Raw genomic sequence first — 144,179 nt, 5'->3', positions numbered from 1 at the left:
ACACTCAACATTGAGCTGCCATGGATCTAAACGAACTAAACTGAGCGTAGACTCTCCGAGCGTCAAGATGAAAGAAGTTCCTCGTTCGCAGGGCCGATATAGATTCAGATGTTCCAGGAGAGTTGAATTTGCCCATGTGTGGTCAAGTGTGGCTTTATGGACAAGTATATCTTAACATCGTTCGCGTAAAACAGATGACATCCAGGTGGTAGCAGTATAGTGAGCTCGTTTATGAATAGTGTGAAAAGCAAAGGGCCCAAGTTGCTTCCTAGAGTAACCCCTGATAGATCACATCATAGTTTCGACTCTTCCGGATCGATTTTGACACATAAACTGAGGCCAGTAAGGTCCATCTGATGAAAGTGACAGAAATTCCAAGTTTCTCCAGCAGGTTCATAAATTGGATTTGAATTTCACTTGAATTGGACTACAAGTAAAATTGGACTTGAAATCGGTTTTGAAATTGGCCATGAATTAAGCCTTGGTGCTTAAATGTCTTTTGACACCCATGGCTTTACTTTGCTATCTAGAACATGGCCCAGCCGAGATTCCAACATATGACGACTGGCTTTGTTAGACCAGCATTGTACCTTGAAGCTAACTGGGCACGCCAGTGTAAATCTTTTATCTCCTACTCATCATTTTATTATATTTAGATAAATTCATTTTGTCATAATACCATCTACGATATAATGTAGAAACAACAAATACGTTTATAAAAAAAATCCTAAAATAATAGCGGCTTACGTGTTACTTTCTTCAAGTAGCTTTAATGCTTTTCAAATGTCCAAAAATAGCTAAATTATTATCAAATTCCATTAATCTTTATTCAGCTTTACATTTCCGTTTTCACCCGATAACGAACAAAAATTTTACGCTGCATTACAAATTCCCATTTGTAACCTCAAACTGGCAATTGAACCTCTAATCCCAACAACCAGCCATCAAAAGCATTTAGCTTTAATCGTGCTCTATCAAACTATTCATTGTTCCATGAGTCGTGAAAATAAAAACCAAAAAAAAAAAAAGAAACCAATAACGTAATGTCGTTCCTCTGAAGAAGAAAAAAATCGAAATTCAGGTTTCGAAAAACCAAACTCCGAGATTGATCTTGTTGTTATTTTTTCTGTTTCTCCTGATCGACTTAGGAGAAATCACGCAACCTAAAAAAAAGCATGTCATAATTATTAGAGACCTTCTTCGGGCGCTCGTGTACTGGCGAGGATCGGAGTTGCTACTGTTGCTGCTGAACTGTGCAGGGCCCACAAGGGTTTTTGAGCTTTTGACTTCTTTTTTCTCCTCTTCTTGAAGTCGAAAACCTAGCAATGAAACCGCGCAAAGCGCGTACGCTATTTAGCCCGCTAATTTATGGCAGATTTTGTTTCGAAACGCAACCGCCGAAACCCGTTTCGTTTGTCTGTTTCAATTTTGGGTACCTACGCTTCAAAAGTTACCATTTACAATTCGGCTGAAAGGGAGGGTACCCATTCGGTTTTGGATCGGCGATTTTCCTAGCTTTCCACCGGAACCACCCATTCCGGTCGCGCGGTGCCAGTTTTCCCCGGCTCCCGCGTAAATCCCTTCGCGATTGGGCTTAGCGGTATGGTTGGTTTGGTTTGGTTTGGTTTTTTTTTGCGTGGCTGCGTGTATGGATGTGCTCTGCTCGTTGGACCACGCCAATCCGAATTTCGAAAGCGGCGTCCACTGACTGACCACACGACCGACCGACGACGGTGGCCCAATTCGGATGCACTCATTAATAATTTATTTGTATTATTTGGACTTTAGCGTTATTTTCGGCCGTGTTGGAAGTGAGAGATTGCGTTGTGCGGCGTAGCCACACCACAGCTGTGACAGTTAACGCGGTTTGTTGTTACCTTCATGGGTATGGTTCAAGAGGGAATAGGTTATACAAACAAGCTGAATTGAAAGTAATTTTCTACTAACGAAGTGCACTTTAAGCCTGCACCACAGGCAGGTGAGTTTGAAGGTTATGCAATCGATACCAAAAGTCAATTATTTGTTCAATTTTTTAGGCTTGAAGAATGCTTTTCTACTAGCATTGTTTTATTAGAGTAAGCAAAAATAAAAACAATAACGAAGTTGTATGTGGATGACTTAGCTGACCACATTTGTAGAAAACAATTATGGAGTGGAGTGGCAATTTGTCTTCATAGTACAGTAATACCTTATTGCCCTTTTAAAGCTACTTCGATATATCGTAAATCCATCTAATATAACGATATTAGAGCAGACAGTAATGAAACATAGATGTTTTATGGTATCTCCAGAATGGGACAAGACATAAAGGGGAAAGAGCGGAAAACTCAATAAAATTTCTATGTCCATCAGGTGTAGAGTTATAGAGCATTTTCATTGGAAGTTAAAAAATAATTTTTCATACTTAGCATATGTTAGTTGCATTTTACTAGAATATATGGTTCTAGGCAATTATCGAAGCACGCACTCAAAACACACCTTTTTGCAGAAGATCGTACATTTCTAGGTTCTTTCCTTGCGAGGTTCATTTTTCCTAAACTTCACAAAATTGTAGGGTAAAATGAAGCAAAGCGAAATCAGGTCTTTATCTTGAAGATTGGATCAATTGTTGCAAACTTTTTTAGGTGCCACTTATGTCCACTAAAATGAAAGACAATAGAACAAATGTTCCATTTTTTCCCGGGAATTCATAGAGGACCAGATCAAAATGGTCGCAAAGCACTTAGTGTCCGGTATTAAATCCGCCAAGTTTGCTGTAACTCTACCCGAGCAGGAGCGAAGAGCAAAATAATATCAAAATGTGTTATTTGAAATCGAATAACTCATATCAAAATTTGGTCTTGCTTTGGCTGACATAGTTAATATTAATAATATTAAAATTTTACTCCTTTAAGGTCAGACGAATAACTACTTGTGTTATTTGAATAAGAAAGCAATAACATGACTGTATTCAGAGTTTAGAATAACATATTTTAATATTATTAAGGTATTGAATAACAAATGTAGTAGTATATGAGATATTAAAAAATCATTTTATAAAATATTTATAATCTAAAATCTCTTTAATCAATTAAAAAAATTGGATGAAATATATCGAATATCATTTTAAGGTCAAAATAAGACATGATAATAAAATCAGTTATTAAACTCATCTTACAAGCACTGTTTTATATATCTACTCAATAACAAAATGTGTTATCAATGTATCTCCATATCTATTCAATACCAAAATATACCATTATAACAAAGTTTCATATTGTTTTTATATTATTTTGATCTTCGCTCGTGCTCGGACAGCACGAGAGCAGAAGAGACTGAAAACTAGAGGCTAAAGAGAAAGCCAAGCAGAACGAAGCTCAAGCAGCGCCGAAAACTAAAATTAACTAAAATTAAACGGGTTTCAACATGCAACTGTTGTAGGTCTCCTAGGCAGACGAGTAAGCGATTTCAACAAAGTTGGATAAATTTCGGGAAGCGGGGCTGCCTGGACATTATTCCGAACATTGTTGGAAGAGTTTTCAAGAAAACAACTGCTAAATACAAAATTTTAGTTCAACCGCCGTCATCTTCATCCAGATCCAAAGCAATATTGTTGAGAAACAATGAAGTGTGCAGTGATCCGATACTACTGCCTTGCGGTACACCGAAATTGTTTGACACTAATCAAAAGCCTTCACTCGTAAATTACGCTTCGTAAAATCAGGCTTCAACCTAGCTATGATTTGAAGGTACTGGTGACCAGAGATGGCACCATCACTTTCACTCAATTCACATTCGTTTGACAGTACTTACCGTCTCAGTCAAGCAGAATTTGAAATAGTTATATATGGGACGATGGAAGAACTAGTTATTATCTACAGCTTTTCTGAATAAAGTTGGGCTGTATCTTTTGTATTTACGGTGCGACAATGCATTAATAGCCAAGTGAACGTTCACTTGAGTCAAAGTGATCGTGCCATCCCTGCTGGTGACTTGACCATGAGCTTATTTTCAGGAAACCTTCTTGAAACCTTTCATACAGGCCAAAGTATGACATATTCCGGTCAGTATCACAGGATAGTTTGAAGCTTGAAACAAATTATAAGTATAACAAATTGAAAACACACAATAAAGTGCATGATTTTTTTTTATTTGTATCGATAAGTGCGTGCCTGCCGTTTACTTTTTCAAGATAATTTCATACATATCCGGCTACGACTAAACTTGAGGTGGTCCATGGGAAAGAACCAATTTTGCACCAAGTTTTCGAGCATTTCGACTAGTATATCAGCAATCACCAGAGTAAGATTATAAGGTCACGTTCATTCGTTGCTGATCTGTAGATATAGACCCGACAAAATAACATAATCTAGAGTTGTCAAATTACACGATCTAAGTGACCAATTTAAAGATCTTAAACGACTCCTCCAATTAGTGCTTTGTTCGCGTATTATGAGGCAAATAGCGCCGTCTTGTTGAAACTAAATATCGGCCAGTTCCAATGCTTGCATTTGGGAACAAAAGTTCCCGACCAGCGCTTACATTTATACATGTGGAGCAAAATGTTTTTTTAAGGGTTTCAAAAGCAGAAAGACACAATTTGGTTTACCCTTCCTTCAAAGCTTGCGCTACTTTATCCTACTACTCTATACCTACTATTACCCACGCTACTCGAGTCAGCAAAGGTCGTTCACACTAAAGCTCGGACATATAAAGAATGCTATAGAAAAATAACGACATGGTTTCCTATCGAACTTTTGCTTTATATTAAAGACAAATGGTTGCCTTCACAATCAGCCAGTAATTTTTGATCGGCCGTAGTTGTGGACAGTTAGTAGGATTGGAGTCCTTCAGCACGTAAACCACAGTAGCGGCGAAAGGCAAACTAATATGATCAACCTGTGCTATGGAAATTGTATAACTTCACATCAAAATTTGGTCTTGTTTTTGCGGTAAAGAAACAGAAAATTATATCAAAATAATAACTACTTGTATCATTTGAATAACAAACAGTAAATATTCAGAGTCTGGAATAACATATTTTAGTATTATTGATGTTTTGAATATCAAATACAGTAGCATATGACATATTAAAAAATCACTATAAAAGAGACTGGTTGTTATTTTAAAGTCATAATAAGATATGATAACACAAACAGTTATCAAATTCATCTTACTACCAATATTCTAAATATCTATTCAATAACAAAATGTGTTATTGAATATTGCGACATTTGCCCCTATTTAGACTACCCCGATTTACACGATTGTCACAGTCGTGTATGTGATTTACGTTTATTCATATACTAGTTGAGCCCGAATCTTATGATATGGAAAATATATATGTCTGTTCAGAATTCAGAAAACTGCGGACACATTCCATTAGCCAGTGTTTGCGAAGATGTTTAATCTTTGTATTGGGTCTTTGAGTTCTTATATTGCATAAGCTCTAAGACGTTGTACATAAAAGGATCATAGCCGGAAACTGAAACAAATAGTTTTTATGGTCGTATTGAATTTTATTTAACTGAATAAAAACATTATCTCCACTGTGCTGATTCTCAAGGCGGGCAATATGACCTTTAGTCTGAGTGGCTCTGTCTGCCGCAAACCGATTTATATGGTCGGTGTTAAGTCAGATAGGATCGAGTGGCAAAATTCTGACTTAGACAAATACGCATTCAAAGTTTGCTGCATTCTAAATCATTTTCTAACTCTGGCTGTTTGCAACATTTATGTAGTCTGATTAAAGTAAAATGTTGCTTAGAAAATTCTTGATCGTTTGCTATCATTAACTCATTTTTTAAAATGTTGCGACTTGGTCGAGTTGAGCAGACGAGTCGAGTAATCGAATCAAGCAATCGAGTCAAGCAGTTGGGTCGAACAGGCGAGTCGAACAGTCAAGTCGAGCAGTCAAATCGAGCAGTCTAGTCGAGCAGTTAAATCAAGCTGTTCAGTCAAGCAGTCCGGTCGAGTAGCTGTCGAGCAGTTGAATCGAGCGGTCGAGTCGAGCAGTCAAGTCGAGAAGATAAAAAATCGAGCAGTCCAGTCGAGCAGTTAAGTCGAGTAGTTCAGTCGAGCAGTTGGATCGAGTAGTCTAGTCGAGCACTTGAGTCGAGCAGTCGAATCGAATGGTTTAGTCAAGCAGTCGGGTCAAGCGATTTAGTCGAACAGTTGAGTCGAGCAGTTCATTCTAGCAGTTGAGTCGAGTAGTACATTTGAGCAGCTGAGTCGAGCGGTCGAGTAGTCCAGTCGAACAGTTGAGTCGAGCAGTCAAATCGAGCAGTTAAACCAAGCTGTTCAGTCAAACAGTCCAGCCGAGTAGTCATTGAGTCGAGAAGTCGAGTTGGCCAGTTGAACCGAGCAGTCGAGTCGAGCAGTTAAGTCGAGCAGTTAAGTCGAACTGTTGAGTCGAGCAGTTCAGTCGAGTAGTCCAGTCGAGCAGCGGAATCAAGCAGTTGAATCGAGCAGTCTAGTCGAGCAGATGAATCATACTGTCCAGTCAAGCAGTCCAGTCGAGCAGTTGAACCGAACAGTCCAGTCGAGCAGTTCAATCTTCCAGTTAAGTCGAGCAGTCGGGTCGAGTAGTAAGTCTAGCAAATGTGTCAAGCAGTCGAACCCAGTATTTAAGTCGAGTAGTCCACACGAGCAGTTAAATCGAGCTGTCTAATCGACCAGTCCAGTCGAGCAGTCTAGTCAACCAGTTGAGCAATCGAGCAGTCCAGCAGTCGACCAGTGAGGTGACTGAGAATATAACCCATTGCTACGAAAGCATGACGTCCTGTCAGGGATCTGTTTTTAGTTACCGATAAGCCTCTTATGACGTCCTGTCAGAAACCTAGTTTTCGGCACAGACATAAGCCTCTTATATAAATAGATTAGTCAAGAGCATAGAGGAATTCCCGCAGTTTGGTTGTATTGTAATATGGGGGAGAAACAAGCTTAGCACAATGTCCGGGTTTTGGTATGAACGACCTTTACTAGCTCCAGTTACCGTGGATCTCCGCTGATTTGAACGATTCCTCATGCAACCTAAGGGAGTTAGTTTTTAATTTGAACAACTGATAATCTTCAATATGCTGAAACTTGTATAAACTTGCCGTTCTGCTCTTTGTTGTTATTTCGGTGGTTTGATTTAGTTGGCAATTGGAAGCAGTGAATATTTCTCCAATTTCTGCAAACAAGTCATTTTTATTGACGTTGTCATGTTGATTATGACATTTAAACCATTTTTAATTTGTACCTCGTGCAAATTAGCGGGGTTCAAATTAAAAAGTGCTCAGACTAAAATCAGAATCAACAGAACGGGTATCAACGGTATAGCTTGTTCAGGCTAGAGCGAAGTTCCCCGCTAACCAGTACACTGTAGGAGTACCTTTTTAGTTCTGCCAAGAGAATTCAAGGGGTAAGAATGAATTCAGCATCAGGAAGGATAATGCTTAAGGCACTAGAGTCGATCTTCATTCTACACAGATTCGAACCCACGACCATTCACTCGTCAATGCAGACTCTGTAACTGTAACCTTGTAGTTACCGGGCCCCATTTTTATAAACGTTGTTTGAGTGTAAGCCTTTCCATGATGATCTGGCAATACAAACTGTTCTAGTTCGTCACTCTGAATGTTTGTAGAATTTTGCAGTGATTTCACCGAAGTTTGAAAAAAGGACTCCAAAAAATTCACCTTTTATACGCATGTTGCAAAAATGACGTGCGGAATACAGAAAATTCCTGAATAATATCATAATAAATCAACATATAATGAAATATTTCGAGTTTCCGCCATGACTGGTGCTCCCAAAACTCCTGGAGCATCTAACCTAATCTAATAGCGCCATTTTGCTTTTTAACCATATTTTAATAAATATCCAGTTACAATACAATCTCATGAAAAATGACTAGTAAAATATTAGCTGCCAAATACTTTGCTCAAAATTACGGCTTCTTTCTTTAGTTTTCAAGCATGTTATTATGAATGGGTCTATCCATATATTAACTAATGTTCCTTTGTTGATGGTCCTAGTAGAACGCGTTGGTGTTTCGATCTATATCTGTCAGAATATTATAAAAATAATAGAATAATTTGAATTTTTAAGACATAAGCTATCGTTTTCAGAAAAAGAAAATACTGGTTCGAAATATAACTTTCAGAAATTATTCAAATTTAATGCAAAATCTTAATGTTTTCAAATCAAACTCTGTAATAGTTTCAATTTTTAGAAAGTTTCTAGAACACACAGTACAAATTCATCCAAAAATACTGGTTTTACTTCAAAGAGGTTGCAAACAATCGAGGCTTGATAGTTCGAAGAAAGTGGCATGGAGTTGTTATGAATGCAACAAAGGTACAACATAATCAAACAAAACAATAACATGCGCGGGTATCATAATTCCCGGATTTCTCCATTTACGTCACCGTGGCAAGCACAATCACAAAATAAGGCAGTAAAAAAATAGAAACTCCACGCGCCTGGCCTGGCGTGTTCCTATTGTACTGACATTGTTTCGCGCAGCGAATTCCACTTTTCCTTCGTATGCACACACTTCATATCTTCAGTCTGGTCTGTTTTCCCCGAAACCCGAAGAAAAATGGGCACCACATCCACAGGCATACGATCGTGTGTATGGCTTTGACTCACGTGATGCGATGCACGGCCCTGCTGCTGCTGCTGCTGCATGCATATAGTGCCGAAGAGAAAATAAAATAAACATTACAATCCCTCATTGCTGGCCCCCTCATTCCTCATCCGGGCTTCAAACCATGCTCCCAACCAAGCTCCCGGCTCGGTGCGGTTGCCGACGGAACGGAGGAGGCTTGCTTGCGATTGCAGAGTCGGAGTGCAGATTGAAACAAAAGCCCATTTTCGTTCCTGCCCGTCGATTGTCGGCGATCGCATGACGCGCTGGCCATCCCCGGTACTGTTGCGGTTGCTGCTGCTGCTGCTGCTGCAGGCCGGGGCTCTTCCGTTGATACGATAACACAACAATCCGCACATAGCAGTTTATGGCAAAAAGGGTAAGCAAAGAGACGGGAGGAAATGAAACTTTCTCATTTTTACCTGCAGCTTCCTTCTCCTTATTACCCTCGCGCTCTTCCCATCCATCGGTTGGGTGCGGTTGCTGTGGTCGCGCGCTGCCGTGGAAGAAAGTCCGATTTCCCCCAAGCCTGCCGGTTCCTACTTTCTTCCGTGCGGTTCCCCTTTGCCGGAGCCAATTGATGAACATGATCGTGTGAAGAAGATCTCCCCAAAGGGAGACGGTAGCCACAGCCGAGCGTTGGAGCTCGGAGCACAGGTTGGGGCCGGCTGTCGTGCATCGCTTGCCGCGAACATATGTAGTAGGTACCTACACTCACTCGGGGAGAAGTGAAATCGAAAATGGGGCGTTTTGCCATGCATAGCTGAAACAGGTATCCGGGCGGATGAAGTGTCACTGGTGTTTGACGTTTTATGACACTGCCAACCGGGTGCTTTCGAGTAGCGGTTGAACCGTAAATGAACCAAGGACCTCTTATTATTGAATGTTTTTATTTGATCAACATAGTAGATAATACGATGATGATAGCGATAAAAATGATTGTGCCCATGTTATAAACATACGAGAAAAATTCATTTCATTTGCTGTCTTTAATTATATTTTAAACTATAGATTTTGCCTAATAGACTGAAAATTAGCTGGAGTTAATTGGAAGAAAAATCAACAAGTTTAGAATTATTTTGTGCTTAATCAAAAAACTATCTTTGACTGAGTAGATCGAACCTTCACTGCTTTGCCATCATCGTTATTCTGTTGGTCTTTTTTCGAGTCGCATAGGCCCTCATGCAGGAACACTAGCTTAAAGACTAGATAGCCATAAAAGCAACTACGGTTAGTAAAAGTGAAACTCTTTTCACTTTTCTAGAAATATTGGGCTTCATAACAGTAAGGAACCAAACTATCTCCCATCTAAAAGGGACTCTGTATTGGAATGGCATTGAAAAATCTGCTTATGTATTGCACAAAATACAACAACCGGTTTTAACTCTAGTGTTCGAACCTGAAGAAAAAAAAGGGAATAAATATTCATGGTCATGTTATACGATCGCCACTTATTAGGGAGTGACTAATGTTCGTATACCGCCCTACGCCGCCCCGGTGATGTGTAACGGTAAACACGGCGAGCTGCTTATTGACAAACCAACGCGTAGTGGAAATTTTTTCAATAAAAAAAGCCGTTTAGCTCTATAACTTCAGATGCCGCTAGGCTGGAGTCTTTCTTTTAATGTAAGAAGTTTTTATAAGGATTTTTTTGATGGCACGCTGTTTGTTCACAACACAGTCTACTGCTGGCGATTGTTACTAAATGAAGGACATTTTAGTCTAATTTTCTTGATGTTAATAGATGCATATCTGGGTTCTGGTGAGATAAAATCGATACGTTGTATTCAAATGACGAAAATCGGATGATAGGCCGATGTTTCTTGTTTTTTTGACCGAATGAAGGACATTTTACTCCAGCTTTTTTTTGCAGACTCATATAAATGTCATAAATCTCTGGAATTCGGTGGAATAACGGACCTCATAATCCCTAGAGAAATAGTGACGCTGGTGTGCCCATACTAGATGCGAATTGTCGATTATACCATGCTGATCATCATTGAGTACTGTTATATCTTTTATCGAAACATCTGTTAGTCGATTACTGTCAAAACTCGGAAGCGACCCAAAACAAATTTGGCGCATTTGATGTGAGTTACTCAACAAATATAACTTGTAAATATTCAGTGATGCCAGTGCCAGTCTATCTGTTGTTGTGACAAAATTGATTTTCATCAATTGAACGGTATTAGTACACTCGCTTTCCAGTTAGCTTGGCTTCAAGGTACGGCGCTGGTCCAACAAGTCAGTCATCGTATGTTCGAATCTTGACTGGGAGAGATTACTGGAGTCAAAGTGATCGTATTGCCTAACAGTTGACTGTGAAGTCCGTCGAACAAAAAATCACCAATGATAGCACTAGAGCTTTGCTTTGCTTGCTAGAATTAGTATACCATAAACAAACAGCCTAACATTGGCATCTTTTTGAGCAAGATATTCTTTTGACATAAAAAATCAAGCCTAACCTGGCGGCATTTGAAGATAACATTGAGATAAACATTTTATTTTAAACCCCATGTTCCATGTAGCATTTTTTCTCAGCTTTTCGATGGTGGTCTTAAAATTAAAATCGGTTGGGGGGATCATGGCGAAAATGGCGATTTTGATAAAAATCCAACATGGCGGCCAAATCCAAGATGGCTATCAATTTTTTTTCACTTCGTTTATAAACCCTATCTCTCCTCTTTACAAAACCATGTCGTTTGTAGTTTGTTTCATAACAAATTTTGGAAATATCACATTAATTATATGAAAATTGTGAACCTTGCTACAAATCACTGGTTGTTTTATTCAGTTAATGCCATTGCACACCTAATTTTATGAATGGTGAAAACGGCGATTCTTTGATAAAATCCAATATGGCGACCAAATCTAAGATGGCCGCCAACATTTTTATTTTGTTCATTTGAAAGCTCTGTTCTTCTTCTTTACAGAACCGGGCCATTTGTTAGTTGTTTCATGGCAAATTTATGAAATATCACATGATATAGATCCTAGGGTTTGCTCAAAATTTAACTTTTTTTGAAACTGTTAGACCCCTTGGCGAACGAGGGGTCCACTATTTCGAGGTATCAAAAGTGCAATTCTTATTTTTCAACCATTTTCAACCAATTAAGCGCAAAAGTTCCAATAATTGAGGACCTCGTGTCAGTACCCGAGCAGTAGTGGCCCCGTTTCAGCGAGAATTACTCAGGAGAAAAAGTTGATTTGGTGAAAGAAAAACAAGGATAAATATTGAAGGAGTTGAACCGGTAAAAAGGCATTGCCTACGTATGTTAAGATTGAGCGTGGAAGCTCCCATGGCTAACGCTTGTTAAGACTGTTGCGCTGAGAGAAGCCTAATGACAATACTTATTTGGGTTATGAGGGAAAACTCCAAGGTCAACGCATATAGGAGCCCAAGGCAAACGTTTGAAAATGTAGAAATGTACTTTTTCGGTCCTACGCACTCTTAACTATGTTGTTCACATGCCCAATACTCAAAGAACATATGTTTGTTCGAAAATATTCGAGAAATTTAGGAAAATTGAGCTACTCTGCTATTGGTTTCACGTAATGCTAATGGTTGACGTGATTCCCTGCATAATCAGTCAGCATAGCAACCTATTTGTTTTTGCAGCTTTACGCCAAGTTATGTGAATAATCGTTCAAAAAAACAGTCTGTTTATTCGCATAAACTGGCGTTCGCAGTTTTTAAACACAATAAATGATGAATGAATCATAAAACCCCATCAGTCCTGTTTTGATTAATAAACTCTACTAAATTGACAGATTATTCGATTGAAAAAGTTAATAGCAAAGATTATATGGCTTTAAACGTTTTCACGATAAAAATGCGTTTTCTCAACAATCATGATGCTGGTCGTTACGTCGACTATGCATCCATGGGCAGTTTAGTTAAAATCTAGTTCAAATGTTAAACAACTTTAATGACAAGTTTTGGTAGGCTTTCTAAGGACTACACCCAGGTAACCAATTAGCATCACCAATGGTATTCAAATGCAAGCCAATAAGCATTTAAGTCACATAAAATGCTACTTAAATGCCACTTTGGCAAAATATACAGCTACTTAACTGCTATTCCTCTGATAGAGTTGACAATGCTTATTTGTAGTTGCATATAAGAACACAAGAAGAATTTGAATTGAATTTTGGATGCCAATTGTTTGGATGTTTTATACTGCAGGTTGCTGTTCTTCTTGTTGGTAACTAGCTGCAAATAAGCATTGTCAGCACTATTAGAGGGCTAGAAGTAAAGTAGCCACATATTTTGCCAAAATAGCATTCAAGTAGCATTTAAGGCAACTTAACTGCTTATTGGCTTGCATTTAAATTGCATTGGAAATGCTTATTGGTTACCTGAGTAGAACTCCAATCCTCCGGGTGGTTCCACTCTTCTCTCTCTCTCTCTCTCTCTCTCTCTCTCTCGGTCTGACATACTCTGAGCAAATAATCTGTCGTACGACGAGGAAACAGGACTTTCAGGAGCATCATTCGGGAGCAGAGCAAATAATTGAAAAGAAAACAAAAGCACATCCCAAGCAGCAATTTAAGTTTTTTTTACGTTGCTTTAGTGGTCTTCATGACCAATTTCATAAAACCACTAATAAAACCATAACTTTTACTAGAAGTTTCTGAGACCAAGACATTCAGATGGTTTTTGAAACCTCTTGAAGAGTCATGCCATAAGCAGGTTTAGTATGCTCTGCTGAAAACAGCAATAGAACCGATTATGATTTTCGCTGCTTGACGGCAACCGCCATAACCTAATGAAGCTTTTCGCTTGGTTTAACTAAGCTGTAAAGCATGCTGCGTAACAAGCTAAATCACTCAGGCAGCGTGATTAATTTGAAAATATACTACCGTGAGCAGAAAAGGTAAAGTTTTACTGTCAGATCATCCTGATCGACTTGATTTACAGCGACCATAATAACTTATCCGAAAGAATATTAATAAATTTTCCGAATTTTCGTAGTTGTGCAGCATATGCGAATTAAATTTTATCGTGCATATTGGAATGATAAGTTGCTAAAATTAACGCGCAATTTTTGAAAACTAATTATTCAAATGCTTAAGTGAAGTCAAATTTCGTATAGCTTATTACGTCACGCTGCATCGTTCACTACGAAATGCGAATTGGACAGAATTCGCATAATGTGGACCAAGCCGCTCACTTCTTTAACGAAATGCTAAACATTTGTTTTACCTGCAAGTTCTTACCCCTCGCCCATGTATGAAGCGACCGTGTGCCAATTGCAGGCCTCGTTTTTTAAAAACGGCAAAGATCAGGTGCTTTTAGAAGGCATACCAACACGCGTTATCCTGATACGAAGTGCGCTTTCAACCAACTACGCAGTGAATATAGGGCTTACGGTCGTCATCTGTATTCATGCTTTGTTAAGCGTACCCAGGACGATAAGCGTAAACCGAATAGTCTTCTAGCTAATATGTTTTCCGGTGATTCGGTGTCCGATAATATTGAAACCACTCGCGACATGTTTGCTTTACACTTATCTAGCGTGTTTAGTAGTCAGCCGTACTCAAAAAATATGCTGAAGCATTATGCAAACTCCTGCAGATAATTTGCAATATGTCACTTGAACGAAACAAGTTTCTGAGGTCCTGGTAAAGGTCCTATGTTTTTCCAATATCTAAAAAAGGGGATAAGCGCGACATAACAAACTACCGTGGTATCACTTCTTTATGTGCAGGATCGGAATTGCTGAAAAATAATCGTTGGAGAGGTGCTGTTCAGTAAAGTTAAGTCTTACATCTCGACAGAGCAACTCGGTTTTTTCCTAAAAGGCCGTTTTACCTTCAGCAGATAGACGACGTAGCACAAGCAGACACAATATATAGATACAAAAGCTATTTTCGACCGTATTGACCATCAAATATTGCTTTGGAAACTGTACCGTTTAGGAGCTTTTAATGGCTTCGTCAGCTGGCTTCATACTTACCTAACTAATCGACAACTCTCAGTTAAACTAGTCTCTACTGAGTCGTACTACGTTTGTAATCAGTCTGGAGTCTCAAAAGGAAGCAACCTAGGACCATTACTATTCATCATATTCTTTAATGACGCTTGTTCTGTGATCCCACCGGGCTGCAAGCTACTATATGGTGATGATCTTAAGATATTTCTCTCTGTACGCTCTGTTGAGAACTGTAGGCCTTTGCAATGCTTTATTGACCAATTTACAAAATGGTGTCGCTTGAACAACTTGACCATAAGTACTTCCAAATGCTCAGTCATCACTTTCACGCGAAGCAAAACACCCGTTGTGTAGAATTATAAAATCGACGAGTCTTGTCTTGAACGCGTCAGAGTTGCTAAGGCAACTAAGATAACTAAGGTATGATTGTAACTATTTATGTAACTTACGTAAAACCAGCGGTAATGATTTATACCGCAATAAAACCTTCATGAAATTCAAATAAAAACAAACGGCTCTAGAATTGTTACTTGGGATGGTCATTTAAGAAGTAGAATCCTCTGTCTTTTTATGCTGAAAATGAGCAGCAAACATGGTGCCGAGAAAAGCCCAAGATCAACGCTTATTTGGATTATGAGGAAAAACTTCAAGGTCAGCGCATATGGGAGCTCAGTCAAGACGAGTCTAACGCAAACGTTTGAAAATGTATGAATTAAAATCTTTTCTCTTCTTCCTTATTTAATTCTTTCCTTTAATTTTAAGTTAAAATATAGTCAAAATGTTACAATTTTATTGACAACATTTGGTACGCCTTAGCAGCTACCAGCGCACTGCACTGGGTTTTGCCGGTATGAGTTATAAGAGCCCTATTTTGCAATCATTCAAAAGTGTCATAAAGCAGATTTTAATGATTTTTAATACCCCTGCGAACTTTGTCCAGGTGTTTTTCTGCATTCCTCACCTGGTTCTTTTAGCCACTGCTGCAAAGCCCACACTCGTGAAGTCTAGTTTTCTCACACACGCCTTCTGTTCTCCTACTAACAAACTCGCCGGCAAGAGCGTCTCTTTCGGATTGTTGCTCTTATTTTTCCACGCACTGTGACAAGTTTTGGCGAGTGTGTATTTAGCTTTCAGCCAAGGTCGTTACTCTCATTCAACCGATTGCAAGCCGAGTAGATGATACTGATTGGCTGCGAGGACTCGCACGTTTACCCGCATGTGTAAGTGGGGGCGTAAGAAGAAGAAGAAAAGATAAAGTAATGCAAAATCTGTAGTCATACATCCTAACGTGCCGCTTGCACTCATGGGTTGTTAGCGTCTCACGAATTGTTGGCCTAGTGAGCGGGCTGTGCAGTAAGGCGCTACAAGGCTGTGCACTCGCGAGTGGGTAGGTAGCAGCAGGCTTGTCCTGCACTCAGTGAACTTACTTTGCTTTGTTAACTGTAACACCTCAGCCAAGCAAAATTCGAAAATATTATATATGGGACATTTATAGAGTATATTGTTATCTATAAGATTGCTGAACTAAGTATTGCTCTATCTTTAGTATTTACGGCGCACTCCCAGTTTACACTGGGATCGCACCTTGATGCGCCAGCCAGTGTGAACTGGGAGTGCGCCGTAAATACTAAATATAGAGCAATACTTAGTTCAGCAATAGATATCGATTTACTCTATAAATGCCCCATATATAATATTTTCGAATTTTGCTTGGCTGAGGTGTTACAGTTAAAAAAGCAAAATAAGTTCACTGAGTGCAGGACAAGCCTGGGTAGCAGAATATATGCAAACATCACCAGCGGTTGTTGTCGTACGCTTGCTTCAGTGGTGTAAGCGTTTGATTCTACGGTTCTCATAGTCGCTCGTGCGAGAGTGGGTACCATTTGCTTCTCGCTCGATTTGCCACACTGCTTTTAGCAGTATCGCTATAGAATGCCCGCATACTTATTTTATCCGTGCTTGAGATGTCGGTTTTTCCTCATTTTCTTTGTTGGTTTTTACTACTTTTTAACCAATCTTTCCCTCTAGAGTCAACAAATGCGAAATTTAGTCATAATTTGTCCTTGAGCATTAGGCTTCATTACGCACATCAAGTTAGTACTACTCTTATAATGTGTCACGGCAAGAGGATCTATTGTTGGCAATGCAAAATTCATTGCCAGGAAAGGATGTGCTGGAGTGACCTGAGAATAAACCTATGCTAAAGTCAATTGACATCGATTGGTGTGATTCTGCTACGATTCGAGCTCACAATCACTCGTTTGTCCAAGCAGACTCTGTTACCTAGTGGCCCCGCTTTCATGTCTAACTACGTAACGCTGTTTTACCGGCGCCGAAATATATCTCCTAAATGTGTTGTGTAATTTGTGTATGACCTTTTTCCTGAACTGATTAGTTTTCCTGGGATTATTCATATAATATGTAATGTTTTTGCATTAGTTATCAGATTTAAGCTTCAAATCATCGTGAACTGTTGTCGTTTGTAGCAATGGAAAATTTCCAAAATTTTCACCAACTTCCGAGTTTTCCACTCGTCTCCGGGGCTATTTGCAACACTTTCGCAGGTGGCATTTTTGATAGCTCCGACTAGCTACCGCCCTTTTGAACAAGAATAAATCGCCTGTTATATGGTGATGCTATATGTTTTGTGTATTTTGTTTACAACACCCACAAATTATAAAAGTTTTCTTCAAATGCTTTCGAACAACACAAAAAAAAAAATCGGCAAATTTGATAAATAAAAACGAAAAAAGTTTCAATAATTTACGACCATTATAACAAGTAAAGTCGTTTGACTCAACTAGTTTTGATTGGAATGAAATTTTGCTGATATGTTGGATATCACTCATAGATTGTTTTTCCATTTAACATGATTCTGTTTCGTCAAGAGTATGTTATCAAACGGCCGTATTTAGAAATAAGTTTATATATTTTCAAAAATTATATCTTAAACTACTTATTTGATGAAACTGACAGAGGAAATGTTGTAGGAAATTGAGAGTATTTCCAGAATAAAATTACACTGACAGAAGACTCATGATAAAAATCGTGATTGAAATTGGAAATAATTCTTTAATTTGTTCTAATATTAACCAATTTCAGCGAATTTCATATTTTGCGTTATGGATTGTTACCCAGGGGTTTGGTTCTATGGCTAATTTCCGTGCAAATGAAAACATTTCATATAGTTTTTTGCTTGATGATAATCTGCTTAACTGGCATTAACTTTCAATCAAACTGTGCTGTGGTTCGATTTAGCAACGCACAACCACTGCCTGAATACGCACAGCAAGCATTAGACTCGAAATTGAACCCAAAAGCTATAATTAGAAATCGGTGTCCTTGTTTCCCGCAGAAATGTAAGCGAAAAAAAACATCATCGGCGTTCGCCATTTCACCCGAAAGAACGCACCGAGCAAACCCACCGAAAATTTAGTTCGCTCATCGATTTTCGGTTCTCCTGTCGGCAGTGGTGCGGTGGTTGCTGTTGCAATCGCGACCACAGTTCCTCTGTGCATTCCGTTCCGTACCCAGCGCTGGTCGTCGGTCACCCTTGAGAACCTTTACCGGTTACCGTTCACCGGATCTTTTGACGAGCAAAAGCTGAAAAAAAACCTACAGAGAACTAGGTCGCTAGTTCCCGTCGTCGTCGTTGCCGTCGTCATCATCACCATCATCATCATCACTGCCACCGTCAGTACATCATACCGTGAATTTCCCTATGCCATCTTGCACAGCGCGCACCGTACTTCCATACACCTTGGATCACTTTCACTTTACACACAATGAACGGACCCTGCGACCGGACGGTCCCCGTTGCAGAGTTCTCACGGTTGACCGATTTCGATGCGGCTCCACTTCAAAGCCCTAAACTCGCCCATTTGCACAACGGCCGCAGCCATTTGTCGGCTCGGGCGATCCGTCGGGTTCCGAATCGAGCCTATGTAGGCCCCGTGTCGGTGACTGGCATGAATAGAAGGTGAGGGGGGGGGGAGGTGAAAAAGCGAGACCGGGCGTAAAAATCGAACCTTACAGAGCCACCACCATTGACGTCTGTGTTCTGTCTGGTAGCGAGAACCATTCCGGGTCGGGGTGTTCCCGGCAGACAGAAACCATAACCAAAACAGACCGCCCCCGTCCGCAATGGTTCCGGGCACCGAAACGTGCGAGAGTAGGATGAAACTACCGAGCTTCTGGGTTAGCCAGAACAGGGCGGAATGATGGCGTTGGTCCTGTCACGGATAATCGATATCCTGCTCGGATGTACGTCATCAGTCCGGCAGTTCCCAAGGTCTAAGAGGTCAATTTCAAAAGTTTAAAACCAACCAACGCAATCGATAGGTCATTATAATTACAGTATCGGGTGCAATAATTACAGAAAATTAAGCAAGAATTCAACACACCTTATGAAAACACGATTTTTCGCAGCCCGTCGAAGGATCTGATGCCGTCTCACTCAGACAAGATCGCCCTTGTTGTTGTCGTCGTCGTCGTCGTCGACTCCGTCGCTGTCAGGCGCCTTGCGAAGGAAAGTAACACCACCACGTGGTTGGCCAGGTGCGGTGCGCGCCTATGTGGAGGGGCAAAGGGCTTCCAGTGCGGCCTGCTTTTCCTAGGTTCCCCCCGGGTACGGCACGGCTACACTGCTACTGGCGCGCGCGGCGGTAGCAATTTTTCCACTCCACTCTATTCCTCCGCACACTGCACCGCGCAATAGGTCAGAAATTACGAAAAACTTGGAGTGTTGCAAATCCCACCGAACTCGACACCGGCCGTCGTCGAGAGCTCGTCGAAACCACCAACACAGCGCAGAAATTCACTGGATTTTTCTGTATTTCTTTGGTTGTTTTTTCTCCTCCACTGCCCGCTCGTTTCGTTGCTGTTGGCGCGTTTTTATTTTCGAAATCTTACTTCATTAACTGATTGAGAAATTAGAAACTCGCCCCGGATCGGATGGTTTGTCTTGAGTGTGAGTTTTAATCAAAATTGTGTCACTGCTTTTTTTTTCGCTGCCTCGCGCTTTCGGGGTTGCAGAGCAATCGTTTCCTCTCGCTCTGGTGCACTTGTTTTTTCGTTTTTTTTCTGTTTCTTCGTCGGGCGTCGGGTGTTCTTCCTTTTTCAGTACTTTGCGTAGCGAGTTTCCCACTCTTGGTGTGTAGAGCACTGCGATTTTACTTTTTTTTCGATAAACTATTTTGCCTGAATTAAAAATTCCAAAATTTTCACTACAACTATTTAAATAAATTCATCTGATTTTTGTACTATGAGGTTTTCACTTGTTTCTTACTTTTTTTTTGATTTATGCCTGTATGGTGTGTGTGTGCCTTGACTATGAGAAAATAATTTTCCGGGAATGGTTTTCCACTGCTTCGGCTTAGGTAAATTTTCTTCAATTTCACTTTATCACAGTTTTGGGGTTTGATTTGTTGGTTTTTTTTTTGCTAATCACTGTAATCCTTGGGTGCTTTCATGTTCTTCCAGCTGAGGTATTTTGTAATTGCCACCGTAATTCCTGTGTTAGTAAGTGAGTGAGTGTTTTAGAATCCTTTTTTTTTAGAAAACGAAACGAAAAGTGTAGGCCGCCTAGTGAAACCCGAGCTCACGTAAACACGCAATTGCTTTGGAAATAGCTCACAAAAGTTCACAATTTTAGCAAGTCCGCTCCGGCCGAATTCCGGGATTGATCACATGAATCCTGTCCTCGGTGGTGCCTGTGGATATTCCATCCTTTCGTCACCGCAGCTGGCCTCGTTCTATTCGCACCGATCGTCCAACCGACACAGACCAGAACGGTCACACCACAGTCTGCAAGCGGAGCAGGAGAGAAAATCCTGACCGACCGTCGTTGTGCCAAACTTCGACTACGCTCCGAATGTCCTCGCACCTGGTATCCTCCCGGTTTGGTTCCCCGCAGGAAGACCCGCTCCGCTGCTGCACAGACACAGACGGCAGTTCTCGGCACTCTCGGTTTCAGAACTCCGGACCACCAGCCACGCCGTCTCAGACTACGCGGGATTACACTGTTGTGGGGCGCGGACCGCGGGACCTTTTCCACATGATGCGCGAACCGAAACAAAAACTAAACTGAAACATACCATCGTCATGTGGCGAACGTTTACCTCCCAAACTCTCAGCTAGTAGCAGCCAGTCAGTCAGTCAGTAAGCCAGCGAACCCGCCATCCAGCCAGCCTGCCAGCCAACCAGCCAGTAATTCAGTCGGTGGTTGTCGGCGCGACGCGGTGGATTGAAGAAGACGTGCTGCACACTTCGGCTGTGATTGCGATAGGTGCCGGCGTTGGCGATGGAGGTGGTGATGGCTGGTGGTGTTGGGTGGATGGTGGGAGGGAGCCGAGCCGTTGATGATGACGAGGGCCTGCCCCAATAATGTAAGACTCAAGCGAGAGTTGCAACAGAACCGTTGGCCAGAGTGAGAGGAAAGCAAAACATAAAAATGAACTCCGCACTCACCGGTGAGCGGCGAGCTTCCCCTCGCTGAAGAATCGGGGATCTCAACAGCGAGAAAGTTCTCTTTTTGTTGGGGGGACATTGGGGAATCGTAGCGTCGCCCTCTCTTCTTTTTCTCAAATACATAAAGACGACAATATGAAAAACCATTATAAGAACCGATTCTTCGCGAGAGTGAGTTATGATGCAGGAGATGAGCGCAAAATCGAGCTTGAAAATTGTTCGCTTGAAAATCCGCGCACCAACGGAATGAATGTGGAGCAAAAGAGAAATTGCGAAACACATGACTCCGCCACTCCGCCGATGATGATGTTCGGGTTTAGGTTTCGTTTCGATGCAATGCGATGCGATTCGATGACTGCGCTGGCTGGTAGGGTTAAGAAGGTCGGCGGGGGGTTGCCGGCATTTCGAAAGCTTCCAATGCGAATGATGAAACCATCCATGGGCTCAAAAAGTTGCTTGAGTGTACTATCGAGGGAGCGTTGGTTGGCGCACTTTGGGTGGTGGTCCGGTACTCGGAGAATGCACATGATCTTATGCGCGAGAGTTGTAGTACTAGACTGGCAAATGGTTTGAGTATTCAATAATGTTTGCCGTTTGTTGTAATAGATTATCTTGTTTGGTTGAAACGGATAGACTGGTCACAAAACTTTTTTTTCGTGATTTTTTTTACAAATCTAAATCTATTTTATTGAATGCTCACAATGCTTCAGTTTACTAAAATACCCAAATATAATGAACATGCGTAAGCATTTTATTTGCGGTACATTCAAATTGATTAGAAACAATGCTTTTAGTCAAAAATGGACTGAGCGAATAGAACTAGATCAATACCAGTGGAATTCAGTTCTTTTTTGATATTCCATTGCTTATGTTTACTAATATTACCTCAATTTGTCACCCCATGATCATTTCTACAACTTTGTATTCTCAAAGTAAAGCCTAGGTGCTGCATTCCGTTTTTGAAACTTGACATTCTTTTTTTATTCAACAGACTTCGAAGCCAGCTGGACAATTTCGGGGCTAATGCTATGATCCTATTGACTTTAACAGCATCTCTCCCAGTCGAGACTCGAACATACGACGACTGGCATGTTTGGTTAGCGTCGTATACCTCAAGGCTAACTGGGAAGCTTTTGTATTCGTCGGCATGTACCAAGCTGGTTTTCGTGAGGGTCGTTCCACGACGAATCCGACTTTTACCCTGCATCAGATTCAATATCTATTTGTGAATTTTTGGACGACGTACAATTCAGTCAAACGAAATGTGCTGTGGCAGATAATGCTAGAACATGGGTTTCCGATGAAACTAGCTGCGCCGATTCGGGCGACGCTGGATGAGTTAAAATCATGCATCACAGCACTGGGTGAGATCTCAGCCGCTTTTATGACGTTGGATGAACTGAAACTAGGGGCCATCTATATATCACGTGGACATTGGTATTTTTCTGTCCACGTGGTATCTGGATGGCCCCCTAGGAGATGCACTCTCTAACTTGTTATTCAACATAACTTTGGAGGGTGCAATAAGAAGAGCAAACTTGGAAAGGAACGGAATTTTCATCAAAAAATCTCACATGCTTCTTGGTTTCACGGAGACGTCGATATCGTCGGAATCAATCATAGAGTGAAAGAGGCCATTAGTTCTTTTAAATGGGATGCAACTAGGTTGGGACTAACCATTAACACCGCCAAAATGAAGTAGGGTAACAAGGGGTAAGAAGGCCCGGCGGGGTAAGAGGGACCAAATCGATTTCGTCAAGAAATCCTTAAATTTCCTTCCAGTATGTTTTGTTTATTAGACTATCTAAACACTTTCGAGACAACCTGTGGCACTCGGCCGTATCCAATGTCAAAACTACAATCAAAACAAACTTTTCGTTCGCAGTGTCTTCATGCGATATAATTTCAGCAGCAACAAATTTAAGGTTATTCAGCAAAAAAAAGCTATGTATTTTGTCGTTTCTCTTACCACTGACTTTAATTGGGCAATTCTTGTTCTGTGTGTGGCGGAAAAGGTATATAAAATAGTACGGATTGAGAGATAAAAGCAAAATAATGTAAATTGTTAACTAGGGATAAGACGGGCCATTTTTCACGGGGTAAAAGGGCCATACGTCATAGTGCTCATAATTGCCTAATGGTTTTTTGTTAGACGGTGCTCCTAGATAGAGTCAGCAGGACTAGCCCCATAATTTTCTTGTACTCTAATAGCCGGCTGCGAAGCCTGTCGAAGGGTCAAATTTTAGAATGACGATTAAATGATGATTAAGGTGTGCGAGAGCTCTGTGCATTGAGTCAATCTACGTTTCCGGATCGCTGAAAGAAGCCGATTATGTTCCTAGTATTCAAAAAGGGAGAAAAGAGAAATATCTCAAATTATCGTGGCATCACGTCGCTAAGCGCTGGATCCAAATTGCTGGAAACGCTCGTTAGTGGGCAACTAATGCAAGCAGTCAAATCCCACATATCGACCGATCAGCACGGTTTGTTTCCTGGGAGATTTACTTCTACTAACCTATTACAGTTCACGTCCCTGAGCGAAGGCGTCCAAGTAGACACTGTGTATACGGACCTGAAATCAGCGTTTGACAGAGTCAACCATAAAATTCTAATCGCCAAAATCGATCGCCTGGGCGCACCAATCAACTTTGTAAAACGGATGGCATCGTATCTCGCCAACCGTCGTTTGTGTGTGAAACTTGGATCTCACGAATCGAATGCTTTTGGCAACCTTTCTGGAGTGCCACAAGGGAGTAATCTCGGACCGCTGCTTTTCTCCATATTCATCAATGATGTCTGCTTCATATTATCCGACGGGTGCAGACTGCTCTAAGCAGATGACTCAAAAATTTTCTTGCGGGTGAGGTCCATTGAGGATTGTAAGCAGCTACAATGGATGATCGACTTGTTTTCAGATTGGTGTATTGCAAATCGCATGGTAATCAGCGTAAAAAAATGTGCCGTGATTTCCTTCACTCTTAAAATGCATCCTATATACTGGCAGTACAAGATTAAGGATGATGCCATTTGCCAAAGAGTTTCAGCATTCAAGGACCTTGGTATTTTGCTAGATACACAATTGTCGTTTAGGGAGCATTACTGTAACATCATATCGAAAGCGAATCGTAATCTTCGGATTCATCTTCCGGATTTCTAAGGAATTCAACGTTCCGTACTGTCCGAGGGCACTTTTCTACTCGCTGGTTCGGCCGACGCTTGAAACGGTAGCTGTGGTGTGGAGTTCATACCATGATGTGTGGATCAACAAAATTGGAGCAGTTCAGAAGAAATTTGTCCGCTACGCTTTGAGGTTTCTTCCCTAGAATAACCCAAACGACTTGCCACCTTGTTTAGCATGAATACTCTAGAAAAAAGGCGTGACATAGCCAAGGCAGTTTTCGTAGGAAAAGTTCTTCTAGGTGGAATAGACGCTGCACAAATTTTGAGTAAAATTAATATTAACATTGTTCCAAGAAATCTTCGGCTTCGACGGTTCCTCAGACTGAATGTTTATAGAATAGAGTATGCGCAGAAGGAACCTGTTAGAGCCATGTGTTTAGTGTTTAATCAACTATTTGACGAATTGGATTTCAATGTCAGTATTAATGTCTTGGAAAATTGTTTGAACTTTTTGTAATCTGTGACAATTTACGTAATCTTAATGCAGGCCCACAGTTCGATAAATCTATACCTATAAAGAAGGATTTCTGTCTGTCTGTCTGTCTGTCCTGTGTTCCTTATAGAATCAAAAACTACTGAACCAATCGGCGTGAAAATTTGCATGTAGAGGTTTTTGGGGCCAGGAAAGGTTTTAGTGATGGTTAGAGACCCCTTCCCCCACTAAGAGGGGGGGCTCCCATACAAATGAAACACAAATTTCTGCATAACTCGAGAACTAATCAACCAAATAGAACCAAATTTGGCATGTGGGTGTTTTCGGTGACAAGAATTTATTCTAGGATAATTTGAGAACCCTCCCCTCTTTATAAGGGGAATTATAACTCCTCTCCCCTTTAAGAGGGGGGGTTTCCATACAAATTTCCTCATAACTCGAGAACTAATCAAGCAAATGGAACCAAATTTGGCATGTGAAGGTTTTCGAGGGCAAGAAAATTTTCTATGTTGAATTAGGACCCCTCCTCACTTTAAGAGAGGGGGCTCCTGTACAAATGAAATACCAATTTCCTCATAACTCGAGAACTAATCAAGCAAATGGAACCAAATTTGGCATGTGTGTGTTTTTGAAGACAAAATTTTTTTCTATGATGAATTGGGACCCCTCCCCACTTTAAGAGGGGGGGGGCTCCTATACAAACGAAATACAAATTTCCTTATAACTCGAGAGCTAATCCAGCAAATGGAACCAAATTTGGCATGTAGGTGTTTTTGGAGGCAAGAATGTTTTCTATGATGAATAAGAACCTCTCCCCACTTTAGGAGGGGGGGCTCCTATACAAACGAAATACAAATTTCCTCATAACTCGAGAACTAATCAAGTAAATAGAACCAAATTTGGCATGTGGGTGTTTTCGGTGACAAGAATTTATTCTATGGTAAATTGAGACCCCTCCCTCTTTATAAGGGGAATTGTAACTCCTCTCCCCTTTAAGAGGGGGGGCTTCCATACAAATTTCCTCATAACTCGAGAACTAATCAAGCAAATGGAACCAACTTTGGCATGTGAAGGTTTTCGAGGGCAAGAAAATTTTCTACGGTGAATTAGGACCCCTCCTCACTCTAAGAGGAGGGGCTCCTGTACAAATGAAATACAAATTTCCTCCTAACTCGAGAACTAATCAAGCAAATAGAACAACATTTGGCATGTGGGTGTTTTTTTTTTGTGACAAGAATTTATTCTATGGTGAATTGAGACCCCACCCCTCTTTATAAGAGGAATTATAACTCCTCTCCCCTTTAAGAGGGGGGACTTCCATACAAATTTTCTCATAACTCGAGAACTAATCAAGCAAATGCAACCAAATTTGGCATGTGAAGGTTTTCGAGAGCAAGAAAATTTTCTATGGTGAATTAGGACCCCTCCCCACTTTAAGAGGAGGGGCTCCTGTACAAATGAAATACAAATTTCCTCATAACTCGAGAACTAATCAAGCGAATTGAACCAAATTTGGCATGTGTGTGTTTTTGGAGACAATTTTTTTTTCAATGATGAATTGGGACCCCTCCCCACTTTAGGAGGGGGGGTCCTATACAAACAAAATACAAATTTCCTCATAACTCGAGAACTAATCCAGCAAATGGAACCAAATTTGGCGTGTAGGTGTTTTTGGAGGCAAGAATTTTTTCTGTGATGAATTAGGACCTCTTCCCACATTAGGAGAGGGGGCTCCAATACAAATGAAATACAAATTTCCCCATAACTCGAGAACTAATCAAGCAAATAGAACCAAATTCGGCATGTAGAGGTTTTTGGAGGCAAATATATTTTCTACGGTGAATTAGGATCCTTCCACACTTCAAGAGGGGGGGCTTCTACACAAATGAAATACAAATTTCCTCATAATTCGAGAACTAATCAAGCAAATGGAACCATATTTGGCATGTGGGTGTTTTTGGAGGCAACCATTTTTCCCATGATGAATTAGGACTTCTTACCTTTTTAGGAGGGGGGGGGGCTCCCATTCAAACGAAATACAAATTTGCTCATAACTTTAGAACTAATCAAGCAAATGGAACCAAATTTGGCATGTGGGAGTTTTAGATGGCAGAATTTTTTTTCTGTGGTGTATTACGACCCCTTTCCCTTTTAAGAGGGTGGGCTCCCATACAAATGAAATACAAATTTCCTTATAATTTGAGTACTAATCAAGCAAATGGAACCAAATTTAGCATGTAGGAGATTTTTGAGTCTTGAATTTATTTTATGATAGTTAGAGACCTCTCACCCCTGTGGTAGGGGGATATGGACTCTCATACAAACAAAACAGAAATTTTTGCGAAACTCAAAAACTAATCCAACTCGAGAAATTCGAGACTCTTCCATAAAACATTAATCAATAACAAGACCACAAAAACTATCTATAGTAACACTAGATCATTCAGGACGAGCCGGTCGCGAGTGTTGCCGGTGACCCGCCGTCGGAAGCGCCGCCCACTGGGGGGCTTGCAAAACTCGAGAAGTGACAAAGATCATCCGAGATTCATGATTTATGTACAACACAGGTTAATTTGTGGCAATACGAAGTTTGTCGGGTCAGCTAGTTATTAATAAATAGATAAAAATTGATTTAAGCACTGTAATATACTATTGTTAAATCAAGATGTTTAAAGTTAATATTAACTAAAATTAATTAAGTTAAATATTGTACCAGTATTGTAGTTGTACGTAGTTTGTTGGCCCGAATAATGTATTTTTAGTGAACTGTAAACTGCAAGTTGTAAAATTATAAATCGTAAACTCTGTCAAAAGATGGTAGGGTTTTTACGCGCACTTGAGGGTCAACCTCGAGTGGGCTTCTCCTCGCCCACAAATTTCATTGAGACCTTTCAAGGTAAGATGAAAAATTGCAATAAATAAAAATAAATAATAAATAAATAAATCCAAGGATTTTTTGGTGGCGAAAAACTCAAAAAAAAATGACAGATAATTATGTTCTATCACATTGAACACATTGAGCACGAAGGAAAATGTGACAAAAATTGATCAAACAGGATAGGAAAAGAGAAAAAACGCGAGACAAAAGCAGAACAAAAATTGCAACGAAAAAAAAACGAAAAAAAAAACGTGACATAATGGGAGGAAAAACGAAACATAAAAAATAAAAGGAATGGAATAGAAGAAAACCTGAGAAAAGAAGTGGGAAAACGAGTCAGAAAACAATAAGCCTGGATAGAATAAAAGATGGAAAAAGTAGGTAGAGAAGGAAGAAAACAAAGAGAAAATACGGGACTAGGAAAATGGGAAAACGGGAACAGAAAAAAAAGGAAATTAGGTACAGAAAAAGAAAAAAAGCAGAGAAAGAAACGAAAATGGACAAGAAAAACAAAACGTAACATAAAAGGAGGAATAGCAGGACATAATAACAGACGAAATCGAAAAACTGGATAAAAAAAGTAAAAACAAAACAAAAACCGGGTCCGAAAAAAGAATAAAGTAGAAACGGGTCCCAAAATGACAAAAAACGGAAGAAAAAAGACGAAAAGCTGGACGGAGGAAAATCAGGAAAGATTAAAAGAACGAAAAACAAGACATGAAAAAATAAAGCGGAAATAGAGGCTACAAAAAAAGAAAAAGAGAGAGAAAAAGAGAGCGAATATGACAAAAAAGAAACAGAAAACAAGTGAAATCAATTGAAAACAAGAATAGCAAGATGGAGAAAAACAAAAAAACGATAAAGAAAATCAGGAAATAGGAAAAAGAGATCAGATGCCATATTAAAAGAGAAAGATAGGACAAAAAAACGGAAAATGAGATAGAAAAAGAAGAAAAAACTACAAAAACGGATTAAACAAAACAATGAAACGGAAGAAAAAAGACAAAAAAAGATAAAAAGGAACAATTAGAGAGGAATGGAAACAAAAGGAGCTAAAATTGTAATTGTAATTTATCTGTTCACAGCCTGGCAGAACACTTTCTGCCAATCTACATATGCACGAATATGTTGGGTGAGAACCTACCAAGAACAATCAGAGAGGAATGGGAACAAAAGGAGCTAAAAACCGAATAAATAGACCGAATAAATTAAACAAAAAAAAACGGAAAAACGGGGTATCGAAAAGAGAAAATACGGAATAGACAAAAAACGAGGATAAAAGGAGATAAAAAGAATTGGAAAAAACCGAAAACTGGAAACGATTAAATGGCAAAAAGAGAAGAGAAAAGACGGAAAATGGGAAATAAACAAGTGAAAACAGGATTAAAGATAGGAATAATGGTACAGAAAACGAAGAAAAATGGAAAAATGAAACAGTAAACACGGGACAGAAAAAATGGAAAGCTAGGAAAAACGAGGAAAAACGGAAAGAAAACAGACCAAAAAACAAAATAAACGGTTTAAAAAGAAACGAAGAAAAACGGAACAAAAAATGGAAGGACGGGAGTGGAAAAGAGAAAAAACTGAATAGAGAAGAGGTAAAACATGTGAGAGAATAGGACGAAAAATGTGGATACTAATTTCAAGTGAAACTTCGTGTCCATTTGAAGGCAAACATCGAGTTCAAATTAATCCAAATCCCAGTCTAATTTATTTATAAGTTTAGATTTAAATCCAATTTATATACAATTGCAAGTACAATTTGGATTAATTTGCACGAATGGATAATGCACGAGTACGGTTTTCCGGACAAACTGACGCGGCTGACCAAAGCTACTCTAGAACGAGTGATGTGCTACGTGCGCGTTTCGGGGACACTCTCAAGTCCTTTTGAATCGCGCAGAGGGCTACGGCAAGGGGATGGACTGTTTTGTATGTTATTCAATATCGCTACATCTTTTTTTTTGTTTTGTTGATAGTAGCTTGGAAAAGACTTTTATAACTTTTGAGGTTTGTAAACGTAACACAGCCAGAGAAAAAAGAAAAAGAAGACAGAATTTTATTTTTTCAGCCATCTTTTCTTCTTCTTTTTCGTTTTTCTCAGGCTCTGTTTCGTCTACAAACCTCAAAAGTTGTAAAAGTCTTGGCCAAGCTACTACCAAGAAAACAAAAAAAAGTTTGTTCCAATACGTTGTGTAATTTCTGAGAAAAAGGTACATAAAGTTTGAAAATCGTGGTTTTTCAGGAGCGGCGTTTTATTCCGTCGAGGTTGTTCCACACCGCACTGGAACGCTTATGTATATGATCATTTTTCAGCCACTTCCCGTGGTCGGATTATTACAAATTTGGTATCAAACTAAGCGGAAAAGACTGCAGAATCAAAATCTGAAATAAAAAAAGTTGATTTCTTCAAAATTTTCAGTCGTTTATGTCCCCTTAAGCTCTTCATTTCTGTCCGCAGGTCTTTTCCTGCGTCAGGTTTTCGTAAAATCCTAAACAGTATAAGCTTCTTCATACTTCTAACGATTTCGAACACCGCAGACTTTGAACAATTCGCGATTTTTGCTAATTCGCGTAACGATTGCTTCTCGCAGCACCATCTGCGTAAAATTTATATGCGAATCGAAAAAGGAACGATTTTGGAGACTATTATTGGATAACTCAAAGCAGCTCCGTCGATTATGGATTACGTTGTCATCAATTGAAACATTATCCGGATTGAGCGAACAAGCAATTTTTCGAATCTTGTTTTATTGATCAATTTCACCAAATGACTCGGTTATAATGTTTCATTTTTTTATGATGATGTCATGCGCTTCCCTTCTCTTCACAATTTTCCATTATCAATTTTTACTTTCCTCATTTCAATCAGTAAATTTCGGTACCTACTTTTGCACGATCGTATAAGATTATGTGTTTTGTTTACCTTTTCTTAATTGAGTGTGTTGTAAAGTTATCAAATACTATAGTTTTAATATTCCTGGTTTCTACAAGAACTGCAAAATATCGGTTTTAGAGTAAGTCAATTTGTCGTTATTACAAGGACGCCCGTCGTCGGTGTTTGGTTTATCAATTAGTACTTACTTTGTATTATTTTTTTTTCTTCAATATTCGCAAAAAACGGTAAACAACTTTCCAACAGGTTTTAGTTTAGTTTTAGTTTAATTCCTATTCACTACGCCGTACCATTTTGCTTCTTTTGGCTGTCAACAACTGTAACTGGTTTTTTAATTTGTTTGAGTTATAACATGCACGTGACAGATTAGTCTGATTTTCTTTATAGCATACAATCTTAACAACAATTTGTCGAGAATCGCTCGGTTGCGAGCAAATATATGCAAACTTATTAGTGTTGAAAACATCTTCCTGTGAAAGAAAGCGGAAGCAAATTCGCGCTCTCCGCTGCGCGGCGGTGAGCAGAAAGTCAGAAAAACAGATGAAGGTCACAGAGTTCAGAACAGTACCTAAGTAGAAGGAAGAATTTTTGCCACAAGAGGTCGACTTAGGATCGCCGCAACACTTTAGAGTAACTTCTTACCTATCTTTTTTTCCTTTGTAACTTTAAATGGTTATTTTCAGTAAACTTCTATTATACACGATGAAAAAATGTATCCACCAACTGCTGCGTGTGTTTTATTGTCTTTGGCATCGAATATCTTTCGACTGTCTACCGTTTAGTTTGTTCTGCATAATAAGAGTTAAGTTGCAATGTGTTTTGCTCATTTTAAACTTGAGAAATTAGTTACCCAGCGCAGAATGTCATTCAGTTTGCTTCTGAACTAACAATCAATTAGAAATATTCTCATGGGTTAGCGAAAAATATCAAATAACAGAGAAAAATATGCTTTTTTCGGTGCCTTGTCAGGGGGCAGTTCGCTTTTAACCGCAGAATTTTTTAATGGCACTAATCCGTTTTCAATTTTTGTCATATTTAACCGACACTCTTCATATGTGATCAAATACTGTTTACAGTATGAGTAGCTCAAATACAGTTTTTTTCGGTGGTAATATGTAAGTTTATAAAGTTTTTTTTTGAATTTTAAGGTTTTATTTTTAAACCGAATAGCGGTCGTGTTTAAATAAAGCAAACTTTATTTTAGTGTTGTTGTTTAGAGTGAAAGAAATTGGGTAATGCTTGCAGTTTATTTTTTTCCATCAAATTAAACATATCTCAATTGGCACTAATTCCTGCAGCTACGGTAAGCTGCTTGTCTGGTCCAAGGAAAGGGAGCTTCGGTCTATCTCCGATGGTTAAAAAATGTCTAAACAACACCGTAGAACTACTTCAGTGGACTTTCAAATATTATTACAAGATATGATGACTTCGTTCTTATACTATTAGGATCTAGTTTCTTCTAATAGGTACACATTAGAATAAATTTGACTTTAGTCTATTACTCAATAGTAGCGGTATAAATATCTGGTCGTATTTAGTGGGGCGCTTTGTTCCCGTTGGTTGTCAGATAGATTTTTTTTATTTCTTTCTTTCAATGGTACATAGTTTCATGAGTTGCTTAGCTCGATTGAAAAAGTGACAGATGAAACGGTGATAGGAAGGAAGGAAGGAAAACACGGTCGCCCTCGGTCTACTTCGATTCGTCTTCAACATCGAACAGGCCGAGAGTCGGCCCTTTGAAATAACCTAAACGTAAAAACATTCGCAACACGTGGTCTACCTAAAAAAAGTGATTCCTACCTTTTTGGGTTCCTACATCTTAGTGACTACAGGTTTGCTTAATATTAAACGTAATAATCAACAATGTTGTTCTTGCTGAACTGCGACAACGAGAGAGCAGCAGCAGCAGTGGCAGTCGAAGAAGGAGCAGCGGCGGCGGTGGCAGTTACGGTGGAGGTCGTCGAGGAAGCCAACGACGTAGACGAGGAAGCCGACGGCGGGGTCCGTAGTTGTCCGGATGAAGATGCCGACAGGCATGGATTCGGATTTTGACCGGCCATCGCTAGAGCTTCTGTGATGTTGCTAGAAATGGTTATGCCATTTGCTTGCTGTTGCTGTTTCAGCTGCTGCAAACTGTTGGCGGAACTGGAAGTAGAGAACTTCAGCAGTGAGTTGGCGGTCAGTGAACCGGAGAGACCGGATTTTTTGGCCACTTTCGTCAGCAGGGAGCAGCTGCTGAACGAGGCGGAATTTTTGACGTGCGTGGTCTTGCTGATACTAAGTGGAACAGTACAAGTGGCGTTAAACGAGGCCGACCGCTGCACAGGGGCTCCACTATCGGATGAATCGCCTTCTCCCTTGGTCGCCTGCGACTGCGACTGCTGCTGGTGCTGCTGTTGCTGTGACTGTTGCGACTGTGGTCGTGCCGAACTGGCCGTGGATACCAGCGACGACGAGGAAGAATAGTTCGAACTGGTCGAAACGGACTTATAAACGTCCTTCACCGGCGAGAAGGAGGCAATAAAATAGTTATTCTTGCTCGACATCAAACTGGTCGGTATCGGGGACGAAGATCCGGTCGATGAGACGGAGCAGGCCGCCGAGATCAGCCGCTGCTAGGAGGTGGAAGTGGTCGAGCTACGCGTCGACGTGGGCGAATCCGAACCGGCGGTGCTGTTGACATTACTCAGCAGTTGCTGATGTGAAGCAACCTCGGACCCGGCTCCGGAAGTCGTGGTGCTGCTGGTGGTGCTGCTGCTGTGCGTGCTGTCGGGATAGGAGGTGTAGGGAGTCTTCGTCGTCTGGAATAAAGAAGGTGAGATTAGTTGCGGTTGAATATACAACGGGGAAAACAATCACACAGAAAGGTGCTGTTTGCTAAGTCACAGTTCTTTTGCGATGGAGACGCAGCGTTGCGTGACGCAACTAACGACTGCCGGGCGTCTCCTTAAAATTTCGATGGAATTTGTTAAAGAATTTTCATCAATAAGTTCAGTTTTTAGTTTAAGCGATGAAGGTTATTGGGACGTATGGATAAGCGAATGGATTTCTTGTACGCAAGGAATCAAACACATAGATTGCTTTATTTACCACGCCAGGAAGAAACCCATTAAGCTTCATCGCGATCCTGAAAGTATAGAATGAAAAGGCGAAATATGCTAAGCACTCTTGTGGCACTCTCGGTTGGTTTTAAAACTAGGTAAAATTAGTGTGCATTCATCATTCCATTCTGTCTGTTAGAATCATGCAACGGTAAAATGCTTCTCGTTTTTTGTTGGATTCGTGTTTTGAAATTGAGGAACTTGCCTTCCACTGAACGCATGCGAAATAGGTGAGCGTTATGTGATAAAGTTTATCATTTATCCTTGTTCAATTTAGTTTAAAAACATGAAGATCATAACAGAGTGTTGTTGGAAACAGACTTTGGTACGTCCCTAATTTAGTTGTAGGAAGATCAGAAGGTGACATATCATTCCAAGAAAAGAGAAAAATCCTATTCCAATTTCTAAATAGTTAAGATGGATAATAAGTGAGAAGGTGTAAGATTACCATATATTTAGCCCATGCAACAATGTGAGTTTTATGGTACTCTTATGGTGGTCTTCATGACCGATTTTGGTCTTAAATGCCACCATAAGAGTGTTATAAAACCCAAATTGTTACTTGGGAGTTCACGATTTCTTTGTTTTCCAAGCACAGACAACACATAGAACACGTAACGTTAGTTACAACCGAACTTACTCTCCCCACCTCTGGGCTAGTCTTGCAAATGGGGAAAACAATGAAAAAGCTCACATGGCTCACAGCCGTTTCATATTCTACTGACGATTTCTTTGACGAACAATCCTAGTGCTAGCTAGCAGTAACAGCATAAGGGCTGATAGTGCTAAAGAAGGCATTTCTTTTATTGTCACTAATCTTTAATATTCAAGATTTTAATTTTCTCATCATTTATGGATCAATAGGTCTGTACCAAAAAGGAGAAAGAAATTAATTTTCCTATCAACGTTTTTTAAGGGTTTTGGATTGTTGAAGAAACCTATTTTCGTCGCACGGTCGTCCGGCATCCTTACGATGTGTCCAGTCCACCGTAGTCTACAGACTTTCACTAGACGTACGAAGGGAATCTCTCCAAACAGTGCCTGTAACTCGTTATTCATACGCACCCACCTCTCTCCGCTTTCAGTTTGTACTCGGCCAAATATCGTCAGCAGCACCTAACGCTCGAACACGACAAGGGCGCGTATGTCTTCCGTGGGCAGCGTAACGGCTTCAAGTCTATGAAGATCTATCTTTTCAATAAGGTTTTTTTTATATTATTAACTTCGTACGGCGGCGTATGCTTCTTGATCGTAGCGTTTTGCAAAGGGCAAAGTAGGCCCGATTTCCCGCTTGAATGCGCTGCTGGATCTCCTTACTAGTGTTGTTGTTACCACGGTCACTAGTGATCCCAAATACATGAATTCATCGTGGCAGAGATTCTTGTTCGTCGCCCTTAACCGTTACCGTTCGTTGGATGCACTGAGATTTGTCTCAATTGAGTCTCTTCCTTTCATATATTTGGTCTTCGACACAGTTATTTTTAACCCAATTCTCCTAGACTCCGCTTTCAGTTCGGCGTAGATTGCCTCCGCCATCGCAAAGTTCCTGGCTATGGTATCAAAGTCAGCTGCAAACTTCTGCGTGACTTCTGCGGGGTTGGGATTTGAACCCGGGTCCTCGGCGTGAGAGACATGAATGCTAACCACTACGCCGGGACTGACCCCAGTCGTCAATTTGTCTCAACCCTCGCCGAGTCTCAAAGAGACTCGTGAGTGTCTCCAAGATGCGCACGAAACGCATTACTCGATCCAATGCAGCTGTGATCAGTCGCGTCAGTTTATCCGTGTGCATTACCTGACATAGCTAGTCTCGATCGACTGTATCGTATGCTGCTTTGCAGTTAATAAACATGTGATGCTTGGGCACGTTTTATCCCGACATTTCTGCAGGAACTGCCGGATGGTGAAAATTTGCTTCGGAGCTGCGCGAGCCCACCTGGTAATTCCCTGCGAAGCCTTATACTATCGGTAACAGCCGGCAAGACAATATCTGGAAGAATACATTACAGGTGGCGTTTACCAACGTTATGGCGCGATAGTTGCAGCAGTCGAGCCGATCACCCTTTTTGTAGATGGGACAAACCACTCCTTTCATTCATTCCTTGGATAGTATCTCCTACTCCCAAATTTTGGAAATAACCCCCTGTAGAGCCGTTGTCAACGTATCTTGGCCATAGTCATAAAGCTCTACCGGTAGGCGGTTCTTACTGGCGGCTTCATTGGTCTTCAGCAACCTGATTTCTCGTTTGACTTCTTGAAGATCCGCTGCTGGGACATTACTACCTTCCATAGGCACTTCAAGGTTAATTTATGTACCACCTCCTTCTGCAACTTCACCATTGCTCACCGAAAAACAGCTTCCGCCTGTCTTTGGATCACCTTACGCTCGTTTGTGATTAGATTCCCTCCCTCGTCCCTGCATTTGTCATGTTTCGTCCGGGTCATTAGCTCGAAATAGTTGTTCTAATTCTTTACGTTCTCTGCTCTCCTTTGTGCGCTTTTTAATCCTCAGAATCCAATTCAGCTGCTTCCTTGGCCGTCAGTATTTGACCAAATTCTCCCTAGTGGTAATGCTCAGATAATTTGAAGAAAGTTGAACAATTGCAGGCAAAATTGGCTCGGGATCCGAGCTGCCTGTCACACTTTCCGAGACGAGGGACGTGCAGCGCTGGATGACTTCATAAGAAACTTATGGCGGGTCTATTCGGAGCTACACATTGAGTCTCTTCTACGGCTAATCTTGTAAACAATTTGCTCTCAATGCTATAGTAAACAGCATTGATCCATGTTACATTCCGAGCGAATCGCGGAAGAGAACTCCAATCCTCGGTGCAATGCAACCGTGGCTAGAGATGGTGGGGGCTTGGTGGGGTTTAATTAAGTGTCCCAAGGTCCCAAGGAGCCTGCATGGTACCAGACCAGAAGTTCTGTCATGTGTAGAGATAAAGATGGAGGTATTTTGTCAGACGACCGTTTAGTGATCGAAAAGTAGAAGCAGCACAACGATGCACACCTGGATGGTGTTCAGGAACCGTGGTAGTAAAGAAGTGACTTCATTGGTACAAGCAACGGCGCCCATTCCCATCGATTAGCGAAGTTAAAGAAGCTATCGGTACAGAATCACTATTCTGAATGCTGCCTATAAAGCGCTTTGTAAGGTCACCTTCCATCGACTGTCACCAAAAGCCAATGGATTCGTGGAATGTTATCAATCCGGTTACATGGAGGGTTGGTCTACATCAGACTAAATCTTCACCCTGCGGCAAATCCTTCAAAAGTGCCGCGAATTCCGAGTCCCCGCGCACTGCCTGTTTAATGCTTTCAAAGCCGCATATGATAGTGTAAACCGACAAGAGCTATGGAAAATTCTGGACAAAAACGGTTTCCCGGGGAAGCCATTTAGACCAGGCTTGATTTTGCTCATCTTAGGCATGCAGAGATAGAGCAATTTGCTTTTCAATGACCAAGAGCTTTCGTTTTCTGTTTAATCGTTTGCTCTTCCTCCGAATGATGCTTGAATACTGTTTTCTCTTATAACCACTCATCTTACGCAGGAGGAGCACAACTACAAGCAGAGCTAATCGGCAGAAACGATTTGCTCCGTGACCTTGAGCGCATGCATTCGTTAGTGCTCCGGCAAAAAAAAAGATGAAACAAAACTGACGCACACTCGGGAGCAGAGCAACAGACTGTAAGAGCAAAAAACTCGTCGCTTGTCAGAGAAGGTAACGTTCGACAGAGAGACAGCAAATCGATTCTTCTGCTGTACTTTGCCAGATAAATGAGATTTTTTTCCGAGCACGACGGAAGCCTGGTTAAGACATATCGGGGTTACGATGGATGAGATCCAGTGCAGTGCATTCGAATCTCACATGGAACTTCGACGAGGAGATGGTCTTTTCGCCTGCTATTCAACATTGAGTTGAAAGGTTTTATAAGACGAGCGGTGATATGTCGACAGAAAAATTGAGGCGGTAGGAGATCACTACGCCAAACTAAAGCGCGAAGCAGAGAAGATTGGGTTGAAGAGAAATACGCCGGTCGGCGAGATCCGCTTACACAGTACCAAGGTAATCGACGGGAATGAATTACTCAACCAGTTCGGGTACCTGTGAGAATTATTATCAGCGAAAGCCATGCTCAAAAACGTCAAAAAAGTTAACGTAAACTAAGTTTGACAAATCACAAAGGAAGGCATTCGTAATGATTTGTGGATTTATGAGAAGTACCTACTACCAACAAAAGCCTTAGAGGCAATACACCTCATTCCACTTTACCAAATAGTGCGATTGAAATGGAAAGAAGTGCCCTAAGGTTAAGTCATTGTAGAAATCCGCAACGAGGCAATGTGTCATACTAGAATATCGGATAGTCTTCACATTAACGAAATAATAATAAATAACAAATAGATACCAAAATTGAAACTTTGGAACAAGATGGTCCCGAAGTTCGGTGCGGTTCACTAAGCTTTTATCACTGACGGTTCAAAAATAAATAAATCTAGAGTAACTGGCAACACCGGTCCTGGAATAGATTAGTATGTTCCTGTGGCAAACTGGTCGACAGTCTTTCGGACAGACGTGTACGTCATTTTACAATGCGTCCACATCTGTCTGAAGAGGAATTCCCGACACGTAAATATTTGTATTTTCTCTGACAGACAGCACGCACTCAAGGCGCTAAAGGTTATAATGTGCAATTTATAACTGCTGTGGGAATGTATTCTTTCACTGCTACTGCTGACTCATAAGAACCAGGCCAATCTGGGTTATTGTGAAGTTGAAGGGAATGAGACACCCAATTCACTAACAAGAACAGGGTCATCTTCAAGATTTATAGGGCCAGAACCTTTTTGTGGAGTTTCGTCATGTGCTATACAAAAGGAACTTGACGAGTTGGAAAGCAAACTGGAATAGTATAAACGAACTAGGACAATCAAAGAGGTTTATAGAACCTGTTTGGATAGAACGGTAAACCTATTTCTGTAGCAGTGTTTTGTTGCACAGCTTAAACTGGTATTGGATGTTTAGCAATGTTTACCTTATTTTTGTTTATTTATTGTACATCATGTGACACCAAGTCTTAATGAAGCGATTAAATTGAACTAGTTCTGGCTAATCTATTTTTAAACATAATGAGAGGATTCGCCAAATCCGAAAAGATGTTCTACACTATTGAAAGTTTTCTCTCAAAACGCTGTTGGTTTAGAATAACTGAGGTTCATCCGGTGAAACCGGTTTACAGGTCTTCGAGGATGGCCTCATTACACGTTGTGATGCACGGAAGTTTATCATAGACAGCAGTTTCGAGGAATCTATTTCACCGTTGAACACTTTCGCTACAAGTAAGGCCTGCTGTAGTTCAAAGGTGTCTAGTACTATTAAAAGGCAGCGATCCGGGTAAGGGGGAAGATTGGCGGGATCTCGCCAACGTAAATCCCACAAAGCTAAACGAATGAATCTTCTCTACACACGCTCAATCCGCAAGTTCCAAGTGTGCCGGTGTGGGGCTTAAATCACACAAATGTTTTCCAGTATGGGACGTGCAAGCGTACAAGAGCAGTACAGGGCTTTCAGGAAATGAGGATTCTTGAAGTCCCGTCTTACTCTAGTGATGAACCCTAGTTGTCTACTAGCTTTATACGCGATCGTCGTGCGGCGCCTGTCGAACGTCAGCGTTCTCTACTAGCACAGTTGTTATAAAGCAGTTGTGACAAGTGATTTAGAACCAATTTTAGTGCTGCTTGGGTTGTATCAAGAATAACGCGAAGGTCATTAACGTGTTTAACGCTTACCTCGAGAAGAATTAGCGTTTGAGTTCGGTGAAAAGCAATTACTTCACATTTGGCAGTGCTTTTAATCAAGGAGTTCAGTTTACACCACGTCGTAAATTTATCTAATAAAAGCTGCAGACGATTCAAGTTACGAATCGTCCAGTAGAATTTGAAGTCATTGGCGTAAACAAGTCGACATCCATTGTCTATGGAATGGGTTGCGTCGTTAAAAACTATAAAAAGAAGTGGACCAAGATGGCTATGGTAGGCCGTTTGTCTTCACGTAGGTAAATACGAAGCAAACTCATCACAAAGCTGCGTGGAGGAGAATTCATCACCAGCCTGGTTCTACGTAATTTCAGCATCGTCATTCTAGACTCTGTAGCACTTCGGGAGAATTAGACACCTAGTTCCGAATCTCAAACACACCTCGTAGGTGAATGTACCGCGCGTGCTTCTCTCGATCTATAGACTCTTCAACAGTGTCGACATTGTCGAAGTAACCGTCAACGTAACGGGGATGTAATATTACTGCCGCCGCCTTTGGATACTGTCTTCCGTGTTTAGTTTCTCCAAAAATTGGACATCAAGAATAACTTGTCGACCCAGAAGAGGCAACGTCCATGACATAGATGCTTGGAGGATATTGAGGGTTTTTGCGGAAAAGAAAACGCTCATCTTGAGCGATCATCTTCAGCTGGTGATACATTTAACGTATATTTCCGCCAAAGGCAATCCTACGCTGTTGAAAACAGACTAAGATAGACATCACAGGAACAAGCATGTTTGGTGTTTGGGGACACACTTTGTACCCCAAGCAGCACACTTTTCGCACTTATGGTTGCAGAAAGTTATTTATGACTGAAATTAGTCATAAATCGGTTGCCACAATTGGTTTGTAACAACTGTGTTAGTAGGGACTGCTGCAGCAGCATCTCAAATGCTCCGCACCTTCTCTGGCTTCTTAGGGCTCTGGACGACGTTTAAGGCGATGTTTTGGCGGGTTCCTCCTCCGTTGCCAGATGCGCGTACCCCTTCTCTTGGTACTGGCCGATTTATCGGCAGACGTTTTGGTGTAGCTTCGGGTTCTTCTTCAGCTTCTATCCCAGTTGTTTCAGCCTCTTTAAGGCCATCAGATGGCTGTCGGGAAACTGCGAATTCGTTTGGTGTTTAGCTTCAACGTGTGGATGTTGTTCAACCCGATAAGCATTTCCGCCCATCCGCTGTACGACAAGTGCAACCCTATGGACGGTTTTCAGCAATAGCTTTACATCCGCACCTAGCGCCAACACCCTAAGATTCTTTCGCTGGGATTCCTTCTCCGCACTTACAATATTGGGGGTCCATTTATACGTGAGCTTCCCCGCCAGTTCCCAGCCATCAGGCTTTTCGCCACTAACGTCACTGACGTCCCTTCGTCGCCGAAGCGAAGGTTCATAGGTATCATACGCGACAACGTAACATTGTTGTCCCATATATGAGCGCTGATTGCGCCCTGCACTGGCCTGATCCGCAGCCTAAACTTGCATTGGGGCGTTCCGTGCCCGTTGAGGCACACCTTGAAACGAATGACTTCATCCAGTCAGTATACGATAGATTTTTTACGTTTTCGCTGGATCGCAGTCGGTGATCTGTGCGCTCACAAGCCCTGCACGGCTTTCGCTTCATCCGCTCTTCGCTGCCGGCCCGCGTCGTACCTTCGCCATAATTATAATTGTAGACAGCACCTTTCTCCTTCGCTTTTCCTTTTCCTAGTATAACTTCCGCAACGGGCTTGCTCAACGGCTTGCAGTCCAGTCACACGTTTGCCTCGCAGACCTCCAAAACTATCTCCGAAATGAAATTGGTGCAGGCGTAGTATCACCTGCTTTTTCCCGACTCACGCTTTTCATTGTCGGAAAGCTTGTACACTAGACCCTAGATTAGTAGCGGATTCGCAAAGTGCTGATGAACAAACTGAAGCTTTCGCCTTTTTACCATACCCTGAATCGAAATGTTGGGTTAACACTTGAATTGGTTAATAACAATAATAAGTTATTATTGTCTTTAGTCCATTTATCGATCTCCTCACTCAATGATAAAGATTTTGCAAATTTGTTCCCATTTATGATAAAATGTCACAAGAAATTTCCTTTTTTAAATTTGATTACCGAAAACCTTGTGGACGGAGAGGGTTAATACTAATTATTATGCTAAATTCTGATGAAAAACATTCAAGTCCCCTCTTCGAAAATTAGTCACAAACTTGCAACATACAAAGCAAACAGACACAATAGGGAACATTAGGACGATTTTGGGTTAAGAATGGGTTATTTAACAAAAACTTACTGCCGCCATCGGATTGCTAGTGACATGATTAGTGTTAGCTGAATAGGAGGAAGCACTTGTGGCGTGTGAGTTGTTGTAGCTGTGATGCTGCTGGTACGAAACATCCTTGCTAGTGCTGGTAGTACTAGTGGTAGCAATGGTATTTACAACAGCAGCAGTGTTATTAACGGAACCAGCAGCGGATGCAGCCTTTGGCGATGATGGAAGCAGCCGCTGTGGAGGAAGATGTTCCTGACCTGAGTCGCCCATCGGGCACACGTACTCGCTCCACTCGTCCCCGGTCAGCCCCTTGGAGCTCTTTTTGCGCTTCAACGAAAACTGTGACTTTTTCGGCGTCTGCAAAAAAAAATGTTAATCGATTAAAAATGATCAAAGATTTATGTTGAAGAATTTACTTTAATTTTAGCTGTTAGCGTTAGCGGTTGAAATCCGAGCGTATTTTCAGCGTCTCGCTTGACTTGAATGATTTCTCGACCAAGCAGTTCCTTGAAGTGCGTGGCTAGATGTCTTCTTAGCAGCGTTTTACTCGGTGGAATACTCAGCAGCTCAGCCAGCAGTTCGGCAGTGAATTTAACCTCGTACATCATCAGCGCTCCATGGACTCCGGCACCCCTAAGATTCGGTGCATATTCCGAGAGATCGACAGCCCGCAGCCATTCCATTACCCGATGGCAGGACCACAGCTGCACTTCGTCTTTAATGCCGCAGGATTCGTCCGTTATGGAAGTACGGATTATACAGTCCGCGTTCCACTTTTGCTCTCGCATCAGCTGAATGCCTCGTCGGATACTGGCCACATGCAGACAGGAAGTTACATGCAGATTGACTAGATCGTCCATGGTCAGTTTGTGCAGCATGCGTCCATCCATGCGGGCGGCAGTGAAAATATCTTTGTGCTGAGGTAAACCTACGTCATCCAACCATCGAAGAACCTGGTAGAAATTAATCTTTATTAGATATCGTTCTCTAGCTGGAAAATGAAGTTTGCATCTTACCCAATGTGTATCCAACTTTCCTGCATTCTTAAACAACACATCCCCGTCGTCACTTCCCGTCAAATCGGCAACCGCCAGCACAATCTTTTTCCGGTGCAACGAATTCTTTATGTTCAGCTCTTTTTCAACATCCACGGGAGATGCCTGAGCTAGCTCGGCTGCCCCTCCTACCTTAAGCCACCGGCGTAGATCTTCCTCGTACATTCCGAGCCCAAGCTGCTCGAACCATTGACACAACGTATCCAGATTCCACTCCCGAAAAGGTTTATCCGGCTTTCGGAATTCCGTACTCCAACCTAGCCGTCCGCCGGCGGTTGCCCGAACGCCACCTCGTCTGAATTCACCCCCGTCACCGCTGTTCGCTGCGTCCTCCAGGGTTCCGCTGTTGCTTCGCTTAATTTTGCCGAAAATATTCCGCAACCCCTTCAGGTTTTTGTGACTCAGCGAGGGCGAAGGCGACGGGTTCGGTGTGTAGCTCCGCTGACTGGCCTGCCCGTCGGTGGTGCGGTCGGTGGAAAGCGTTCCCGAATCTAAGAGTGGGGGGAAAATAAAGGAAGAATTAGAATCGAATGAAAATGTTGCTATGAATAGTATTAGTAGAATCAAATATTTCATATGGCGAACAACAGTTCAGATCTGATGCTGTTGTTTGTTGTTGAACGCAAAATTCGGCATCGTTATTGGTACAGGTAAACACGGGTCATTACAGCTTAAACTGGACACAACTTTAAACGATGAAATGCTTTGGATGGACAACGATCACGGTTCGATGCAAATCGAAGAAAATTTAGGGTGGGGGTTTTTATTCGATCTTTAGTTAGTGAATCTAAATTTTGTACTAAACTAAATCAAAACAAAAGCCAAAATGTTAATTTTGATGAACTTTGTTCTTGATCGGATAAAAAATAGCATGAAATTGATGAAGTTTTGCTGTTAGAATTTTATTCTAAACAAGAAGTTTTTACCGCTTTCAAAAAAAGGACGCGCACGGTTTTTACTCCAATTGCAGCATTGTGAACTGGAAAAAAAACTGGTAAAATTGGTTCTCTAGGTTCCATCAGAATTACCATAAATTTAAACATAACATTAAACATTGTTACATCGACGAACAGTCCCGCGATCAAGAATAAAGTTCTCTGTACAAAGCCAAACTTGTGTTAATCACTAACCACTAGCAAACACGACAATCGAGGACATTGGAAGGAACAATGAGAAAAGGAGGACACATAAAAAGTCGAGCACAGTGGAAAAAAAATCGAACAACATGAACGGCACACTCTTCGAAACAACGGAAACAGCGGAAGCCACGGTGATGCAGTTAGGTTGGCGGCGCGGAAACAAAAAGTTTGCATCGCAAAAGAGCACCTAGATTTGGTACGGAAAATCCACGTAGCTGACCGCCACCGCCACCACCGCCGCCGGTTATGACGTGTGGGAAGAAAACCGTTTTCTGTGAGCGAAAAGCTGCGTCCAGAATGGGAGTGCTCTTGGCTGCTAGTTGTCTCGTGTCTTGTGGTGACTTGGGAGGTTCGACCTGGGTGGTAGAACCGGTGGGTGGTTCCGTGGTTGCCCGTTCCTGATGGTCCTGATCGAGATCGATCAGCTGTTCACGAGACGATCCAAGTGGAGGCTCGGTGCAGTGGATGTTCTGCACCGAAGCGGAGGTTGGTTTGAGATTTTTCAGATTTGAGCCAATCGCGGTAGATAGGGATAGAGCGTTCATCGATGCGGACATATTGAAAGCTGGGATGGGGCGTTCGCTGCCACCACCAATAACATCGACATCGGCTGCAGAGGGAGGAATTGCTGAAAGGAAAGCAGAAGCGGTCTGTTCAGCGGTGGCCGCTTCGGCTTTACGATTAAGAACATCGAGATATTTTTCTAGCGAAGCTAGACATTTACCGAATGCTACGTTGCGCCGCAGATTGGCGTTGCCGTCGGTGGCATCGGAGGAACCATTGACGGGAGCGCTGGTCCCGGAACTGCCGCTCGATCCACTGGCCGTGGACAGTGTCGTCGCGAAGGCTTGCCGTGGAAGACTGCTGTAGTGTAGATCCACTCGCTGCCGGTAGGAAGCTGGTGGGGTCTGTAAAACAACCGGAATGAGTAAATTGTAACGATCTTAGTTAGTTTAGCGGAACCTACTTTTGGTGTGATAGGACTAGGTGAAGTGGCACCGGCTTGCTGGGGCAGACTGCCGTGGCTGCCGTGATGCAGGGGTGACGAGTTGATCGAATTCGCTGCGGTTGACGCTACCAGGCGTCCACTGCCGAGGATTGGCGTCCGTCGAAGGAGGCTCGCTGTGATGGCGCTGGCGTTGTTGTTGTTTATGCTGTTGCTGGTTAGCAGATTGCCGATCAAGTTCCCGTTGTTGAGCGGTGTGCCGTTAACTAAACTGGTTCGAAGTTCCAGATTTTCCCGCTCCAGGGCGGCTTGCTGTAGTTTTAGCTCGCTCATGGCAGACATGAGCTCCAACTTTTGGGTTTCTAGCGATGATCGGGAAAGCATTTCCTTGGAGGAGAGAAGAGAACGGAGGAAATGGGTTAGAAAAAGTAAAACAGTGATTTCAGAGAGAAAGTTTGCGTTAGTATGAAAGTGAAGTTAATTGTAATGTTAGATCTATTTTAATATCAAATTCATAAAGGCATGCTATTAGTATTATTTACGGGAACATGGCCGACTAAAATTTAAAAAATCAGGTTCTGAAAATCGATCACGTCTTTTTTAGTTAACTGAAGTACTACATTTTGTACAAACTTATATTTTACTACAGGCAAAAAAATCAATTTGTATGAAAGTTTGTATTTGAAAAGTATGATCGTTAACTTGCATGCGAATTGGAAGGAAGGTTCAACAAATTCATATTAGGTATTAGATTAGGTTGAGATTAAGAAGAAAATAATAATTTTTGTTTATTTATCAAAACTAAACATCGCAATGACTGCGAGCATTTTTAGATTGAAAATGTCAAATGTAATATTATTTGGTCCAAGCTTCTCTTTAAATTTTCTATCTGCGGTTCTTGAACTTTCCTTAAAATATAATGGTAAAACTCTTTTTTGTAATGTAAGGAAGTGTCTGAAAAAAAATATATTGAATACATTGGATCGTTCAATGGGGCTCGAGCTACGCTCTTTCGGTTGGTCGGATTTAAACGCCACTTACATATAATTTGAAACCTCTGCTTTTTCGAATAACTTTGTAAAAAAATGGCTCAGATTTCTTTAAATTATTTTACTTCATTGTCTTTTCGTCCGTAATGGAAATCATAACGTCGAAATCACTTAAATTTAGGTAAAGCTAAATGTTTATACCAGTTAGGTAAACATTACTGATGAAAAATAAGTAAAAATTACTAATTGTTTCAACACATCGTGAATATCTAAATTTGAGTGAAAAAATGTTAGCGTATTTTTTCGTTTTCAGCTCCCTAGAGGTCAATAATTTTATTTTATTTTAAAAATTAGCAATAAGAAGCACTATTTTAATATATTTATTAATGAATCTTATTTAAATTATTCGTTTCAGATATCCCGTTTTCGAATTTTGGATCAGATATTTTTCTGCTGTCTGCTGCTACTTTTCTCTGCTGTTTGCTGCTACCATTTTTTTTAACATACTGGTAACATGTAATTTTTTCTGATAGATAAATACACCTCGCATCCCGATCGGGCCCATTTATAAATTCTCAAAAAATGCACGCAGTTGTGAATTGCATAAAAATAAACTGCGTAAAATACGACTTCAACACTCACAAAATTGCTAAATTGGTAGCCGGACGTGCAACAGCGAGTGTCGGTACAACAAACAGTTCGACTCAATTAACGTCCCGCCAGTAAAGTGAACAGATCATTATTGTGCTACAATTATCTTCGCGCAAACCCGCTTAAATAAAAACAAATCGCCATATCTTTATAATCACTATAAGATAAAAGTACATTCCAAAAGCAGTATTTTTCAACAACTCGCTACCATTTGGTGGCGGCAAATTGCAAAGAAATGTCGGAACAAAACCGGACCAAATCTTCACCCTGCGACAGATCCAGAAGTACCGCGAATTTCGAGTCCCCACGCATCACCTGTTCATCGATTTCAAAGCCGCATATGATAGTGTAAACCGACAAGGGCTATGGAAAATTTTGGATGAAAACGGCTTTCCGGGTAAGCTTACTAGACTGATCATGGCTACGATGGATGGGTTCCAGTGCTGTAGGAGAGTCTCGGATGGATTATCGGACCCATTCGAATCTCGTAGGGAACTTCGACAGGGAGATGGTCTTTCCTGCCTGCTATTCCTGCTATTCAGCATTGCGCTTGAAGGTCTTTTCGTATTTATTTTGTCGTTTTTTATTCATTTTTTGACATTATTTCATCATGTTTTGTCGTCATTTCTTCTTTTGTTTTTAGCTTTTCGGCTCTTTTTATAATTTTTTTTCATTATCCTATTAAATGTTAAGACTACAAAAGTGTTGTCTTTTTACTGTCTTTTCGTCTTTCTGTCGTATGTTCATCATCTTTTTGTATGTTTTGTCGACATTTTGATGCGTATGTTTGTTGCGTTTTTTGTGTTGTTCAAATGTTGAAATACAGCCGTTTTAAATTATCACGTAAAAGGGTAAAGCTTCTCCAGAGAACAGCTTCCCCAGGAAGCTCATCAAACTGATTAAATCTACGATGGATGGTACGCAGTGCTGTGTTCGAATTTCGGGTGGATTGTCAAGTTCATTCGAATCACACAGAGGGCTTCGTCAAGGTGATGGTCTTTCATGCCTGCTGTTCAACATAGCGCTACAAGGTGTAATGAACCGAGCGGATATCAACACGCGGGGCACGATATTCAACAAATCTAGTCAATTCGTCTGCTTTGCCGATGACATGGATATTATCGGCAGAACATCTGTGGCGGTGGCTGAACAGTACACCAGACTAAAGCGCGAAGCAGAAAAGATTGGGTTAAAGGTAAATACGTCTAAAACAAAGTACATGCTGGCCAGCGGAACCGAGGCCGAACGATACCGCTTGGGCAGTAGTATATTGATCGACGGCGATGAGTTTGAGGTAGTCGATGAATTTGTCTACCTTGACCCACTGGTAACGGCGGACAATGATACCAGCCGTGAGATTCGGAGACGTATTATCAGCGAAAGTCGTGCTTACTATGGGCTCCACAAGCAATTGCGGTCGAGCAGACTAAGTCCCCGTACAAAGTGCACCTTGTACTAAGAACGATCTTCGGCGGCGTACAGGAGAACGGAGTATGGAGGCGGAGGATGAACCATGAACTCGCACAGCTCTATGGCGAACCCAGTATCCAGAAGGTAGCAAAAGCTGGACGGATGCGATGGGCAGGGCATGTTGCAAGAATGCCGGACAACTACCCTGCAAAGATGGTGTTCGCCTCAAATCCGGTAGGAACAAGACGACCAGGAGCGCAGCGAGCAAGATGGTTAGACCAGGTGGAGCGAGATCTGGCGGAGAGTACTCGGTGTCCGAGGAATTGGAGGAAAAATTTGGACGAAAACGGCTCTCCGGGTAAACTTACATACTAGACTGATCATGACTACGATGGATGGGTTCCAGTGCTGTAGGAGAGTCTCGGGTGGATTATCGGACCCATTCGAATCCCGCAGGTGACTTCGACAAGGAGATGGTCTTTCCTGCCTGATATCCAGCATTGCGCTTGAAGGTGTTGTAAGACGAGCGGTGATCAAAATGCGGGGCACGATTTTCAATACATTCAGTCAATGTATCTGCTTTGCTGACGACGTGGATACTTTGGCGGAACATTTGAAGTGGTAGAAGATAAGTACACCAGGCTAAAACGCGAAGCAGAGAAGATTGGGTTAAAGATGAATACATCTAAAACAAAGTATATGTTGGCAGGTGGGACCGAGCGTAAAAGGGTGCGCTTGAGCAGAACCGTGGTAATCGATGGGGATGAGTTTGAGGTAGTCGACCAGTTCGTATACCTTGGCAACAGAGAAGAACAATACAAAACTAAAAAACACTTGGTACCATCCGAGAAAGTGTGGGTTGGAGTCCCACCTGCTTTTGAACGATCCAATATATTTTTGGTCTCAAATCGACATTTCCCAGTTTTTTCCAGTTTATCATTGCAAATGAACTAACGAGTGATGGTGATTGAGTTGATCACCGGGATTAGAATTGTAGGCTTCTTGTGATAGGCGGTTTTCGGTGAAACTTGAATGTAACGAAAACCTCTGATCACAAGAAGCAAACATTCAACGAATTACGCAACTTTATACAGCTGTTCAAGTTGTGCTGACTAAAGCTGAGAGAAAGTGCCCACTTTAGAGAAACCTTTTTTGTGAAAATGGTGAAATCTGTAGTTAAAACCTGCCTATAAAACGTATAAAGAATCAATCGATATTTATGTCGTTCAGCAAAAACTTAGGGTGTTATTTTGATTCTTATTGCAACACACCAAACTCGACTCGATTGTGCTAGTATCGATGAAAACATGCTAGTTTATGTCATTTTAAGGACATGTATTTGTTTGCATGACTCAAGGCAGTTAGTAGTGGTTTTCATTTGGAAAGAAATCATTTGATTCGTTTGAAATCGTCTGAGCAAATAAAAATATTAATAGTCTTAGAAAAGATAACACCTGTTTTCACTCATTTTCACAACACTTAGGGGAGCTGACATTGCAGCTTTGATAAATATGTCTGCTCTAGAGGTAACAAAGCATGAGTTTGTCGCTTGTTAATTCTTACATTAATGGTTGCTTTTTTACAATTATATAGGATTTTTAATTGCATTTCGTTGAAGAGTCGCCAAAGTCATAAATGCCGCCGTCGTCGCTTGGTAATGACGGTCATGAATGTGTAGGCATTATGATGGATGTGCGGATTGTATTTAATGACAATCCCTTATATTTTAATAGAGGTTCCGTCGTGTTATGATTCAAACATTTCACTCGAATCATCCATGGCGCTTTTCACTTGAAAAAAGTTGTATATTTAATTATCAACCCACCCCAGCAGTTACACAATCGCCCGACACTGCAGAGCATAATAAAAACAAATTCATCATTTTTACACCCAATTACTGTCTCGAGGCTGTCCGTTTAAAAATCACAGCATCGATAAAACTTTTAGCAGCAAAATCATCACCTTTTCGCCAGCATAAATCTCCACACAGCCATGCCAGTGCCGTGGTTTGGCTTCAGTCTCTTCGAGAGAGAAAAAAATGCGACCCAAACAAAACAAGAAATCATTACAGGCCAGCCGGCCAACCGGCCAGCCAGCCAGTCCGTTTTCCGTTCGGGGTTGTGCGGTAGAGTAAAATGGTCAGTGAAGCAGCGTAAACAACAAATTGTCCTCCACCGCCGCACTGTAAAAGAATCAGTCTTTTTTCTCTGGTGGCATCCATTCGTTTCGCGAATATGCTTGGGAAAAGCAAAGCCGCGACCGCGACGGAAAACAGCTAAACTTACTTACTTTTCAAGCATGGTGGAAAAAATTCCTACATTACGATGTTATCCGGACGTGGTGGGCGCTGCTGATGCTTCCCAAAGTGATCCATTTGTTGTTTACATTTGGCTCGATAAGTTTGAGGTGGATGTACATTCATTATTTCGTGTTTTTTCTTGCGGTATTTATTCGTTCTTTTTTATATTGTTGATCATAAACAAAATCAAGAATCAGACGTGAAACGCAGATTCTAAGACGGCCGTTTTATTTTATTCTGCTAAAAATAATGGAGCGGTAGCATGTGCGGGATTTCAACTTAACTTTTGAATTCTGTCGTCACAAGTATATAGAATAAATGTGCTCATTTCGTGCTGACCAAACATAGAAATTAAAGTTTCACCGTAGAAAAAAAAAACCTGTGGCATTGCCACATAGCAGCAAGCTGCTTGGCCGAACAGCAATAAACGGGAAAAATTAGGAATTTGCATACCGAGCCGGCTTCTACCCGCTTTCAACTTCTTGTCAGATAACCGAACTACAGAAGAGGCACCACCCTCAAATGGGGTTAGTTTATCTCCTGGTAGCCCTATTAGAAGCTTCGTCTGTTCGGTTCAAGTTCTTCGCTGCACTTGGAAGCAGTTTACAACACTGCCTTGTGCACGACATATGAAAAATCCACTCTCCATAAAGAGTGACCGACGAGACGAGCAAACCGGGCTGGTGGTTTTGGTGGTAGGCAGCCACCGAGAAACTGCTCCTATTTGCATGTGGATTTTTCCTGTCGGGACCGACCGGTTTCGTCTGCGTTGTGTCCTCCTAACCGAGAATTTGTTTTGCATATCATAATGCCGCTCCGGTGCTGTCGTTGTCTATCCGTTTGGTTGTGAGCATAATGTCTTCGACACTACTCTATTATCGGTTGGAAAATTCGAAAATTTAACTCTTACCGAATCACAATCAATCCATGCAGAATTAAAATTTAAATTTGTGTTATAATTGAAGGCTAAGATTCTAATTTTATTAATTGATATTGCTCAATTTGGATCAAAAGTGTATGCCATCGACGGGACAGTGCTTTTTTAGCCGGTAATAATACAAACAACGCTGATGTTCATATATTACAATACAACTGCTGTTTCGGTTGTGTAACATGAAGTACGATACCGTACGGTGCACACAGTTTGTCCGACCCAGGAAAACGGCGAGACAGGAGAAGAAAATTAAATATTTAGGCTTATGGCATGAAATGAATCTCTAGGTTAAATATTTGACTATGCAAAATGAAAACAACATTAAGTTTTGTTTGACTCTTTTTTTCTAATGTTTCTTTAACGAGTGCTTTAAAAGAATCTGTATATTAAGATAATCGTAGCAAACGCTATAATAGTAAAATTAACATAATGAGCAGAGGTTTCTTAGTGAAACTACGAATTCCCGTGTTCTATCAATTTCATGTTATAATAATCGCTAGCTTTATTACCTCAAACTAGAGGTAGCAAGGAGACCGGTTTTGCACAGAAACGAGTTAGTATTTTACTATTTATTCTTGCAAAAAATGTTTTACAGCGGGATTTTGATTTTAGAACCGATGGATTTTAAAAATAAAACTCTCATCTTTTGGTAGCAAAAAAGTGCGGGCAGGCTTGAAATTTCCTCGTCAATGCAAATAATGTCCATGCTAACATAAAGGGCAATTTATTCGAAATATAGAATTTTCCCTTATTTGGAAAATAACACGTTGCCATTTTATTCCAATATGATGTCCAGCATATGACTATTTCAGCTGCCTCAGAGGAAATCTAATGTTAGGACACTTTTTGCAGCAATCTAGGTCATGAGTTGATAACGTGGCGAATGTTGTCTTCCAAGGCGTCAACCGTAAACAACATATGACCCCACAACGCAAGAAATAATCCAACGGCATTAAAACTCAGAAGCTAGGAGACTAGGTCCATTACGCGAAATTTTTCGTTCGCCGAACGTTTCAAAAAATCAGTTTTTACTTGCGCGGTGCGGCATGTTACGCCGCCTTGTTGTAACCATAGGTATGCCACAATAATGGTACTCAATTGTGGTACAAATAAGTCGATAATCGTGGCACTGCACTGTAGCGGTCATCATTAACTGTTACATTATGGCTGGCAAGAACATGTTTTTTTTCATGTGTGGACTCATCACTGCGACCAGTATTGTGATATCGCCCGGGTGTTTGCTATATGACCTGCACTGCATTTCTTTTTGCTATAATCGTTATTGATTGAGCGACATGCTTATTAAATTTTATGCGTGCCTGTGTGTATTGGGGTTTACCCTTCCCTTAAAGCTTGATCTACTTTACCCACTTATTCCTCGCTGTCAGTACTATCCCATATATAGACGTCCCTGGCGACGACTCATTCGTACCTCTCACCAGTACACTTAACTACCGGAGGGACATTTGCACTGTCAAGAGGCTTCAGAGGGTAAATATAGAATACAGCATGAAGGAAGGGTAAATGAGGGGCCTCAGAATAAATCCATGCTAAAGTCACTTGACATCGAATGGCTTGATTCTACTAAGATTCGAACCCACGACCACTCGCTTGTTAAAGCCGACTCGGTAACCTTGCAGCTACGGTGAACATGTTCGTTGTATTGCAACCTATCAAGCACTTGCTCTACCAGCTCATAACGTTTACCTTACAATGGCATTTGCAAGATGAAAAGATCGACAATGGCATGAGGATTCCCTTCACTCCGCTACGAAACAACCGGCAAATATTTCTAAGTTACAATTTCAATCTAGAGCATTGTTAGTTTGAAACGACAAGAATATGCATATAATACCATATAGAATGAAAGGGTCCAATGGGGGGGATAATGCCCAACAAGCCTAAATTGTGTTTGTTACCATTAACCAACGTGGAACTTGGGGTCTAATTGGTCATTGTCGACATAGATATCAGGGGAGTTTGGAAATACTAGTAAATAAAGGGAAACCCTAGGATATATATGGCAGGTGTTGTACGTCAAAATGATTTATATTAATTAACTTTTGACGCGTCAGTGTCACGAAAAAATGAAAGAGTTTGAACACTAATAGCTCTGCCACCTATAAATGGATTTTAATGGTTTGAATACCATCATAATAGATGTAGAAATTATGTGGTGTTTATCACAATTTTCATTTTCAAACTCTAAATAGTGAAAATTAACGAAAAGTTTCAAGGTCTCATTTCATAAAATAAATGACAACGTATGTTTGGAAAAAAATCAACTAAATCCAAACATATAATTGGACGGTGATTCAAACATTCGAAATAAATGACAACGCCGAACTATTCAATCTAAACACGATTTCATATGCTACAACTACGTTCGATGCTTTGTTCGTACTACCAGTCACACTCCGGAGCAAAGAAGTTGGACGTCGTGAGGCACTTCGTTTGCGCCGGATATAGCCGACATCCTCTCCCTTCTTGAGAAACGCGAGATTGTTGAACGGAAACCTGGTTCCACCATCCTGTGTTACGCAACCGTTAAAGCAGCAGAAGCTGAAGAGAAAGGTCGAGAAAAAGGTGGCCCCATCATTTCACGTCTTGGGCTGGGAGGTCGAAGCAATCGACCATACTGTGAAGAACTACCTGGCCTTAAATGGACATTTTTATGCAGATGCGTCAGTAGAGACGACCGTGTGTGAGCAGAGGGCAATCACCCAGAAAGAGAAGGAGGAGCAGAAGGAAAGCTGAAGAACATGCCGACATCTATATTTCTATCGGCTATGGCTAATGTTCCGGTTAACTACAGTAAAACCGCGAAGGTAAACGTAGAATTTAAAGAAAATTTGTTCCATTGAATTGTCTTTTGTAGTTCTTTTTTCATCGCCGTCCAAAATTATTTTATTCATTAGTTCCTACATTAACGTTACGAAGAAGAAAGAAGGTACGATACAAAATATTTGTCGACGCAACGCGAAGGCAGCAGTAAAATGATTTTGGTTACTGATTTCACTGTCTAGGATGCGTGTTGGACGATAGCCCTATTCCTAAAGGTACAAATTATCTTTTACTGGACAGTAACACTTCAGATACGTTGTTTGTATGCAGAATATAAAAAGCCATAGATATCCCAACTTGCTACCTTGAGGTGCTTAAGATCCAATAAGATAAAAATGCTTCCAGTAGGCATCAAATATGCGGCCTCGTCGATTTCAAAAACTCAGAGCATTTCATTTTTAGCACAACAGGAGCCCCGCTGCTATAATTTGCTGCCTACAATATTGGTCGTCTGCTCTGGTTTATTGATCGTTGGTTCGGTCACTTGTCTTTGGTTTGGTTTCTGGTCTGATCTGGTTTGGCTTCTTGCCTGATCTGATTTAGTTTCTCATCCGGTCTTATCTGACTTCTGGTCTAATCTGGTCTTCGGTTTGGTTAGGTTTCTGATCAGTTCACTATTCTATTCTAGTTTGGTTTAAAGGCAAGCCTCTGATATGGTCTAATATGATCTGTGTTCTCTGTTTTGGCCTCAGGTCTGAGTGGACCAGGGTCTAATGTGGTCTCTGATTTGGTCTCTGATCTGATTTGTTTTGGCCTCAGATTTACTCTACTTTCTGGCCTAGTATGCTTTAGCCCAAGCAACAATTTGAGTTTTACTGCACTCTTATGTTGGTTTTTGTGACCAATTTTGGTCATGAAAACCATCACAAAAGTGTAATAAAGCCCTCATTGTTGCTTAGGTAGTCTGGGCTCTGGTTATGTTCTGGTTTGTTCTGGTTTTTAGTCTGCTCTGGCTTCTAGTCGGGTCTGATTTGGTCTCTCCGTCTTGTTTGGTTTCTAATCGGGTCTTGGGTATGAACTGATCCTTGGACTGATCTGATTTGGTGTAGTCTCTGGTCTAGTCTAGTCTAGTCTAGTCTCGGGTTTTGCCTCATATCTAGTCTCTGGCCTCTAGTCTGTTCCCTGAACTAGTCTAGCGCTTATTGAGTTTGTATAAAATTCCTTTCTACCTTATAAGCGATGTTTCAATAACCCTCCCTTACCAAATTTGCCGCTCTTTCCCCATTCACGTCTTGACTCCCCTGTGATATTATTAACACTTTTGGGGCGAACCAACCAACGGTTGAAAACCCCATCAAATAGTAAATAAATAAATTATGAACACTTTTGTTTGATTACTTTCTTCTACTGTTCCCTCCGTCGATTGTAAAAAACTACAGTCGTAAAAAGTAATTAGATGTCTGACCTCATTACAAAGGTCAACACAAAAACATGAGGTTGGTCTATGTTTTACGATGCTTGGTTCATGAGTTATAAACTATTAAAATAAGTGATGTCTGAGAAAATCAGAAAATTTCCTTTGAAGTTTTCGAGGAAAATGATAGACCTCGAATTTATTGTTTAAGAATTGTTTTCATTAATAAACCCGTAAACTATGCTCGTATGCAAAATTTCATGAAATTCCGGGTCTCTTCGGCCCGAATGTATATTTTAGTTTTTGAGTTCCGATAATGAAAAGGAGATGCATGGTACTTTGTTTTCAACCATAAGTAAACGGATATTTCAGGCAACAAAATTAATATCTCTAGTTTCCCTTGCCAAGTGTAGAGAAAACGTTAATCAAGTTAGAGAAAAATCTGCAAAAACGATGAATGATTATGATTAAATGTTCGACTGCTAATCAATAAACTAATGAATAGATAAATCTGCAATACAATTTTCATTAGCAAGCATTGGATAAATCATCCGGTGTCGATGAGGTACACAATGGGGCGTGATTGCCACTTGCCAATGGAATACACAGTGGAGTTTTTTTTCCGTGTCTCGTTTCCACTATGATTTTAATTAATTCAACTCGTTCCTAGTTGCCTAATATCACCCGCTCTGTTGACACGAATAGATGCAGTGTATTTTTTAAATTTTTTTCTGAAAAGTTTTAGCTTCCTGGTGGTGTTTTCGAAACTCTCATTCCATTTGATTGCATAATTGATACCGAGTTCGTGTTCCAGAATGTGATTGTTTTAATGGATAATACAAAACGAACTTCTTTTTTCTCAAATAATTTACATACTGATCGTTTCCATTTCACTTGGGTGCAACTGAATATCAGAAGAATAAAAAAATCTTGGACCTTTGATCAAAAAAACTTAAAACGGTATTCATTTCAACTTTATCACTTGTGAAAGACAATAAAATGGTAGTAGAAGCAATAAATAACCTATTAGGTATTCACATTGTTAATCGTTTTAATGTTTAATCATTACGGCGATAAAAGCATGCATTAGTAAAAATTAGTCAAAGTACGTCTTATTGTTAGCACGAAACTGTTTTCAAAACCGTTTCTCATAATAGTTAGATTATTAGGATTTTGTTAACAAAGTACAAGATGTACCATTAAATTCGTTAGAAAATTTTGACTTAACCTAGTTTGGCAACCATCTGACAAACGATTTTTTATCTACAGTAAAAAATTACTCCATTTTTTTGTACACGAACTGGCAAAGCGCTTGCGAACATTTACGTGCAAGCCTACATACACTACGTGTTGCTTTTGAATAGCCTATTGAGGGGATGCAAAACATTCACATTCACTTCTAGAATAATCTCATTCAGCCGTATTCATGAGCTCACAGAAGATCCATGGATTTTATCATTTATTTGAATCCGGCAAACTTTTCTACCGATTGATAGTTTTCTGTTATGTAAAGCACATGATGAACATGACTGAATGGATTTTTTTTTTGACCCGGCCAACGGCCGTCAACACAAACGGAGAACACAATTTCGGAAGCAATCTCCGGTCGTTCTACTCTACTACTAGGTGGGGGAGTGAAGGGGAGACCAAACTATCCCCCCATCCCCGCCATCAAATCAAAAAACTAAACACATCGCTACGACAGGATGCACAGTCTATATATATGCAGTAGTCTAATCTAGTCTAGAAAGAAAAGGGGCTAGGCAACTAAAGTGAGCAATATAGTGAGAAAAAATGAAAAAATAAAAAATCGCGGTACTTTCTGTTTGTCAATCTGGATGCCAACTGTTTTGGCAAATTGGCTTACTCGCTGCAGTAGATCGTCCGCGTTCGACAGCAGTTGGTTTTTCTCGCTCACCGTTCGTTCCAGGTCGGCGATTTTGGTGTTCTGCGACTGCACCTGCTCGGTTAGGACCTTAACCTGCAGGGCCAGCGCTTCCTTGTCCGTTTGCAGCCGGTGGAGCCGCTCGTCTGTGTCCTGACGCTGTTTGGAAGAACAAAAAAAGTGAATTAGTAATTATTACTGAAAACTTTACCGCCTGGTCAAAGTTATAACAATGGTTCTTCGCTACAGTATGGTGCCAACCTGACAGTCTTTTCCCCACATCATTCTGCTGTGTTCACAGGAGCAGCACGGTGGTGGTAGTGGAGGTGGATGCGGGTGCGGTTGATAGTATCCACGATTACAGCATCCACTGGAGCAGGCCAGTTCCTGGGAACTGTTAAGGGCACTATTGCTTCCGTATCGATACATTTCCTGCTGTCTGCGGTGATAGTCAATCAATCGCAGCTCCTCTCGGCTTTGATGATTCCAGTTCCAGTAGTAGTGAGGGTCCCAGTGCGACACCGGTGGGGGCGGCGGAGGATCCCAGATTCCAGGACTTTGCCTACTATTGTTAGTGTGATTGCTGCTATGATGATTGTGATGATGACTGCTGCTACTACTGTTGTAATTATTGTAACTCCCAGAATCCTGTTCTGGGTGTTCATCAAAGCTCCAGAACTTATCCTCGTCTGCTCTGCTATGACCATGACCGCTGCGTTTATGTGTTGGTTTACCTTTCGAATTCAGGCTTAAACTGCTCGACATGGAGTCAGGTTTGTGAAATTCCGACGAGGAGGATTTGTCCTTCAGCGAATGTGTGCTGCGGCTTTTGGAGTCTCGTTCATGGCGACTGGCGCCGAGATTGTGTCTCCTACGGTCCAGACTTCCGGTCATGGGACGGGGTGGTTTACCACTGCCGACCGTTACGGGGGACGCGGTGGTCCCGGAAGGCCCAGCATTCGCGCTAATGTCATGGCCCCTCATCGATCTACCTCCGGCGGTGGTGTGGGAAGTCGATCTGCGATCCGACTCGATGGTAGCTTTAGGCGCTTCGTTCTTGGAGTTGACCCAGGTGAAATCATCGTCACGGCAGGTAGACGCATCTGTAGAAAGGGATGGAAATAAATTATGCTTCCGCATTGGAATGAAACGCACTTTTTAGCACGAAGTAGTTTGTATGGGACATTTTTCTCCCGCCGTGAATGAAGCCATAATAACAAAGTTTAACAAAGCGGTTGAACGATAGAGTCACATTTTTCCCCCGAGAAAAAGTTGTTTCATTTTCATTTAACCCTTTATTTTCTTCACAGCAATTGTGCTCAGCTCAGTTCGCTGTGATTCATCAATTTGTTCGACCACGGGTCAAATGATCATTTGCAGTTTTTTTTGCTTCGCACCGAGCTTGAGCTATTAATCCTACAACTCACACAGTCCCCATGCCCCCGGTGCCCCCGAATAACACACGGCTGCGGTGCTCGTTAAACCGTGAAACACTCTTCGGGAAAATTTCAATAGACATTCCTCAATTATGAAACAATGCGCTGCGAGCGCAAATCCAGCGGAAGGGCATTTTTTCCATCATCCGATGCTAGCAGATGCATATTGACAGTGAGCGCTTTGTTGGATATTGGGTTGGGCATGGAATAAGCTGTGGAGATTTACCGTGGCATGTACAGGGCGAGGGCATTGCATTGCAGTCCAGTAAGGTTGTTCAAGAAAAACGAAGCATAGGCATTCGATTTGAATATGCTATAGATTGAGTCGCATATGACTATACGCGGTGATGACGTAAACTATTTTGGAAAGGGAGAAAGTGTCTGATGCGAAAAATGATTAATTTGATGAACTGGAAAATTTCCATATAAACCAAAAATAGGATATCGGATTGTGCAGTAACAGATGGGGCTCGTATCAACGCTCTTCCGGTTGGCACCCTAATGTTTTATTTACTAAACTACTGCCGCCCGTTATATTAGGTACAGTAATCCCCCCAATAAGGACGCTAATAGGGACCGCGTTAATGGAAACCGTGTTAATGGAGTCTACGTAGCACATGGGAATTGACTTAATTGGTTCCAACATGGAATAACTCGTGATCTTGACCGTATAGAGCGTTGATGTCTTCGACAAAGTTGTTCAGTAGATCGAGGGCTTTTCGTTCGATTATAATAATTCGGAATTGCCTCACTACGTGGCGCTAGCGTATATGTAGTACTTATATACATGCTGCATCTTGCGCTGCTGACTACTTAGAAAGTTTCGGTCTTCGGGAAGGTTGCTCAAATGACTGCCACCTTCAAGATGGCATGAAAATTAGTCCAGAACTGTCTTACTACGTGGCGCTAGTGTATATGTGATATGCTTAGACAGGCTGTATCTTGCGCTGCTGACTATCTAGAAAGTTGTGGTCTTCGGGAAGATTACTCAAATGACTGCCACCTTCAAGATAGTATGGGAGGAGTGAGTTCTGCATTATTTTCCATACCACCTTGAAGGTGTCAGTCATTTGAGTAACCTTCCCGAAGATCGCAACTTTCTAGATAATCAGCAGCGCAAGATACAGCCTGTATAAACAAATTTCATAGTCACTAGCACCATGTAGTGAGTTAGTTCTGCGCTATTTTTCATGCCATCTTCAAGGTGGGAGTCATTTGAGCAACCTTCCCGAAAACCGAAACTTTCTAGATAGTCAGCAGCGCAAGATATAACCTATATAAGAGTATTACATATACGCTAGCGCCACGTAGTTAGACAATTTCGCAATAATATAATCCACTGAAAACCCGTTGATGTACTGAACAACTTTGTCGAAGACACCAACCTTCAATTCCCATATGCTACGTAGACTCCAATAAGGACGTTCGACCGCGTTAATGGAATCACTCGAGACCGTCCTTATTGGAAACGTTCTTATTCGAAACCGAGTTATTGGGGGGACTGCTGTAGTCTAATACCTAATTTTATTATATTCTAGGTATTCTATCATTCCCCGTATACACACCACACACTTCCCATGCGACGATTTTATGTTTGTATGACTGCTCTTTGTTTCTACCGCCTGCCAAGAAGATCTGTTATCTATTCGGTTGGACTTCTCCCCTTTCCAATACAGGTCGGCCCCTTTCCAATAACACGTCAGCCAAAGTTTACACTGGGCGGTACACCCAGAGCGCTCTCTGCGCACTACCCAGTATGAAGTGAGAGTGCGCCGTAAATACTTAAGATAGAGCAATATTTAGTTCAACAATCTGATAGGTAATAATCGACTCTATAAATGCCCCACACATAAATAACATCGTCGAATTTTGTTTGGTTGATGTGTTACAGCTAAAAAAGCAAAATAGGTGCACTGAGCGCAGGATAGTTCTGCAAGTCGGACTCGATTATCCGGAGGTTCGATTATCCTGTGGCTCGATTATCCAGAGTGAAATTGTTTTTCAGTATTCCGGATAATCGAGTCCGATCTATATAGGGTTAGGCTCAAGTAGGTTCATTATGCTCTGCCGAAAGCAGCAAGAAAACCGATTATGTTCTTCGCTGTTTGACGGTAAACGCCGAAGCTTGTCGCTTTGTTCGATAAAGTTATAAAGCGTAAAGAGCATCAGTAAAGTCTGTCAGTTCATCCTGATCGATTTGATTTCCGCGCAATTACCATAATAAAATATCCGAAAGAATATACAGTAGGATTTCGAATTTGGCAACAAACGCGCGTCGCCTTTGTTGCCAAAATCGAAACCGTGCCAAAATCGAGACCCTTTTTTTGATATAAATAAATTAAATGTAAATCCGTAAGAAATTGATTAAATACTTTTAATCAACGATTGCAACCATTTTATGTTTAAAAAGTTTACCAAGAGCCATCCGTCCGGTGCAAATAAGTTTTTGGCAACGTACGGTAAGACGTAGTCCTACGACAATAAAAATAAAATTGTTCAAAACATACTATAACTGCAAACATTTCTCCATGAACACACTGAGGGCATCATTTTTTCGTCCTTTAAAGCTTGTATGCGTAAACTGATACGCGTAAATTGCGAAAATCGCGTAAATAAATTCTGAAATTCGCGTAAAAAAACCGCGTAAATTCCGAAATTCACGTAAAAAAACCGCGTGAATTTTGAAATTCGCATGAAAAACAAACCGCGTAAAAAGCGACTTTGGTGTATTTCATTAGCCAGTCGTATTTTCTTACAAAATGACATGACTTTTTTTCTGCAACTCACAGTTTGCTTTGATGAATTGTTGTTTGGCGACAAAAAACGGCAATACATAATAGCCTTGCATTAAAAAAAAGTGATTTCGGTGTTCTCTACAGGGTGAGTAGTAATAACTAGCAGTGGTTTTTGGACGTGTTTAATTAAAAATGGGTTAACCATAGATGTTTGTTTGTGTTTGCATATTTTTCGTTCAGAGTGTATTCAAATGTTAACACAGCTTGCAAGTTTGTTTTGAAATTGCATTCTTTTAAGAGTCGTGGTAATCATGGACGCAAAAAGGGAACTTGTGATTAGTCTGTTTTTTTAAATTCGACCGTGCTGAAGCCACTCGATACAAGCGATTCAAGAAAACCGGTTCTTGGAAAATACTCCCCAAACATGGTCGTGAACATACTATCCTTACCGGAAGCCATCAAACGAGTAAGAGAGCGAATGCGACGAAAACCACATCAGTCTGTACGTAAGATGGTTAAGGAACTGGGAATGAAGAATATTTTGAAAAATTATCTTCGATTGTTTCCATACAAAACAACGGGTGCACGGGTTAATTGAAGAGCAGAAGGTTGCAAATTCTGCTTTCGGACGAAAAAATGTTCCTGCTACCAGAACAAACAAAATGATCGGATATATGCAGCATATCTTTCTGATATTAATCGGAACAAACTGGCGGTTTAAAGATTCCTGAATGTTTCCAGGATGATGGTATGTTGATGTTACCCTAAAAATTTGAAAGTTCCATTGCTGTTCATTGCTGAAAGGAGCGAACGAGGTTTGCAGAGAAGCATTCGACTGGAATCAACAAGGACAGCGTAGAAGAGGCAGACCAAGAGGCTCATGACGACGGAGCTTAGCCAACGACATCCGGGCTGTAGACGAGAACCTGTCCTGGCGACAGGTAAAAGCCATGGCGGGTAACCGTCAGCAGTGGAGATCTCTGATTTCATCCCTTTGCTCCGCCGGACCGGCGGACATGGACAGATAGAAATAAATAAATTGCTGTTCATTGCTTCCCATCGTCAAAGACCAGTACAAAAATACATCGTACTGCTTCCAACAAGATTCTGCATCGTCTCACCAGGCGAAAGCTACACAGGCTTTTTTCCGGATTTTATGCGTCGGGTTACATGCCACACAAACTTGGGAGCATCAAAGGAAAAACTGTGGATACTTTTAAGCAACGTTTGGAAAAAAATAGGATGAAATGCCTCAGGATTGGCTGGTAAATGGCTGGGTAATGCGTAACATCGGTACCTCGCGTACCTGCAGTTATGAAATAGACCCCGCAGTGGTTATTAGCCTCTTATCCAGCAACTCCTCTCCCTACCTCCTCGTGGTACCAGCCGGAATACGAGCAACCTTGGTGGAGATCGGGTAACCAACCCCGGTGGAAGCTAAGGTCGTATACCAACAGGGAAGGAGGCACTCATGCATTTGCTGAGTGTGTTGGCAAAAGGAACAGCCTTGCCAGCCGTGAGCGTATGACTCCAGGTTAGGGGCGGCTCACGACGGCGATTCCACTGCACGGTGAATCGCCGTTTCCGTACCAGGTATGCGGTTGTATCCGAGGTTAGGGACGGCATACAACAGCGACTGATCCGGAGCGGACGGCTGACTTATGAAACGCTGTGTCTCGCCAGCTATACCCAAGATAGCAGCCCAGACCGCGAGACTAGGCGTCGCAGCCCCAGTAAGGCAGTATGCTTAAACAACTTTCGCTAGGAGAAACTCTGGAAAGGAACTACAACCGGATAATCGGTATGGACCCAGGCAAAAGAAAAAGGACAACGATTATTGGAAACTAGGTACTTGGAATGTCAGCACTCTACTTGAACCGGCACGCGCGGGTATCCTGGCAAGAGATCTGCAGAAGATGAAGGTCGAGGTTGCAGCCATCCAGGAAGTGCGGTGGTCGAAGATGGGAGAACGCGAATTCCTCGCAGTACATCCTATTGCGGGCACGACATTCAAGTATCACATCTACTACAGTGGCGGCGATAAAGCAGAGCATGGAGTCAGATTCGTATTACATGGAAAACAAATGAAGCGTGTCATTAGGTGGAGGCCCATCAATGACCGTCTATGCGTGTTGAGAATTAACGGCAAATTCTTTAACTACAATCTGATAAATGTGTACGCACCGACGAACGACAAGCCCGATGGCGTAAAAGAGGCGTTCTATGATCTTCTCGACAGAACATATGGAGAGTGCCCTAGACATGACATAAAGATAGTCATCGGGGATACAAATGCACAGGTAGGACGTGAAGAGTTCTTTCGTCCCGTTATTGGTAGAGAAAGCCTCCATCCTACCACAAACGACAATGGCCTGAGGCTAATCAACTTCGCTGCAGCCAGAGAAATGGTTATCTGTAGTACCCATTTTGCACGATGGCTCTCAGATCGACCACATTCTGGTTGATGGCCGGCACTTTTCTGATGTCGCAGATGTGCGATCCTTCCGGGTACCAAACGTTGACTCGGACCACTATCTCGTAGTAAGCAAGATCCGCGCTCGGTTGTCCAACGTATTCAAATCGAAGCCAACGAGGAAGATACGACTGAACATTCGGCGGTTATCAGCGGAAGGAGTTGCTGCAGAGTACTCTCGGAAGACTGATGAGCGGATGGGTGAACATTTCGGAGAGAACCAGAACGAACAGTGGAGACACATCCACGACGCGATCAGTACTACAGCGCGGGAAGTGTTGGGTACTACTGCTGCAGCCACTTCCAGTGAGTAGTTTGACGCAGAGTGCCAGCGAGTGACTGATGAGAAGAATCGAGCCAGAAGTCACATTTTGCCTGCAACTGTGACACGCCAGAGCACAGAGAGATACCGAGATGCTAGAGTTGCCGAAAAGAGACTTCATCGTCGTAAGAAACGTTAGCACTGGGATCGCGTTCTTGCGGAGGCGGAGCTGTGGATCCACCAAGTTTGGACGAGGTTAGGAAAGCAGCGAGAGAACTGAAAAACGGCAAAGCAGCTGGAAAGGACGGTATCCCCGCTGAGTCGGGACCGAACGGCTGTATTGTGAAATCCATCAGGTTATACTAAAGGTATGGACTGAGGAGGAATTACCTGCGGACTGGTTGGAAGGTCTCATATGCCCAATTTACAAAAAGGGCCATCGACTCGAATGCAGCAATTATCGAGGTATTACTCTCCTCAATTCTGCATACAAAATTCTCTCCCGCATTCTGTTTCTCAGAGGCCGTTACAGGAAACCTTTGTTGGCGAATACCATTGCGGTTTTCGAGAGCGACGCTCCACGACGAACCAAATGTTCACCTTGCGACAGATCCTCGATAAATTCCGAGAATTCAACTTGCAGCCTCATCATCTGTTTATAGACTTCAAGGCGGCGTACGATTCAGTTAAACGAAACGAGCTGTGGCAGATTATGCTTGAACATGGTTTTCCAACAAAACTGATTAGGCTGATACGTGCTACCCTTGAAGGTTCAAAATCAAGCGTCAGGATAGCGGGTGAGACTTCGGTTTCGTTTGTGACGTTAGATGGTTTGAAGCAAGGTGACGGACGCTGTTCAACATTGCATTGGAAGGTGCTATTCGAAGGGCCAGCGTGCAGAGAAGCGGTACCATCATCACGAAATCTCATATGCTCCTAGGGTTCGCAGACGACATCGATATCATCGGTGTTAACCGTAGAGCTGTGGAAGAAGCGTACACGCATCTTAAGGAGTAAGCTGCGAGGATAGGGCTTATCATAAATTCTTCCAAAACAAAGTATATGGTGGCTGGTAAAGAGCGTGGTAGCCCTTCGGGTGTTGGAACTGCGGTGGTGATAGATGGAGATACTTTTGAAGTGGTCGACGAATTTGTTTACCTTGGTACGTTAGTGACATGTGACAACGATTTGAGCTGGAAGTAAAAAGGCGGATAGCGGCTGCCAACAGGGCCTTCTACGGATTACGTAGCCAGCTGAGGTCCCGTAGCCTACAACTCCGTACAAAACTCGCGCTCTATAAGACGCTAATTCTCCCGGTGGTACTCTACGGCCACGAAGCGTGGACGTTGAGAGAGAGCGACCGACGAACTCTTGGCGTTTTCGAGCGTAAGATCCTGCGATCAATTCTTGGCGGCATATTAGACGAAGGAGTGCGGCGCAGGCGCATGAATCATGAAATATACCAAGTGTACAAAGATGCGGAAATTGTGAAGCGACTAAAATACGGCAGGCTACAGTGGGCTGGCCACGTAGCAAGGATGCCGGATGAGAGACCAGCGAAAACAATATTTAGCAGAGAACCCGACAGAGACCGACGACTTCGAGGCAGACCCCGTACCCGTTGGATGAGCGCTGTTGACGAGGATACTAGAACAGCGGGTGTTAGGGGCGACTAGAGAATGGCAGCCCAAGACCGAGTAATGTGGAGACGGCTCCTGACTTCGGCATGGATTCGATAAGCGGTTTGTCGCCGAAAAAAGTAAAAAGTAAAAGCCTCAGGATATCGTGGGTGCCAGCTGTAACGCCTTTCAACAACGATTGCGATTGGTAATTAAAGCAAAGGGACAAAGATTTGAATTGGACTAATTTAAGACAAATGTTATGAATATACTTTACACGAAATACACTCAAAATTAAAATTTAAGCAGACATCTTATTTTTGCGACCATTTACTTTACTGACAGTCATTACTACTCACCCTCTATTTTGGAGCGTTCTAGTAGAATTTCCATGCCAACAAGGGAACATTTTTTACCTCGTTTAATATATATTACGTTTTTGTCGGTTATGAATTTGTGAATTTAAGTGAATTTAAGCAACTGAATTCGAAATTAATTTGTCTAACAAAGCGTGACCGCAGAAGGCCAAAATCAATGACGACTTTTACTTTTGTTAGAGTAAAATTAAACCAATCAATCCAATCAATTCATTCCGTGTCTCTCGACCTGCTGGCATTATCACGATCGTCGAAATGCGATTAGCCTTTGAAAATATGCGAATATATCTCTCCGATTTCAATCACACCACTCACTCCCGTGATCTAATCGGCCAATCACGGCCAATGAATACCAACCATCACCGTCATCGTTATCATCGCTAAATTCCTGGCACATCACCAGTCCATAACAATCCGATTAGCGAAATTTGATAGACTCATTCGCACTCGGGTGGAATGCGTTGACAAAATCTCCGTGTTGGGCACGATGATTCCCGGCAAACCAATTCGAGCAATAGGTAGGCCGGCTGACGATAATGGCCACCGCCGCGGCGCGCCGCCAAGAAGACCAACAGGAGCAGAAGCGTGTTTACATACTTGTGTTATGACTACCGGCGTCGAAACCGATATCAGTCGGACACGACACGCATTAGCTGTCGTCGTTTTCTGTATCGGATTTGTTTGGTAGAGATAACAGAGTGGTTCGATGAAAATAAGAAGCATACTGGCCATATTAGTTGACTGACTGACACAGATATGAATGGATTTTTTTCTTTCTTTTCGATGCATTTCGATGCAAATATGCGACATATTTGTTTAAATTTTGCGGAGAAATTTAATATTTATCTATGATAGATATGGGACACCGATAAACATCACCTTGAATTACCATATATGTGCGTATCTGTGAGAAGTTCATTAATTAAATCAAGTCAATCGTATACGAATCGAATATCGGCCATAAAAAATAATTAAACAAGGACAATATAATTGCTCCACCGCCAGTCAGTGAAATCGATTGACATCGAAAAAAAACAATACATACCTACATGACGAAGCAACAGCAGGGAACGGGAAACGTGACACAAGCTTGTCCGTGTCTTGATACGGTGCCCAAGAAAGAGAACTCGATCTGACCGTCGCGACGCGCCGCGCCGTGTCATCCCGTCACGGTTGAAGGTTCAATCAAGTGGAATACATACTTGAACGTATCAATGAATCCGTTCGTTGTCATGTAGGTACTTGGTCGGATAAGCGTAATTGTTAACTCGTTCGCTCCAAGGAACAACGGCACTCACGTGGGCGGATAAGCCAACAATAACAAGTTAATTAACGAGTGTTGAGTGTTGCTACAAATACGAAACGATGTTTTTAGGTCAAGTTATAGGCGCTCGAGCGAAGGATTAACATTTAAGGTATTGATGAGATCGCTGACTTAAAGTAACAGGAACTCAACAGTTTGGTGATTGTGGTATTTTTTTCTGCCGAAAAAAATTCGCAAATTGTCTCACGTTACAAAATGTCTCTATTGTAACCATATTGAGCACAACCGGTAGGTACATTCTACCCTTCGACCCAAGTATCCATACAGTAGTCAGGGTTCAGGAATTCTGCCAATTCTGAAACAATAATGGCACGCGTTTCGACGTGGCGTTCGACATGCCAAATAAACCCAAGGTGTACGGCGAGGTATGCCAAGAGCGCGAAAAGCATCAACGACAGACAGACAGACCTGTTGGCACGGTATAGGTAGCGACATACAAGCCGTGTACCGCATTCCATCGCCGCTAAGTGCAGCTATTTATGTATGTTGCAAGCTGGAATTTGTGAGCCGGCACGAAATAGTTTAGACGGGATGCAGAGATAAAGCTGTCCATAGCGTATGAATTTCGTTCTGACAAGAGCGGCATTTGTGAGCAGCCAAAGCCAAAGCAGAGAAGCTTTGGCAGAAATTTGCCGGTTGTTAGAGGTTAATTCTGAAACCAATTGCGTTCCACATTTGGGATTTGGAGCCGACAGGTCTTAGAATTTTATGAAATTTTGTACACGTGCAAAGTTAATATCAGTGCTTAGAAATTTTATATTCAATTTAATACAATACGCCTGAATTGATGCAATATACTGATCATTCTTCGCTGTGTCTAGTACAGATGAAATGAACTCAGCATTGCCAACCTGAAACCCGAGCGAATCACTTGCGTTCATGTTCGTGTTGTTCTCATCATTCATTCATGTTGAACTATCGACAACGGCAAACGAAATTACAATAAACGTAAACATTGTTCCGAAGGTTTACTTAATTTCCTTCAACCATTAAACTTTAAGATCTAAAATATCAGTCAAGAGCAAAAAAATCGACAGGTAAGTCGAGCGATCATTTAGCACTGCAATTCATAAATGAATTGTTTTGAAGGGTAGAAAAGTGAGAGACAAGCACTGTCAGCAGTTCAGTAGTCATGTCCATGAGCTGACAGATAAAAGAAATCCAGGGTTAAAACTATATATGCGCTGATTGCGTTTTATATTCGCCTTTATGCCGGACTGTCAATTTGTTCGAACACTGGTTAATATTGATAGCAGTTTTATGCCCGACGCACTGACATGACATCCCAAAGCTTGTCCAAATATGTTTGACAGTAACAGGAGCCCAGCGAATCGCTGTTTATCTTGGAAAAGTAGAGAATAAGATCGGCACACAGGGGTTAGATGGCAAGTCAAGTCAGTGTTTGATTTTGCAACTATGCGATCACGTTCTTTTACGTTTTCAACCGTCGATTTTACAAAAGTCAGTTCCTTCGCCGAGCCAGCAATCGAATTTATATTCTAAGAAAAACACCAAAAAACAGGTTTATTTTTTAGGTTTACTCGCTTATCCAATGATAATAAACAAACCCACATGTTCGAAATTAGTCATCAATCTGCTTATTCGATTAATCAGTTTTCTTGCGCTGTTTACCATGCGCGAGAATACGGTCATTGAAAAATTGTTCCACAAAAACTTGTACACTTGCCGCTGACAGCGCCACTTGTCATTCTGCACACAGTCTATAGTGTCAACCGTATGAGAAATAGTTTTGTGCCCGAGACATCGTAAGTCTACAGGCACTTGTTACATACGAGCTGTTGAACGAAACTTTTTGAGCATGGGGCGTTTGAACCAGTATTTGCCTAAGCGCTCCATGACTTTCAATCTTTTGACTCTCACATCCCATGTGATAAAGCGCTTTGATGTCCGGTCGCAAACAAATGTTATTTATATTGACCTTCCCACAGCTTTCGACAAATTGAACCATAAAAGTGTCATTGTTAAACTGGATAAGCTCGGTATAGGTGACCGGTTGCTCCATCGGTTCCGTTTATACCTATCCGACGGCAGTCTCTCAGGATCGTTCATTGCTCGTTCAGAAATCCCACAAGGCAGCCGTCTCGGTCCTATAATATTCCTTAACTACTTCAATGACGTCAACTGCCTACTTAAAGGTCCGAGACTCTTCTTTGCAGACGACCTTAATTTGGCAATCTATCCGACGCCGCAGTCCTTCAGGAGGAATTATCGACCTTTGCGAAATGGCGTGTCAACAACCGAATGCTGCTTCACCTCAACAAGTGTGAAGTCACCACATTTTCTAGAAAGTTGAGCCCATTCTCCTTTGACTACAGGCTATCAAATATGCCGTCGCCGAAACGACGTCAATGATATGGGTATACTGCTCGACTCTAAACTTACTTTGAAACAGCACATTGTGTTCATCGTGGACACGGCTTGCAAAAACCTTGGGTTCTGCGCATCGGCAAGAACTTGAATGATGTTTACTGCTTGAAATGCCCCCTTTCTACCTGCCAAGCTACGAACAACGCTGTAGACTTATTGACCTAGACCCCCTGCATATTCGTTGTGATGTGAATATAACGATAATTATCTTCGATTTTTAGACCTCGCAACGGATTGCCCGTCTATACTGGAAAGCCTTGACGTACTCGTCCGGAGTCGTATCTTGCGCAATAACCACGTTCTCATGTTCTGCATCGACGAACTAGTAGCTTTAGCAAGATTACCGGTCTACATAGCCATTTTACCCATTTTCGTTCCGGCTTCGATTTTGACGTCAACAGAAAAGTGCTGAAAATAGCTCTTTACCCGTAGCACGTAATTTTTAGGTTGAGAAATCTTCAATCTTAGTTCATAGCCTTTTATTCAGCAACTTCTTTTGACTGTCACCAATAGCCTATAGATTCATGGTAAGTCATTAATTAGATCGGATGATTCATGGATCTTCCTGAAGTGCCGCGAATGCCGAGTCCCTACGCATCAACTGTTCATTGATTTCAAAGCCGCATATGATAGCGTAAAACGATAAGAGCTATGAAGAATTCTGGACGAAACCGGCTTTTCGGGTGACTACTAGACTTATCAAGGTTACAATGGATGGGATCCACTCTTGTCTGAGAATTTCGGCTGGATTGTCGAACCCATTCAAATCTCGCAGGAGACTTCGACAAGGAGATAGTCTTTCCTGCCTGATATTCAATGCACGAAGGTCGTGTTATAAGACGAACGGCGATCAACAGGCGGGGCACAATTTTCATTAAATCCCGTCAATTTATCTGATTAGTCGACGACAGCATTCAGTCGGGAGAAAATTTGAGGCGGCGAAAGATCAGTACGGAACCGGACGGAAACGCGAAGCGAAGAAGATTAGATTGAATATCTTCTATTGATTTTTTTCCACGATGCTCCTATCCTAAACCTATCAAGCGATTTAGCGAATTTAGCCATTGAAAGTTTGTCATTTTTGTCGTAGAACTGCGACTTTCTGGAAGGTAGCTAGGGAGCTAGATTATACCTAGATTAATTTGATGTCTCTGCTTGGGAAGTACGCCAGAAAAAGCGACAAAACTTCCGCGTGCCATCAGGTCGAACTTTATTTACGTAATTACGTACGACGATTAATCCTAGACCAATTTAATATCTGTGTTGGGGAAGTGTGCTACAGCTGTACTGCCTATAAAAGCATAACTGTCCCAAATGGAAAAACGTGAAGCGTGGTAAAATGAGATTGAAAGTGGCTGACTGATTTATATGTTGTGCGTTATTATACAAGAATTATTTTTACTTTATTGGACAAAAACATCACGTTACACTAGTAATTGAACTATCCACATAAATTTTGTTCAAATTTTGTGGTAAAATTAAACACCAATACAATTTTTTTTCAAAATTTCGAAGATGGGACAGTTATGCTTGTATTTACAAGCGCAAGTTGCTAAATAAAAGCATGTCTGTCCCATATTTTTTTTCAATTTTTGCCAGTACAACTATCTTTCACAGTTTTTGCGCCAAAGTATGCGCTACAGAAACGCTCCTATAATATTCCAAGATCTCAAGGTCGTGATCAAAGAAGGCAAGAAAGCCGTCGCGGTGTTGGACATAAAGTCGTCGATCTTTTTTGAACCAGTGATGCTGGCTTCGTAATCACAAATTATAAATCCTAACCAAGGCTATACCTCGAAGATATTTGAGAAAAAATATTCAAAAAACAGCCTTGCTGTTAAAGATAACAGCAAACTTGATAAAGTTCGAGTTTCGAACTTCAAGTATGTGCTACTGTTGAAAAAACAGCACAAGTTATTGTTTTGAAATCTTTTCAATCGAAATAAAACATCAGCATAAAGGATATCGTGGAATCAAAACGAAGAGAAAAGCTGCTCTATTAAATACTCTTTTCCCTGACACCGCCGAATAAACTTGTGCCAGTGAAAGCTTTGCCGATTAAGAAAAGATTGTGGTCGAACATTGAAATGAACTTCGAAACAAACTTACTGTCATATTTCTTCTTTTTTTGTTAAGTTTTTATCCTATTCAGGTGGAAATTAAAAGAATATTGTTATATCAAAGCTATAATGCCTTATGGTTGTCTCAGCTGGCAGAAAAAATGTTTATATGGACAATATTACTATGGGACAGTTATGCTTTTATTTTTCGTATGGGACAGTTCAGGTTTGATATTTTTTGGAAAAATTTTCGAACAAAGTCTGTCTAAATTAAAGTTTTTTTAGATAAATTAGAATATAAATAAGCTACTGTCATGCTTTTCTCAAAATCGATTAAATTCCATATGGGACAGTTATGCTTTTATGGGCAGTGTATTGTTTGGTTGAAACACAATTCTCAATGTATGCGCCTGTTGCCTATTCATTGAAAGAGTAGTGAAAAGAGACTGCATTGCGTTGTGGCAACGATTTTCTACTGATAAAATGGAATCGAATTGGCAAAATGTCTTCAACAAGGAGGAACGGTTGGTAATAAAAACAATCCTTGATTTCTGTAAGGTAACAGGACAACAGTAGTTTTGTTCTTGATTTTGTTAAATTTTTTCTACATATTATTTTTAAGGCTTAAAAGCGCACGATTTAAAACTACAAATCCAATGCGTGCTATGATCTTTATGAGCAGCGATTCGAAAAACATCACTGATGCTACTGGGCTGTAAACAGCGAGTTTGGAAGGCGAAAATACCCAGTGATTAATATCTTGGGCCCTATTCTCACAGTCACCTCACCTAAATTTTTTGAGTGACAGCACAATTTGCGATTCTCACAGTCAGTTAGCTGACCCCGCTCACCTGGGTGACTGTACAAATCAAACGGGGAGCCGTTAGGTGAGGTGAGGTGACTGTGAGAATAGGGTGCGTGAGAGAAGTAAGATGAGGTGAAGTGACTGTGAGAATAGGGCCCCTTATCTCCTCCGCTGGGGTTACGATATTTTTTTTGGCTTTATTGAAAGACAGAAGGAGAAGTTAATTCGTTTACGTGCTCTAAATATTCACAAATTTCTTCTAGGCTATAGGTTCACAACATTGAGTTGGGTACCTACATTTTTTTTGTTTTAACTTTTTCAGCCAGTAGCGCGAACCTTGTTCATTAAGTAACATGTAGCTCTGTGTTTTCCATGTGAATGTTGACTATTCAAAGCGCTGGAAGTTACACAGATCTATATCGCTATTTCAAGACTAGTCACTGAAACTGCGTGGCGGCTACAGCTTTATTTAAAACTTAACGGGCAACATGCTGAAACAGAGCTACCATTAAATCTATCGAAATTAGGTAATAATTAGAAAACCTCAAATTAAACCGTCTTTAGCCACGAAGCCAGATTTGACGCAGGGCAAATTGTGTCCTATCATTTCAAATATTCAAAGACTGGAATTCATAAAGTGTTGTAGATATATCGAATTTTAGCATACACTTCGACCAATTAATGTTCAAATTAGAAATCTTTATATGAAATCTATAGAAAGGTCCGTATTAACAACATTAAGGGGAGAGGCTTCACCTATAGGTGTATACATTCGTAGTTCTACGCCAGGCCCGCATTTGTGACCTGAGATATAGGTCGTTCTACTTTTTTCATATTTGAACGAAGCAAATTCAAGTATCATTTGAACGATATATTAAACAGAAAGACGACATCTCCACATTCAACATCTCAATCGTCTTGAAAATTAAATTCAAACGTCGACTTTGCTACTTTACAGACCGCATTGTAAACTTTTAGAGTTCCGCCGCGATCTGTCTCACTACGACACTGGCATCGTGCCAAAAGGTATCAATTCCCCCCAACCAACCTCCTCGAACCAGCATAAAAAAATCACCTGCTTTGCGCCTGCGGTATTTCGTTCGTCTTCGGCGACGCTGTTGCTGACGTTCCGGCGAGGTGGACAACGACCGCAGGATGGGTGATTTGTCTCGGTAAGCGGACGATCGTTCGTCGTACTCGCCGGTGTCATCCAGATAGAGTATCCCTTCGTCAATCGAGCAGCAGCTGGCGGAGGTGTTGCCCTCGCTTTGGATACTCCACGAGTTCCCCTGAACCGTATTGGAGTTGCTGCTGCTGTCCACCGTTCGAAGATCCTCCCGAGACAGAGCGTCCAGTTCGTCATCGAACTCCTGCATGCGAGAGTACAGAATCTCCGGAGTAGCTGCAGCAGTCGTTTGGGGTTCACCTTCTTTCAGAGGTGGCACTGGTGGGAGTGGTATATCTAAGAAATCTGACTCATCGCTGCTGCTGCTTCGGCTGCTGCGCTCCCGGATAGTGCTCAAGCGATTCAAATCACAGCGAAGCGCTGCTGGCTGCCGCAGATGATGCACTTCGTCAGCTTCCATTGGCTTGCCACAATATAATTAATCACAGCACTATGAACTACCCGCCCCTTCAGGTTCCTCGCCCACAGTTTCTACGATGATGACGATGATAATAAGTGACGTGGCTTCTGGGACGGGAGGTTACCAACTGGTTCTGCTTCAGGGGTTTCCTTTAGAATTAATGCCTGTTTTCGTGCTACACAACCAAACTAAACTCAGACTAGATCCAACAGGGAAAAAGATCACAAAACCCGTCTAAAAAGACGTAAATTCATCCAACACAACACATTGCGGATCATCAGACTTATTTATATTCCGTGTACGTCGCACTTGCTTCTCGGGTTTGCCATTCTGACGCCTGATCTATAAACCGTGAAGACATGCACACTACCGGCACTGACGACTGGCAGATCACTATCATCAAGACAGAGCAGCACGCATCCACTTCATATCACGGGACGCAAAAACTAGTTCAAAATAAGCACAATTAGGTTTATTATGTTCCAATCTTGGCCACACAAACCGCGCGCGGGTAGTGAAAGTACGGCGATCCCGGTTCGCTAATAACGTCAAAGGTGCGATATAAATATTTTGTGCAATTGGCCCGTTTTGCTGCGAGCAGAGGAAAAGAAATACGCTTTCGCTCGCTCTAGGTGGCGCAGTTCACACGATGAATCTCTGCGCGGTCGCAAGCGGCACTGGCAATTCCAACCCGACTTGAGTCGCATTCTAGCAGCGGTCGGTCTGTCCCCCCATCTGTCTGTCTGTCCGTTCGTCCGTCCGTCTGTTTGTCTGTTTGACGGTCGATTGCTTGCTTTGGGCCGTTTGGAGACACGATTGCCAGTCGAGCGTTGCGCGCTCTTTCGTTCTCTCTGTCTTCTCTTGCCTTTTGCGCCTGCTAGCTGCTACTACTGCATCGATCTCGCTCATTTTCAGCGCTCGCTGTGCCGAGCGTTTGATGATGCATGTTTGATTTGACGGCACACGGTAGGTTCGAATATTAAGGTAGTTTTTACAAAAGTTTATACTGATGTTGGTAAACAAAATAGACATTCCAAATTTTTGCGTGATGAACGCACTATTGTTGATTCGGGTTTGAAAGCCCAACCCAAAACCAAAGTAATAAATTTTCTAGTAAAGTAAGTTTTAAGGACTTCTTTACGGTGGATATGAAGACGGATATTGTCTTTAAGATCAAGTAACTACACAATAATAAAGAGAGCTGTCAACACTCAGAACAGTTTTGCATAACAGTTGAGAAAACATTTTTCTTTTCCACCTTTTTTCAGCACCTCCTACACCGGACTAACGGTGACGCGGGATTGTATGCGACGAACGAGGAAGCAAAACGGTGACGGTATAAATCAAACACATCACACGGGTCATGTGCCCGATCGGGAGCCGTAGAAACAGATGTATTTATGTATTTCGAACCAACTGTTTGGAATTGGCTACTGCGTACCGACATATCGAAGCCAATTATCTTCCATATTGATAATCAGTAAACACGATATTCGTTCGATTTCGTTTACAGCTCCGGTTGTCATTTCGAATGAAAAGTGACAGATCTTCACCATTATCTGTGGACTAGAGTGACTATATACAGAGTGGCGACAATGTCAAAATTGGAATGATAATTATCTGTCAGTGTCATTCCAATTGAGCAGACGACCTATCCAACGCGTATGCAGGAAAGAGAAAGAAAAACCTTGGAAAAGCCGCATTGCATACATTTGGGATGACTTGTCGCCACTCTGTATATAGTCACTCTACTGTGGACGTATTTGTCAACACGGAATGTATACCATCTGGGGTTTGTTTCGCTGTCGAAGTGTCGACACACTACCGTGAGCTGCTACTGTTGTGAATATAAAACGTTTTCACATATTTAGCGGTACCGTTATAATCCGACTTAAATTTAATTGGAGCTTATCTTGTGATCAGTGAGGCACGTAGTTGTTTAATTGGGACTAAATACCAATATATTTGATCAAAATTATTATAGATGCTAGGGTAAATTTATTACATTTCGCCCCCTAGAACCATTGGAGTGTTTAGGTTGGGGCACACTGGGGCACGTGCCCTACCTTCTCGGTAAAATTTAATTAATTGCATAAAAATAGTTTCAGTTTCCAGTATCAATGTCAGCTATAATTTCAAGTTTAGTTTCAGTTAAAGCCCTATTTACGCTCTATTTCAAGGAAACTCAATTTTAATTTCATGCCCAATTTGAACGCCAATTTTAAGTTGAATTCTGAATACAATTTCAAGTGAAATTTGAATCAAAATTTATAGTCAATTTCAATTCCTACTTTAAGCTCAATGTCAAGTCTAATTTCATGTCCATTGCCATATCTAGTTTATACTTTGATTATAAGTCAAACTTCAAGTATAATTTCAAGTTCAATTTAAAGCCAATTCATTTCCATTTTTAAATCCAATTTTAAGTTAAATGATGGTCGAAAATTTCAAAGAAACTCGCAAAATTGTATTCTGTCACATGGATTTTTTTGAAATATTTTTTTCTTGTTTGTCAATTTCTCATATTTTAATATTAAAACTTTCATGATACCTGACGTTTTTGTTGTTTCTGAGTTATAGCATATTTTTAGAAGTGAAATATTTTGTGTTGCCAAAAACAGATACTTTCGTTGCCAAAATCGGGGCATGCCAAAGTCGAACCATGCCAAAATCGAGCCATGCCAAATTCGAAATCCCACTGTATTTACCTAATTCAAAAATTCATGTCTCGTTACCCAAACAACAAAGAACATACAGTTTTTCATGAAAATGTTAGTAAAGAAGGACAAACGGAAGGAGAAAAAATCGAAAATGAGCACGAAGGAAAAGCTGACGCAAACAGATGGACAAACGGGATAGTAAAAGAGGAAAAACGTGAGAAAAAAAGAATAAAAACTGGCATGGAAACTAAGAAAAACGTAACAGAATGAAAGGGAAAGCGAGACATGAAAAGAGAAAAAGTGAAAAAGAAGAAAACGACAGAGCAAAACAGGCAAAATGAGGTAAAAACCTTGAAGACTGGACAGAAAAAAAGAATAATGGAAAAGAAAAGAACTAGAAAATTTCGATATACAGGCTAAAAATAGGCTGGGTTGTTCAATAGCCAGTGGGGCTCACACCTACGTTCCTTCGGTTGGTACTCGAATGTTTACTAAACTACTGCCACAGTCTTAAGTTAGGTAGTCTTTGTTTCTACCGCCAAAAGGTAACTATTATCTACTCAATCAGTGCGATAGAAACGGGCAGTCTGTTGCCGTACGTCGATACGTCAAGTCTAGTGTAATTCGCCACCGCTGGGCAATCATACAAAAAATAATTATCGTCGTCGAGGCGTGTGTGTGGTGCACAGGCTTCATTTTGCACATCTTATGCATACAGAGGCAGAGCAATCTGCTTCTCACAGCGATCAACTTGCTTTCGTTTTCTGTTCAACCGTTTCCTCTCCCTCCGAACGATGCCAGAATACTGTTTTCTCTTACGACCACTCATCTTGCGCGGAAAGAGCACCATGACAAGCAGAGCTAATATTTTCTTCGCACACTAGAGACACGAGACTATTCGCTCCGTGTCCCAAAGAGAATATGCGATAGCCAGTTATATGGACTGGAACGATTTGCTCCGTGACCTTGAGAGCATGCATTCGGTAGCGCTCCGGCAGTAAAAGAAAGATGAAACCAAACTGATGCTTACTCGCCGGCAGAGCAAAGCAGCAAAGCATTGCAAAAGCAAAACAAAACTCGTCGCGTCGGAGAAGGTAACATCCGACTGAGAGAGAGCAATCGATTCGCCATCTATGCTTTGCCAGTAAAACGCCGAGAATTGAGATATTTTGCAGAGCACGACAGAAGCCTGGTGGTGCATGGAGTGATAGAACTGGTAGAATAAATTAAAATTGGATATTAGACTACCTAATATGAGGATGCGGTAGTAGTTTAGTTACTAAAACATTCGGGTACCAATAGAAAAAATGTGGATGCGAGTCCCATCTGCCATCCCAAGTAACAATAAGAGTTTTATTGTACTCTTATTGTGGTTTTCATGACCAACTTTGCACACTACCAAAACAGAGTTTGTGTCATGACCACGGATAGTCATATACAAGTAAAAACCAACAAGAAAAGAAGAAAGTGAGAGAAAAATAGGAAAATCCACAAAGAAAATGGGAGCTAATAACACAGAAAAGGACAATAATGTAAAATACAGAAGTAGGAAAATAAAGAGACAAGAAAAGAAAAACGGGAAAAAGAAAACGAAGACAAAAGAAGATTAAACGGAAAAAATAGAACAGACAGAAAAGGAGAAAAAGCAGGAAGCAATGAACAGGACCAGACGCAAATGAAATACGGGATAAAAAGGAATCAAAAAGCGAAAAAACCGAAAACCGAAACGGGACGGAAAATGAAACAAAGACAGGAAAAGAAGAAAAACGGGCCTGAAAACAGGTACAGTAAAACGACGAAAAACGGAAGAAAAGAGACGAAAAGAGGGACAGAGGAAAATCAGGGCTCAGACAAAGGGCCAAACTCGGGGCAAGAAAAGAAAAAAAAGAAGAAAAAAAAACACGGACAAAGGGGAAAAACGAAACAAATGAAAAGCGAAAACGGCATAAGAAAGGGCATACGGAACATAAAGTAAAAGAAATCAAAAGAGAAATAACGAGAAAGAGAAAAGAAAAGAAGTCAATACATATAACATGATACAACAGGAGACAAATGAGACAAAAACGGGAAATTAAACAGAAAAAGTAGAAAGGAAAATCAAAAACAGGAAAAACGGAATACACGAAAGAGTTGAAAAACAGAGATAAGGATGAAAAACGAGAGATGAAAAAGGAAATCCGGAGAGGAAAGAAAAAATGGATTCAAAGACAGATTAAACGTGACAGAAAGGACGGCATAAATAAAATAAAAGAAAAGCCCAACTAACATGTTTGATGAATAGTAGGTTATTCAATAGTTCTATAGGTAATTACCGGATGACAAGCGCTTGATAAGCTGTTATAGAACAAAAACGTTTGTAGGGAAGTGACAGAAAAGGAGAAAAAGCGGAGCATAATGAATAGGAACAGACGAAAACGCAATACAGAATAGAAATGGAATTAGAAAGCGAGAAAAACAAAAATCGAAACGGAAAAAAGGTCGATAGAAAATGAATGGACAATGATTTGAATGACGGGGCAAAAAATGAAAATATAACAAGAAGAGAGGAGAAACGGGTCTGAAAACAGGGACAGGAAAACGAAGGAAATCAAAAGAAAAAAGACGAAAAGAGAAGTAGAGGTAAATCAGGACTCAGGTAGAAGGTGAAAAATGGAACAGGAAAAAAGAAAGAGGAAACAACGAACAGAAAAAAGGAAAAGCGCAATAGATAAAGAGGGAAAACGACACAAGAAAAGATACATTAATCAAAAGAAATCAAAAGAGAAATGAAGTATAACGTGAAAGAAAGAAGAAAAAAGGGTTATACGGGACAAAAAAATAGCAAAATGGGACAGAACAAGAAGAAAAAACAAACGACAGACGAAAACTAAGAGACGAAACAAGCAAATCGGAGGAAAGGGAAAAAAGGGCAACAGAAACAGAATAAAAGTACAGGCAGGACGACAAAATTTAAAGACAAGGTGTAAACGAAAAACAAGATTGGAAGCTGATAAAAAATGTTAATTATAGACGAAAACTAGAAACGAATAAAAAGGAAAAAAGAGAATAAAAATGGGAAACGGGACAGAAAATAATAAAAAAAACTACTGAAAAATAGGACTGAAAATAAGAGACGGGCAACGAAGGAATAATGAAAAAGCAATCAAGACAGAACAACGGAAAGCGGGAGTAAAAGAGGAAAAACGGAAAAAAGTGAAAGCAAAAGGCCAAAAACCGGTACAGAAAAGGAGAATAAAGACGAGACTGGAAAAAGATAAAACGGAACAGCGTGAGAAAACGGAAAATGCCAATATATCAAGTGAAACCTTGTCAATTTCGTGTTCATGTCCGGTTTGAAGTAAAACTTCCAGTTCAAATTAGTCCAAATTCAATTCTATTCAAATTCCAAATCTAGCAAAATTTCAAGTACTACATAAGTGTTGTATGTAAACAGCCGGAGATATGAAATGATTTTGAACGATTGAAAGCTACAAACAGTATCAAACTTTAATACATTTTTCTCGAAATCAGAATTTTGTGACTTGGTTCGATCTGACTTAACACCGACCATTTTAAGTCAAATTTAAGCTCTAATTTGACGTCCAATTTAAAGTGCAATTTCAATTCCAATTGAATTGCATTGAATGAATTCCAATTTCAAATTTACAAATTAAATACAAACAATTAAAAACTTCAAATTCAAATCTAGTCTCTAGTTCAGTTCCAAGTCTAAATTCGAGTCCAATTTCAACTGTGATATTAAATCCAGTTGAACCGGAAAGTCAGGAGAAGTTCAATCTAATTGGCCAGTATTTTTGTGATAAGTAAGCAATAGTAGATTCGCAAATCTATGACTACTCTGCTTTTCCACGCCAAACCATTCTCCAAACCCAAAGGTCGAGTGCCTAGAATCCAATTTCAATGAACTTTGAGAGTTTAGCTAGCTTAATTTGGATTTTTTTCAAATTTATGTTACTGATTTCGGTCAATTAACTTTTTCTCTACTTTTCTAATTTTACATTTTTGTCATAAGTCGGCTACTCGTTATTAGGTATTAAAAATCTTTACAAGCGATTTGATTTCCGCCCGATGAAAAACTAAACTACGAGGGGAATTAATCAACCCGGAACTCTTGAAACCTTAATGTGATCGCTGGAAGAGTAATTTCCACCAATTCGGGTTCAATTCAGACTGCATATTTTCGGGGTCGTTAGTATTGGAATGACCCATATGATTACCACTTGCTACTATTCATTTATTTTGCAACGAAAACAAAAACGTTCTTTTGAATGGCGATATTTCAAAGTTTGAAATTTCATCATAAATAAATTATAGAAATATAAGTAATTAATGTAAAATTAAAAAACAGATCTGGTCTTTTAAAAGAAGACATATATTTTCTTACTATGCTTAAAGATTGATTTATATAATCAAAGCAAGGTTATACCTGGTGCGGCGAAGATCGGAAAGGGGCCGAAAACAAATACATTTACCCTATAAATATAAGATTGACTCATAAAACCTGTTTAATAGGTTGGTGTTATAACATGAAACAATGCAAACAAAAAAAGCAAAACCTTGGGCTTAAACGTCCTTTCTAATACTTGACCCTTCTTTATCGACAGACTTCACAACCGGTTATTAGAGTACAGAACAGTTACGGGGCTAGGCAAACAATAAGGTGAAAAACGCGTATTGCATGATTGATTAGCAGTCAAGATATAAGTCAACATTGATAGAGAGCAAAGCATTGATGATAAAATCTATCATTTCTCGAGCAACATGTCAAAAGGTTCAATGTGCAAATGGGAGATTCTCTTCGTGTCTCTTCGTCTGGCGCTTATTACGGCGATGCAAATGCATTTGAAGGCCTCTGCTTTGCATGCAATGAATGCCGGCGTCATTAGTTAGCTAATCATTAAGAAAAATTGCGTTAAAATGCAATAATGCCACTGTGATTTGTCCATTGAAAACAAGATAAGTTTGTAATTATCACTTGCCTTTTGAGTAATACATCTATTGCCTTTGCTGCTACTAAACAACAAAACAATACCGTTACTTTCCACCTTCTCTTTAACATATTGATATTAATGAGGTCTCTGCCCTCTTCACGATACTTGTAACCACGATTTCGATAATTATATTTCATACTAAGACTTTGACTATGGCAGTTCAAAACTGAACAGTGTTGTTTCTTAGTACATTTAAAAAAACCGAAAAAAAATTATTTTTGAAAATTCGTCCAATTTTGCACCTTGCGTAGAACCATTCATATTTGCTATTGCAAACAAACTAAGCGATGCATCTTTTTAGAATCATGAAACAAGTGTTGCACTGGTAATCTATTGGTGAGCTATTCAGAAAAATAACGTTCGCAATGTAATGATATCATAGGGAATTATTGACTCGTAAAGTGGTTTATGGCAGGCTGAGCATTTGCTATGTTACTGCCACTGAGATAGTTGAAAGCAACATTTGAAAAGCCAACATAAAAATTTACTGCATCCTGTTAGCGCGGTTTCATTCCTGTGACCTACGAATCTCTGATCGATCGTAGATAACAAGAGAAAGTAGCGGAATCAAATAGTGCTATATGGGTACTACGTAAAAACACATGAACCCGTCGCGCGTAATTGCCACACTTTCTTTCTGATGTAGTGAAGTACAATACCGGCCGGCACCGACAATTGTGCCTGTGTATTATCATCACTTGAAATTCAGAACAGGATTTGATAATTACCCTTATTCTGCGAGGCGAGTGACGTGACTATGTTGCAGTCACCGCGAATCAGGTGACAATTGTCACCTAGGTGACTCGCCTTGTCACTTAGGTGACAAGGGTTTCTTACCTAGGTGACACGATTGTCACTTAGGTGACTCGACTCGCCGTGGCGAGTCACCCAAGTGACAATTGTCGTATTGAGTCATGTGACTCGCAGAATAAGGGCAAATATCATGTTGATAGATTTTAAAGAAATACTTTCAGCTTTGCCTGTGCTTTGCTGCCTAAATTTTACTAGGACACTCGATTTGATGTGATTGAGCCTTTAACCTGTATCAAAAAGCAAGGAAAGGTATATGTGTTATCAAAATTTTACCCTAGAATAGGTCGATGAATGGCTGGATAATGCGTAACGTCGTTCCCTCGCGTATCTGTAGGTATTTGTTTAACAATCTATCGAGAGTTCCTCAAGGAAGCAATATAGGACCTTTGCTTTTTTACACTATTCATCCCGATTGTGCGGTTACCTTTCGATTGCATCTTGAGAAGACTGTCTCGAGGGCTAATAGGCAACTTCGTTTTATATTTAGAACTGCTGATGAGTTCATTACCAGCTCAACTCTATCGATACTTTTAAAAGACTGCTCATGTGTGTTCCTAAAGAAGTTGATTAGAACGCATTTTCCGCCAGTACTCTTTGAGAAATTGTTACCATCCCAACGACGTCGTCTACAGATAATCTATTGATAATTCCTTCCAACAGCTCGACTACGCTCGTTTTTTTCAAGCTCACCATCATAAACGTGAACTGACAACGACACTTCACTGGATAATTTCAAGGATTTGGGGAGAGAAGAAACTACCGGGGGCACCCTTTCGGTTGGTACCCGAATGTTTTACTAATTAAACTACTGCCGACTGTTATATTAGATAGACTAATGTCTGGTTTTTGTTATTAAAACATTCGGGTATCAACCGAAAGTGCGTGGGTGCAAGCCCCACCTGCCATTGTACAACCCCATATATTTTGGTTTGGGTCTATATCGAACTTTTTCAGTTCATCCAATTAATCATTCTTCGCATCAGACACTTCCTCCCTTTCCAAAACAAAGGTTTTGTCACTTTATAACGATTATAGGGAGCTATATGTAGTGGCTGAGAGAAAACCGCGAGAGAGTATTTGAACAAGTATCGACGAGCGCGCAATGAGTTGACCACGATCCTGAGGAGGAAAAAGCACCAGAAGGAGGACAGAAGGTGAACCAAATTCGTAAGGGCTATACTGCTAAACCTGACATGTGTTGCTATATATTCGTTTCGAAAAATTCATAATGTGTTACAAAAAAGTCAGAGCTGAATATCATTTTCAGTTCCACGGCAGTGAATATGAATATCAGTTTCAACGCCTTGCACTGAATATTTATATTCTGGTGGATTGGGACACAACTGATTGCAGTAGGCTTTGTGATGACAATTTACTTTAAAGTTGTAATAACTGTGTGAGCGGTTTGCGTTGAAATCAAACGTTTATGGTGAAAACAACGCTTAGTGAAAATATCAACACCTCGAGATGTAACTGACATTTTTGATACTGAGTATCATTTTTCTTTTCGAATTCGTTGATACTGATATTTGATATTCAGTTTTAGAGATGGAATAATGATTATCTGTTCCAATAATATCGTGACTGGGATATTTAAATAGATTTTCATGCTGATAAATATCAGACACACAGGGAGCGAGTTGATATTCAATTTAATGAGTATCAACTGATAATTTTAAGCACTGATCACAAACGAGCGCGAGGTGGTCGACAGGTGGAAGCAGTACTTCGATGTGAACCTCAACGGCGATATAGCAAAAGGAGACGCAACGAAAGTTAAGCTCGGAGTGCCTTCAAAGGATAGCAGCGTGATGGCTCCCGATCTCGAAGAGATCCGGCGACAAATTCGTTAGCGGAAGAATATTTAATAGAGCCGCCGGAAGGACCGACTACTGAAGGATCTCTACAAAAATGGCCAAAAAACACTAGCAACGGCACTTCATTGGATAATTTCTAGGATTTGGGAGGAGGAGAAACTACCGGAGGAGTGGATGGAAGGTGTAGTCTGTCGCATCTACAAAAAGGGCGACCGGCTAAATTACTGTAATTACCGCATCACGTTGGTCACCCGAGCAGGAGCCAATACCTCATCCATACCTAATGAATATCAAACTCAGCTATCATATCTAAATTTGATATTCATTAGTAATCGTATTTTAATAAAAAATAACTCATAAATATCTCGATGAGATATGATACCTCAATATGCTATTAATAAGTTATTTTACATTTTTGTACTATACCAAATGAATTACTGAATCAGCTATGAAGTTACAAAGAATGACTTTCAAATGCCTCATTGAGGTATAATACCTCAATTTGTTATTAATTAATTATTGTCCTGTGTTATGTTATATCAAATGAATAACTCACTAAGCAAGTTAAATTTTCTTTTTTGACGTAGCACTACGTCTCCCAGGAAGGTAGCTGGGACTGGGGGTAATTCCAAATAATAAAAAAATGTGAGCGTCGCGTAAAAATGAAAAATTTAGAACGCTAATAGCTCTGCCAATTATAAATGGATTTTGATGGTTTGAATACCAAACGATTCAGAATAGATGATAATTATATGGTTTTCATTACAATTTTCATTTTCAATCACTAAATACAGTTAAAATTAACGAAAATTTTCAACTTTAAATTTTCTCATACATTTTCTTCGTGATTACCTTGCTTCACAAGCATGGAAGACAGTTAACCACACCATCTATTAGTGTGGTTTCCTTTTACAAACAACGCATTTGTTTATTTATAAAACCATTTGCAGTGAATGCCGTTTTAAAAAATTAGTGCATCATATAGACTAACAAATAGCAACTTTTTGACGTAGGATTACGTCTTTGTTTACTATACTGGGATTGGGTAGCACTTTGTGAAAACGAAAATAGAAGTGTAACGTTTGCATGAAAGATTTCAAATACTACCAGAAATGCAGTTTATATTAGTCTTTCACCTAATGCTCGAGGAGGACCTGCGAGTGCTCGGAGTTTTCGAACGACGAGTGCTAAGAACGATCTTCGGCGTCGTACAGGAGAACGGAGTATGGCGGCGGAGGATGAACCATGAACTCGCACAGCTCTATGGCGAACCCAGTATCCAGAAGGTGGCTAAAGCTGGACGGATGCGATGGGCAGTGCATGTTGCAAGAATGCTGGACAACCACCCTGCAAAGATGGTGTTCGCCTCAAATCCTGTAGGAACAAGACGACCAGGAGCGCAGCGAGCAAGATGGTTAGACCAGGTGGAGCGAGATCTGGCGGAGAGTACTCGGTGTCCGAGGAATTGGAGAGCGGTAGCCCTCAACCGAGTAACATGGAGAAATTTTGTTCAACAGGCTTTGTCTTAGGACGGCAAGCCACCTAAGTAAGTACGTAAGTAAGTAAGTGACCTAATGATCTGACATAGTCCTACGTCACCCTTTCGTACAACCCTTAGGGCTGAATACCTTGTAGTTTTTGTTTATGTTTTGAACATGGAGAAGAAATGATGAATTCCTATTGTGACTTCCAATATAGCACGACTTACAGCACTTGTACAATACATAATTATTATAGTAGACAGTACATGCAAAGTAAATTTGCATCTGTATGATGTTATTTTCTCTTCTATTCCATAAAAAATTAAAAATTGTGAAAAATTCCACGTGCCTTCAAAAGGCAAATCGAAGCTCGCATATATACTGCATTTTCACAGGATATCTTTAAAAAAGCGATAGATGCATTCATAGTTTGAAATCACATTTATTTTCATAATGAAGGCTAAATCAAAATAGTGTTGCAAGTAATACCGTGCACAAGTTAATTTGGAAAACACCCCTATTTTTCGGTCTTCGATTCGTTAGTTGCTATTTTTTTATAATCATAATTTATAAATACTAGCCACTTCACAAATTTTGACTACTTACACTTTGACCTAAACGGTAAACTTCGAAAGTTATGCCAAAGTTCAAAGGTATTGCAAGTATTCTCGAATGACACTAGTTGTAACTAATTGAGATATAAAAGAGCAATATGCCTTCCACCACTAAAAATAATACGCATCATCTCTGGCATGCCCAACCTGCATAGGGGCACGTGTCCCAGCTTCCTTAAAAATTAACGGTAATTTTACGTCCATTTCAAGCCTAATTTCAAGTGAAATCTCAATTTCAATTTTAAGTTCTCTTTTACATCTAATTTCATGTTCCAGCTTCCAGTCTGAATTGGTCCAAACGAACAAAGTCTGATATGCTCAATTTCAAATCCAATTTTAAGGTAAATTTCAAGTTTAGTTTTTAAGCAATAACAGTAAATTAGGTTCAACTTAAAGTCCATCTTTCAGTTCCAAACTTGATCCAATTTGATCCCAACGTCACATCTAATTGAAGTATAATTTCAAGCTCAATTCTAAGTTCACTTTCCTTTTCAAGTCTAATTTGAGTACAATATCAAGTCCAATTCATTATCTTTTGATGACAAAAATTTTACGATAGCGTTAAGTTTTCTTTCTGAGTTATGGCAAATCGTGACGATATCGTGAAATGTTTGTCATCGTAAGATTATGAATCTACGATAAGAAAAACGTAATTTTTAAGAATCAGAACATAGATTTTCCGACATTTCTTTGAAATTTTCTACCACCGTGAAAGATTTTGCATAATTTTTTTTCCAGAAAGTATTTTTTGTGGTTAACTAAGAAATATAACTAATATTTTCATAAAATAGGATTTTCTCAGCGATGCTTAGTTCCTGAGAAATGATTATTTGAGATAAATAAATGTTTATAAAAATTACCTTTTCCGGCTTTAGAATAACAAAAAACACTATCGTTAAGTTTTTTCACTAAAAAATAATGAATGTGCAAATAAGAAAACAATATTTAAAAAAAATTTCTTTGAATAAGAACATGGTTTTGTCGACTTTTCTTTACCACTGCTGTGGAAAATGTGAAAACTGGTATTTTTCCTAGATTGCTGAGAAAATTTTCTTGTATCTTTACAAAAAAATCTTTGTTCTACGATGCTTGATTCAAGAGTTATGAATTTAGAGCTCTAAGGGAAATTTTCCGATTTTCTCGAACATCGCTTATTTGAAAAATTCATAACTCTTGAATCAAGCATCGTAGAACAAAGATTTTTTTGTAAAGATACAAGAAAATTTTCTCAGCAATCTAGGAAAAATACCAGTTTTCACAAAATTTTCCACGGCAGTGGTAAAGAAAAGTCGACAAAACCATGTTCTTATTCAAAGAAATTTTTTTAAATATTGTTTTCTTATTTGCACATTCATTATTTTTTAGTGAAAAAACTTAACGATAGTGTTTTTCAGGGAAAACTGGAGATCTCGATTTTTTCAATACTGTTTTTTTTTCAATAAGCCCATAAACTATGCCCGTATGCCAAATGTCATACAATTCTAAGGCACTGCACCAAACCGAAGATCTGTGTGAAAATAATTGGTGCTGTGGCGTGAGCAGAAATCTGTTCACTTTACTTTCGGGACGTTAGTTTAGTCGATGGGATTGTTGTATCATATCACACGGTGTTTTACTTTCGGCAACCAATCTTGTGGTTTGGCAAGTGTTGAAGCCGCTTATGCGATTTATTTTTACGCAATTCGTAATTTACGTGAATTTAATGCTTAAAGCAGCGCACTAGAGCGAGGGCGAGGAAAAAGACTAAGCAAAATATTCAATGAGAGTGCGTTTTTATTAGATGGTTTTGAATACTCAGCTGTAGTGACGTCATATCAGGTACGGGTTTTACACACAATGGTGTATTAGGAAAACTATGTTAGTGTTATTTAAGAAGTATTTAAGATATAAGTATGTAAGCATATATCAAAATGCGTTTTTTCTCGTTCGCACAAACAATAGGCCGTATGAATAAAAGAGTTAGAGCATACTCTCCCATAAGATTTACACGGGAAAAGCAAAGCAAACTGTTTTATTCATACGGCCTAATGTTTGATGCTAGCGCTGCTTCGACGCACTATGGATCCTCTCCATACAAAAGCTGGACAAAAATAAACAAGTTGTCCGACGATACTAAAAATGCCACTTAGTGGTAATTTTGTATACCTAAATCTGTTTTTTGCATTTAAAATGTTCTAAAATTATCATATGAACGTCTAAGGTTGATTAAAATTTTTATACTGTTAATACTTTAATACTGTTAATCATATAGAGCGAAGTCCTGTATGGTCTCCATGCCTATGATTGATGTTTTTAAATAAACATGAAACTCAGAAAACTGCTGGAAGAATATGTAAATTTACAAAGCTAACTGTGGTATTACTTATTTTTCTAAGTATCGGCTAAATGAGGTACACTCAAGTCATTTTTCACGCGAATGATGCGTTCCACGTAAATCGGAACAGCGTAAATTCCGAAATTCGCGTTAAGTACCGCGTAAATTTCAAAATTACGAAAAAACCACGTAAATTCTAAAATTTGCGTAAAAAGCGATTTCAGTGTATTTTAATTTTAGGTAAAAATACTAAAATGAGCAATTCTGTTAGTATTGAATACCATAGCAATAACAAAATGAAATATTAATTATTTTTTCTTATAATACTAAAAGGAGATATTCAATTAATATTAAATATCATCTGCATAACTTAACGAGATATTTCATTTTTTTCCTAAAATGTCAAAATGAGATATAGATTTAGTATTGAATAGCATAGTAATACCAAACTGAGATATTCGATTGACGTCCCGTGTGCAAAAACATTTGATATTATTTAGGTATTGCAATAGCAAAATCAGTTATTATTTAAGTGTTTATAGAACATTTTTTAGCTATTATTTTAGCTATTTTACCTCTTATATCAACCTCGTCAATACCTAATTCAGATATGCAGTTATTCACCCAAAAAATATCTGGATCAGGTATTCTTCAGTAATTTTCTTCTGCTCGGGCAACGCCGCCTACAAGGTGCTCTCTCAGATTTTGTTGCGTCGTCTATCCCCAACAGCAAGAGAATTCGTAGGGCAGTATCAGGCGGGCTTTAGGGGGGCCCGTTCTGTTCCGGATCAAATTTTCACTCTCCGGCAAATCCTCCAGAATTGTAGAGAGTACAATGTGCCCACGCATCATATTGTCGTGGATTTCAGAGTGGCATACGATACAGTTGAACGTGAACAGCTATGGCAGATAATGCACGAGTACGGTTTACCGAACAAACTGACGTGGCTAATCGAAGCTACCCTGGAGCGAGTGATGTGCTACGTGCGCGTTTCGGGGATACTCTCGAGTCCTTTCGAATCACGCAGAAGGTTGCGTTAAGGGGATGGACTGTCCTGTAAGTTACTCAATATCGCTATTAAAGTTGTGATCCGGCGAGCGGGCATCGAAACGAGAGGAACGATCTTTAGCAAGAGTAGCCAACTCCTAGCCTTCGCAGACGACCACGACATCATAACTGGAAACCTTGAGACGGCGGAGGCAATCTACGACTAAAAATGGAGGCTAGGAGGATAGGGTCACAAATCGATGCGTCGAAAACCAAATATATGGTAGAAAGAGGCTCCAGAGAAAAAAACGTTTGCCTCCCACGGACAGTGGCTTTTGACGGCGATGAAGTGAAAGTGGTTGATGAGTTCGTATATTTGGGATCTCTGGTCACCGCCGACAATAATACGAGTAAGGAGATACAACGACGCATTCAAGCTGGAAATCTAGCATACTTTTCTCTCCGCAAGACGCTTCGATCGAGGAGCATACGCCGCCGCACAAAGCTGATACAAATGTACATATATGTACAAATCGCTAATCAGACAGGTAGTCCCCTACGGACTTGAGACAGTAACTTTGAACGTATTTAAACGGAAAGTGTTGCGGACTATTTTTGGCGGAGTACAAATGGAAAGCGGAAAGTGGCGGAGACGTATGAATCACGAGCTACAGGCACTACTTGAAGAGATTCTCATCGTACACCTTGCGAAAGTTGGGAGACTACGGTGGGCCGGTCACGTTGCAAGGATGCCGGACGACTGTGCAATGAAATCCGTTCTCTTTAAGAACCCCACCGGCACTCGACCGGAATAGAGGGGCTCAACGTGCTAGATGGCTCGACCAGGTTGAAGGCGACTTGCGTGTGTCGAGACGCGTAAAGGAATTGACGACGAGTTTCCTAGGACCGAGTACAATGGAGAGGAATTTTTGATACGGCAAGAGCCACTCCGGCACTCGGCTGATAAAGTGAGTAAAGAGATAACCGCCTCCCACTGCTGGCAGGAGAGTAGAGAAGTTCAAATGAGGGGAATTTCCGTTACAATCACAGGTGTACAAGTGTCTGAGAGTCAAAAGAGCCCCGAGTAAGGTCGAGCACTCAGCTAGTTCTATTACATTTTATGTAACCTTCATAGGCGTATTTCGGTCACGATTTGTAATCTTCATCAGTGTGAAAATGTAGTGACAGTAACAATTTTATCACTGACGCTTGAAAAATAGTCATGCCCCCAGTGAAAACCCACTGCCAAATGTGACATTTTGGAGCAAAGGAGGCTGTTAGAAATCATGCATAGATTTTTGACATCAAAAACGGGACAAAATGGCGGATGATGGTTTGACATATTACACGAAAATTCCTATCGTGGAAGTAAAAAATGGATGTTTCACACCCTTTAAATAGAGACACCTTTTAACTAACTTTTTAAGGAAATGGAGGGCAGTTGGAAGTCATTTTCGGAGTGATACGCGATTGGGGCTCAACTGGCAAATTGTAAACAAATCGTTTTATTACACCATCAGCCTTAAAAAGACTGATAATATCCTTAGCAAGAATCCTTTCTTCTGTTTTAATCGTTAGGATTATTTAAAACAAGTTTTTAGTGATGGGCGATAGAAGTGTTTAATCAAAACAAAAGACAGTTTAGCCCCTTGCATTGTTATGAAGTGACAGGCTTATTTGCAAATCGTTTTCTAAACAGGCGATAGTAAAGAGCGAAACTGCGTTGTTTTCAAAACACAGGCGCATTGTAAACAGGCGAAACTAATAAAAAATCGAAACAAGGCGAAACAGGACTGGGCGAATCTCATTGTAAAAATGCTTTGAGGCTCCTTCTAAGGGGTTCAACTATAAAACTTAGATTTTGAGCTTGAATGCACAAATTTTATGCGGTATTGTGAAATTATTGATTTATTCTACACCAATTTATGTCTCTAAACTTGATTTTTGTAACTTTTATTTAAATTAAGACTTGAAAATGTACTGGCAAATTATCACAGTGATCATTGTTTACACTTTGTTAGTTGCGCCCTTATCGCGAATCACTCCGGATTTGTCAATGTTTGACGCCATTTTGAAAACGAAAATAGCAATTTACCGAATATTTTGCCAAAATTTTAAATTAAATATATATTAAAACGAAGCCGTAAGTTAATATTTGACACCAAGTTGAAATTAAAGATGGCGGATGGTAGTTTAGCAAAGCGGAAAATTCTACAATACGAACTTTTTCAACACCCGGATGGCCGTTAGTAGTCCAAATTTGATGTTTCAGGTCAGTTTGAAATCCTAGATGGTGGATGGTGATTTAACGTTTTGCATGAAAAACTTTATAAAATAGACCATTCCAAGTGGCAACTCGAATTTCGAACTCAGATTCGTTGTTTTGGTGTAATTCTGCATTTTGAGACAGCTGCTTACGTTTTAGTATTGTTTTTGACGAATCAAGCTTAGTAGAAGCTTTATTCTTTTTATCTGTATGGACATCATCACTCCGACCAGTATTTTGATCAACTGTGATATTATACAGGTATTTTTCTGTATTCCGCACGTTTCTATTCCTTGTAGTGTTCTAATTGCGGAGGCTATGTATTCTTTATGTATTCTAAAAACAACCAAGCCAGTATTTGTTTAGACTATTTGAGTTTTTGAGCAAATCCGACAAAAAACCTTGAGACAAGTTAATAGTGCCTAGGTACAGAATTAAGTAAGAAAATGGTAGGATGCCATATGAATAAAACAGTACTTTACTTCACTCATAAGGTTTACATGGGAAAAGCAAAGCAAACTGTTTTATTCATAAAGGGTGTCCCACATCAAATTGCATCACGGAAAAAACGCTGGAGAAAATTACAAAGTTGACCGATCTTTTTCAAACTTTTAGACAATATAATATAACCCATTACTAATCTCCTTATTGGTGGCTCGCTGCACAGAAGTTTTGCACATTACATCTGAAATGATCAGCATGACTTTTTTCCTGGTTGCTCGATCAGCACAAATCTGGTGGTGTTCAGTTCATTTTGTCTACAATATATGGAAGGTGGAGCACAAGTCGACACGGTGTATATTGACATCAAAGCTGCGTTCGATCGAGTTGACCACACCATACTGCTTGCTAAAATTAAGCATCTTGGTGCCTCTGCTGCTTTTGTCCGATGGTTGAAATCTTTTCTTGAAAACCGCAGTCTTTCTGTGAAATTGGGGAGCACTGAGTCTTGCGGCTTCTGGAGTACCTCAGGTGTGCCTTAGGACAGCAACGTCGGACCCTTGCTATTTTCGCTGTATTACAACGATGTCTGCATGATACTCCCTCCAGGATGCAGAATCGTGTATGCTTATGACCTCAAAATCTACCTTGCAGTTCGCTCAGTCGCTGATTGCATCGAATTACAAAAGCTAATCGATTTGTTTTATGGTTGGTGTGTATGCAACCGACTCAGTATCAGTGTCTCGAAGTGCTCTGTAATCAGTTACAGCCGAAAGAAGGCTCCAATCCAATACAGTTATTCCTTAAACGGCCAGAATATTGAACGCGTAACAGTCGTCAAGGATCTTGGTGTTCTGTTGGATACCGAGTTTACATTTCAGGACCACTACAGTAGCATCATTTTCAAAGCAAACAAGAACCTGGGGTTCATAATGAAAATAGAGAGCCTTGTATTACGCACTTTTACGCTCATCATTGGAGACGGCAACTGTTGTTTGGAGCCCTTACACCGGCCTTTGGACTGCACGGATCGAATCTGTACAAAAAAAGGTTTATCAGATACGCGCTTCGGGATCTGCCCTGGACGGCTCCAGTCGAACTTCCTCCATACGAACACAAGTGTGAGCTGTTGGACATGGACATGGACATTGGAAAAGAGAAGGGATGATATGCGTGTTGTATTTGTTGGAAAGATATTATGTGGAAGAATTTGTGCTCCTTGGCTTCTGGCAAGGGTCAGTATGAACACGCCCTCGAGAGTTCTTCGTTCTACTGACTTCCTCAGAATTCCATTTCATCGGACATTATATGGACAAAATGAACCTGTTACCGGTTACTGTTGAATTTGTTAGTTAGCAGTTTTTTTAATTTCATGTAGACCTTGTTATGTATAATAATAATAATCTTTCGGCATATTTATGTCATTTAGCTTCTATACCATAACCATATGCTCGCACCTTACGACTTCACTCATAAGGTTCTGTACAACATCTGGATGCAGCTTCTTTTGTACGGAAACCCACTTTTTCTTCATGTATTCCTCCGATTTGATCTTCTTAGTTCAGTATTTTTCGGTGCGTAGCGGTGGTTCATGTCCTTGGGTACGAAAGTAATCCCGTTGGCTTCGTACAACTTTAGGACATCCTTTACATAGTGCCACGAAGCTAGATCCGACCAGAAGTTCGTAGGGCCCTCGTGCTGCTTCAACAGAGAAAGTAGAGGCTTCTGCAGACACTCCTTGAGGTATATCTACCCGTTTACAGTCCCGGCAGTCACGAACGGCGCACTCGGTTTGCCACATGAGCAGATCGCTTACCAAATCATGTATTTCTTGGCAAACTTTAAAAGTTTCTGCTTCCTTATTTTCTCCGGAACATCAAACTTGTGCTAGGCGGAACATCAAACTTGTACTGGATGCTGCCGACTGACAGTTGAGTGCACGATTCCGAGATTTTTTTTCGTTGTCCCGTTAAGATAGTTGAGGATCCTGGTGCTTGCGGAAAATCAATTCGCGACGTTGCTTTTCGGGTGACACCATTTTGTCCAATTTTCGAAAAACTGACAGCGATAAATGTACAGTGTAAACTATACACTCTAAACTACTTCTACTTAAATTTTCAAGAGAAAATTTGGGTAATTGGGTAATTTTCTACAGTTTTTTTCCGTGAAGCAATTTGATGTCGGACACCCTTTACGGCATAATGTCAGAGCTCATACAGTCGAACTGACAAGATTTCTTTGTCCAAATGCGATAACAATCACATGAAACATGTGTTCCAAAAATATTTCATATTCAAAATAGAATGCATCGATCCACGGTGGAGCGCACAGTTAAACAATCAATCAATTTTACTGCAACATAATTCTGAATACCAAAATATATTTTTGTGCATTTGAAATTTTACGGAAGCTGCGACCATTATAAATCAACAAAAAATAATAAAAACGCATAAATAAAACTTAGCTTTGCGATCGCATGCATATCACAGCATTCGCGTTCGTCCCGGAAAAGCTTATCGGTTTTCCCTACCGTTACGCGTATAAATTAACCGAGTGTAAATTTGTCACTATGTCAGCGCTGTCAGAATGGGTTTTTGCGGATCCACATCCACGCGGAAAAGTCAAAACCGACAGCAAGTCTGCTTAAAATATGAGCATGGGTATTCGATCGGCAGACAAAAAATAACGGACACACACATTGATTCCGTCGTCCACGTCGAATTGAATCGGGGAACGCAAGAATGGACACGCCAAAACCGTTTTGTTGTTTCCTTCACAGTAGCTTTGGCCATTGTGGCGTGATCTATGAGTGTGTTTTATTTGGATTGGAATGTTTGACTTTTAGTGGAAAATTGACCTAGACCGCAACATGCGTACGGTCTTTCATGATGGTAAAAAATAACAGCACGAAAAAATGAGGTGGAACAAGAACCTATTCATGTATGATAATTGGAATAAAAAAACTTTAAAAAATTTAATTTCAATTAACGCCAAATTGATACACCCTGATTTACGAGTGGTTTAATTTGTAGATCAACGGCAAGCAAGCAGTAGTTTATTTTTTTTATATTTTTTTTGTTCAGAATTTATTTTCGTCGTATCCGTTGCCGGAGCAGTACACCGTCAGTCGATGATAAATTTATATTCCATACCGTAAATCCAGCATTGACGTCAATAAAACTAATAAAACTTTTGGAAGTATGCACAGAAGCTGCCTAGTGGGGAAAACATACATTTACGAATTTAGCGAATTCATTTCGCTCGGTTCTTTTAATGCGCTTGAATACACAGAGAACACAACACAACTCAACTTTTTTATTACGTTCGACCTTTTCTTAATTAGCATCCAGTGCCTCTAAGCTGGCGGTACTTTTTCCTGAGATTTCCATGGAGAAGCGCTAGCGCGCTATCGGGAATCCGAAATTCGGAAAAAGTGTGCCGTAAATCCACTGCCGCTGCTGGTTTGGTCGAAACCAATTAGGTAAGCAACCGCGGCGGTTTGGAAGTTTGAGAAGAGACGGGCGACCCGGTGGTAATCTTTTATGCTACCAACTCGTATTGTTGCAAATTAAAATCCTTCCCAGTCAGTCAGCGCAGTGCAGCAAGTTTCGGCGAACGGAATGAATGGCGCTATTCAGTCCGGACTGTTTTTCCTTTGCTGGCTGCTGTCACCACAGCTGACGCTGCTACCGCCCCGTTTGCCGGTTGTCGTTTCTTTCGACCGTGGGTTGCGAGGATAATCATTTAAGAACTTGCAATGTGCATGGATGCGATTTTTGGGTTAGAGTACATTAGCTCCAGAGGAAGATGCGAGCGGTGCTCGCAAAAGAAGAGTATCAGATGGGATTTTTTTCAGTTACTGACTGTGTTACACATGTTTTAATGCCCTCTTTTCGTAAAAGTATTTTGGACAACTGGTTGAGGGTGATTGAATCACTGTGCCGATGTGGCGGAAGGCAAAAAGGAAATGTTTGTTAAGACTTTCCGTCGAATAAACCGGAATCATTTCTCAAAATCATAAAACAAATGCTGAATATCATCGTCAGCAGTACGGAATTTGATGCTACCAGCTCTCAATGGATGCGGAAAATATCATTAATTTAGCGCACAAACGTTGCAACGAGCTTCGGCATTTCTGAGGTGATTAATTTAATCGCCGTCCCACCAAACATGGCAAGTGCTGCAACATGGCCGTCGTTGTGAGACACACCAAATGTCAGCGCTGCTGGCCGGCCGCTTCCTTTAGTAGAAGACACCGCAATCCCGACCGGCTATTTGTCTCGACGGGTTTGTCCCGGTCGTTAGACGGTAGCCCGTCACGTCTTCATAAATCTTGCTTGACCCCGTTACATTTCTTACGCCGCCGATTGCTGACTCGAACCCTATATAGGGTAGACGATTTCCAGTGCAAAGAGTTATTGCCACGGAGGTGTGTTTGTTTTTATGCTTTATGAATTTTAAGCGTCACTGGAGCCGGAATTTTCGACGAGTCGTGAAATTTTATTCAAATTGTTTCACTGCAGGCAGCAAGAAGGCAACAGCTTGAGGCTGCTGCTGCTGAGTCGCGGATTTCTTTATTCTTGATATTAGAATAATGTATCCTTCATGGAAATGAAACCGTTCCGATCAGGCAAGCGAACGGAATAATTAATATGAAGCGATTAAAATTCGATGATATTTCGAAAAGAATAACCTACTTGTGATGAAACTTTTAAATACACACATGTTTATGCAAATCTGTCCATTTTTTACCCAGTCAGAAAAGGTCTCGGAGCGGCTGAAATATAGCCAAACAACAACAACAACAATAACAAATGAACGACTACGAAATTAGCTACTAAAACCTGTGCGTCGATCTTCTATATGATTCTGGTGTGGATCACGCACGGTATCTTTTTCAGAACTCGCAGACACCGTCGTCCATCGTCGGCAGCGTGACATCATCACCGACAGTGAACGGCAGTACTGCTGCCACGGCAGTTGCATCACAGTCCATTAGTTTCGACATATACATACACTTCTTCTGCTGTTGTTTAAAGATCACCATCGCTTTAGCAGCTCGAGTTATCCTTCAATCCGCATGGATGACGCAATGAGTGGTAGCGCAGTTCTCGCTGGTGCGAGGTTACATATGTAATTGAAAAAAATTCCCGTCACTGGTAGGATTTCTCATCGAATAATGATTGTATGTCGGGAAAGTTAACCAGAACCAGCAAACGAACTTCGAAATATATGGTAAAAATAACATAATTTTTTTCCTGTTGTGATCTAGATTGCTCCATAATGATAGCAATATCTTTGGGTCTCACATACGCTGATGACGTTGGAAGCAATTCCTAATTAAGCGGCGCCGAAGTTGATGAATGGCCCAAACTCATTGGAAGGCTGTATTCAGGAATATTTTAACTCACTTCCTGAGTTGTTTTCGAACAACTGCAGCTTAAAAACACCAACGATTTATCACAAAACTTGCATCCAATCCCATGGTAAGATAGGACTGGTTTTCGAATTGGTGACATTATGGAATTAGACCGGCATTGTCAATAAATCTACACGTCGCATTTCCAAACTCTGAGGCTTTAAACTCTAACTCGGTAGCCTACCGTCTTGCAAGCTGAAATATTTGCATTTTATGAATAGACACGTGTCAGCCTATTTAGAAATTATACATATGCTAACATATGCTTATCTTTCCTGATAGCCTAGTCGTAGTCAGGCAGCGCTTAAGCACCTCTGCTCGTATAGTTCTTGATAAGATGGAAGTGCATCCTTGCTGCTCACAGAAAGGAGTCAAGCCAGCCTCGACTGGGTGCCGAACCATTAAATAAAAGCCGATAACTTAGCACGACAGAGATCATTGCCAGATTGTATTGACCCAGGACCATTCTGCGCTGTGTCTATAAGATTGTACTGATAGCAGAACTTTAAATTAGCATAATTAGACATTAACTTATGAGTTTTCGTGTCCTTTAGTACACACATGTTAACAGTGGTTAGCATTTTACAATATCTTTGGTAAACAAACTATTGGCAACGCCAGAGTTGCTGATATTGTTCCGGGTTTTGCGTAAAACAAGGAAGGAAAGTATTTTTGCTTTTCTCAAAAAATGACTTCGAAAAAAATTCAAATGAACTTCCAAACAGAGAAAAAAACTAACTCTTCTTTAAGCGCGTGTTTGTTTTATGCTGCACTGACAATAATGAAACTTTTTTTTGAAGAGGAAGTGTCTGATGCGAATGATTAATTGGATAAAGTGGAAAATTGTCCAATGGCTAGTGGGACTTGAAACCATGAAAGACATGATGTCAAAATTATCATCGGGGACTGTAATGCTCAGGTTGGTCAGGAGGAGGAATTCAAACCGGTGATTGGACGGTTCAGCGCTCACCCGCAAACGAACGAAAACGGCCTAAGACTTGTCGACTTCGCCGCCTCCAAGAACATGGCCATACGTAGTACCTTCTTCCAGCATAACCTCTACCATCGGTACACCTGGAGATCACCCAACCAAACAGAATCACAAATCGACCACGTTCTGATAGATGGTCGGCACTTCTCAGACATTATCGACGTCAGAACCTATCCGGGCGCTAACATTGATTCGGATCACTACCTAGTGATGGTAAGGATACGTCAAAAACTATCTGTTGTGAACAACATACGATACCGCCGCCCGCCACGGTATAATCTAGCGCGACTGAAGCAACCAGAGGTCGCCGAAAACTACGCGTTATCTCTCGAAACCGCGCTGCCGGAAGAGGGAGAGCTGGATGAAGCCCCTCTTGAAGACTGTTGGAATGCCGTGAAAACAGCCATTAACAGCGTAGCGGAGAACGTCCTAGGCAGTGTGGCACCGAATCGACGTAACGAATGGTTTGACGAGGAATGCCAGCAGATATTGGATGAGAAGAACGCAGCGCGGGTACAAATGCTGCGTAGAGCCACCCGTTAGAATGTGGAGCGATACAAACAGAAGCGGAGGCAGCAAACCCGACTCTTCAAGGAAAAGAAGCGCCACCAAGAGGAGAAGGAGTGCGAAGAACTTGAACAGCTGTACCGCTTACACGACACACGGAAGTTCTATCAGAAACTCAACGGATCTCGCAAAGGCTTCGTGCCGCGGGCCGAAATGTGCAGCGATAAAGATGGAGGTATCTTGACTGATCACCGTGCGGTGATCGAAAGGTGGAAGCAGCACTACGATGAACACCTGAATGGCGTGCAGGCGGAAGACCATGATAGCGGAGGAAGTGATCACATTGGTGCAGCAAGCGACGAAGATGTGCCACCCCCATCGATAAGGGAAGTTAAAGAAGCCATCCAGCGGCTGAAGAACAACAAAGCAGCGGGAAAGGATGGCATTGGAGCGGAACTTATTAAAATGGGCCCGGACAAGTTGGCCGGCTGTCTGCATCAATTGATTGTCAAGATTTGGGATACGGAACGACTACCGGAGGAGCGGAAAGACGGGGTCATCTGCCCTATCTACAAGAAAGGTGATAAGCTGGATTGTGAGAACTACCGAGCCATCACTATCCTGAATGCCGCCTACAAAGTGCTGTCCCAAGTCCTCTTTCATCGACTATCGCCAATAGCCAATAGATTTGTGGGAAGTTACCAGGCTTCATGGAGGGTCGGTCTACAACAGACCAAATCTTCACCCTGCGGCAGATCCTCCAGAAGTGCCGCGAATTCCGAGTCCCCACGCACCACCTGTTCATCGATTTCAAAGCCGCATATGATAGCGTAAACCGACAAGAGCTATGGAAAATTTTGGACGAAAACGGCTTTCCGGGTAAGCTTACTAGACTTATCATGGCTACGATGGATGGGATCCAGTGCTGTGTGAGAATCTCGGGTGGATTGTCGGACCCATTCGAATCTCGCAGGGGACTTCGACAAGGAGATGGTCTTTCCTGCCTGCTATTCAACATTGCGCTTGAAGGTGTTATAAGGCGAGCGGCGATCGAAATGCGGGGCACGATTTTCAACAAATCCAGTCAATTTATCTGCTTTGCTGACGACGTGGATGCTGTCGGCAGAACATTTGAGGCGGTGGAAGATCAGTACACCAGACTGAAACGCGAAGCAGAGAAGATTGGATTGCAGATAAATACGTCTAAAACGAAGTATATGCTGGCGGGCGGGACCGAGCGCGACAGGGCTCGCTTGGGCAGCACCGTGGTAATCGACGGGGATGAGTTCGAGGTAGTCGACGAGTTCGTATACCTTGGCTCGCTGGCAACAGAGGACAACAATACCAGCCGTGAGATTAAAAGACGTATTATCAGCGGAAGTCGGGCCTACTACGGACTCCACAAACACTTGCGGTCGAACAATCTGAGCCCCCGTACAAAGTGCACACTGTACAAAACGCTAATTAGACCGGTTGTCCTCTACGGGCACGAAACGTGGACATTGCTAGAAGAGGACCTACGAGCACTCGGAGTTTTCGAACGGCGGGTGCTAAGAACCATCTTTGGCGGAGTGCAAGAGAACGGTGTATGGAGGCGAAGAATGAACCACGAGCTCGCGCGTCTCTACGGCGAACCAAGTATTCAGAAAGTGGTTAAAGCTGGACGGATACGTTGGGCAGGACATGTTGCTAGAATGCCGGACAACTATTCTGCAAAAATGGTTTTCGCGTCAAATCCGGTAGGAACAAGACGAAGAGAGGCACAGCGAGCGAGGTGGCAAGACCAGGTGGAGCGAGATCTGGCGAGCACTGGGTGCCCGCGGAACTGGAGATCAGTTGCCATGGACCGAAACAGATGGAGAAATTATACTGCGCAGGCCTTGTCATAAGACGTTAGGCCAATTAAGTAAGTAAGTAAGTAAGTGTACGGATTTTGAATCAGATATGGAAAAGTGTACGGATTTCGAATCAAGAGCTGCACATTTTGTCCTCGATTTTTTATAACTAGGATTAATTTTAGCTTCCTGTAATTCCAAATAATGTTTAAATAAGCAACAAACTGTCAAAAGAAAGTGTGATGAATTGCACATTACAATTCCATAATTTTATATTGTCCATAATAAATTGTCTAGTTCTTAGGTGTACGGATTTCGATACGGCACGGTATTATGCGTTTGCCACATGATGTATTTCTTGGCCAAATCATGTATTTCTTGGCAAATTATGAAAGTTTCTGCATCCTAACTTCCTCCGGAACATCAAAGTCCGCCGGAAGTCCGCCTTGACGCAAGTCTCATCATTCATTAGAAGAGAGTGGAGGATTTTCCAGGCGCTTGCGCAAAATAAATTCGCGACGTTGCTTTTCGGGTGACACCATTTTTTCCAATTTTTGAAAAACTAACTGCGATAAAAATAGAGTGTAAATAATACACTCTAAATTACTTCTACTCAAACTTTTAAGATAAAACACCCAATGGGTAATTTTCTACAGCGTTTCTTCTGTGGTGCAATTTGATGTGGGACACCCTTTATACTGCTTCCAACAAGATTTTGCACCGTCTCACCAGGCGAAAGCTACACAGGCGCGTTGGTGTGAGAACGATTTTACGGATTTTATTTCTTCAAAAGAGTGGCCTGCCTCTTTGCCTTTGATTTGAATCCTCTCGACTTCCATGTATGGGGTTACATGTTAGGCAAACTAGGGTGCATCAAATGATGGACTCTAGTTTGCCTTTCGATGGTATGTACTTCGTGACAAAGCCATCCTTCTCAGTTAAACATTCGACAACCAGGAAACCTACGATTTACTGAGAACTACGCGCGTCTACCGAATGAAACTCTACCTTTCTTTATGGAACTAGGATCTCCAACCCTCGAAGACGGACGCCGTTAATGAGGCCGCAACCGCAGTTCAAGGTGAAAAAACCCGAGTGTATAAGACATGACTGGTTTGACGAATAATGCCAACAAACGATGGAGAGGAAAAAAGAGCTTGGAAAAACTACCTAACCATCCCGGAAACAAGTAACCATAACACAAAGAGAAAAATTATTCTAACAGTAGCATACAAAATACAGCCAAAACAATAAAATTTATCGTCGGAAAGGATAACCAAACCATCAAACTTATTGTTGTCCACCATAACTTTCATGGTTTTCAGAGATTCTACTATAAAAATAACAGGTTGTTAAGTATCTTAATAAATAAAAAAAATATTTTTTCGCGAACAAAAATTATCATTTACAGTAAAAGTTATCGTCCTTTTATTGTAATTTTTTTAGATGAAAAACCAAAATCTAATTAAAACAGTTTAATTCATCTACACTCAAGTACTTTTTTTACACGGTTTGTTTTTTCGATTAATAAGAACAGGGCAACTTAGGGACCATTCATTTATATCTCAATACATTTTGGAGTGGCCCGACATTCGTTATGTAGTTTGTAAATGGTCCCTCAGTTGTACCGTTCTTGAGTAATCGGAAAAAACAAACCGTGTAAAAAAGACTTGAGTGTAATTAATGAAATAAGAAACAAAAATATGAATAAACTTTTAATTTTAGGCACTTTTACAATAAATTTACCACAAGTTTCAATGTTCACAAGAAAAATTGTTGTAGATGCATTGTTTCTACTACAAAATTTAATGTAAATTTTTTTTCGGGATTGCTACGTCAATATTTCGCCAAATATTGACGAGCGCGGGATGAGTTAACCACGATCCTGAGGAGGAAAAAGCGCTAGAAAGACAGAGACAGAGATCGTGAACAACTAGAACAACTATTTCGGACTAATAAGACGCGCAAGTTCTATGAGAAGGTGAACCAATCTCGTAAAGGATACTCTGTGAAGCTTGACATGTGTAGAGATGAGGTAAATCTAGATACAAATAAGTGTGAGGTGGTCAACAAGTGGAAGCAGTTCTTCGACAGGCATCTCATTGGTGATATAACGGAATAAGACGAAAAGGAAGTTAACCTAAGAATAAAGTGGTCCAGGGCTTACCAAGGTTGAAGCTGACTTGCGTGTGTCGAGACGCTCAACGAATTGGCGATGAGTAGCCAATTCTTGATACGAGCCACCCCGGGTTTTTGTTGGTAGAAGTAAGCAAGTAAGTACAGACTTTTAACATTACTGGTAGCGCTACTGATTCTCAAGTCCACTAAATGTGCATCCAAATTAATTAATCTATGATTCTATGAATAGAAGACGGCTTGGTGGTATAATTGAATAACACGCTCGACCGGAGATTAAGAGTTGTGGGTTCGAGTATGTTCTAATTGACACGATATCTCATGATTTAATGACGAGCACGAGTTTCGATTGTAAATTTTTTTTTTTTGCTCAAAGTTAATATTACACTTTTTTCATGCTTTTGATGTTTTCTCCTGTTATGCTGCATTGACTATACGTAGGTCAAAGTGAAAAAGGTTTTTTGATATTCCAGGAATTAACACCGCGGAACTTAAGCATTTTCTTAACCGTGAACCGAGAAACATCAACCCGAAAGCCACAGCAATTCTAATTTTATAGTGCAAAAATTTCAACAAAATAAGCCTCCAGAAAAAATGGGAATAAAGTTAAACCTAAGCGGAAGAAAACTTAGCTAGAGTTATGTTTTAAGTTAATTTTAATTCTTTTTACACTTTGTCAACTGTTTATGGCGTTATCCGGGCTTCATTAAGTTTAATAGCCAACGTTCAACAAAAGCAAAGTAGTTCATCCTTTTAAGTACTAGCCCACACAATTGTGTAGGTGAAAGCTTTTGCTAAATAAAAACTCTATCTAGAATCGTTCATGTAACCAACAAAGTGTAAAAGTTGAGCAATGTTAAGTGAATAGTTACACTTTGTATTACAATAGTTAAATACGTTCTAAGAGTATTAGTTGTTTCGTAGTAACAATTTTCCGCAAAATTTCAAAAAACGTGCCATCCGGAAAGAGTTACGAGAATGGCATATGTCTTATCAATATTAGATGCCCTAATTTTTTTAGTCAATACAGCTTAGAACGTAACTTTGATTGACGTTCGAAAATCTCATAATTCAAATCAGAATTGTGTAAAAACAACTTAACGGTTTGTGGAGCCAGCAGTGTTATAAGCCTGCCAAAATCCTTCACCGTTGCTTATCTGTTGACATCAATTTTTTCCTATGCTACATACCTACAGCCGCAAGATGTAGAACTCAATTTGCCCTAAGCCGCTGTTGTAACATGACCTTGCCACCGTCGCGTTGTCGTGCCAAGTCTGACGAAAGAAAACTTTCCGTCGTGAGTACTCGAGGCGGGGCTGGGTTCGCAGCTGGAACGCCATTTCACGTGGGTGGGTGGTTGCTGTCTGCCTCGAGTAGATCAAGTTGTTGAGAACTTATTTCGACCGCCAGGGTACCAGGTGTTGTGAAATTACCTGAGTGTACCAGGCAATATCGCAATAAATTTTACTTCTACGGTAGGATTTTCCCTCCAGAATCTTACAGAATTTATCGAATCTGCCGGGGCTACTGTATCAATTTCTTCCCAACGGTTATGGCACATGTTATTTACATTACAGTATAATAACATAAACAAACTTTATGTTACACCAACAAACGGTCGGCAAAAAACCAGACCGAATGTAATGCCTTGCGCGAGTGGGAACCATTTTGGTTTAAAGTCATGAACTTCTTTCTCACTCACGTGGTGCTAAAAATAGTTTCTTCTACCCCGTAAGAGTCATCACGAGCTGCCGGGAGCGTAGAAGTGCTCGACTGACACGTGATTGCGGTTATGAGTTTACCATCTTAGCGAGTGGAGAGCTACGCTTCCCCAAGTAGCTTTCCTGTAAAGCCACTTTCAGTGCAGCAAAACGAATATACGAACCGGTTAATGCATTTTGCGCATCATAAAACCGACTGTTATTGAATACACACTACTCCGTGCTATAAAAAATATTCAATCAACTGAATTTCACGCCGGCATCTCAACAGGGATTCTTAATGCTCGGCTGTCAAACTTTGCCCTCTATCATCCGTAAGACGTTTAATCTCGCTTGCTTGCTTGCTTGCGGAGCGAATAGCTAATTGACAACACGAACATTCAATTAACAGAAATCCTCCGCCACCGAATGGTGGCTGTGCCAAACCCAATTTCGTGCGGACCCATTGTGTGCGGTGTCCCATTTTGCCGGTGTGCTCCGGCGGGCTTCTGTTATCTGTTTCGGTTTGTTGACACAGCCAGCGAGAGCGAGCCGGTGGGACACAAATACCGAACGGTCACACGGATATTAGTAAAACAGTGTCGTTTGTATGGTAACTTGTTCAAAATGGTCTACCTTGCTCAAAGGAAACACAAAGCACACTTGGACCCATAGGAAAAGTCGAGGCTCTCTCTGCATAGAGTGAATCGTCGCGTCGGTATCATGCCAGGATATAGATGGACAATGAAACACCCCGCCTCCCGCCGCCCAACCGACGACGGATGCTCTGGGATGTACCGGTTTCGAATCGGAAGCAATTTCCTGTGCCTGACAAGCTGTCATGCTGTGCTGTCGGCGGCTCTGGGGGATTCACACCATCATCGCATCGATCGGGCGGGTTTTTCTGTGCGTGGCCCATCATTATTGTTGGAGGCGCCTAAGGTTAATCGGATTGCTTGTGAGAAGCTTATTAGAGCAGATCATTTCGCAAACTATTGGCTCTGAATAGTTCCGGTGACAGAATTATGTGGGAGACTCAACGGTTTGATTAACACTGTGCAATACAGTGAGTTGTTTTGTTTCAAACTAACGACTTTGTTTGCTTTCGAATGGATGCAGGACTGTTTTTGCGAAATGAAATAGGAAGCATTCGATGTTCGGTTGACGTTTTGGATGGACGAGCTCGACCTGTGTTCCTTTTCTGAGTGCCAATTCAGTCCTCAATTTTTGAGTTAGGTTTTGTAACTATAACGTATATTTTGAGAATAGTCTAATAAAGTGGTCAAAATGTATGTTTGCACAAATTGGAAAGAGTGGCATTCGATTTCGATCTCTTTGCAATCATTCTTTCACAAGATCTATCGGCTAGTATTATTCTTTTGACGTAGGATTAAGTCCTACAGGAATTAGAATGAAAAAACGATTGTTTGTTTTTTGTTTCAAATTTTTGGTTGGCTTTTGGTCACGGGTTACGTCCTACAGGAAGGCAGAGTGTCATTTCAAAGAATCTAAAGATGTAAACGTCACGAAAAAAGTGGTCGGGGTTGAGCGCTCATAGCTCAGTGATTTTTTGATCGATTTCCCATTCACAGTTTTAATCTTCATTTAGACATTAGATCCGATGAAGGAAGATAATAAATAAATAAGAAAATAAAAAACAGTTTTGCACCAATCGATTGGAAAACTTCCTACGCATCGAATCCAGCAAAGAAAGCTATCGATTTTTAATTGCGCGTTATTGAAGTATTGCCAAATGTAACGTTCATGTTTAGTACGCTTGCTAAAAAATGTTTTACTAGAACAGACATCAGTTTGATCATCGTCATTGACGAACGTTCACTTAATGAAGAGTATATTAGTTTTAGACGAGAGAGAGAGAGAGAGAGAGAGAGAGCGAGAGAGAGAGCGAGAGAGAGAGAGATAGAGCGAGAGAGAGAGAGAGAGCGAGAGAGAGAGAGAGAGCGAGAGAGAGAGAGAGAGCGAGAGAGAGAGAGAGAGCGAGAGAGAGAGCGAGAGAGCGAGAGAGAGAGAGAGCGAGAGAGAGAGAGCGAGAGAGAGAGAGCGAGAGAGAGAGAGCGAGAGAGAGAGAGAGCGAGAGAGAGAGAGAGAGAGAGAGAGAGAGAGAGAGAGAGAGAGAGAGAGAGAGAGAGAGAGAGAGAGAGAGAGAGAGAGAGAGAGAGAGAGCCAGAGCCAGAGCCAGAACAAAAATTATTTTCATGACTTTGACGCTTGATTGGGTTTGACCAAAATTCAAATAACTTAAGCATGCATTTTTCCGCACCGGTAGTGATAAAAAGGCAATCTTATCGTTTTGATACTATCCAATTCTTCTCCGTTCCGTCAGAACGTGTTCTTTCCTGTCTGTTTCTCTATTCCCGAGCTGCAACTGTCTGAAATTGATTCACAGTGACCAGTCTGTGAAGCGCATGTGTCGTCTGTGTTTGGAAGGTGAAGGATCCTTGAGAAAATAACTCAAAAGAACACTTCAAACAACTTTTCAAAAACGATTTCATTCGATTCGATTCTGAAAATTCATGAACCTTAGTCTAAAATACGGACCTTAGTCATAATGGACTATAGACATGAAGGGTGATAGGCATAATGGACGATAGGCGTAATGGACATTAGGCATAATTGACAAAACGGAAGGAAAGAGAAGTTCCTATGAATACACCCTTAAACCAATCATCGCTCCGTCATAATACAATGAAAACCGGACTCACTAATTCAGCTTAAAGCTATTCGGCATAACGCTGTTTGGCATGACGTAGTTTGCCATAAAAACATTGGCATAATCTTAAGGGACCACTTGGCATAGAGATTTTCATAACCACCATTTGTCATCATTCCGTTGCAATACAATGAGAACAGGGTCATCCATAAAGTAATTTGGTACAATCAGGGCCTTTAATTATCACCGAATTTCAAACAAAACAGAAAATCTTTTTTCTTAGCATACATTGTTTTTTATGCCTCTGAGTTTCGTATGTACAACTGCACAGTGATTTTCATCATAGTATACAAGTTCAATATATCGTGAAATTAGAACAGGAGAAAGTGATTTTCAAATCCAGAAGGTGATATTCACTTCAGGAAATAAACAATTTTAAATGCAGTAAATGAAAAGAAAAATCTTATGTCCAACAGCTGAACGCAATAGATGCTAAATAACAACATAATTTTTTTTTATTGATTTTCACTGCTCAAACGTGAATATCAGTTTGTTACAATATCACAGGGCGCTGATTTTGTATATTCTCGTGCATGAAGTTCATGCTTGCTGCATTTAGTTATTATGTACATTTGATCAAAGCAAGCAGATTTTCAATGCAAGGCAGACTGATAATCCAGAAGTTTGAACGCTATGCTGATGAATATTAACAGCACTGGGTACAATACCATTTGGAATTATGTCGATAAAAATATTGGTATAAACACAAGGAACCATTGGGCATAATTCCGTAAAAAATATATTATATTTTATACACAATTCACGGTGAGTTGCGAAAGTAGCCTGCGACCCGCCGTGGGAAATGCTGGTCAATGTGAGGGGTAGGGCAATCCCGTCTCAACAGAAGTTACATGTGTAGGTTTATTCGTTTTCCTAGTGTAGAACATATTCGATTTCCACGGAATAGCTTCCCTAAGAACTACTCAAAACTGCGCGAAGACGGAAGACTAGGACGTTTGGATTATGAACCAGCTTGTCTCGTATCTAGGATTAATTTCGACTGACTATATTTAATAGAATTTATCATTTTATTTCAATAGTAATTGTATGTATTGGTAAATGAATCATAACTCTCCTCTCTCAGATAGGACTGCACAGTGGCCCAAAGGGCGAAAAGCGAAACTTTTTTCCTAGTGTCTTTTGCTTTTATTTTATCATTTATGGTCTTCAGCACTTTTGTTCGTATGAATATCCCCCTTAATATAATACTGTCGAAAGTTCATCATTGCTTACTATTAGCATTGGGCGATACTGTATCTGTATCGAAAAAATCGATACTTTTGGGCCGATACATCGATATTTTGGATCGATACTGAGCGTCCCGATACCGGCCAGTATCGATGCTAAAACACCGATATTTGTATCGATACCTTTATATAGTAAAAGCTAGAGAAACTAAAATACTTATCCTAATTAATAACCTTGCTTATCCTAATGCGATGTCCATTAGGATTTCACCTGCATAACAAGGTTCCGCCAACTAACTCGGTCCATGGCTGCCCGTCTCCAATTTCTCGAATGTCCCACACTTTCCAGGACTTGCTCCATTAAATGGAGTCCATTTGGTCTAACCGTCGAGCACGCTGCGTACCTCTGCGCCTCGAACCAATCGAATTCGAGGCAAACATCATTTTTACGGGATTGTTTTCCGGCATGTCTCGCTCATTGTACCCTTCCAGCCTCAGTCACTTTCTGAATACTGGGTTCGCCGAAAAGCTGCGCCAGCTTGTGGTTTATGTTTTTTCTCCATACACCGTACTCACATACACCACCAAAGATGATCCTAAGCACACAACGTCCAAACGTTGCCATGGCCGTTGCAGCGCTTTCAAGTCTCCGTCGAGCATTGTCCACATTTCGTGCCCGTAGACTATCGGTCTTATTTGCGCTTTGTACATGGTACATTTGATACAGGGTTGAAGCTTGTCAAATTTTATGGTCTTGTAGAATCCGTAGTAAGCACGACTTCCGGCAAGAATGGTGAGGTATGTTTCTCTGCGGCAGTTGTTATCCGACGTCATCAACGACCCGAAGTATACAAACTCGTTTACCACCTCGAACTCGTAGAAATTAAAATATGAGGTGTACCTAATTAAAAGTACGGCGGCTATTTTTTTTCGATAAATATACTAACGCTGCAAAAATAGATGCATTCCCAGTTCCAGTCTTAAATCAAATTTTAAATAAAACTTTAATTTCAATTTGAAATCCAATTTCAAGTCGGATTTCTTGGGCGATGTAAAAAATCAAATTAACTTTCAAATCCTATTTCAAGTCCAATTCGAAGTTCCTTTTTAAGTCCGATTTAACTCCAATTTCTGGCGAAGTTGTAAGTAAAATGTCTAGTATAATTTTACATCCGATTCTAGGTTAGTTTCAAGTAAAATTTCAAGTTCAATTTCATGTCTCATTAAGTCCTATTTCATGTGTAATTTCAAGTCCAGTTTATATATTCTAGTCTGAATTAGTCCAAACTTAAGTTTAACTTCGCGTCCAATTGTAAGTGTAATTTGAAGTCCAAATTCAAGTTCCACTTTTAGTTTAATTTTAAGTTCAATTTAAAGTTCCAGTTCAATTTAAAGTAAAGGTTTAAGTTGAAATTGATTCAAACTGTCCAATATCATTTGATCATCAATATCAATTTAAAGTTCAATTTTTAGCATAATGCCATGCTTAATTCTAAGTTAAATTTCAGTTCCTATTTCAAGTTCAATTTCAAGTTTAATTTCAGGTTCAATTTTAAGTAAAATTTCAAGTGCAATTCCAGCTCCTTCAAATGCGATCATTTAGACAACTCGCAAGTTGCTGAGAACTACGCGCACTTGCTGAGTGAAGCTTTGCTTTCCTCAATGGAGCTAGCTGTCTTGCCACTCGAAAATGGATGTGGTTGGATACGCTAGGCCGTCAACCGCGTTGTTAAGTAAAGAAACCCTGAGTGCATGGAGTGACTTTTGACGGAGATGAACTGGAAGGGGTTGATGAATTCATAAATTAGGGATCTCTGGCAACCGCCGTCAATAATACGAGTAAGCAGATTCAACGACACATTCTAGCTATGTCCGGTCTACTTTTCCCTTCGTAAGTGATTTCGATCAAGGAGCATAAACCGTACGCAAAATATAAGTTCATTTGCCGTATTTGAACGCAGGGTGTTGGTAACTGGAAGCAGAGAGCGGTCCAGGCGTATAACCCACGAGCTGCAGGCACTACTTTGAAAGATTTCCATCGTACACCTGCCGGCCGGCTGCAACATGCATTCAACCAAATTTCAGCAGTGTTTGACTTTCATCTGTCTCAGCAAGTGTTACGCTCTACAGTTATTTCAATGTTTCGATGTTTACTGTCTAAGGTGTTAAGGGCCATTAGGGTATTGTTACCTGTTGCTGTTGGTAAAGTTATGCTAAAGTAATAAATGTTGTAAGTAACTTGACAGATTTCTTGGCGCCTTTTGCACTGGTTTTCGGTGCAATTTCCATGACAGTTAAGATTAGCTAATTTCACAGTAGCTCGCCATATCGTTCATATTAGAAAGCATTTGACTCCACAACACGCACGAGGCACCTCGGTTAAATTAGATGTCCGCTCAGCCATTAAAAAAAATAATTTACAAACAATCCTCATGTCGCACGAATCACTTATAAAAGGGGCAGTTTGGTCAACGCTGATCTGAAGTCTCCAAAACACTTGTAGAGCAAAGTGTTTAATTTAGTTATCTGTATGATTGTAGAGGTACATTCTCACGGTCATCATAATTGTCCAGTTTTGTATGGCTTGTACCTTTTGTAGCGTAAACAGAGGTGGAAGGGGGTTAAATTAATTGGTTTGTCGAATCTAAATCTTCATCCGCATGTTTGGGCAGAAAATGTTCTGATTTTTTAGTTCGACCGATATGGTCACCTCGCTTTATATTCGTAGGTTCCATTTCTAGCATTTTTGTCTGTAAGGTTGCTGAATGGTCGATTTCTGGCCGGCCCGGCCGGTTTTTCACTTGCAAAGCTGGTGACCGGTCAATCTGGCAAAAAGTCGGTTTACCGACTTAAGAAAACGGATTTGCTGAAAAAACGGATGAAAATTATGCTAAATAATAAACAAAAGTATGGTTTTCGTTGTGGTTGCGTGCACCCTGTCAGTGTATCGATACCGATATCGATACTACTGGTATCGATACTTGCCGCCCGATATTTCAGCCGGATCGATACTTTTAAAAAAATTGTATCGATATTCGAATATCGATACTTCTCGCAGTATCGCCCAATGCTACTTACTATAATGAAAATAAAAAAATAACTTTTTTGTGTTAGAAATTGTAGACTATGTTTTTTCGGCAAAGTTGTAAATATTGTAAAAATTAGCAACTTTGCTGAAGAAAAAAAATTTCTATCTTTATCGAGTGCTGAATTATAGGGCATATTCTTTAAAACTTCTTTAAAAATTGGTTTTTCATACTTAGCTTTTGTTAGTTGCATGTTACAAGAATACAATGTTCTAGGCAGGTCTCTCAAAATACACATTTTTGCAGAAGCCCGCAACTCTATTGGACCTTTACTTGCTGAGTTATCGCATATTCAAGCTGTTGTTGGTTGCGTATGTTTGGTTCATTATACCTAGCGTCCATTATGCCTAATGTATTTATGCCTAGCGTCCGTATAGCTTATCGATAGTATGCCTAATATGGTACACTTTAAAAAATCAAGTTGCTTGCAGAACTAAAGTGCGATGAGAAATGCTAAAATGATAATGGCAATCGGTATTGAATAGCAAAGTTGGTTGATTCACTATTAACACAGGGCACAGTTATAATTTTGGTTAATTCAGTTGGCCAAAATGAATAGATAAGCAAAATTTACTTTTTTTATCAATTTTTTATAACGGTAGACTTTCCAATACACGAAAGGAATCGTAGTAGAAAGTAATGAAACCATAGGTTTTTCATAATATGCCTAGAATGGGAGAAGATGTGAAGCAAAAAAAGTGTAAAATAAGATAAGGAATCGTCATTGAATGAAGCAGCACTTTCAAGGGTTGTTAATTTTTACTAAACTTGGAGATCCGCGGGTTGAACCAAGTTATAAAAAAAAAAAATTATACTCGAATACGTATCTTTTTTCTCACTTAACCTTTTCATCCACAGAGGACTGGATTAATTTGGAATAGCAGAAATATTATTTCAGAACATACACACTTAATTTTTTTTCCCGAATTCTGAGCAGCCGAACGTTCGGTAAAATTCGATGGTGCCAATCGACGTTTACGGATCATTAGTAATGTTTGGCACCATAAAAAAATTTTACTGAACGTTCTGCTGTTCAGAGCTCGGTGAAATTTACGGTAATTTGCCGAACTCGGTACTTTTTCTAAGTGTGTAGATCTGCCACATTTGGAAGCAAACTTTTCATTTTCACTATGGCTAATACAAATTTTTTATAAAGTTTTTTTCTTCCGATATTGGGCAACTGAAGGGGAAAATCGACAGAAAATTACTTACTGAATTTCATCCATCGCATTTATCAAATTTTCACTTTTATTTTGTACTAGAAGTGCTAACACTCAGTACGTTCCTAACATTCCACACAAAGTGCTGAAACGCCGGGAAACATCAAACCTTAGTCTGGATAACTTTCTGTGAAAATTGTCCTATTAAATATTAATAACTTTTTAATTATAGATTTTTAGACTTTACATAAAAACATTTAACTCATGTCCAACAAATTTTTTATCCTCTGATTTTAAAAGCCACTTTAAAAAAGAAAACGAGATAAAAACTTTAAAAATAATTTACAATGACCTTATACGATACCTACTTTTGAACTTTCACTAAAGGTAGTCCTATATATCGACGAATTTTACTATTCTCCTGTACTGTATTGCTCGACTGAATTGGTACTTAAACAATAGTTCAATAGTTAAACAATTGTGCATCGGCAAGCAGCCACTCAGAGAATAGGATATAAACCTCTGCAAACCATTTGTTATTTGTTGATCTATTGTCTGTCAGACGTGCTTTCCGAGCTTCCATATTTCGCCTACCAAATTGACAAACCAATAAAGCGAACAGACGCAATCAATAAAATGACCATTTTGATCGTTTATCGTATAGGAAATCTTTTTTTAACGGGAAGCCAAACTCTTTTTGGACCAATAAAAAACCGATTTTTCTTTGCCCAACCAAGCATCAAGAGCCGTAGGAGCGGTAGGTTTATTGCTTTTCCACCCACACCTACCGAGTCATCGTTCATTTTGCCGTTTTCGACACCGATTAAAAGTGAGCCGTAAGACATTTCGAAACCTTCCTGAGACCGACCGGTACCGTTCCGGTGGGCGTTCGGCTCTATTGAAGCATGGAAAAGGCAAACTTCCTTCTCCTTTCCCGTTGCGATCAAGCCACTTCATTGTTTCTTGTTGCTGTGATCTGTGATCGCCAAATGCAACTAATTGGTCATTCACCGAAGAAGCGGAACTCTTCCATCGCTGCCATCGGAAAACAAGTGAGTACTTGTTAAATTTGGGTTGTAACTCTATTCATTCGACTGAACAGACCCCCATGCCAGCCGGCCGAAACGAAGGTTTCAAATTGCGTCCGGCGTAAAAAAAAACGTCCGAGCCTTCACAGAGATGTAAAAGGGCAATTAAAATCACCGCCCTCTCGCCGAAATATAGCCTCGACTGGACTAGTGAAATTAAATTCAGATTTATTCATGTGCCGAGCGCCATTCAACTGTCACAGATTGTCACTCGTAAAAATGAAATCGGAGCCAAAACTGCCCCGGGCCGAGTCCGGTATAAAGGCAGAACACACCCGGCTCGCGGGTATGAGTTGAAAACGGGCTGAGTGATTATGATATTCGGTTTTAACAATTTCATTTCGACCGGCTTGCGGTGACAAGTAAGGATTGAGTTGTTTCCGCACATGGACGTCCCTACCGTTAACCAGACGCGAAGGAAAAAGCTAGTTCTGTCTAACTTTCTACTTGCAGTAATGAAGCTGTTTTAGGCGACTCATTTCCATAAATTCTTCGTGTACGTCTCCGCGTACTGAACGATGTAATCCTGAGTGGATTATGATTTATATCCCGCTGTGAGGATAAACACGTAATGCGATTGTTGAAAACCGTTTAGCATGCAGAAAGCACCCACCACCGGGATGAACGATAGCCGGTATAATTCTATGCAAATTATGTACAAGGGTGTAAGGGTTGTTAAATCCGGCACGGATTACAAGTGTTTTTTTTTAATTTTGTTTTCAGTTGTATGCTACACATAAAGTTTCAATACAACTTCATTATAGCGGTTCAACAGCTTAATAGAAGGATTTGGAAATAAATCTTTCGCATTTTCCATCAGAAGAAAAAGAACCAACAAACCACTTCGTCCAGACACAAAAGAAAATCAAGCAAATTGCGTTGAAAATTACCTTTCTGTTTACCGTCACGTGTTTTCTTCAGCTTGGGAATTCTGCTTTCTTCCAGTATAGGCGTCCGATCCATTGCACCGCTGCAGTTCTTTTTCGTCACTAATAGCGAACTGCTTCCGTCGTCAAAGGAAATCTCCTGTCTTCCGGAAGTTGCACCTCCGACATCGTCCTGCCCGTCATCGTCGTCATCGTCTTCATCGTCGTCCTCAACACCGTCATCATCGTCACCAACACCATTGCCTATTTCAATTTCACTGGTCGAAGAACTTGGACTGCTCACTTCGTCACTGCATTCATTCACAATTACACCACCAGCATCACCACCCGCGCCGGTAGCAGCTTCTTCATCCCCCGAATCCTCCGAACTGGAAGGATGAAAGGAACCCAACTCAACTGCCAGCGATTGCCGAGCCGGGGAAGCCTTTAATCCTTCGAAGAAACGGTTCAATCTACTGTTGCTGTTACGACTATTGCTATCTGTTTTGTTGTCGCAGTTGATCACTTTACTGACGGACTCACCGCCGAACAAGTGCAGCTGTCGCTCGCCGGGGACAAAAATGTCCGAAGCTTTCTTCACCACATGAGTGGTACTTTTCGGCAGATCACGCATCACCACCGCCGCCGCCAGCACAGACGACGAGCACACTATTTGCTATGCTTATTTTCACTTGAATCAAAAACTCCAACTTTTCGGACCATCCGGAATGCTACCACACTTTCACATTCTCCCTTTACCCAGCACTCACTCACTCAGTGAACGGCAGTTGGCCTGCGTGTGAACGAAACTAACCAGCATTTATTCATCCATTATAGAAAATCACTCTCACTTCAACCGAACCGCAGAATTTCCTCTCGCCCCCCCTTCGTCCGGTTTAGTCGCTTATCTATGGCGTTGACAGCAATGCGTCAGGGTTTTAACCTCTTGAAAGATATACACAACAACAAAAAAACACTACACTTGACTTTGCTCGAAACGTGCGGGAAAATCTAGATTAGACTATATCAGATGTCACTGTATCACTGTTCACATTAGTGAAACCCTGCTTCCACCCGCTGCGCTCTCACTCACCAGCTTGATACTTGCCATTTTTTAATTAAGCTGATTTTTCTGATAGCGGTAGCGCTTTAATTGTCGTTGTTGTTGTTGTTGTTTCTGTTATTACCATTCAAGTGGCGTTGAATTTCGCTATGGCGCCAACACAGTTTCGGTGAGCGCGGTTCAGACAGTCTCCTTCGAGCGACTACCATTACTACTACCTAGTACTGTCTGAGCAGCCCGACCGATCGCCGCGATCTGTGGGTGGTGTTGGCGGCCGGCCTGCTTGCGGTTTGGTTAGGTTGATCGACTCCGGCTGCGCCGAGCAGCAAGCAGCAACCAATGACGACGACGCCGATCGGTTTGCTGCTGCGGCGGAACGAAAAATATTCGTACCGAATTCGATCCATCTGGCTGACGGCTGCTGTTGCTATTAGGTGGTAGCATTTCGAATTTGGTAATGGGATTAAGTAGATTTTCCGCTTTTGACGCAAACGCGGCGAGTATGTAACAAATTTTGGAACCTTGAAGCAGGAATTTTTATTGATTGCAAAGAAGGCGAATTTGTTTTGTTAAAATGTTGTTGATAAATGTAAAATTTTTAAATTTATCTTCAGTCAACATCTGTTTGAAAAACAGATATGGCTATTACAATAATGACTATCATCGCTTTTATTAAATTTACAGTTCAGGATTTGCTGAACGAAACAAAATACAAATTATGTGACCTTTAGCTGCGTGTATTCATTCACTTGTTTACCGCTTTTTGAACGCTTCACGTTCTCGTATTACCTCATATGACTAATGACTGATAATTCATTATTTAAATATCTGTTATTCTAGCGAGTCAGATCAATTTAATTTGCATGAGGGAATAAACATGGATGACGAAATTGACAAAAAACATTAAAATATATCAAGGAGAGAGTAAAAATTCATTTAATTCCACTACAAAGTGACATGTTCTTCACAGGGAGCCATATTTCGATTACTACTTGTAATCCTCTTCAATATAGGCAGTTACGGATTATCGAAACCCGCGGATCTGTGACGATCGCTTTTTCATAGATTTTTTTAACATACCTAGACCTGAACAACAAGTGGGGCAACACCCTTCCAAAAGTATGCTTTGGCCTAGAAAAACTAAGTCATCGTAGGATGGCGTATCTATTTTTACGAAATAATTTTACTTATCGCAAAAATACCAGACGGATGGGTTAAAAGCTCTGGACTTCCGGCTTACACCAAATTAGATTTGAAATCTACCTAATACTACAAGCACCTTATTTCGTCTATAACCAAAACCAAGCTTCTGACAAGACGTCATGTGTTCGCAGCAAAAGTCGCAGCTCACTCCCTAAATGCTTTACACAAAGCTTAAACTAACACATGTGCACCTAAACCTTACAACTAATGCGAGCACCTAACGAACATACTCTTATTCGGGACATGGTTATTTTTTGTGGACCCGAAAAAGAAGTTGGTGTTATAAACTTAGCAATATTCGTATATAGTTGTCAGCGCCCTGGTTAAAACCCCAGCCCGAAGTAAGTGAAGACTCAAACCAATTATGCCAGATTGCAGTCAAAACGTGCATCATTAACGTAACTAGTTGCATCTAACGCCGGGGGTGCATTTAGGCGTTTTGGTCAGACATTCCGGTTAACTCCGTTATAGGGAATCAAGGACTATCTCAGCAAAAAAGTGTGTTTTTCGACGAAGTTATAGAAAATATGGTAGAGTCCACCGGTTCACTGTTTACTGTGTTAGACGCGAAGCGACGCACACAGGTTGCTGCTGGTATGCATATAACACTGAACGTGAGTATCCCGTAAAAAAATTACATTAAATTTTGTAGAAGAAATAATGCGTCTACAACAATTTTTGTTGTGAACGTTGAAACTTATGATAAATTTTTTGTAGAACTGACTCAAATTTAAATTTTATTCATATTTTTGTTTCTTATTTTATGGAATAGAATTTTCCATATTACATCACAAATTTACTGCCTTTTTAATTACCGCCATCCGGGGTGAGATTATGCCACTGGGGTGAGATTGTGCCAAAAACCAAAAATGTTTATTTGTGAAAATTTATTATATCTATAGAAACTGGTGACTCAAATGCAAAATGAAGATGAAAATAACATATTTATTCATAACTTAGTATGGAACACAGATAATATTAGCTATTTAGTCTAAACAGGGTTTCAAAGTTCGCGATCAAAAATACTCGAAAATATCGCTTGTAAAAAATGTCCCTCATTAACTAACCCAAGCAAGAAAACGCATCAACTTGCTATTTTGAAGTTATATAAACTAATCATTTACAATGTATTGAAAGGTGATTATGCGTTGGATAAGTTTTGACTACGAAAATAGTATTTCTCGAAACTTTGTACTTTTCGAGCTTCACGGGGGTGAGATTGTGCCAAGCCATAATGATCGACCCAATTTGTGGATTTCACATACACAACAAAAATACGTCAGTATACACCAGTACACTCACATTCTTTACTATTGAGCACAATATTTTGACAGATTAGATTGCATCATCTATTTTGGAGCAAACAGAATCATAGGCCGCTAAATAATTTAAACTAGTTTTTACTTTTTCTCTGGAAATTTCAAATGCTTTGAATAAACACTCTGATATAAGACGAATATATTATACCGTGTGAAAACTGCCAGTTTTAAGGAGGGGGAGGGGGTGGGATGGGCTACATGTTCTGCGGCCGCGGGGTCTCGAAGGAAGTAATGGTTACTTTTGTTAAATGATCAAATAGGTATGCTCCCTTAGGATACACCCCTTCATATATCTCCCCCTTGTTAATCCTAGAAACGATACTGGCTATATAAAGGCTGTACACTGACTACGAACTCATTTTTAGTTATTTCAGACCTCTCCGGGTTATTTTCGTTCATACTTTTTGTATGATGCGTTGTTTTTGGCCGACCCCCTGCTCCTAATAGTCCACTTAGTTCATGGACGGCTCCATGTGATCTACTTCATACTGATATTTATGTGTATTGTTTATAAACATGCTAATGTTCACTGTTTAGGTTTTTAGCCTAACTTTATGTTTTTGGCACAATGTCACCCCCTAGAAGGGGTGAGATTGTGCCAAAGTTCATGCACTTCCAGTAAAATTAGGTTTCTTTGTAACTAAACCATCTCTACGGTAGTTGTTAATTGAACAATTTAGTATATATTGACAGGTTTGAAATCAACTTAGTTCCTGAATTATATGTATACTAAGCTAAAGAACCAGAACATATGCTTTTTTGGCACAATCTCGCCCCGGATGACGGTATATAATTTTTATCTTCATGTAATGGTTATTTTTTCCGGGATGCTTGCATGCATGTTACGCTATACAGGTATACCTCGATAGTACGTACTCTCGTTAGTACGTATCTTCGATAATACGTACATTTTGCTTCGATAGTACGTACATTTTCCAGTAACACTTTATTTGTTTCATTCAAAGCTTCACAAAGGGTAAAATCATTGATTTAAAAAAAAAAAAAAAGTTAATTGCTATATTTAACCAATACCACTAAAATATATATTTATTCAATAGTGTATACAAATTTGCAAATTTCATGCAATATTAAGCGTAATACAACAATGCTTCAAACCCCGAACTTGTGATTCGATAGTACGTACATTTCGGTAATACGTACGCTAAACGAAGCAAAAGTGTACGTACTATCGAGGTATAGCTGTATTGGACAGGCTTCTGTCGTGCTCTGCAAAATATCTCAATTCTCGGCGTTTTATTGGCAAAGCACAGAAGACGAATCGATTTGCTCTCTCTCTCTCTCTCTCTCTCAGTCGGATGTTACCTTCTCCGACGCGACGCAACGAGTTTTGTTTTGCTTTTGCAGTGCTTTACTGCTTTGCTCTGCCACCGAGTGAGCATCAGTTTGGTTTCATCTTTCTTTTTCTGTCGGAGCGCTACCGAATGCATGCTCTCAAGGTCACGGAGCAAATCCTTCCAGTCCATATAATTGCCCATCGCATATTCTCTTTGTGACACGGAGCGGATAGGGATAGGAGGATAGGGTTACAAATCAATGCGTCGAAAACCAAATATATGGTAGGAAGAGGCCCCAGAGAAAGCAACGTTTGCCTCCCACGGACAGTGACTTTACGGCGATGAACTGGAAGTGGTTGATCAGTTCGTATATTTGGGATCTCTGGTCACCGCCGACAATAATACGGCCCCGTTGCTAGGATGCCGGACGACTGTGAAGTGAAATCCGCTCTCTTCAAGAACCCCACCGGCTCCAGGAATAGAGGGGTCCAACGTCCTAGATGGCTTGACCAGGTTTAAGCCGACTTGCGTGTGTCGAGACGCGCAACGAATTGGCGACGAGTAGCCCAGGACCTAGTACAATGGAGAAGAATTCTTGATACGGTAAGAGCCACCCCGGCTCACAGTTGCTAATGTAGTAGCTTAGCGGAGATCGGGTAAGCAACCCCGGTGGAAACTAAGGTCGTATACCATCAGAGGAGGAGGCACAGTGTTGTTTCGGCACTATAAGGTGGCAACCTCATCTTGAGACTCGATAGCATGCCCCCAGTACGGCAACCTATCTGAATCCAACATACTGAAGACAGTAAAGACTAAATCAAGGAAATTCTACACGGACGCTCTTTATGGGGGCCCGTGGTATTACGAATAAAATTTTTACTCTCCGACAAATCCTCCAGAAATGTCGAGAGTACAATGTGCCCACGCATCATATTGTCGTGGATTTCAGGGCAGTATACGATACAGTTGAACGAGAACGAGCTTGATTTGGAACGATAGCATGGATGGCAGTCTAAAAGTGAGGCACCCATTTTGTCTGGGTAGGGGGGGGGGCAAGGTCGCTGGAGGAAAAAAGGTTTTGTTTCTCTACCAACAAATGTGTAAGTGCTGGCGGAACAGAAGGGGGGCTGACTGGGGGAAGCCACCAAGGGGTGGGGGAAAACGTGAGGGGAAACGTCTGTTTGCTCCGCTATAACTCCAAGACAACTTGACCGTTCTTTACTAAACTTGGCATACATGTTCTTTGGCTTAAGAGAATCGGCACAAAGCAGTTGACAGAAGGGGAGAGGTGCCACTCAGAGGGTACCCAGCTAGCCTTTTCATATGTATATAAAAGATAAAAATCAGCATTACGTAAAGATATACATGCTAATAAATGATTAAGAATAATTACGTTGCGACTATATAAGTACGATGATATTCGATTAAGCGCGACTCTCTTCGTAATGTTATACCGTTCTAATTCAAATTTAGAACAGTCTCAAACTTCGAACACTTCAGAGTAAATGCTCGTTAGTATCGCTAATATGATAAAATATTATGCTTATTATTTACCAATGGATAGAGGACATTCTAACGAACACGGTGGTATATAACAAGCATTACATTTTATCATATTAAAGATACTAACGAACGTTTTATTTTGAGTGTTCGAAGTTTGAGACTGTTTTAAATTTGAATCAGAATGGTATAATTTTGTACTGAAAATCGTATGTATGTCATTTATTACAGCACTCGTGCGCTAATTGCACGTCCTCTAGTCGCACCGTCTTTTAATTGCACGTCCACTAGTTGCACGATCGTGCAACTAAAAAGCAGTTATCTGTCAAACTACATGTGGTTTCTCAGGAGGTTGCTATAAACAAAAAAGCAGCGTTGCCGAATGCAAACTCTCTATCTCTGCAATATGCAGATACCTAACAAACAAATTTATACAAATTTTGCTAAACATTGGCTAATTGAACACATATTCATGAAGCTTTTAGTTCGTTTGTAAAAATTTAAATGGTTTTCCCAAAATTTAGCGTACGTGTGAATGCATGTGAAGAGTTCTTTACAGTGATAACGCATCACGTTTTACAATAAATATTGGCAACCATCGTGCAATTAAAAAACGATATTTACGATAATTTTCATACATTTATATACGAATTGGTGCTAGCTGAGTAAAGTCAAAATAAGGGAAAAATGATATGATATGATATGATATGATATGATATGATATGATATGCACATATGATAGAATCAACACAGGGGGATTGACAAACGGAGGAGAGAGAATGGCGATCTTTAACAAGGGGGGAGATACAAATAAGTAAATGCAATGCGTTTTTCTTGCATTTGGACCGATAGCAATTGTACAAGTTGCTGGATGCCAAGAGAGGGGTCTGAAAAGGAACAGGTCAAAATTAGGAAAAAAAGGCTTTGTTTTCCTCTCATTGTAATAGGATTTTTTAAGAGAAAACAGATGAATAAGTGGCTTCGGGAGATTACCGAAGAGAAGACTGATTTACAACTGGCTGGGGGACAACAGGGGGAGAGGTGACAAGAAGAGAAGAGGTGCTCAAATGACGAAAAAGGATTTTGTTTCTTGCATTAGGAGAATTTCCGTTACAATAACAAGTACAAATGGCTGAGAGATAAATGGGCCCCGAGTATGATCGAGCACTCAGCTAGTTAAATTTAAATGAGATTTGACCTTTGCATAGAATTTTGATTTGATTTTGACTTAAATTGGGATATAAAATTGGACTCATACTGCACTTAAAATTTGACGTGAGACTTGCCTTGGGATTGGAATGAGAAGATTTGGAATTGAAAACGGACAGGAATTTGCACTTCAAATTGTGTGTGTGTGTGTGTGTGTGTGTGTGTGTGTGTGTGTGTGTGTGTGTGTGTGTGTGTGTGTGTGTGTGTGTGTGTGTGTGTGTGTGTGTGTGTGTGTGTGTGTGTGTGTGTGTGTGTGTGTGTGTGTGTGTGTGTGTGTGTGTGTGTGTGTGTGTGTGTGTGTGTGTGTGTGTGTGTGTGTGTGTGTGTGTGTGTGTGTGTGTGTGTGTGTGTGTGTGTGTGTGTGTGTGTGTGTGTGTGTGTGTGTGTGTGTGTGTGTGTGTGTGTGTGTGTGTGTGTGTGTGTGTGTGTGTGTGTGTGTGTGTGTGTGTGTGTGTGTGTGTGTGTGTGTGTGTGTGTGTGTGTGTGTGTGTGTGTGTGTGTGTGTGTGTGGGTGTGTGTGATACAATCCATCGCCCGCTGACCAGCAGCGCTTTTATGTAAAAAATTACTTGCATCTTTTAGTTAGAAAGTTTGTCTTCCTAAATGCAAATAATTTTAGTCCTGGAGATAGAAGGTGATAGCTCTATTGTTCAACGACCCATTTCTAGAATGCCTGGATATACACGCACATTCCGAAGTCGCCTTCATAAACAATAAGCCCCGCATGGATAATTTTAATATACCCACACTTCCAGAATAATTTTCATTACTCTGGCGCGTATTTAATTTGACAAAATCATAGTTATAATTTGAAACAAGCAGTATGGGAAGCTGATTTGAAATAGTTCTCTTCCATACATATACCGTTTAAGTTCTATTTTGGAGATATTGCATTAAACACGAAATTTCATTCATTCAAATTATCCGCTTTTATAATTTTAATCAAAATACAGCCGAAGAGAACATTTCGGTTGCTCAGCTACACATTTCAAAACTCTGCTTAAATATTTTAATTCTGATGCATAACAGCATCATCTGTACCGTAGCGCCAACTACATGTCAAACGAAACCCATATTCGTCAATAAACATCGAAAACAATTGGCATCTCGAATTATTTTTTATGGGGTTTCTATGACATGTCATCGGAAAGTTTCCGACGGAAACTACTTTAAGCTTGAAAATGTACTTATCCGTGCTTATCCTTTGTAAATCAGCGGGATTAGGAAGTCATCAGCACTAAACAACACACTCGCGCAAACTGCAGAAATAAATACTGAGTTTTAACACTGAAAATTTCGAAAGCAACGGAGCGATAAAATAAAAACAACAATTCTGAACCGAGCTGCCAGAACTCCCTCAAGGAATTTGCACTTCATATTGGTCATGAAAATAGAATTAAATTTAAACCAATCTCGACTTCAAGAATTACTTCAAATTGCACTGGAAATTGGACCTAAAACTGGAGTTAAAATTGAATTTGAAATTGAACTTAAATTTTTACTTGAAATTGGATTCAAATTCCATTACAGATTCGATACAAATTAGACTTGAAATTAGGGTTTCACTTGAATTTGGCTTTTAAAATGGAGTTTGAAATCAAATTTAGACGACCCGATGCTGAATGTATTTTAACGCATTTATTTTACTTATCACAAAAGTAACGAACTAATAAATTACTCATATAGGGAAGGTGAGGCCCATCCACAGCCTAGACAGTAAGTTCTAATAAGACGCCACAAAAAATATAATTATTATTAAAACATATTTTGAATTACACAATGAAAATTAAATATAATTTAGGGAAGTCGTTAGTAAACAATGAAAACAGTGAAGGTCTAAGTATACTGCCTTGAGAGATCCGGATCATAGATAAAAGTTTCAAGAACATTCGAACAGGCGTACGAAGAGGCGTATCCACATTTTGTTTGCCACCTTTCTGGAAACGGAAACGGTTGATATTAAAAAGAAAAGTTAAAAACAGTGGTCAGCGGCGCATTTTTTTCGAAGAATAGCAGTAACGCCATCGAGTGCAGTAACCTTAATAGTTTACTTTTGCGAAATTTGGAACATGTATTCAGTGACCACATTGCGTAATGAAACAAAATAAGCGGATAATCGCACTTATTTAGATGCCATTAGTTTGAAGGTTTACATGATACCTGTTCTGTTGTTACTCGCATAACAGTCCCAATTTCTATGGTTTCCTATGTCAATGGGACTGATATGCGTGTAGCGGCAGTATTCCTATGTAAAAAATTATAAGGAATTGAATGATGATATTCCCATCTTGTGCAGACTAAGATGAGGAAGTAAGATGAGGAAGAAAAAAAGAAATGAAGCAAAATCTGTATCCATACATACTTCTGTGCCGCTCGCGCTCACTAGCTGTTGGCAATTGCTTGCCGCGTGAGTGGGCTAAGCAGAAACACGCTACGAGGCAGTGCGCTCACGAGTGTGTAGATAGCAGAATGTATGCACACAGAACCAACGGTTGTTTGTCGTATCATGCTTTCGACAGTGGAGTCAGCGTTGGATACTATGCTAATCACGCTCGTTCGTGTGCGAGTGGGCATCGTTTGCTACTCGCTCGGTTTGCAGTATTGCTGTGCAATGCTAGGATTCCAAAAACACGCATAAAAGATGCAACAAAATAATACATTCACAATTATAAGGATATTAATAAATTCCACTATGGAATTAGTCTTGCAAGTACTATTGTTTAATGCTACGATCTCCGAAAAATTAAGTGGTATTAGACGGATAAAATATCATCTTCCATTCTTATCGTTTTCTAATATCATGTTGTTGTTGTTAAGTTTATCATGGAATGGTTCAACTATCAAAAGATAAACTCATCATTTTAATGCTATAAAGCCTGTTTCGACCCGCCTGTGCGTGTTTTGTTCAGTCTGTTTGAGTTAACACGAGACAAAAAACAACATTTATTAACTTATTTTAGTTTCTTCCGATTCGTTTAATCACCGTTCAAATCTCACAAATAAACGAACAATGAATTACGAGAATTGCACAGAATGTTTTGTACTGACCTATCTAAGCTAAAAGCTAAAAATCAACCGAACTCGAAAACAAAAATCAAAATAATCAATTTATCACGACATGATTCCGGTGCTTTCCTTCGAATCGCAGCTTGTAAGCTGTTTTCTTCAATTTCCTGCCAAACCGTTTCGCTCGAAAGAAAAAAAAGGATGACTTTTATTATTTCCCAACACGGGTTTGCTTTTCCACTTTTGTGAAAGCTGAAAGCTGTCTGCTGCCGGTCGGTAGGTACCGGATAGTTCGGTCCAACATGCCACTAAGCTAAGAACGGAACCCAGTTTTGTGACAATGTCGGTTTGTTTTTGCTTTCCACGATTATCGCTGATTTGACAGCAGATGAACTACAGTGTTGTTTTAGAGTATTAAACAGTTATCAGGAAAGGCCATATTCAGCTCTTGAGAGCTGCGCTAAAATTAAACTAAACAACCTTCTACTGGGAAATTCGTTGAATTATTCATATGACCCATTGAGGTTCTCGAAACCAACACCTGCCACTGTAATATAAATTTAAATCCCACAATATCTGATGACTTTAAACATTGACCTTATCTATCATCCAGATATTCACTAATTCCCGTAAACTACTGTTATTCCAACTGTTGTCAGATGAATAAAGCTCCATCAATTATTTGACCATTATGTTACCGAGGCTCTAACGAAGACGGACTATAAATTAAATTGATGGTCGAAATTAACATATAAACACCGTCGTCAGAATCCTAATGAAGCGCTCACCGTTTTCCCTTTGAATCCGGTTAAGGCAACTTTCTCACTCACAGTCGTTGAGTCTTCTTTGATGCTTTCCAGCTGGTTCATCACATCAAAAGCGTGAAAACCCCCGTTTCCAGATTGGTTGGTCGTTGTCCGGCTTCTGGCGGGAGCCCTGCAGTTAGGCCGCAGAAGCGGTAATTAAACATTCATGCACTTTGCATTAATTTTCCACCATCATCTTTCCAACGCAGCCCAGCCCAGCCCAGCTCCGGGCGGATCTGGCGGCAATGTCCGGACTGGACATTGCAGCACTTTCGATATCGCCGCTCACTTCGCGTCGCACACTGTTTCGATAACCTACTTTCGATCGCTCGGGCGGGCTTCCCTTCGCCGGAAGCCGGCCATAATATAAACAAAGAGTAAATCTGAATATATGTTCGTGGTGTGATTGGGAAAGCTGTGAGATATTGCTATGTAAACAGTTTGAGTTTAATGGTTGATATATTGATAGAAATATTCCGTCTCCAGAATGCAAGCCGAAATCCTGCATCATTTGTCAAATTCGATCATAATTATTGTGCTGCGTGAGTAGCCGAAGATAGAACCGGAGGTTGTCTAGGTAAACAGATACAATGCGCAATTTGATGAATGATAAGATAACAGCTAAATCATTACCGTAGTGTTACCCACCACTGGAGCGAGGAGTTCGTGAGGGGCACGTGAAACAATTCCGAGATATGAGCGCGATTGCTAGGAATAGCAAGATAATACTTTTGTTTAGACGCATGTAGAAGGCGTTTAGGACGAAAACTCCCACGGGGCAAAGGTTATTTCCAATCATTCTGTTTTAGAATTCTGAGTGGTGGGCGAGATGCGTTGGTTAATCGTTTAATACTGATCAACAAGTCTAGAAAGTTGTCTAACAAACAAGGGCAGGCAATTTATCGGACAAATTTCAATGATTATCAGTCCTGTCCACATTGCTAAATATATTAAATATTCAGCGTCAAGTTAAACAGGCTTAGACAAAATAAAACCAGCAATTTGAAAAACCCAGGAAAAAAAGGAAATAAAAGCGAAACGAATTTTTCACTCGAGGTAAACAATTATTCAATTACTTTGAGTGGAAAAATTCTGCCGCCAGCCATCCGGGGAGTTCCGGCACGGCACACTCTAGCTAAGCTAGCTAGCCAGCAGAGTTGTGAAGTAGAAAATGAGGGCAAATATATTCCGGATAATTTATCTCTCAGCAGAATACTTACGGCGGGTGGGTGACTGGAGGAGAACCCTCGCCAAGAACTTGATTTATGCTATTTGCTCGGCATACTGACTAGTGTTGAGTTAAAATCAATGGTCCTTTTTTCTGTCTCTTCTGTATCAGTAGGATTTAAGTTGAAACAGTTCAGCTCGGAATGTAGATCTAGGCCTTGCAACCTTTTACAATTTATGCTCCTACAATGTATGCACAACGAATCTTACTTACTTAATACTTATAAAATAAAATTGCGATTTTGAATTTAATTCCTAGCGGAAAACTGCAGTCTGATTTAAAACAAAGCCGTCAAGAGAAAAACCTCAGCCTGTGTTGGTAGCGGTGAAGTTACACTGGCGTTACATTCCAACCGGTCTGAGTTTAAACCCATTGTTGAGTTCTCTTGAGACAAAAAAACACATAGTCAAGACTTTTATTGCATGACGAAATAAAAAACCACAGCACAGGAGGAAGTATTTTATTGTTTATTGTTTATTGTACATTAGTTCATCTGACCTTTTTGGGTCTCAAAGAAACTTAGGATCACATCATTAGGATGGTCCCAGAACTGATCATTTCACCATCAGTCTATTATCTTCTTATAAAGAAAGAAAATCTGTTAGGTATATCTTAATATACAAAGATTTCGTTCTGAAAAGAACGGTTCTTGGTAACTGATGAAACACTGTTCCGAATGCAGACTTTCTTCTCGTTTTTTTAGGTAGCAAAACGGTTTGAATGTTCGGAAGTTTGTCCAATTGTTTGTCGTTACGGACGGCCAGCTGCAAATGACATAGGACGACTCTAGTCTTTTTGTTATCATCAGCGGTATAACCTGCCAGTCCCAAGTGCTTCATAAAGTAAACGAGTGCATCTGCACCAACGCGATCAGTGTAAATATGACCTCCCGAAAACTAAAGAACAGCACCACTTGTGGTTTGCTGAATGAACCAACCTCAACAGCGTGCTTTCTTCTTCTTTTTTTCTCTCTTTCTCCTTTGGTTGCTTTCCACTGGTATTCGGTTTTGATGGTTTGCGGTCACTTGCTGCGCAGTTGATAGCACTGCGGAGAGCTAGCCCTTGTTTCATTCCAACACAATTCAGGCAAAATTTTATTCCGTCCCCTTTTTCAAGTTTTGCAATTTCGTTGCTTACGTAGCGAGATAGATCAAAATTAAAAGTCATTCTACATGTCGGCAAAATGAGATTGGCACGTCACGCTCAATCCGTGCTAGTCTTGAGTTCCCGTTAGGACCGTATTTACCGCTTGGTACGAAAGAGAAATTACGCTGAACGCATTAATGCAGCTGTACTCGTCTATTTAGCACCCGTAATAGAGTATATGAATGAATTGTTGGAACTCGTGACAACAAGAAGACTATTGTGACCATTCGTAACGACGAATAATTGAACAAATTTCTGATCCCAGACATTCCCAAATTTCTGGATAGTGTATTGTCTAACATTCAAGCCATTCTATTGCCAAAGAAAACCGCGAAGGAAGTCTAGATTCTTAACAATCTGATCAATCAACAAAAATTGTCCTATCAGTGATAGTACAATTTAATCGTGAAAAAGTTTTTTTTCATTGAATATTCGTATTTCACAAACACGTCTTTAAAAACTTCCATAAAGACCGTCCTTTTCAGGACGAACAAATTGATACATGAAGATTCAAAAATGGTTTCATTGAAGAGCTGGAAGGACCTACGTTGGTCGAACGTTAGCTGCTATCATTTTTGTTCAAAACGGAGTAATATGGAATTTAGAATGAAGGAAGGACAATGAGGGGCCTGACAATAAACCCATCATGCCCTTAGAATGGCATGACTCCACTAAGATTCAAACTCCCGACCACTCGCTTATCAGGCGTAAATTGGCAATTAGTAGAGTAAATTAGGCTTTTTGCGCTCTTAAAAATTAAGGTAAAATTTGTTTTCTTAACGATTTTTAAATTTCTCAAGCACAGGCGATAAAACTGAAACATTTATATAACATGAACTCTGTAGCGACCCACTACCCACAGGATTAGATTCTGCAGAAAAAATTGTCGGTCGTATCTCAAAAAATTCTTTTTTTCCCTGCGAAAGCCAAGAGACTCGATTCATCAAACTCACGAGTTTATGTCTCAAAAACATCGTTTCGAAAACTCAACTTACTTACGGACCGGTACAGATTATTAGGATTCGAAAGCTGACTGTGGTATTATCGAGATGCGTTGCAACAATGCGTCAGCAAGAGGTAAGCGAGGACGTGAATGCAGCACGACTTTCGTTTGAATGATAAAGGTAACAAACCGATCCACCAAGAAAGCTTTCTGCCCCATCGACGGAAGTTGTTCTTAAAGAACTTGTTCCCCGTCTCCCATAATCCGCCAAAGTGTGCCAAACTGGGCAAGAATTAAACTAAACTTGATCTCGTTATCAATGCAGTGATAATGCCATTTCTCTGTTTAAATCCTCGTAAAAACGATGCGATCAAGCTAATGACTCTAGAACAATTGAAAAGGCCGGTAGAAGAAAGTAATGAAACAAAGGTGTTGATCGTATCCAAACAGAACGGGACAAGGCGTGAAAGGGGAAAGAGCAAAAGATTAGGTAACGGAGGGTCATGGAAACAACGCTTAAGAAGTTGTGTACCGTTCCTCTTTAACCAAGCTGGCGGATCCCCCGCGGATCGAACTAAGATGTAATTGGATTCAATGGATCATTTTAGGTAGCTTTTGTTCATGCTTGTTGCTAGATGGACACTAAAGCGCAACGTGCCAAATTTAGAATAAACTTTAAGGCTGATACAGATTACCCGTAATAATTTCTTTCCGTTCCGTTGCTGTTGACGGTTGCTGACGGTAAATCTGAACTGGTCCTTTTAGGTGGACTAATCAGACTGCAAGGCAGTTTGACACTCGTTCACAGACGTTCGTCGAGTTTGTTTGGCAGAACATCCCAAGTAACAATGTGAGTTTTATTGTACTCTTATGGTGGTCTTCAATACCAATTTTGGTCTTAATTGCCATCACAAGAGTGTAATAAAACCCAAATTTTTACTTGGGATGTATGCTATGCAGGAGCCATCTGTGAGATTTTTCAGTTTTTTTAATGATCCATTATAATCGAATTCGAACCCACGAAAGCGCGAAGATAGAGTAAGGAACCTATTTTAAGCAGTCTAGTTAAATCACTGATTTTTTAACCTTATAACAAGCGATGCACAGTGGGTTTTTTTCGAAAAAAAGCTTTATCTCTATGTCTCAACATGCCGCTGGGCTAGGATCAATCTTTTGATGTCAAAAGAAAGGTATTTTTGAAAGGATTCCAATGGCGTGATGCTGTTCACGGCACGCATCGATTTCCAGCAGTTTTTGCCAAAAAAAGGGCATGTTCCCCCACTTTTCTTGACATGGAGAGATGTAAAAGTCCATATCTCCGGGTTCCGCTGAAATAAAATTGATCTTTTTTCGCCAAAAATAAGCTATGTTCAAGATTAATCCGACGGCATTGTATTGTTTGTTTACGAAACATGCTTGTTTCTTGTTGTTTTGGTCAAATAAACTGCATTTTACCCTAGTTTTATCAATCAATATCAATAAAAGTGAATGTCTCTGGATTCCACTGGAATAAATTAAATCTTCTTTCACTAAAAGACAGTTTCTTTTATATGCTTTCGAACAGTTTGGTGTTTGTTCACAGCACTTGTTTGTTTCTTGTAGTTTTGGTCAAATAAAGATCATGCTACCTTAATTTGGCAACGTTAACTGAGAAAATTAGGGTAAAATGTCTAATTTTGCCGCGATCAAATACTCTGTCATCGGAATCTACATAAAGTTAGCTTTCTTGTGGCGAAAAAAGATCGCTTTTATCCCATCGGATTCCAGATTTATTTATCAATATACCTTTGTACTCCTAGAAAAGTAGGGTAAAATTCCTTTCATTTGGCCAAAACAACTAGAAACAGGCACGTGCCTTAAACAAGAACCACACGATTGGAATCCCCATAAAAATAGCTTTCTTTTGCTTTTAAAATGTAGATCATAACCCAGCGGCATTTGGAGATATTCAGATAAAGGACTTTTTTGCAAGAAAAATCCCCACTGTCCGATTGGTTGATTAAGTGGGGGATATCAGTATACCAATCTTCCTGTTAACTTTAATTCTTCAAGCCTTTACTACACTAGTATTAAGCTAAACTTATGATTTTTACATTAAAAATTAAAGCGCTGGAGCTAATTTTAACCAACCGGAACACATTTTTATCTTCAAGGGGCTTTCTTAAGCAGTCCTGAATTTTACTGACTTGTCCCAAATTATGTGTTAAGCCTATGATCATGACCTAAAATGACACAAGAGCTCACGTGTCTACTACAATATGGTATGTTAAAATTGAGTGCTTTACTTTTAGAAATGCTGTAATCAGTGCTCAAAGTAGGTGGAGATCCTTTTCAGTAGTGGCGAGGTGGCAATTCACTCCAGCAGCTGAAAAAATGCAACTTTTTTGACAACAATTTTGAATTCATAATGTTTCTTGTCGAAAACACAGAAAATTGTGTTTGTATGAATTACATCTATGGTTAAGTGATTCAAAATGACCATCTGTGTACAAGAAGCTAGATTTCGGAAAGAAGGAATAGGGTAGCCATTATCAAGGGGGTTCAAAAAAGTAAAAAATGACTTTAGTCGATTTATGGTGATTACCGAGAAGAAGACAGATTTACAAGTGGCTGGGGGATAAAAAGAGGGGAACTGACAAAGGAAGTAGTCACATTCAAATGAAGAAAAGGGTTTTGTGTCTTGCATTATGAGAATTTTCGTTACAATAACAGATGTATAAGTGACTGAGAGACAAAGGGGCCCGAGTAAGCTCGAGTGAGCATCACTCCACGATGGATCAGATGTTAATTACTAAAATATTCTGATAGTCTAACTTGCAAACGCATCATCTGTTGGTGGACTTTGACGCGCAGTATGATTCAGTCAAAAGAAATGAGCTATGGCATATAATGCCAGAACATGATTTTCCGACGAAATTAGTCAAGCTGATTCGTAAGCACGCTAAATTGGATAGGAATTCCGAAAATTAAACAAAAATGCATAGTATTCTTGTTTTCAGACTGCTTGCCACAAAGGCAAAATGATAATTTTTGGGACCACCTTAGGCGTTAATTAAAAAAATGCGGATCATTTTTTTTAGAAAAGAGCAAGCACGCAATGTACCAACAAAAATTGGAATTTTAGCAGAATTTTTTTTTTTGATAAATGTCCAAATTGCAACCACTAAGAGCCAATAAAGTAAGGAGGGGTAAAAGTGCGATGGGAGTAAAAGTGCGAATCAATAATTTATCAGTGCAGATTCCGAATAAATTGACTATATTGGCATGGATGGGTGATTACTTTGATAGCTTGAATCTTTCGTAAATATTTGTTGTTTCCGAAACATAGTTGCTGAGTTATGGGTAAATGTTACTTTGGAGCGGTTTTGATGTAATATTTCCTTATACGGCAAATACGATATCAACAGAAGGATATTACTTGTCGAAAAATTGTAGCAGTGTTCTTAGATTTAAGCTTTGCACTTTTGCCCCGCGGTATTCGCACTTTTGCCCCGCTAGTGGGGTAAAAGTGCGATTCCGCACTTGATCAGAAAAATAAAGAATTTATTTTGCATAACACTATTACCCCAGATAATTTATAGTTGAATGTAAAGATATTGAGTTATTGCATCAGTTTAATATATATTTCACTGTTGTGCTTCTTTATATCTCACGAAAATTGATGGCAACTCCAAACGTCGCACTTATGCACCGCCCTACTCTATATACACTGCTAACGAATACAATTTCATACATCACTTTGGTGGAGGAACTGATTAATACAAACGTTACTAAAATTCATTGGCAATTCACGCGTGAGTCGGTTCGCGTTTGATGTTTTCTTTTTCACTCCCCGTAACTCACCGGTTGGCTTTGTGAAAGAATTCGATTTCCGAGGTGGTCATGGCTGCGAGATGGCCTGCTGAGGTGGAATTTCGGCCCCAGCTTGTGTTTGTTTGGATGCCAATAGGTATAGCAATCCGGTTTGAAAATTAAAAATATTCCTACGGTTTGTTTATGTTGCCAGGAGTCATTACTACCTGGTGGCTCCAAATAAATCTGTTGATTGGAAATTTTCCGCTTGATTGAAAACGTTTGCCAGGTTGAAACATTTCCAAATGTTCGTTTCAATGTTTCTTCTCAAACCTGTCGGACATGGACAGCCATGTTCAGTATTTAAATCGCGGATATTAATAATTCGATACTGGCCCGTCAAATATTATTCATTTGAGTCGACTCCTGTAATGACATCATTGATTCCGCTGGTGCTCATATATGGCCGGAAAGTGCAGTTAACATTTCAGCTTCAAAATACGAAATGTGTGTCGCTGTTCACCATAATTTACTGCATCCACGTGCACTTTTTTCCAATGATTTCGACATTCACATCACTCTCTACCTGTTGGCACACAACCTTGTATGTTTCAGCATGCAACAGGAAACAATCCGCATCCTCCGCAAATTTTATGTACCCTGACTGGTTAATTTTCCCAACACACACGGTATTACCACAATAATAAACAATTCGCCTCGCACCACTTGAACTGCGGTGCAGCGGCGGCGGCGGCGACTGCGGCAGCAACAACAGGCCGCAAATTTGAAGGTAAACAGCATCGAACTGGATCGAGTGGGGGGTAAATTGATGCTGCCAGGGTGTCGATATCCACTTGCCCTGTGCTGCACAGCTCATGCCACAAACGAATGCGGCAAAAATCACCTCTTAATTTTTGAACTGCATCCCGCAGGAGATTGACCTTCTGCGTCGAACAAAAAAACAAATTGTGCTAGCCATTCGCGTGCAGCGCGAATAAATTCAATTGTAAAGTGACTTTCCCAGTAACGGTGAATAATTAATCAATAATGTTTTATTAATTCGATTCATTGTGATAAATTATTTATTTCGCGCTGAAGCGCCAGCTGAATAGCAAAAAATTGCCGACAAACTCACCAAAGTGGAAAAAAAGGTTCAGCTAAGTGACTGGTTTTCCAATTTGAGGGTGGTTCTTGTAAATGTTAAACTTTAAAAATGCTATCAGTGTTCGGGCAGCTTTTAACGATTTAATCAGATTATTATTTGATTAAAATCGGCCGGCACCAACAGTAATATGACAAATCTTATTACTTCTCTTTGCAGTCATCCACGATCGGATTATTCATCACGAAATACTTCCAAATCATCTCGATCTTCCATCAAATTGCATTAAACCAATCATCTCTTTGCAGCCCACGCCATAATCCCAGCTATTCACCGCGCAAAGTCACGACTTAAAATAACCTTACAGATTGATTAATTTTTCGGACCATGAAATGGTCCGCTTATCCCTTAAGCATACACCGACCGTAGCGATTCTCTTCCCAGCGAAAAACCCTCCCTCCTCCGAATTGCTTGCCACCACCGAAGCTTTCCGGAGCGGATTTTAACAGGCCGCGTTGTGACGACAACCGCGACAACAGTCAATCTAAATACCATTTCTGTCAATTAAAAAATACGAAACCGTCGTCGTCGTCGTCGTCGACGTCGGAGGCGGGCGGCGGTTTCGGTGGCTTTCACTATTCGCTATCGGTATCCAACTTTGATCCGAACGGTCCGAAAAGGTTGTACCTAGTTGAATTACGGCGGTAATTCCCTATGGCAACCGAAAATGTTCGAGTCGAGACTGGTGCATGCCGGTAGTTTGGATGAAAATTGAAAATAGTAATCGATTTCTCGCTGTCCCGTCTGCTCCGTCTGACTGCTATCAGTAGTTAGCCATCGATGGTTCAACCAACTATTAAACGGTGGATATGATGATGGATGGCAGTACAGTGAAAATCCATTCGATCCTAACCGGAAAGGGTAAAGCTTCCCTTTTTGTTTTGTTCGAACAATCAAATATTTCCAAAATGCAGTATACACAGTAGCTCTCATGGCTACGGAAGCAACAATAACCGAATAACCACGGGGCAAGTCGTACCAAACTATTCGTAGAAGCAATTTTCCGTAACCTTTTTTTAACCAAGCACATTTTTTGTTGGGTTCCACCTCCTACAAGCACCACTGAATCGAACTGTGTGCAACTGCCACTGGCAGAGGCATGTGTGCCAGCATTATTACACGATCAATTAGCTTCGTGATTTTCCAATCGTTTTGAACAAATTGCACTTTTTCCGGTTGAAGAACATTTCCCGGATCCCTAGGGTTCTTACTTTTTAATTGTACACATAATTTCACTACCGAGGGGAGAGGAAACAGGCGGGCTCGGCTATTATTGTTTGCCCAGCGGTTAGTGAACTAAACTCGCGAAAGCGCGGTTTTTCGTCATACATTTAGTTACACGTTCCTACTGTAGACAACCGGTATAAAATATGATTCGTTTTCGGCGGTAGTTTTACTACTGAAATGTGGTTCACAACTTCCACACAGGCGCGATTCTTGCGCGAACTCTCGCGACGCGCGACGTCGCCGTCATTCCGCGTCCTAAAGGTACACGCGCATCATTAGCTTGAGACAATTAACCGATTCGCGCAGATGCCGAGAGTGAGAGACAGTGCAAGAGAACGAATAAAGTGGCCAGAGAAAGACGGAGTCGTTCGGTAGGGATGTTCATTAATTGAATATTCGAGACTACTGACTGCTTATATATGATTTTCTCTCGAAAAATTACCTTTTGGTTATTTATGATAACTTTTTAAAATGATTAAATACTCCGGAAGAGTCTAAAATTTGAGTGGCGACTCCTCTACGCGCACGTATTGCACTGTACAATCTAATATTTAAAAAAAAATATTTACGAAACGAACAAAAAAAAAATATTAGAAAATAATGAAATGCTACAGAAAACGATGGTTGAAAAGTGAGTATATTAATAGTGCTAATAGCAGTTATAATGAAAAACCGAAAGTTTCAAAAGGTAATCAATATAAATTAAACTAAGATTATGCAATAAGAGTAGACGGGGTAACAACGCCCACCGGAGCAAAACCGCCCACCATTGTTTTACAGCGCCTTGCTTAAATTGGTGTTAAATGATTATGACAGTCATATTACGTAGTGCCTACGCAATATTTTACAGCATCTTGTACTGCGACAACGTATAAACCATTGGAGAAGAAATAATAACAAATTTTTCGTTACAATTGTTCCGTTTTTATAACTTTGCTCTCGCAAAACTTAGCGTTTATTTTATAAAAAAATTAGTAAATCCAACTCATATCGCTTCTCTAATCCTGTCTTCACCCGACAGTACCTGAATTAGGTAAGTATTTATACAATTTTGTTGAAATAAATAGTGAAAAATGCAAATCTGTCATTTGGGTGAAAACCGGCCACATGGTTACGACGTAAAACCGTAATGTTGCTATGAGAAAGAGATTTTTTTAAATAATTGCATAGATTGGCCCATTGAAATTACCTACGGGGTAGCAACATTATAGCGCCATAAATACAAAAGATATAACAACGCTTACTTCAGCAATATTGCAGATAACAAATAATTCTACAGATGCACCATACAACACTTTTTCAAATTCTGCTTGGTTGAGGTCCAGTAACCAAAAGAGAAGAGCGTGCCTAGCCTGGACCTCGGGTACAATTTCGGCGTTTATTAGCTTGAACTTCTTAATATTTTTGGTTCTACAATCGATGAAGGGACGGTAGGGGAAAGTAATGAAAAAAATTTTGAATGGAGGGGAAAGAGTGGAAAGGTGAGGGGAGGGAGAGGGGGTTTATTGGTAGCTACGCTTAACAGGATGTCGTTGTGACTCCTATATTTGTCCAATGCTGGAAGGTACATGGGTCGAACCAAGCTATAATCTGAGATTATAACTGGATTCGAAGCCACAACCAGGGTTGCCCATGCACAGATTATTCTGTGTTTAACAAATATTTGAAAAAAATCGCCTGTACAGAATCTGTATGCTCTGGTCCTCACAAGCTCCCGCCTCACGCCTCCACGAGTCATATGATACCAAATGCGGCGTAGCCTGGGCAATGTTGTCAATCTGACAATAGCGAAGTGAGGAGGTGCGACGCGAATACTGGCGCGGTAACCATAGCATGGCGGTAGAGGAAATGCTTCGTCAAACACGAGCGGCTGTTCACCAAGGAGGTGCGGCTCAAACAGCGTCTGTTCTCCATGTTAGGGGCGGCTGATTATTATACTCGTCCTTATGCCAGCAGGGACTCTAAACAGTGCTGTGCACGATGGTCCTCCGGCGAGACAGGGGGTTAGGGGCAGGCCCAACAAGCCGCCCTGGAAAACTAAAAGTTACCAACAACGAAGAAGAAAATAGGGATCGGAACAATCGGCGTCGACCCACGCGACGAAATAAGGACTACGATTGGAAACTCGGGACATGGAATTGCAAATCGCTCGGCTTCCCGGGTTGCGATAGGATAATATATGATGAATTACATCCCCGAAACTTCGAAGTCGTAGCACTGCAGGAACTTTGCTGGACAGGACAGAAGGTATGGAAAAGCGGGCATCGAGCGGCTACTTTCTACCAGAGCTGTGGCACCACCAACGAGCTGGGAACCGGCTTTATAGTACTGGGAAAGATGCGCCAGCGTGTGATTGGTTGGCAACCGATCAACGCAAGGATGTGCAAGTTGAGGATTAAGGGCCGTTTCTTCAATTACAGTATCATCAATGTGCATTGCCCACACGAAGGGAGACCCGATGACGAGAAGGAGGCGTTCTACGCGCAGCTGGAGCAGGTGTATGATGGCTGTCCGCGACGGGACGTGAAAATCGTCATCGGTGACATGAACGCGCAGGTAGGACGGGAAGCTATATATAGACCGGTAATCGGGCCAAACAGCCTGCATGCCGCAACGAACGACAACGGCCAACGATGCGTAAATTTTGCAGCTTCCCGCGGAATGGTAGTCCGAAGTACCTTCTTCCTCCGCAAAGATATCCACAAGGCCACCTGGAGATCACCAGACCAACGAATAGAAAACCAAATTGACCATATTCTAATCGACGGTAAATTCTTCTCTGATGTTATAAACGTTCGCACCTACCGCAGTGCGAATATAGATTCGGATCATTTCCTAGTTGCAGTTTGCATGCGCTCAAAACTCTCGACGGTGCATAACACGCGTCGAAGTCGTACGCCGCGACCCAACATCGAGCAGCTACGAGTCACCGGAGTTGCCCAGGAATACGCGCGGCAGCTGGAAGCAGCGCTACCAACGGAAGAGCAACTTGGCGCAGCAACTCTTGAAGATGGTTGGAAAGGCATTAAGACCGCCATCGGTAGCACTGCACTAGCGGCACTAGGTACAATGAATCCGAACCGAAGAAACGATTGGTTCGACGGCGAATGCGAGCAATTAGTGCAGGAGAAGAATGCAGCACGTGCGAGGATGCTGCAATACCGTACGAGGGCGAATGTGGATCGATATAAACAAGCACGGAACAGGCAAAACTCGGTCTTCCGGAGGAAAAAGCGCCAACAGGAAGATCGGGATCGCGAGGCGATGGAAGAACTGTACCGTGCTAACGATAAACGGAGGTTCTACGAGAAGTTAAACCGCTCGCGCAAAGGCCATGTGCCGCAGGCCGATATGTGTCGAGACTCAGACGGTAATCTTCTCACGAACGAACGTGAGGTGATCGAGAGGTGGAAGCAGTATTATGACGAGCACCTTAACAGCGATGTAGCTGAACATGGAGGTGACGATATGGCAATAGATCTTGGAGCACGTGCAGAAGACGACAGAATACCAGCCCCTGACCTCCAGGAGGTAGCAGAAGAGATCGGTCGGCTGAAGAACAATAAAGCGGCTGGGGCTGATCAGCTACCCGGCGAGCTGCTGAAATACGGTGGTGACGCACTGGCTAGAGCGCTGCACTGGGTCATTGTCAAGATTTGGGAGGATGAGCTACTACCGGAGGAGTGGACGGAAGGCATCGTGTGTCCGATCTACAAAAAGGGCGACAAGTTGGATTGTTGCAATTACCGCGCAATCACACTGTTGAACGCCGCCTACAAGGTACTCTCCCAACTTTTATGTCGTCGACTATCACCATTTGCAAAGGAGTTCGTGGGGCAATATCAAGCGGGATTCATGGGTGCCCGTGCCACCACGGACCAGATTTTCGCGCTTCGGCAAGTGTTGCAGAAATGTCGCGAATACAACGTGCCCACGCATCATTTATTCATCGACTTCAAATCGGCGTACGACACGATCGATCGAGATCAGCTATGGCAGATTATGCACTACTACGGATTTCCGGATAAACTAACGCGATTGGTCAAGGCGACGATGGATCGAGTAATGTGTGTTGTTCGAGTATCAGGGGCAGTCTCGAGTCCCTTTGGATCTCGAAGAGGGTTACGGCAAGGTGATGGGCTTTCATGTTTGCTGTTTAACATCGCTTTGGAGGGTGTGATAAGAAGAGCGGGTATAGACACGAGTGGCACGATATTCACGAAGTCCGTCCAGCTTCTTGGTTTCGCTGACGACGTTGACATCATTACACGTACCTTTGAGAGGATGGCGGAAACGTACATCGGACTGAAAGCTGAAGCCAAACGGATAGGACTTGTCATTAATGTATCGAAAACAAAATACATGAAAGGAAGAGGTTCTAAAGAAGTGAATGCTGACCTCCCTCCCCGGATTCATTTAGACGGTGATGAAATCGAGGTGGTAGAAGAGTTCGTGTATCTGGGCTCACTGGTTACCGCAGACAACGACACCAGCAGAGAAATACAAAGACGCATTATGGCAGGAAATCGTGCCTACTTTGGACTCCGTAGGACGCTGCGATCGAACAAAATTCGCCACCGCACGAAGTTAACAATCTACAAGACGCTGATTAGACCGGTAGTCCTTTACGGCCATGAGACATGGACTATGCTCATGGAGGACCAACGCGCCCTTAGTGTTTTCGAACGGAAGGTGTTGCGCACCATCTACGGCGGAGTGCAGATGGAAGACGGAACGTGGAGGAGGCGAATGAACCATGAATTGCATCAGCTGCTTAGGGAACCACCCATCGCTGCCACCGCAAAAATCGGTCGCCTGCGATGGGCTGGGCATGTCGTGAGGATGTCGGACGACTGCCCGGTTAAAAAAGTTCTCAATAACGATCCGACTGGAACGAGACGGCGGGGCGCGCAGCGAGCAAGATGGATCGATCAAGTGGAAGGCGACCTGCGGACCCTACGTAGACTACGTGGCTGGCGAATTGCGGCCATGGACCGAGTAGAATGGAGACGACTTCTTCGTACAGCAGAGGAAACCACGGCCTGGAGCTGATTAAGTAAGTAAGTAAGTAAGTAAGAATCTGTATGCATAGAATACGGATTTTCGCCAAATTACATAGATTAAACAGATTTTTGAGCTTTTCATGAGAGTGAAAGAGATGGAAATAGTCAGCAAAATGACTCTCTATCTCTTTCACTCTCATTGTTTTGCATTGGACAGATTTTTGCACAGATATTTTTCCTCGCCGTACAGATTGTCAGATTTTTCCAACAAAAAAGACGGAATTATATGTGGCATCCCTGCCCACAACACCTTCCAGGGCATATGGCTCGCTGGTACTTTGAACCATAGAGGCGCTGGACAAAAAGAAGACTGCACAACCCTGAAATTTTGCACTCGTTTTCGCTCGATCTATTTCAACTACAATCGTAAGAATGGACGTCAGTTGTAGAAGTGCAACGATTTTTTCGAAAAAACAAAATTTCACTTTTTTTAAATTTAGTGAAAATTTGTATTTTTTGTTAAATATTCTACCTTTTACGATCATTGCCAATAATTGAAGAAGACGTAACCGAGAAATAGAAAGCAAAGGGGCGAAAAATAACCAACAAACAAAAGAAACTCACTAAAATTGCGACTGAACTGAACTGAACTAATTACCCGCCATGATAGTAAGGTGTTCGGCCAAGTTTCTATGCCGACTGCAGATATTTGTAAACATTATTCGTTGTCGACAATTTGATACCCCATTTTCCCATGAAACACTGTAATCTAGCTGTCTTGAAAGAATTTTTTAAAATTTCGATACATACAAAAAATACATTTAACAGAAAAATAGTGGTAATCGGTCTAGTAACTGTCAACCATTTCTATTGCCATGATATCGCGATGAATTACTTGCGGTCAGCATCGCTATCAATAATGATAAAACCCATCAAATGTTGCGTAATCAAATTCGAATATGGAAGCTGCAATTCAACTGCAATTTTTAACATATTTTAGCAGCAGCGTGGCAATAATGTATTGAATCACCAACCGTGCATCCTAAAACAAAAGAATTGCTCCGTCTCTTTTGTATATATATTTTCAACGTATGGAAACAGTGCGACAAATCTAATCGCAATATTTTCAGAAAGTCGCGAGAGAATGATAGTGAAAAGTGATGCGAAAAAAACGAAAATGAAAGTGACAGGCTGTGAGAAATCTGAAAATTTTATAGAATGAAATGTCGTTTTGGGTAATGTTGCAGAAAATTGAGATTATTTCACCATCATTTTCAGTTAAAAACAAGGCTGAAAATGATTTTTTTCATTTGAATAGCCCTCCCCCCCTCTTAGAAGGGGAACAGGTCTCAGTGCACCATATAAAAAAATTGTCACCAAAAACCCCCACGTGGCAAATTTGATTCCTTTTGATTGATTAGTTATGAGGAAATTTGTATATTATTTGTATAGAAGCCTCCCCTCCTAAAGATGGAAGGGGTCTCAATTCACCATAGAAAAAATTCTTGTCTTCTCAAACCCCCATATGCCAAGTTTGGTTCCATTTGCTTAATAGAATTATGAAGACATTTGTATTTCATTTGTATGGGAGCCCCCCTCTTAGAAGGTGAGGGGTCTCAGTACACCATGGAAAAAATCCTACCTTCTAAAACCCCCATATGCTAAATTTGGTTCCATTTACTTGGTTAGTTCTCGGGTTTTGAGGAAATTGGTGTTTCATTTGTATAGGATGTATAGGAGGTTTGTATAGCCCCCCCTCTTACGCCGTCCGTAAAATTGCTCTCTCGCCCCCTCCAGAAAATTGCTGATCATTTTATCTTTCCAACGACGTATAAACTGTTCAGTTTCGTTCAGTAGTTTAGTAGTTATTAGCATTTGAAATTTTTCGTTACAGTTTTATTTTCGTTTTCACAAAGTGCTACCCAGTCCCAGATAGTAAACAAGGACGTAGTCCTACGTCAAAAGAGCATAAAAATCAATTCTGCTTATTAACTTTGCACACGATTGTTTTGATGCTTTCAAATGTTCTACAAAGTATATTAAAATAGACATTTTCTCTAAAGCCGCAGTTTGTCGCTAGGATGCAAATTAGATGAGTTATGAAATATTTACGAAAAAAAGTCGCACTATCAATTTAGAGCAACTCCGGGTAAACCAAACCACTTTCATAAGAAAGGCCTATATTAGGCGCTAAACAAAAACATGAGTGTGATTTTTTTTGACGTAGAACTACGTCTTACCGCAGGGTATCAACCCCAAATTTGGGTTCAAGTTAGCGTCACGAAAGAATTAAAGATTTTGAACGCTAATAACTCTTCCAATTTAGAACGGATTTTGATGGTTTGTATACCATTCGATTTGTAAAAGATGCAGCAATTGTATAACTTTCTTGAAAAGATTGTTTTCCAATCCCATTCATTCGCTACTCAACTTCCGTGCCGATCATTGCAACTTTCCACTTAGAAACTTAGAAAGCTTCACTTTCGATCACTGTTTTTTTTTGCTTGCTGCAAAGCACAGTAAAGCGTAGGTGTTACATTCTGATGTAAACTTGACCTACTGTTCTTATACGATAGACTTTGTAGCCAGTAGTAAGAGTACAAGACAATTGCAGGACTATGCTATTGGGTCATACAGTCTCTCCCAGTCAAGATTCGAACATGCGACGTCTGGTTTGTGAGACCAGTGTCGTACCTTGAGGGCAACTGAGAGGCTCGGGCTTTTTGCTTGCTACATAAAGCTGCAAACAAGCGACATATGCAGTCACGGACAGGCTAATGTGAATCAATTTTGACTTGGTGGTTGCAGCAGCAGGAATGTATAGAACTGAATGGCATCTGAACCACAAGTTGTTGATAATTGTCTGCAGATAAACGTACGCTAAATGTAGAATTGTCTAAGTTTTTTTGAAGCCAGATCAAACAACGGCTTTTAATAATGCAAATATCGTATTATTTTGAAGCCTTAAATTTTCTCCTAGAATTTTGTTAAGGGCTGGATGCGTAAGGGAGATATCTATTCTGAAATAC

At 40.7% G+C, this 144,179-nt stretch overlaps 2 protein-coding genes across 12 annotated transcripts; both read right to left on the bottom strand.

The window, feature by feature from the left end:
* Positions 1–30,257: 30,257 nt before the first annotated feature.
* Positions 30,258–136,339, bottom strand: LOC128738201 (liprin-beta-1). 11 transcript variants are annotated; one of them, XM_053833152.1, is made up of 10 exons: positions 136,250–136,339; positions 115,273–116,041; positions 57,354–58,195; positions 57,027–57,251; positions 44,748–45,113; positions 44,505–44,688; positions 42,603–43,132; positions 42,003–42,539; positions 41,608–41,943; positions 30,258–33,206 (listed from the first exon to the last, which is right to left on the bottom strand). In XM_053833152.1, exons 2-10 carry the CDS (start codon positions 115,880–115,882, stop codon positions 33,021–33,023), a joined length of 3,816 nt encoding a protein of 1,271 aa, XP_053689127.1. In that variant the 5' UTR covers positions 115,883–116,041; positions 136,250–136,339; the 3' UTR covers positions 30,258–33,020. The 11 variants fall into 11 exon arrangements, with proteins under 11 accessions (XP_053689127.1, XP_053689126.1, XP_053689134.1 ...); XM_053833151.1 differs by having other exon boundaries at positions 115,273–116,057; positions 136,250–136,324; XM_053833159.1 differs by having other exon boundaries at positions 41,755–41,943; positions 115,273–116,057; positions 136,250–136,324.
* LOC128735142 (putative protein TPRXL) lies at positions 32,250–32,951 on the bottom strand. Its single transcript, XM_053829638.1, has one exon. It carries the CDS (start codon positions 32,949–32,951, stop codon positions 32,250–32,252), a length of 702 nt encoding a protein of 233 aa, XP_053685613.1.
* Positions 136,340–144,179: the final 7,840 nt, after the last annotated feature.

This window comes from Sabethes cyaneus, chromosome 2 (genome assembly GCF_943734655.1).
Source record: "Sabethes cyaneus chromosome 2, idSabCyanKW18_F2, whole genome shotgun sequence".
NCBI lineage: Eukaryota > Metazoa > Arthropoda > Insecta > Diptera > Culicidae > Sabethes > Sabethes cyaneus.
Note: the sequence above shows the minus strand (reverse complement) of the source record. Positions and strands in the feature narration are given on the sequence as shown.

Bases quoted from the DNA above. Each gene is read 5' to 3' on its own strand.
- LOC128735142 (XM_053829638.1), bottom strand. From the start codon at position 32,951: ATGTCGAGCAAGAATAACTATTTTATTGCCTCCTTCTCGCCGGTGAAG.
- LOC128738201 (XM_053833152.1), bottom strand. From the start codon at position 115,882: ATGCGTGATCTGCCGAAAAGTACCACTCATGTGGTGAAGAAAGCTTCG. The intron at 45,114-57,026 runs GTACCGCGATTT...CTCTCCTCCAAG, and splicing joins TCCAGATTGACAAACAGAAA to GAAATGCTTTCCCGATCATC. The intron at 43,133-44,504 runs GTAAATGTCTAG...CCCCACTCTTAG, and splicing joins GCGGCGCAACGTAGCATTCG to ATTCGGGAACGCTTTCCACC.